Consider the following 144,179-nt stretch of genomic DNA (forward strand, 5'->3'; position numbering starts at 1 on the left):
TGCCAGGATTGAGTGGCGCGTGCACGGGATGATGTCATTTTGCAGCGCCAACATCACATTTCCGCAACAAATCCATCTTCGTGCATGCGTGAGAAAGCGTCATTGGGTATCTAGCCACCCCATCCCCCCACCACTTGGCTGGAGGAAGTGGCTGAATGGGAGATTTTGAAGCTGTCGCTCTCCCCCCTCGGCAACTCACTCCAGGCCTCGACGATTCCCCCCCCTCAGCCGCTCGCTCCAGACCTCGCTGCTCCCCCACCCCCCCACTCCCCTGGCCAGTTGTTCCTCGCTTCGCACCACCCCACTCTCTGGCCACTCGCTCCAGGCCGCGCCGCTTCCCTCCTCTCAGCCACTCACTCCTCCGTCACCCTGTCACCCCTTGCGGCCCTCCTGCTTCTACAGGTGGCGCCTGGTGAAGAAATGTGGGAGCGAGTGTCACGGCCAGAGCTAGCAGCTGTGGGCTGGGCTGGGACAGGGTGGGGGTGGGGGTGCGGAGAGCGAACAGCCAGAGTGCGGAATTTCACCAGTAGGGAGGAGGGGGAGAAAGCGAGTTGCAGAGGGGGGAGAGCGGTCAGTGAGGTGGGAGCTAGTAGCTGTGTTCGGGTGAAGTCAATCCTGGTCAGTTATATAAACAAATCACAATAACGAATTGGCAGCATATTTTATCCTCTGCCCGATTTTCCTTTCCATCGATCGGGGTGCTAATTCACTATCTTCCAATGGAAATTCAATCATAAAATTCCTTTTGTATTTAATAGGATTACTGAAATGTTAAATGGATCTGAGGATTACAGTTAGTATTAGCAAACGCACCCGAGTGAATTAGCACCCCAATCGATGGAAAGGAAAATCGGGGTAAGTATAAAATGTGCCGCCAATTTCGTTATTGAGATTCGTTGAGTAATTCGATTCTGCCCAACACTGAAATTGGCGGCTTTTTTGAATTCAACCTTTCTGCCAGGACGACAATTTAAGCCAATGATTTGCTGTATTTTCTAATTCGAGGCTCGGCAATTGGTTAAGACATGCGAATGGGAAGAGGGTGACCAATCAGAAGTGGGCTCTGGATAGCGCGGGCTCAAACTGCGGGAATTCCAGGTCCCTGAATGACTGAGCTGAAACTGATCAGTTTCACAAACCCTGTCAGTTTCAGTGCAGGAAACACCGTCTCGGGGGAAATAACATCACAAGTGGGTCTGGTTCCAGCGATGGCTGCTGCAAAACTCCCGGATTCCCTCATTGCAGCGAAATCATTTTGAAATTCTATGAAAACAATGAGTGATTCTGGAGGAGTGATGTGGCTTTTCACTGAGGGCATGTGTAGACTGGAGAAATAACTAATTGTAGAGCCTCAGGCGCTGTTTACACAGCCCGTTGAGAAAATCAAATCCACTGCACATCCTTGCTGCAAATGAAATGTCAAATTTGGGGATTCCAGTTTTGTATCTCGAACACAGCACAGATTTATTCCAGACATTTCTAAACAGCCTATCCCAGCTCCCGTTTCCAGGTCACTGCTCTCTCTGTGAGGCGGTGGGTGGCTCTTAGAAGAGCCTTTGTTGTGTTTGCTGGAAAGGGTCGAGTTGTTCAGCCGCTGAATTCGTAGAGAGTGCGGCCCTGCCGTTTCAGAGCGTACACCACATCCATGGCAGTGACCGTCTTGCACTTGGCGTGTTCAGTGTTGGTGACCGCATCCCTGATCACATTCTCCAGGAAAACCTTCAACACCCCGCGAGTCTCCTCATCGATCAAACCCGAGATCCGCTTGACCCCGCCACGGCGAGCCAGGCGGCGGATTGCTGGTTTGGTGATGCCCTGGATATTATCACGAAGCACTTTGCGGTGCCGCTTTGCTCCGCCTTTGCCCAGTCCTTTCCCTCCTTTACCTCTGCCAGACTTTCTTTTGTTAACTTCCAAAATATACTTTATTCATAAAAATCTGTAAAAAAAAATACATTACAAAACAGTTCCAAAAAGCACCAAGTCAAACAATACAGAGAGTGCAAAGGAGATCAGTTTCCTTCAATACAGGAGTGAGTTGCCTCACAACCCTTCCATTTCATTGTCATGCCATGTACATTTTACAGCAAACAAATATTTTCTGGCTACAGTTCGAGTGGTTTCCCATGGATCCAGCCCCTCAGTTCAGCTTGGTGAGGGGACCTTACACAGTGGTCTTTCCACATTGAGCCTTTGCTGCAGCTGCCCCAAGCTTTATTGCGTCCCTCAGCACGTAGTCCTGGACCTTGGAATGTGTCAGTCTGCAACATTCGGTCATGGACAACTCTTTGTGCTGGAAGACCAGCAAGTTTCGGGCAGACCAAAGAGCGTCTTTCAACGAATTGATAGTCCTCCAGCAACAGTTGATGTTTATCTCGGTGTGCGTCCCTGGGAACAGCCCATAGAGCACAGACTCCTGTGCTACAGAGCTGCTTGGGATGAACCTCGACAAAAACCACTGCATCTCTTCCACACCTGCTTTGCAAAGACACATTCCAGAAAGAGGTGGGCAACGTATCTTTTCCACCACAGCCACCTTGAGGGTCGCGTGTGGATGGGGTGAGACTTCGGGTGTGCAGGAAGGATCTGACGGGGAGGGCTCTTCTCACCATCAGCCAGGCTACATCTTGGTGCTTGTTTGAAAGTTCTGGTGATGAGGCATTCTGCCAAATGACTTTGGACTTCTGCTCAGGGGACCATCCGACAGGATCCACCATCTCCTTTTCCCGTAGGGCCTTGAGGATATTCCGTGCAGACCACTGCCTGATGGATTGGTGGTCAAAGGTGTTTTTCCACAGAAACTTTTCCATGAAGGATAGGCAGTACGGCACAGTCCAACTGGATGGAGCATTCCGTGGCAATATGACCAGGCCCATCCTTTGCAACACCGGGGACAGATAGAACCTCAGCACGTAGTGACACCTGAAGTTTGCAAACTGGGGATCTACACACAGCTTGATGCAGCCGCACACAAAGGTAGCCATAAGGATGAAGGCGACGTTGGGTTCATTTTTCCCGCCCTTATCCAGAGGTTTGAACATCATGTCCCTCCGGACTCGGATCATTTTGGATCCCCAGATGAAGCGGAAAATGGCTCAGGTGATCGCCACAGCGCAGGAATGCGGTATGGGCCACACCTGCACCACGTACAGCAATGTGAGCGCCTCGCACCTTATGACCAGGTTCTTACCCATAATGGAGAGAGATCGCTGCTCCCACATGCTCAGCTTATGTTGTACCCTGGCTACTCGCTGCTTCCAGGTTTTGGTGCACGTCTCAGCCCTTCCAAACCATATCCCCAGCACCTTCAGGTAATCTGACCTAACGGTGAAGGGGACAAAGGATCGGTCAGCCGAGTTCCCAAAGAACATGGCCTTGCTCTTGCCGTGTTTAACATTGGCTCCCAAGGCCAGTTCGAGCTGGTCGCAGATGCTCATCACTCTGCGCACAGACAGTGGATCCGAGCATAAAATGGCGACGTCATCCATGTCCAGGGAGGTTTTAACCTGAGTGCCTCCGCTGCCTGGGATTGTCACCCCTCTGATGCTCGCATTCTTCCTAATAGACTCAGCAAAGGGTTCAATACTGCAAACAAACAAGACAGGGAAGAGAGGACAGCCCTGTCTGACTCCAGATTGGATCGGGAAACTTTCTGATTCCCACCCATTGATTGAGACTGCACTACTGATGTTTGTGTAGAGTAGTTTGATCCAATTGCAGATTCCCTCCCCAAACCCCATTTTGGAATGCACATCCATCATGTAAGTGTGCGATATCCTGTCAAAAGCCTTCTCCTGGTCCAGGCTGATGAGGCAGGTGTCCACCCTCCTGTCCCGTACATAGGTGATCATATCCCTGAGTAGCGCAAAGCTATCAGAGATTGTCCTGCCTGGCATAGTATAGGTCTGATCAGGGTGAATCACCAACTCCAGAGCAGACTTGAATCGACTGGCTATGTCTTTGGACAGAATCTTGTAGTCAGCATTAAGCAGAAATTGGGCCACCAATTTCTGATTTCTGTCCTCTCCCCCTTCTGCTTGTCGATGAGGGTGATGATGCCTTTCCTCATGGATTCTAACATGCTGCCAGCCTGGGAGCATACTCTTGTTTCCTGGCAGACATGTTGATTCTTTCCTCAAATCAGTGCACAATAAAAGAGACTGATTCTGTCAGGCTCCTTTTTATGCAGGCCACCTGGACCTGGCTGAGAAAGGCAGAGTGAGAGCAGGGAGGGGAGGAGACAAGAGTGAAGATTAAACAGAGAGCTAGATGGAGGAGACACCCAGAGTGACAGACAGAGAGAGAACGGCCCCTCATCTTTCAGCTCCACCTCCAGTTTCCTCCGGGCTGCCAATTTCAAACCCTTTATTAACAGTAGAACCAAAACCCAGCTCTCCACACAAACCCTTCCAGACTCGGCCTTCATAGTCAAGGCTTTCCAGAAAGCCGGAGCTTTTAAATATGGTCCCGATGCAATGAACATTCAGTAATATTCCCACCTAAACACAGTCCATTCTATACTAAGAAACCTCCTCAGTAACATCACCATTTCCTCACACATCCGCTTCCTGCAGTTTACAAACACCTTACTGCAGCTGTTTGGGGAATCTCCTGTGTTAAGATTGGAGTTGGAAAGCGGCCTTTACCCGGCAGTGTTCTCGTCTCACACTGAATCTGCTAGACATCCTGTTCTCTTTATTGCGAGAGAGAAAGCACGGATTTAGGAAATGTTCATTTGAAATGATCTCTATTGAGAACAAGCCCGGCCGTGGGACAGGTATTCCAGTGCAAAGAGCTGTCCATGACCGAGTGTTGCAGACTGGCACATTGCAACGTCCAAGACTATGTGCTGTGGGACGGCATTAAAGCTTGGGGAAGCCACCATGGAGACTCAATGGGGAAAGGCTGCAGTCTGAGGCCCTAGTAGGCCATAGTACAGTGAGGGGCTGGAACCTGTGTAAAACCCCTCGGGCTGTTTGCACCAGAGAATGTTTGATGTGTAATGTAAATACTGTAAATATAACCTGTGCAGGCAGGGATTGTGAGATACATTATGTACATTATTGAAGGAAACTGATCTGTATTGTACCTTATGTAATATTAAATTTGAACTGCTTTGCAATGTAATTGCACAAATTATATGAATAAAATACATATTGTGCAAAAGAAAGCAGCTTTCCTGTCAACACACACCTTGTCTCAGGGCACAACTTTCCTGTGATCTTGTCATACCCAACTTCGCTCTATATCTTCTGACACACACACTTTACAGTCTGTCATTTCCAAAAACAAGCATTCTAAAATCAAAAGACCTTTTGTTTATTTCTCCTTTCTTTTCATTTCTCCTCTATTCTTCTCAATCACTCCCTTCAACAGTCCTATTCAGATCAAGGTGGAATGTGAATAGTGTCACAACTCACCTCTGACACTATTATTACCCTTCTTTTCTCTTGTCTCATTCAATAGGAAAGTTTTATTCACCAGTCTGTTGCTGTTTTACACTCTTGCCATACCATCTGGTATTGCATCCATCTGAATTCTGTGCTTTCATGGCCTTACATATCTTTTCCTCTTCTGGATGATTTGTTTGCTTCAGTTCCATTCAACCAGGCTGGACCAGAGGGAAGCTTAGAACCTTTGCCTTGGACGGGTCCACGTTGATCCATTACATTCAGAATCACCTCCTTGAAATAACTCCATAGTACAACTACAGTAACCACACAGAATCTGCTTCAAACACTCCTCCACATTTTATCTGTTCTGACCGTCAACACCTCCAGCTCTTTTGTTTAAGTGGAACCCATCAGGTTTGTATAGGCTCCTTCTATTCTGAAAGCTGTAGCACTGGTTCAGGGAATTCAGCCCTGTTTCTCTACTCGAAATGATCAGCCATGCTTGATCTGCCTCGTATTTTGCTTTTATTGCAACGTTACAAGACCTCCAATCCTCTGGCACCACACCTGTATCCAGTGAGGGATTGGAAAATGATGGTCAGACCTTCCACTATTTCTTCCCTGGCTTCATTCAACAGCCTGGGGTACATTTCATCTGGTCCTGGTGATTTATCCACATTCAAGGATGCTCATCCCATTAAGACTTCCTCTCTCCTTAAGTTATCACGTCCAATACTTCACACTCCTCCTCCTTAATAACAATATCTGCATCACCCTCTCATTCGGGAAAACAGTAAAGTATTCATTAAGGATATTGGAAACATCTTCCACATCGATACAAAGGTTACATTTTTGATCTTTTATGTGCCCTGCCGTTTGCTTAGTTGCCTCTAACTCTAATGTTTTGTTGCAACATCTTTGGGTCCATTGTTATTTTGTTCGTCCATGTTCTTTCCTGCTTTTTCTTTGCTTTTTCCCGCTGCTCCCAAACGCCTCCAGTTCAATCAAAACACAAAGTGTCAGAAGTGGGATTCGAACCCACGCCTCCAATGGGGACTGCGACCTGAACGCAGCGCCTTAGACCGCTCGGCCATCCTGACCACCTACAGGATACTATTAATGCGAAGGAAATTATTCATTCTTTGTGGAAAGTATTTGTGAGATTGTGGAAATGTCTGGAAGAGGAAAGACCAGCGGGAAAGCTCGGGCCAAGGCCAAGTCTCGCTCCTCCCGGGCTGGACTGCAGTTCCCGGTGGGCCGTGTTCACAGGCACCTGAGAAAGGGCAACTATGCTGAGCGTGTGGGTGCCGGAGCCCCGGTCTGTCTGGCTGCTGTGCTCGAGTATCTGACCGCTGAAGTCCTCGAGCTAGCCGGTAACGCGGCCCGGGACAACAAGAAGAGCCGCATCATCCCCAGACACCTGCAGCTGGCCGTCCGCAACAACGAGGAGCTCAACAAGTTGCTGGGAGGAGTGATCATCGCACAGGGCGGGGTGCTGCCTAATATCCAGGCCGTGCTGCTGCCCAAGAAAACCAGCGTTCAGAGCTCCCAGAAAAAGTAAAGCGGCCAAAATGTCATCTAATAACCCAAAGGCTCTTTTCAGAGCCACCCACAGTCTCTGTGAAAGGGCTGGTTACTGTCAGGAGGGAGTTAGAGATGGAGTTATTGGAACAGTGGATTGACCTGTTTCACATCTGTCCAGGTGTGTTTTCAGTGGGGAAGAGACGGCCGCCCACCTCCTCCTGGAATGTGCCTTTGCAAAGCAGGTGTGGAAAGAGATGCAGTGGGTTTTGTCAAGGTTCATCCCAAGCAGCTCTGTAACACAGGAGTCTGTGCTCTACGGGCTGTTCCCAGGGACGCACACCGAGACAAACATCAACTGCTGCTGGAGGACTATCAATTCGGTGAAAGACGCCCTTTGGTCTGCCCGAAACCTGCTGGTCTTCCAGCGCAAAGAGTTGTCCACCACCGAATGTTGCAGACTGGCACATTCCAAGGTCCAGGACTACGTGCTGAGGGACGCACTAAAGCTTGGGGCAGCCGCAGCAAAGGCTCAATGGGGAAAGACCACAGTGTAAGGTTCCCCCACCAAGCTGGACTGAGGGGCTGGATCCATGGGAAACCCCTCGAACTGTATCGTTAATATTCTCAATTGCTGTAAATGTAAAACTGTAATTGACATGACAATTGTGAAACGGAAGGGCTGGGAAGAAACTCATGACAGTATTGAAGGAAACTGATCTCCCTTGCAATGTTTGTATTTTTTGGTGCTGTTTGGAAACTGTTTGGCAATGTAATTTTTACAGATTTTTATGAATAAAGTATATTTTGGAAATAAAAAAAAAAGTTTTCAGTTCCCTCTCTGGATTTCCCTCTGTTTCTCTGCTCACACATCTCCCCCTCCAGTTAAGTGAAGAAGTGAACTACAGGGTGTCAGAATCAACAATTTAATAAATCCCGCTGCCTTCGATTTTATAAATCCCGAGATTATCCCGGTACATTAACGGGAACTGGTTCGGAGCTGATGAATTAATTTAATAATGGAAGTGTCCGGGTTAATTCTCTGTTTTTCATTTGGACAGTTTGAATTATGTTTTTTTTTCTCTCTGGTGATCTGAGCGCCGCTTCTCAATGAGAATCTGCTCCCGGAACAGAGTAAATGCAGGAAGGAAGAGGCCATTCTCGGGCTGTGTGTTTCTCTCCGAACCTGATCTGTTTAGACCGCACTGTTCCCAGAGAACGGAATCAGTGAGAGTTGTGCACACACAGGAGCTGAGTCCATTGCAGCGCTTTAATATGTGCCTTCCCCCCGGCCCTCCCTATTCTCCGGACACAGAGCTGTCTGTTTCCCCCGGCGGCGGGAGAGAGTCGGGGATTCTCTCCCCGCAGTGTCAGGGTCTGCAGCCCCGGGGAACTGGCGGTTTCAGTCAGAGTGACCGAGCTGCCTTACATATCCTGTGTACTGATCTCCAATGGATTCAAATATTAGTGAACTCATTGGGTAATGTTTGTAAATAACCCTCATGTGAACGGACCCGGCTCCATTAATGCCTTCCAAATAAAACTGGGATCCATTTCTTTTCCCCAAATGCCAGCTAACGGATCCCAGGAGCGGGGTTGAGATTGTGCTGAGCAGCAATGAGTCTCCGGTAATGCTGCTTTCTAAATTCCAGATCAGCTCTCAGTCTGACAGGCCTTTCGGGAAAGTGATGTGACAAAACAGAAACCATGTGACCGCCCCTCCAATCTAATGGGTTTGATGATGAACAGAGATGGCAGCTCTTTCCTTTGCTGATTTGGTGGCTCTGAAAAGAGCCCTTGTTACACTTGTTACTGAAGCTGGGTTTCAGGTGCGTTCCCCGCGGATGCGGCGGGCCAGCTGGATGTCTTTGGCCATGATGGACCGGGATCATTCTGGTGAATCTGCTCATTTTCCGACAGAAGCATCAGTCGCTGTTTGAACTGTTTAAAGTCAGGGGTGTATTAGCAGCCAGAAAGTGAAGGGCAGTTCATTGCTCCCTGCAGCATTATCCGCCTCTTTCAGGAGAAAAGATCAGAAACCGCTCGTTTCTGTCAGTCCCCGAGAAGCCTGTGAGAAGCGGTTAGTCGCTAATTTGTTCCTTTTACAGAGAGGAAGCTGATATTTGTCCCGTTTTAAATTGCTGAACCGGACCTTCCTCCCGCCGCTTACAGTTAACAGATTGACAAATGAAAACGATTCCTAAAATCGCGTCAGGATTTTGTGACGGTAAATACAGTAAAACAGAACATAAAATGAGAGGTTTTAAAATTGTTGCCTGTAAATTGAAATTTTCCATCACTTCAATTCCTTCCTGCTCTGGAATTGCCGTGCTTTTTCCAATTGGAAAATTTCAGCCAATGAGAACTTCTATTTAATTTATGTGACACTCCGATTGGTTAAGAATTGGATTGAGAAGCGGGTGACCAATCAGAGACAGAGTCAAACTTTGGAATTTCAGGCCCCCAGGAACTGAGCTGAAACTGTTCAGATTGACAAACCCTGGCAGTAGCTTCACACATTGGACACTTCACACTGAGTCATTCAAGGGCTGGTGTGAGAGAAGCTTCAGATCCTGTCATTACTCTCTGACTCATTATTCATCTCGAACCAAACAATTAGTAAATGTGAAGCAGTTAAGAGACTTTTCACTCTCACTGCAGAATGTGTCATCTGGGGAAATAAGGAACTATTATATTCGGAGATTCCAGGTACATTCCTCCCTGAACAAATCCATTCCTAACATTCCCGATCACAGCCTATCCCAGCTCCTGTTGTCACCCGACTCCAGCTGAATTGGAGAAACTCATGTGTTGGGGTTTGAGTTGTGAGGTGGGGTTTCTCCGCCAGTGTTACTGTCTTACAGACTCTCCCCCTGAATTTGTGAACTGAGACTGCACCGAACACATCCCCAGTTAGAGTGAGGGCCGGACATCCCTCTGTTTTATGACAGAGAGTGGGGAAAGGGCTGGGTGGAGGGGAGTCACCAGGGATCCTGGAGTTACTCCAAATCATTTCCATGTGGAATCTGCAGGCGGGGCCGGGACAAGGATCATTTGATCAGGGGATCAGCTCTTTCCTGAGAGATGTGGGTGGCTCTGAGAAGAGCCTTTGTGTTCAGATGTTTACAAGTTTCCCGCGCTTTCACTTCTTTCCAGACCCTGCTTTCTGAGACTTCGCTGCTTTCGGCTTGACCTTGCTCTTCCATGTCTGCACTTTCTTCAGCGCCTTTCCGCCCGCCGCACTCTTGCCTTTTTTGACCTTCTTCGCAGGAGACTTTTTCTGAAGCGCTGCTTTCTTCACCGCCTTATTTGGCGTTGCCGCCGCCTTGCTGCTCGTTTTCTTGGCTGTTACTTTCTTTGTTGTCACTTTCTTGTCTGCTGGTTTCTTCACTAAAGATTTCTTGTCTGCTGGTTTCTTCACTGAAGATTTCTTGTCTGCTGGTTTCTTCACTAAAGATTTCTTGGCTGCTGGTTTCTTCACCTTCTTTCCCACTTTTCCCTGGGTTTTCCTTCTTGCTGATTTTGAAGGAGCCGGAGGCGCCCTGTCCCTTGCTCTGCACCAGGGAGCCTTTGTTCACATTCCTCTTGATACTTTGCTTGATCTGGGTCTTGAGCTTCTCCTGAGCGGTGGCAGACCTGCAAGGAATCAACTACCAGCTAGCGTATAAAGCGAGACCAAGGCTCAGGGCCTTCAGTTACCTGGAGGGGAGTCGGAGAGGCAGCGGATCCTGTGAGGAACCACAATCCAGGAAGGATGAGAAGGTCATTGTCAGGGTACAGAGGAGATTAAGTTAAAGATTTACCAGTTTATAAGCAAGCGCAGAGCCAAGGAACGGTGCTGGGGCAGATCAAATAATAGGAAGCTGTGATCAGTTGGAAGGCAAGAGTGATTAAATGACAGAAGAGATGATGGTGCAAGGCAAAAGTCAGGGAAAGAATAAACAACATTTTGTAAGCACAGATACCAGGAGTGGGGTTTGAACCCACGCAGACACATGTCTATTGGATTTTAAGTCCAACGCCTTAACCACTCGGCCATCCTGGTACATTAACCCACCACTGAAAATGAAATTTAATGTGATCCGGGTGCCATCTGGCCTTTTCCAAGAGAAAGTTATGACTCCTCTCCCATGCGAAATTGGACCCTTCATTATTTATGAACCTCAATCGGATCACCCCTCAGTCTAGGTTTCTCTAAGGTGTCGGGTCCCAACTCTTTTAGTCTAACTTGATAACCAAGATGTCTTATACTGGGAATTCGTCGAATGTCTCTCCTCTGTACCCTTTCCAAAGCCTCAATATCACCCATCATGTGAGGAGACCAAGACTGGATACAATATTCCAAGTGAGTCCTGACCAAGGTTTCATAAAAGGACAAATTCGGGACATCTCAGATACTGAAGGAGTCCGTGTCCAGAAGCAGCAAGACCTGGACAACATTCAGACTTGGGCTGCTAAGTGGCAAGTAACATTCACACCACATAAGTACCAGGCAATGACCATCTCCAACAAGAGAGAATGTAACCATCTCCCTTTGACGATCAACAGCATTACCAACGCTGAATCCCCCCACCATCAACATCCTGGGGGTTACCATTGACAAAAGCTTAACTGGACCATTCATATACATACTCTGGCTACAAGAGTAAATCAGATAGTGGGAATTCTGTGATGAGTAACTCAGCTCAAGGCACGTGTGAAATGCTCATTAGGAGAGCTGGAGAAATGGACTGGTCAGGTGGGCAGAAAAGTGGCAAATGGAATTCAACTTGGAGAAGTGTGAGGTGATGCCTTTGGTGAGGTCAAACACAGCAAAGGAATACACAATTAATGGGTGAATGCTGAGAGGTGCAGAGGAAGTGAGGGACCTTGAAGTGAATGTCCACAAATCCCTGAAAGTCGCAGGACAGGTTGATAAGTTGGTTGAGAAGGCTTATGGAATCCTTTCCTTTATTAGCCGATGTATAGAATATCAGAGCAGGGAGGTTATGCTGGAACTGTATCAATCATTAGTTAGGCCACAACTTGAGTTCTGTGTGCAGTTCTGGTCACCTCATTCCAGAAAGGATGTAATTGCACTAGAGAGGTTACAGAGGAGATTTACGAGGATGTTGCCAGCTCTGGAAAAATGCAGCGATGAGGAAAGATTGGATCAGCTGGGGTTGAATAGAGGAGGCTGAGGGGAGATTTGATTGAAATGTACAAAATTGTGAGGGGTCTGGATAGAATGGATGGGAAGGGTCTATTTACCTTAGTAGGGAGGTCAGTGACTAGAGGGCATAGATTTAAAGTGATGTGTTGAACAATTAGAGGGGAGATGAGGAAAGGTTTTTTCACCCAGAGGGCTGTGGGAGTCTGGAACTCACTGCCTGTAAGGGGAGCTGAGGCAGAAACCCTCAACTCATTTAAAAGGTGTCTGGATGTGCACCTCAAGTACCTGAACCTGCAGGGCTACGGTCCAAATGCTGGGCAATGGGATTCAGCTGGGTGGCTCGTTTTTTGGCCTGCCTGTGCTGTAAACTTTCTATGTTCTATGATTCTTTGCAGACACAATGGGCCGAATGGCCTCCTTCTGCACTGCAATAATTTTGTGATTTTTGACTCTCCAAAACTTGTCAACCATCTACAAGGCACAAACCAGGATGAGTGCAGCACCAACAATACTCTAGAAACTCGACACTGTCCAGGACAAAGCAGCCGCCTTGATTGTCACCCCATTCACCACCTTAAACATTCACTCCCTTCACCACTGACGCACAGTGGCAGTAGTGTGTACCATCTACCAGATGCACTGCTGCAACTCACCAAGGCTCCGCAGACAGCACCTTCCAAACCGAGGACCTCCACCACCTTGAAGGACAAGGGCTGCAGATGCATGGAAACACCACCATGTGCAAGCTCCCCTCCAAATCACACACCATCTGATCTGCAAATATATCGCTGTTCATGCACTGATGCTGGGTCAAAATTCTGGATCTCCCTTCCTAACAGCACTGTGGGTGTACCTACACCACATGGAGTGCAGCAATTCAAGAAGGGAGCTCACCGCCACCTTGTCAAGGACAATTAGGGATGGGTAACAAATTCTGGCCTTGCCAGTGTCGCTCACATCCCATGAAAGAATATGCCTCATTTTATACTCAATTGTCCTCTGAATGCAGCCCAACCCTCTATTTGCTCCAACTATCACTTCACAGCATTGCTGCTGTACCTTTCGAGATCTGTGCACTAGAACATCCAGATCTCTGCTCAAAATTATTTTCTTTTTTCCACCTACTTTAATGTCTTTCCCTGAAGGGTGTATGAATGTTGAGCATTCGCCCTGTCCACATGAATAACACTGCACTTACCCAAATTAAACATCATTTACCAGTCATGAACCCAATCTCCCAACACATTAAGATCAGCCTGAAACAGTCGAGCATCGTCTACAGTCTGAACACTCGCACAGATCTTCAAATCATCTGTAAATTTACAGATGGTGCCCCCTACACCTACATCCAGATCATTAATAAAAATAATAAAGAGCAACAGACCCAACACCGATCCCTGTGGGACACCACTGGTAACTGGTCTCCAAACAGATCCAGATCCATCTGTAACTACTTTCTGCCAACGTCTGCCAGTCAGTTCCCAATCCAGATCAATATATTACCACTGATACCAGGGACTTTAATCTTCGAGAGAAGCCTCTTGTGTGGAACCTTATCAAAATCTTTTGGCTGAGATCTGCTAATTGAACACAGGCCGGGGATGAGGCCTAGGCCTGTCCTGCTCTGTGTATGGGTCTCAGGACCACACAAGGTGAGATCAGCTCACTGAGCACAGGCCCATCCTGCTCTATATGGTGCTCAGTACCTCACCAAATGAGAATAACTAACGCACCACAGGCCAGGGAGCCTCGGCCCATCCTTCCCTGATTGCGGTTCAGTGCCAACCAGGTCAGATCAGCTAATTCAGCACAGGCCGGAGATGGAAGCTGGATCTTTCCTGCTCTGGGGACTCCGTACCATACCAGGTGCGATGAAGTAAAATACCACAGGCCGGGGATGGAGCCTGAGATTTCCCTGTTCTGTGTGGGGCTCTGTACAACAACGTGTGAGAAGAACTATCATCCCTCAGGCTGAGGAAGGAGCCTGGGCCCATTCTGTTCTGTGTGGCTCCTACCACACTGAGTGGGATCAGTTAACACAACACAGGCCATGAATACAACCAGGCCCTTTCCTGCTCCGTGTGGCTCAGTATCACACCAGGTGGCATCAGCTAACACAGCACAGGCTGGGGCTGGGGCTGGAGCCTGGGCCCGCCCTGCTCTGTGGGCTCAGTAACAACTCGTAAGATGAACTTTTTTCAAAAGGCTTCAGTGTATTTATCTCTGTCCAACACTCTGAGGCAGCTTTCTGTGTTTATAAAGAGTGTAATTTATTGACTGGTCTCTTGGATCAAACAGGGTAACAGACAGAGGTCTGTGTGCAGAGGGTTTGGGGGTGAGCTCTGATTCCTAACCCTTTCTGGATTGTGAGGAATAAAGAATGAATGAGAGAGAGAGAATGTGGGAGAAGGGATGATGGAAGAATTTGTCCGTGAACCTGATTAAAAGTGGCTCAAACTCAAGATAATATTAAGATATCAAGAGCAGAACATTAACATAATCTGAGTTCCGCGATCTGGTCGGGTCCCATTCCCCTGAAGTGAGGAATGAACGGGTGGGGAAATTCCGCCTGGAGTTATATTTGTCTCCAATGAAGATGAGTTCACAGTGAGGATGGAATAGCTCAGTTGGGAGAACACTAGATTGAAGAACCAGGATACAATCCCTGGTTTCATCAGTTTTAATTTTGTGTCTCCTTCATTTTAAGTAGAGAGAATCAGAGGGGAGATTTTCCACTCTTGACCCCATGGGCTGAATTTTAAACTAACGGTGCGGCTCTCGGCAGAGGCACCGGAAGTGGGTGTCGTCACCACACGAGTGAAATGTGGCCGACCGACCCCGATCACGGAGCAGCCGACCAATTAATGAAGGGGAGGCGTGGGGCCCATGTAAACAAGGACCAGAGGTAGGGAACGAGGCACCGATGGCACCGACATCTGACACAACGGCAGGTGCTGGCACCATATTGAAAGGGCTGCCAGACCTGCATTCACTGCTGCCTGGTTTAAAGGAGTGTCTTCCTGAGAGCCCTCTGCTGCCCCAGGTCCCGTTCTGCTGCCTCTGCTGCCCCAGGACCCATTCTGCTGCCTCTGCTGTTCCAGAACCCGTTCTGCTGCCTCTGCTGTCCCAGAACCCGTTCTGCTGCCTCTGCTGCCCCAGGTCCCGTTCTGCTGTCCCAGGACCCGTTCTGCTGCCCCAAGACCCGTTCTGCTGCCTCTGATGCCCCAGGACCCGTTCTGCTGCCTCTGCTGCTCCAGGACCCGTTCTGCTGCATCTGCTGCCCCAGGATCCGTTCTGCTGCCCCAAGACCCGTTCTGCTGCCTCTGATGCCCCAGGACCCGTTCTGCTGCCCCAGGACCCGTTCTGCTGCCTCTGCTGCTCCAGGACCCGTTCTGCTGCCCCAGGACCCGTTCTGCTGCCTCTGATGCCCCAGGACCCGTTCTGCTGCCCCAGGACCCGTTCTGCTGCCTCTGCTGCTCCAGGACCCGTTCTGCTGCCCCAGGACCCGTTCTGCTGCCTCTGCTGCCCCAGGACCCGTTCTGCTGCCTCTGCTGCCCCAGGACCCGTTCTGCTGCCTCTGCTGCTCCAGGACCCGTTCTGCTGCATCTGCTGCCCCAGGACCTGTTCTGCTGCCTCCGCTGCCCCAGGACCAGTTCTGCTGCATCTGCTGCCCCAGAACCTGTTCTGCTGCCTCTGCTGCCCCAGGACCTGTTCTGCTGCCTCTGCTGCCCCAGGACCAGTTCTGCTGCATCTGCTGCCCCAGGACCTGTTCTGCTGCCTCCGCTGCCCCAGGACCTGTTCTGCTGCCTCTGCTGCCCCAGGACCAGTTCTGCTGCATCTGCTGCCCCAGGACCTGTTCTGCTGCATCTGCTGCCCCAGGACCTGTTCTGCTGCCTCTGCTGCCCCAGGACCTGTTCTGCTGCCTCTGCTGCCCCAGGACCTGTTCTGCTGCCTCCGCTGCCCCAGGACCTGTTCTGCTGCCTCCGCTGCCCCAGGACCTGTTCTGCTGCCTCTGCTGCCCCAGGACCTGTTCTGCTGCCTCTGCTGCCCCAGGACCTGTTCTGCTGCCTCTGCTGCCCCAGGACCTGTTCTGCTGCCTCCGCTGCCCCAGGACCTGTTCTGCTGCCTCTGCTGCCCCAGGACCTGTTCTGCTGCCTCCGCTGCCCCAGGACCTGTTCTGCTGCCTCTGCTGCCCCAGGACCTGTTCTGCTGCCTCTGCTGCCCCAGGACCAGTTCTGCTGCATCTGCTGCCCCAGGACCAGTTCTGCTGCATCTGCTGCCCCAGGACCTGTTCTGCTGCCTCCGCTGCCCCAGGACCCATTCTGCTGCCTCCGCTGCACCAGGACCTGTTCTGCTGCATCTGCTGCCCCAGGACCTGTTCTGCTGCCTCCGCTGCCCCAGGACCTGTTCTGCTGCCTCTGCTGTCCCAGGACCAGTTCTGCTGCATCTGCTGCCCCAGGACCTGTTCTGCTGCCTCTGCTGCCCAGGACCCGTTCTGCTGTCACTGATGCCCCAGGACCCGTTCTGCTGTCACTGATTCCCCAGGACCCGTTCTGCTGTCTCTGCTGCCTGATAGGTAAGGAGCTGAATGCGAGCCTGCAGTGACCATGGTCCAATGGTTTGGCGATGCCTTCCTGCAGGTTCGCCTCCAGGTGACAACAGATAGGTGGAAGATCCTCTTCCCCAGGGATGGGAGGTGGAGACCTGTCCACCTGACCAAGCAAAGCTGCTTTGAGATAGTAGGTGAAGTCATCAGCCGTGGGGTCACCCCCAAGACATGGATCCAGTGCACGAAGTGGGTCAATGACCGGATCCGGGCTGCTCAGGCGCAAACTCAAAACACTTTGGACCCTTTGGACATTGCGCATGGCAGAGTGAGAGGGAGTGTTTGGTGGAAAGGGAGTGACCACCCAGTCATGTGTATTGGGGAAGGGCAGCAGGACATGCTGCCTGAGGCTTGGCTGCATCTCGGTGGGAGGTGCACATCAGTCATTGTATAAACTCACACAGTCCCTCGAGAGGGGCCACATGCAGGAGGAATATGTGTGTCCCCATCATGGACTGCTGGACTATCACCATCAGAGATATTGGGCTTGTCCCCGCTGGGAGACTAACTTTGTTGATCATAGTGGCTGCAGGAGAAGACAGCCCACAATCGGAAAGAGCATGTCAAGACTGGCAGTGGATGCCTTATCTCCATGTCCTCATCCCGATGGAGGAGGAGGCCATGGAACAGGCAGGGCAGCAAAGCAGCTGCTCCATAGCTGATGGAGAGACAGGGACACCTACCTAAGAGAGTGAGTGAACATCTCCTGGGGCACAAGGGAGCATCCGCTGCAAAGGAGCCATACTGCTCATCTGTTCACCACTGCATCAATGGAGCTGCACAGTAGGGGTGGTTGGAATGTCACGATGGGCAGACCCTAACCCTTCAATGTCCCTGTTTGCACATGCAGGCTAGGATGAACGACAAGAGCGAAGAGCTGGAGAGACTGTGGGACAGCCAGACACCTCTGAGGAGGAGGAGGGAGCCTCAGATGGTGCACCATCACCTCATTCCCCTGCACCCTCCACCAGCACAGAAACCCTCACTCGGTGGGTATCCACTTGCTGTTAGATTTGGGCACACAAGCTGGTGAGCACGTCACAGACAGGCCCGGGCAGCTGACGGAGGCTGTGACAGCCGAGGCCACTGGCAGTTGGAAGTCTGTGGGAGGCCAGGCCCATGCTGAGTCCCAGGCTGATGACGTGCCTCTGGTGTCACCAGCAACACGGGAAATACTGCAGCTGCAGCAAGAGATCAGGCAACATCTGGCAGAGTTGCCAGAGGTTATGTGTACCCAAGTTCGGATGATGGAGGAGTCCATCCAGGCCTTGCATGCTGTACTGTCTCTGATGGGGGTGTGTCTGGCTTCCTTCCTTGAGAGATTGGTGACTCTGATGGAGAGCCAGATCCAGCCGACCAATCAGTGGCTGCCGGAGATGCGCGCAGACTTGCACTCCATCGCTTTGTCCATGAGATCCATCCAGCGGTGACAAGGTGAGAGGGGGGACGAGGCACCTGAACTCTTCACCAGGTCCACATCCCTCTCAGGTCAGCAGCTAGGTACAAGTGTGTCTTATAAGGGGGAGGAGCAGCTGGCTGCTACATCTGGGGTCTCCTCTCAGGATGTTCCTGGTGTGGACAGTAGCTCCAAAGCCCCTCTGCGAGTGACACAAGTGAAGCCAGTGCCTGCCTCCATCATCCTCGATGACAGAGGGGGGTCCCTGTACCTGTGCAGGAGGCCCTCAGTGTGCCGGGGCCCTCCAGGCCTCAGGCAGCAAGAGGACGGCCACCAATGTCATCCCAAGCCATGGGGCAGCAAGGTCAGCAGCCTGTCTCCATCTCAGCTGACAGAGCAGGGGGAGCACCACGTAGGAGCACCCGGAAAAGATTTAAGAAGAGCACCTAGATTCACTGAGGGGTTCATGGGTGAATGTACATTCCAGATGGATAGGGTTGTGTTTGGTGTCACACGGAATAAAGAAATGATGTTCTCTCACTACGTCTCCTTCTTATTGTTGATACCCTTTGGGACTTCATTTAAACCCTTCCTCCCAAGGGGCTGGAAGTGAGGGACCAAGCCCTGAGTTTACAAAGCTTCGGCCTTGTCACTGTGCGATGTGTACCTGGACGCTGCAGAACAGAAGGAAGGAGGTGACAACAGGGCTGCTTAAAGCTAAGACTTTATTGCTGTGGTTCCAGAAGGTGGTAAGGCTCAAAGGAAACTTGAATGTATAAGGGTGTCTCATGTCTCCCTTGTGTGTATCCCATGGCCCCTTTCCTGCTGTGCCTGAGGTTCTTCATCTGGCACTGCTTGGGCAGCATCCTCCTCCACATCCTCATCATCAGAGGAGACACCACACTCCACGATATCCTCACTAGTCAACACCTCACCCCTCTGTAATGCCAGATTGTGCTGTGCACAGCAAACCACCACGATATACGAGACCCTCGCCGGGACATACTGAAGGGCTCCACTGGATCGATCTAGGCACCTGAATCTCATCTTCAGGAGACCAATGGCCTCCTTGATGGTTGCTCGGGTTGACCCGCAGCAGGTGTTGTACCTCTCCTCTGCATCCGTGCATGGGTTCCTCACAGACGTCAGTAGTCATGTCCTCAGTGGGTAGCCCTTGTCTCCAAGGATCCATCTCTGAAAGCGGATGGGGCCGCGGAAAGGTTCTGGCACCTGGGAGTGCCTTGGTATGCAGGCATTGTGGCTGCTTCCCGGGATTTGTGCACACACCTATGGGATCCATTTGCAGTGGTCGCAGACCAATTGCACACTGAGCAAGTGGAAGCCCTTCCTGTTGAAGGCTGCTGGCTGGTCTGCAGGAGCCTTGATGGTCACATGGGTGCAGTCAATGACACCCTACACCTGGTGGAATCCAGCGACGGACCCGAATCCTATAGCTCTCTCAGCTTGACCGTTTGGATCAATGTGCACATAGTCACCGGCCCTCCTGAACAGGACATTGGTGACCTCCTTGATGCACTGATTCACTACAGACTGTGAGATTCCACACATATCTCCAGTGGATCCCCGCAATGATCTGGTGGTGAAGAAGTTCAGTGGCACGGTGACCTTCAGTGACACTGGCATCAGGTGCCCACCAAGTCGCATGGGGCACAGCTGCATCATGGCAGAGAGATCAGTGACCACCTCCGTGGAGAGGTGCAGTCTGCGGAGACACTGTCACTCGGACATCTGCAGGTAGTTGAACCTCGGCTGACGTGTTCCTCTGCCTCCTTCTCCAGCCTCATGTTCGAGGCTGGCCTTCCTGTGGGCCCCCAAGCTGCTGTGGTGCCCCTGCTGTTGCCTGCGCCTCCCTCCCTTCCTCTCTACTCCTCCTCCTCCTCCTCAATGGGAGCCTCGAATCCAATGAGAGCCTCGAATGAGGCCCATGACAGGTTGCCCCTCCCTGAGTGCAAGGCCTTCACAGTAAACAACACCCAGCCACATTTACCTCACTTGTCATCCTCAATGAGGTGGCACTGCCCCAATGACACCCTGGTGTGGCTCACCCTGCAGAGCTGGCACATTGGCCCCCACTCCTGACAGTGTTTCCCGATGCCCTTTCCCCCTCCACCCTTGCTGCCAAGTTTTGCTGCCTCACCCGATAGCTTCCCAGTGAAGACAACACTCAGCTCCCACCTCCCAGTCACCTCCTTTAACCAGGCGAGGCTCTGAAGCCCCGTGGTTCCCGTGTGCTATTAGTTCAATTGGATCCAGTGAATAAAATTGCTGACAATTGGCCTCATAAATACTTTAAATGCCTTCTTGCCATGTGGATGTGCGAAGTCTGCCCTCCATGTCAGCCGCCGACAGAAACATCCGGTCCAACGTCTTCCATCCCTATTTTATACACCCCCCCTCCCCCTCCCCGGCCTCCATTCCCGTCTCCAACGGTCCCTTAAAATTCTGGCCCATGTCTCTAAGACTAATGGCAGTGAAACCACATCTGCTCCTTAGACTGAACAGGGAGAGCTGCTCTCTCTGTGTTTAAAGTGAATGAATCTGCTCTTTACCTTGTCTTACTGGAACGTTCACTGTCTGGAGATGTCTGTTTGAAAATGTTTTCCTGTTATATTAATGGAACAGAGGAGCAGATGTGAGGTACTGTTGAACTGAGAGGTTTGGAAGTGGGTGAAGGGGTGGAGTGACGGTGTGAGTGAGAGGCGCAGTGAGTTGGCCATTCTCAATAGAGTGTCAGGAATGAAGGTCAGAGGAACAGACCAGGCTGGAAACACAGAAAGAGCGAGGAGAAGCTGGTGTGAAAAACAGAGATTAAACAACGGGCTTGTTCATTTGGTTTGGGTCTGGTGTTTAGAATACCCGGAATCTGGGTTCACTTCCCTTCCAACTCAGCGAATTGTATCAACATTATGTTCATAAAACCATAGAATGATACCCAAAGAAGGAGACCATTTGGTCCATTGTGTCAGTGCTGTCTCCTGTAATCTGTACATTTTTCCTTCCAGTATTTATCCCAATTGCTTTTCAAAGTTACGACTGAATCTGCTTTCAAGTCCTGATCAGACAGTGCATTCCAGATCACAACACATCACTGTATAAAAAATCATTCCTCATTTCACCTCTGGTTCTTTTCTCAATCACCTGATAAATACATCCTCTGGTTACTGACCCTTTTGCCACTGGAAACAATTTCTCCTTATTTAACTTATTGAAAACCTTCTTGATGATGTCACATACTAGACTGCCAGTAAAACTGAAGCCCATGGAATAAAACGGACAATGACAGCATGCATATGAAGTTTGCAGACTGATAGGAACATAGGAGTAGGAGTAGGCCATGCAACCCGTCGAGCCCACCCTGCCATTCAATATGATGATGACTGATCGTCCACTTCAATGCCTTTTTCCCACACTATCTCCATCTCCCCTATGTCATTTGTATTTAGAAATCTGTCAATCTCTGCTTTAAACATACTCAATGACTGAGCTTCCACAGCCCTCTGGGGTAGAGAATTCCAAAGATTCACAACCCACTGAGTAAAGAAATTTCTCCTCATCTCTGTCCTAAGTGGCTTTCCCCTTACGTTGAAATTGTGTCCCCTGGTTCTAGACTCCTCAACCGGGGGAAACATCTTAGCTTCATCTACCTGTCTATCCCTTTAAATATTTTGTAAGTTTCAATGAGATCACCTCTCATTCTTCAAAACTCTAGAGAATACAGGCCCAGTTTCCCCAATCTCTCTTCATTTGACAGTCCTGCCATCCCGGGAACAAGTCTGGTGAACCTTCGTTGCACTCCCTCTATGGCAATGATGTCCTTCCTAAGGTAAGGGGAACAAAACTTCACACAGTATTCCAAAGTGCAGTCCAACCAAGGTTATATACAAATGAAGCAAGACTTCACTACTCCTGTACTCAAATCCTCTTGCGATAGAGGCTAACATATCATTAGCCTTCCTAATTGCTTGCTGCACCTGCATGTTAGCTTTCAGTCACTTATTGACAAGGACACCCAGGCCCCTTTGTACATTCACACTCTTACCATTTAACAAATAATCTGCACATCTGTTTCTCCTACCAAAGTGGATAGCCTCACATTTTTACACATTATATTCCATGTGCCACTTTCTTGTCCACTCACTAAGTCTGTCCAAATTCCCTTGAAGCTGCTTTGCAACTTCCTCACAACACACATTCCCACCTAGTTTTGTGTCATCTGCAAACTTGGAAATACTACATTTGGTCCCCGCATCCAAATCATGTGAACAGCTGGGTCACAGTGTGGTGGTGAACAGTTGTATTTCTGTCTGGAGGAAGGTTTACAGTGGGTTCCCCATGGTTCCTCATAACTTCAGTTATGTGCAGACACTGGAAAAGCTGGGGTTGTTCTCCTTGGAGCAGAGCAAGTTCAGAACAACTTTGACAGAGTTAGAATCGAGGAATCAAATGGTTACAGTACAGAAGGAGACCATTCAGTCCATCATGTCCATGACAGCTCTTTGCAAGAGCAGATCAGCTAATTCCACTCCTCTGCCCTTTCATTGTAGCCCTGCAAATTTTCTCTATTCAGGTGTTTATCCAATTCCCTTTTGAAAGCCACGATTGAATCTGCCTCCAGCACACTCTCAGGCAGTGTATTCCAGATCCGAACCACTCACTCTGTCCCACACCCCTGGTACCATTGCAGAAAATCTTTTCTGTTCATTTCATCCCTCATAAATAATTGAAATGAAATGTTTATTAGGAAATGCACAACATAAAAAGGAGAGAGAAATAAATGCTGAGTAAAATAGAAGTCAATGTTTGGAAGGTAAAAAGAGCAAAAGATGTAACTTTTATTCTGGATGAGTGAGAGGAATATATCACACTTTGGGGCTTTTGTAAGAGGATTTACTGATAAACCTGGGATTTGAGAGGAAGCTGGTTCATGGTTTACAGAACAAATTCAGCCCCTGGGGTGGAGCCAACAGCTGCACCGTCCAATAACAGACAGGATGGGGACACTGTCTCAGGCCTGGTGAGCTCAGTCGATGAAAGCATGAAACTCTGAATCTCAAGTTTTTGAGTTTGAGCCCACGGTGGGTGTTTTCTATTTCCTTTTTAGGCTGATTTTACAGGCATTCTCCAGCTCTGAATTCCTCGGCAGAGAGTTCAAGGAGTGTTTGAAATGAGATTCAACAGCAGTATGAGAAAGTCTCTCCTTGATTCAGGACTCTTACCTCTCTGCAGCATCTCGCTGCTGAAGATTGAACTTTTTCTCATTTCATTCTCAGCTCAGGGTCAGTGTGGATCACTGGGACTTCTGGCTGTCTCCCACTTCACAATCCATCAGTGCTGAGAAATCAATGGGGAATATTACTCACATGTTGTAATGTTTTATAAATACTTGAATGTATTTCACACTGTGTCCAACAGTGTGAATCTCCCCTGGTATATCAGCTCACCAACACTTCAACAGAACATTCACATAATGTGAGCTCTGACATCTGTTCAGATCCCATTCCCAAGACCTGGAAAGTGGGATTGGGCTGGATCGCTCTTTTTCAGCTGGCACAGACACGATTGCTAAATGGTCTCATTCTGTGCCATAAATTTTCTCCATTTTCTATGTTCTATGAAGTGAGGTGTGATTGGGAGGGACAATTCCACCATGGTTATATTTTCTACCAAAACAATGACACAAGGGATACTTCACATTTTTATTCATTCATTCATGTGATGTGGGCATCGCTGGCTAGGCCAGCATTTATTGCCCATCCCTAATTGCCCATGAGAAGGTGGTGGTGAACTGCCTTCTTGAACCGCTGCAGTCCATGTGGGGTAGGTACACCCACAGTGCTGTGAGAAAGGGAGTTCCAGGATTTTGACCCAGCGACAGTGAAGGAACGGCGATATAGTTCCAAGTCAGGATGGTGTGTGGCTTGGAGGGGAACTTGCAGGTGGTGGTATCCCCTGCATTTGCTGCCCTTGCCCTTTTCGGTGGGAAAGGTCGCTGGGTTTGGAAGGTGCTGTCTAAGGAGTCTTGGTGCATTGCTGCAGTGCATCTTGTAGACGGTACACACTGCTGCCACTGTGTGCCGATGGTGGAGGGAGTGAATGTTTGTAGATGGGGTGCCAATCAAGTGGGCTGCTTTGTCCTGGACGGTGTTGAGATTCTTGAGTTGGAATTGCACCCATCCAGGCAAGTGGAGAGTATTCCATCACACTCTTGACTTGTGAATTGCAGATGGTGGACAGGCTTTGGGGAGTCAGGAGTCATGGATGAGTGAGAGGAATATATCACACTTTGGGGCTTTTGTAAGAGGATTTATTGATAAACCTGGGATTTGAGAGGAAGCTGCTTCATGGTTTACAGAACAAATTCAGCCCCTGGGGTGGAGCCAACAGCTGCACTGTAATTACTCACCTCAGGATTCCAAGCCTCTGACCTGCTCTTCTAGTCACGTTATTTGTATGGCTACCCATGGTAACCTCCATGATGTTGATGGTGGGGGATTCAGTGATTGTAATGCTATTGAATGTCAAGGGGAGATAGTTAGATTCTCTCTTGTTGGAGATGGTCATTGCCTGGCACTTGTGTGGTGCGAATGTTACTTGCCACTTATCATCCCAAGCCTGTGAGACTGAAATAGCTCAGTTGGGAGTGTGTTGGACTGAAGATCCCTGGTTCAATCTGGGGTTTTGGCAGTTCTCCTTTATTCTGCATCGCCCTTTGGTTTTGACTCTTGAGCTGCACAATTTACACTGAAATTATTTACCCAACTCTGAAGGTTGGATTGGAATAGAGAGATATCAAGGATGGGAAATATTTACATTGTTTGCTTTAGCTTATTCTCTATCTCCCTGTGTCCTTTTCCCCAGTTTTTGAATCTTTCGGGGCCGGGTGAACATTTGATTTGCTGCATATGTCCCAAACTGAAGCCTTTTCCACATCTCTGGGCGGTCAGACTCACTCTGTCTGTTTTTGCTGCTCGTGACCATTAACGAGAACAGGCCACGAGTTCAACGTTTATCAGCAAACGGAAGATAATTAGAAAGAATTCTGTGTTACTCCAGACCAGTGACAAAGATGCAATGGATGTTATTCAAAATAAATTCCCTTTGACATTTGATGTAAACTTGTTTGCATCTAAAAGTTGGATTTTAAGTGTTGCAAAAATGTGTCAAATTAATGACTGACCATGTGACAGTGCACATGGGGATCAAATCCACAGCCTTGTTGTTATCAACACTGCGTCCTAACCAACTGAACTAAGCGGCCGATAGACAGAGCCAGGTATGGGTTTGAGCCGCACGCTGTGCGGTTTGTGTTTTATTTCTCACACTGGGTGACAGAGCGATTGTACAAACAATGGACACATCACATCCCTGAAACATTGTTCTGATATAAAACAGTGTGAAATAAGAACTGAGCATGGAAATGGAACGGAACCAGAAATCAGGACTTTAATCTATTAAAGTTGATCTTGAAATTCTACCATGCACGAATATTCCAAGAGAACGAACTCTCTTCTGATATAAAATCCAGGAACTTGAGCTGCTGTAAAACATAACTGAGCCTGACGTGATTTAAACACGCAACCTTCTGATCTGGAGTCAGACACACTACCATTGCGCCACAAGCTCACAGATAAAGCAAAGTCTTCCATTGCTGGCAGACTTACTTCTTGTTTAGATTCAGTGATTGAAATTAATTCAATCCTCATCTGACCTCCGCTCTGTAAAGGCCTGCCACCCGACCTGAACCCGACGGGACCCGACGACCTGTGTCGGGTCCGGGTCGTGTTGGGTCGCTCTTCCGGGTCTGGCTTTCGGGCTCGGGTCAGGTCGGGCCAGGTTCGGGTTGGGCTGGGTCCAGGTCGGGCTGAGTCCGTGTCGGACACACACAGTAAGTATTACTTTTAACTCTGCTGGGAAGTTGAGTTTAATAAGTGTCAAAAGTTGAAAAGCCAACCTAAGCTGGGAGTCCGGGTCATCAAGTAGGGAAACTCTGAGTCTGCTCAGTGAGCAAGTGAGCATCTCTATGACGTCATTGCGCTCATGCTGCAGCTTCCTGTAGATTCGGAATCGGGAGGTAGATAAAGTGAACATTCCAGTGGTCGGGTAAGGCTCGGGTTAGTTTGGGCGTGGGAATAAATGGAGATACTCGGGCCGGGTCGGGCTCGGGTCCAATGTGGTTCTGTCAGGTTCGTGTCGGGTTTTTTTTCCTGACCTGAGCAGGCCTTTACCGCTCTGTCAGTTCAGTGCCTTATTTAAACTATTACTTGGAGTTCTGTTTTACAGGGTCTCGGCTGTTTAAGTGTTTCCCAGACCCACTACTCTGATTAATCAGACATTTTGCTGCTAACTGCTGCTGCTACAATTGAAATGTAAAAAAGAATTTCCAGTGACCTGCAACCAATGGACAAATACATTTCAGAAAGATAAAGCTCATTCAGATATCCACAAATGTGTTTTTCTGCTTATATTTATAAACAACTCCTTCTCTCCACTATGAGAACTATACAATCACTCCAGTTATTTGAAAGTTATTAAAAGATGTTCCAGTTCATCAATTTTAAAACTGCAGCAGGTATTTTCCAGAAAACTTCTCTGTTGGAACCTCAGTCCCATTTAGATTGAAAGTGGACAATTAATGTATTCACTTGTTCATTGTGGACAGGTGTCTGACTTGGAATAAATCTCATTAACTTTCAATGAGGTGGCAGTATTTCTGTGCTCCCATTTTACACAGTCTGTCCTGTTCATGCACCATGTTTTTATTCTCCTCTCCCATTCTCCACAGGATACAGATTACAAGCATCATCAATCTAGCTGTTGAAAAGCATTGGAAGAATCTGGTCACACAGGTATTGAAACATTCATTTTCTGCCATTTTCCAAGTTGGTTGCTTTAAACACAGTGCGATGTGTAATCATCTTGAAAAGAGATTCTCTTCAATATCCAATACAAACTGAATTACAAACCTGACAGACAAACACAGGAGAACAAGTGACTAGTGAACACAAACCTCATGGTGCTCATTTTCAGATTTATTGCAGTCATCCGACAAAACAAGTGAAAGAATATTCCAGTGAAATGATTTGGAAAGTAGGGGTGACTTTTGTTGGTGCCTTTCTTTGCTCTGTTGGTGAAACTTTCTTGCACCTGACTCCTGTTCATGTCTCTGTTTCCTCTATTGAATGAGGAAGGAGGTATTTGATCAGAAATCAACTGGATTGTGTACCTTTGAGAGGGGATTTCTGCACCGTCAGGGCTGGAAACAGGAGTGAGTGAAAGACAATGTGTGGAGTTTGATTTTGTACAGAGGGAGAGCAAATCTAACAGGGCTGTGAGATATAGGCCTGGATTTTACAGCCCCAATAGCGGTGAACTCTGAGACTTTCACTGCTATTGAGGGTCTGAACAGCACTGCAACTGCTGGTACATGCACACACTAACACCAGCATCTGGAAGTTGTGGTGGTGAGAAATGTGCTTAGAAGGAGCCTCTGATCATAATCGCACCAGCCCACTCTTTAAAGTGACAGGGACCTGTAGTTCAGCAATTTGGGCTCATTGCCCACAATGTACCCTGATTTTTACCTGGGTTGGATTAAAGCCGGTACCAACAGGCTCAGGGCTGCTCGGGAAGGACTTTTCTGTTGACACAACAGCTCCACTATTCCAGGAAGACACCGGCAGCAGCAGTTGTCAACTTTCAGAGGGAGTTCAGACATTTCAAATGTTGTATTTTATTTCTTAATTGTATGTAACTTTTTAGCATAGCCTGATCAGAGTTCTTAAATTTATATCTGACTTTTTATTAACAAGATTGAAGTGCTTTTAAAAGATCTCTAAATGTATATGACTTTTTATCAAGATTTACTTGGCTTCTTTGAAAAGACTCTTGAGCAAGATTGAAGTGACTTTTAAAAACTACATCTTATCCTTTAAAATCCTGCTTCCATGTCGCTGACATTGGAAGATGACTTCAGAATAGCTTAGACTATCTTTCTAACAGGTACTGCAACAGCTTAAGACCTACTTTTCTGCAAAAGCTGGTGAATTGCCTTCCGGGAGCGGAGAGGAGCGGAGCGGAGCAGACCTATATGGACCGATATGAGGAGAACGTTGAGAGCGGAGCCTATAAATCCAATCCGAGTATTGAGGCCCAGTCTCTTACCTTCCAGGAGTGGAGTGGAGCTCTTCCAGTGTGCTGGAGTTTTGAAAAAAAAGAAGCCAACTGTGATGTCAGAGGAGAGCTGCAAGGTGATTGGTTGGTGAGTCTTAAAGAAAAGGGCAAAGTTTTTTACTTGAAAAAAAAACCTCTGCTGATAAGATGAGTACTACTAAAGTGTTTTTTTTATTCAGTGTAGCTTATGAAGGACTTTAGATTGTAGTGGGTAGAACAAGGCCCCTAGTGTCATTAGTATTTTTTAATTAAGGGAGTAACTAATTAATCTAAGGGTAAGTCATGGCAGGAGAGCTCAGCCCCGTGATATGCTCCTCCTGCGCTATGTGGGGATTCAGGAACCCTCCCAGTCTCCATGACGACCATGTGTGCAGGAAGTGTATCCAGCTGCAGCTACTGGCTACTCGCATTATGGAGCTGGACCTGCGGGTGGTTTCACTGTGGAGCATCCACGAAGCTGAGGGCGTCATGGATAGCATGTTTAGTGAGGTGGTCGCACCGCAGGTAATGGATGCACAGGCAGAAAAGGGATGGGTGACCACCAGATGGAATAGTAGGAGCAGGCAGGTAGTGCAGGAGTCCCCTGTGGCCATCCCCCTCTCAAACAGATACACCGCTTTGGTTCCTGTTGGGGGGAAGACCTCCCAGGGGAAAAGAGCAACAGCGCGGTCCGTGGCACCACGGAGGGCTCTGCTGCACAGCAGGAGATGAAAAGGGGAGGAAGAGCTATTGTGATAGGGGATTCTATCATAAGGGGTGCAGATAGGCGTTTCTGTGGCCACAAACGAGACTCCAGGATGGTATGTTGCCTCCCTAATACTAGGGTCAAGGATGTTTCGGAGCAGCTGCCGGAAATTCTGAAAGGGGAGGGTGTGCAGCCAGAGATCATGGTCCATATTGGTACGAACGACATAGGCAGGAAGAGAGATGAGGTTCTGCAAAGTGAATATAGGGAGTTAGGCAGAAGGTTAAAGAGCAGGACCTCTAGGGTTGTAATCTCAGGATTACTCCCTGTGACACGTGCTAGTGCGGGTAGGAATAGGAGGATTAGGCAAATGAATGCGTTGCTGAAGACTGGAGAAGGCAGGAGGGCTTCAGGTACTTGGATCATTGGGATCTCTTCTGGTGCAGAGGTGACCTGTACAAGAGGGACGGGTTGCATCTGAACTGGAAGGGGACCAATATCCTTGTCGGGAGATTTTATAGTAATACACGGGGGGGTTTAAACTAGTCTTGCAGCGGGGGTGGGACCCAAAGTAGTAGTCTCTCCGATGAGATAGTTGAGGCAAATGGAGAGGTTAAAGCAAGCAAGTCCAGTAGGCAGGCCAGGCAGGGGCAGGACAGGGAGCGTGGAAGGTCTGGTGGGCTAAACTGCATTTACTTTAATGCAAGTATCCTTACAGGTAAGGCAGATGAACTCAGAGCATGGATCGGTACATGGGATTGTGATATTGTAGCTATTACGGAAATGTGGTTGAGGGATGGGCAGGACTGGCAGCTCAATGTTCCGCGGTACCGATCCTTCCGGCGTGACAGAGGTGGAGGTAAGAGAGGAGGGGGAGTTGCACTATTGATGAGGGAGGACATCACGGCAGTACTTAGAGAGGATATCCCGGGGTGAATGTCCAGTGAGGCCATACTGGTAGAACTTAGAAATAATAAAAGGGTGATCCCTTTGATGGGATTATACTATAGGCCCCCCAATAGTCAGAGGAAAGTGGAGGAGCATATATGTAGGGAAATCACAGATAGGTATAGGAATTGTAGGGTTGTAATAGTAGGTGATTTTAACTTCCCTAATATTGACTGGGACTGCCTTAGTGCTAAGGGATCAGATGGGGAATAATTTGTTAAGTGAATCCAGGATAGTTTTCTGAAGCAGTACGTGGATGGCCCGACTAGAGAAGGGGCTACACTCGATCTCCTCTTCGGAAATGAGGATGGGCAGGTGGTTGGTGTGTCAGTGGGGGAGCACTTTGGGACCAGTGACCATAACTCTATTAGCTTCAAGATAGTTATGAAAAAGAATAGGACTGGTCCTCAGGTTGAAGTCCTAAATTGGGGGAAGGCTAATTTCCATGGCATCAGACAGGAACTCTCAAAAGTTGAATGGGAGAGGCTGTTTACAGGTAAAGGGACGTCTGGCAAGTGGGAGGCTTTTAAAAGTGAGATAGGAAGAGTTCAGGGCCAGCATGTTCCTGTTAGATGGAAGGGCAAGGCTGGCAAGTTTAGGGAACCTTGGTTGACGAGGGATATTGAGTGTCTGGTCAGGACAAAGAAGGAGGCATACGTCAGGTATAGGCAGCTGGGATCGAGCGAGTCCCTCGAGAAGTATAGGGGATGTAGGAGTACACTTAAGAAGGAAATTAGGAGGGCGAAAAGGGGCCATGAGATTTCCCTGGCAGATAAGATAAAGGAGAATCCTAAAAGATTCTATAAGTATATTAAGAGTAAAAGGGTAGCTCGGGAGAGAGTAGGTCCCCTTAAGGATCAGTGTGGCAATCTATGTGTGAGGCCACGCGAAATGGGCGAGGTCTTAAATGAATATTTCTCGTCTGTATTTACCGTGGAGAAGGTCATGGAAGCTAATGAGTTCAAGGGAGGGAACAGCGATATCCTGCAGCATATCAACATTACAAAGGAGGAGGTGTTGGAGGTTTTGAAGCGCATTAAGGTGGATAAATCCCCAGGGCCTGATCAGATGTATCCTAGGATGCTATGGGAAGCAAGGGAGGAGATTGCTGGGGCGCTGGCAGAGATTTTTGTATCATCGTTAGCCACGGGTGAGGTACCGGAAGACTGGAGGATAGCTAATTTGTTAATTAATAAATTAAATAACAAATCATGTTGCCTCTTTCTCTTCTAAACTCTGGCGGAGACAAGCCTAGCTTGTCCAATCTTTCCTCGTAAGACAGCCCACCCATTCCATGTATTAGTCTCGTAAACTTTCTCTGTACTACCTCCAATGCATTTACATCCTTCCGCAAATAAGGAGACCAGTACTGTACTCAGTACTGCAGAAGAGGTCTCACCAATGTCCTGTATAGCTGAAGCATAACCTCCCTACTATTGTATTCAATTCCCATGGTGATAAATGATAACATTCGATTAGCTTTCCTAATTACGTGCTGGACCTGCATACTAACCTTTTGCAATTCATGCCCTCGGACACCCAGATCCCTCTGCATCTCAGAGCTCTGCAATCTCTCACCATTTAGATAATATGCTTTTTTATTCTTCCTGCCATAGTGGACAATTTCCGACTTTCCCACATTATACTCCATTTGACAGGTCTTTGCCCAATCACTTAACCTATCTATATCCCTTTGTAGCCCCCTTAAGTCCTCTTCACAACCTACTTTCCTACCTATCTTTGTGATCAGCAAATTTAGCAACAATACATTCGGTCCCTTCATCTAAGTCATTTATATAAATTGTAAAAAGTTGAGGCCCCAGCACAGATCCCTGTGGCACACCACTCGTTACTTCTTGCCAACCAGAAAATGACCCATTTATGCTGACTCTCTGTTTCCTGTCAGCTAGCCAATCTTCTATCCATGCCAATATGTTACCCCCGACACCATGAGCTTTTATTTTCTGCAATAACCTTTGATATGGCACCTTATCCTTCTGGAAATCGAAATACAATACATCCACTTGTTCCCCTTTATCCACAGCACATGTAACTCCCTCAAAGAACTCCAATAAATTGGTTAAACATGATTTCCCTTTCAAAAAACCATGTTGACTCTGCCTGATTACCTTAATTTTTTCTAAATGCCCTGCTATAACATCCTCTGTAATAGCTCCAAACACTTTCCCTAAGACAAATGTTAAGCTAACTGGCCTGTCGTTTCCTGCTTTCTGTCTCCCTCCCTTTTTGAATAAATGAGTTACATTCACTCTTTTCCAATCTAACGGAACCTTCCCGAATCTAGGGAATTTTGGAATATTAAAACCAGCGCATCAACTATCTCACTAGCCAATTCAGGACCTGGCGACTTGTCAACCCGCAGCTCCAACAATTTGTTTAGTACCACTTCCCCGGTGATTGTAATTTTCTTGAGTTCCTCCATCCCTTCAATTTCCTGATATACGGCTAATACTGGGATGTTATTTGTATACTCAATAGTGAAGACCGATGCAAAGTATCTGTTCAGTTCATCTGCCATCTCTTAATTATCCATTATTAATTCCCCAGACACACTTTCTATAGGACCAACAGTCGCTTTGTTAACTCTTTTCTTTTTAAAATATCTATCGAAACTCTTACTAGTTGTCTTGAAATTTCTTGCGAGCTTTCTCTCATACTCTAACTTTACCTTCCTTATCAATCTTTTAGTAATTCTTTGCTGTTTTTTTTATATTCTGTCCAATCTTCTGACCTGCCTCCCATCTTTGCACAATTATAGGCTTTTTCTTTAAGTTTGATAGTATCTTTAACTGTTTTCGTGAACCATGGATGGTGAGTCCCACCTTTGGAACTTTTCTTTCTCGTTGAAATGTATCTATTCTGTGTAGTCTGAAATATCCCCTTAAATGTCTGCCACTGCATCTCTATTGACTTATCCCTTAACCTAATTTGCCAGTTCACTTTAGCTAGCTCTGCTTTCATGACCTTATAATTGCCCTTATTTAAATTTAAAATACTAGTCTGGGACCCACTCTCCTCACCCTCAAACTAAATGTAAAATTCAATCATATTATAATCGCTACTACCTAGGGGCACCTTAACTATGAGGTCATTAATTAATCCTATCTCGTTGCACAATGCCAGGTCTAGTATAGCCTGCTCTCTGGTTGGCTCCAGAATGTATTGTTCCAAGAAATTATCCCCAAAACATTCTATGTACTCCTCATCTAGGCTACCTCTGCCCATCTGAATTTTCCAGTCTATATGTAGATTAAAATCCCCCATAATTATCACAGTACCTTTCTGACAAGCTGCCATTATTTCTTCCTTTATATCCCATCCGACAGTGTGGTTAATGTTAGGTGTCCTGTACACCACTCCCACAAGTGACTCCTTGCCTTCATGATTTCTCATTTGTACCCAAACTGCTTCTGCATCCTGATCTCCAGAACTCAGGTCATCCCTCTCTATTACGCTAATACCATCATTAATTAACAGAGCTACCCCGCCACCTTTTCCAAGCTTCCTGTCCTTCCAAAATGCCATGTCACCTCCAATATTCACATCCCAATCTATGTCGCCCTGCAGCCATGTCTCTGTAAAGACTATCAGATCGTACTTATTTATTCTATTTGTGCTCTCAGTTCATCTGTTTTGTTTTGAATGCATCATGCAGTCAGATACAGAGCATTTAGTTTTGTCCTTTTATTTATTTTTGTCACCTCTAGCCTTATCTGTCGATTTACTCTTAGATTTGTACATTCTGTCCCTTCCTGTCACAGTCTGTTTATCATTTCCCATATTTATACCTTTCTCTCTTGCCTTGTCTCTCCTCCTTGATTCACCATATCTTCCCAAATTTGATCCCTTGCCCCCACTATTCAGTTTAAAACCGTCTCTACTTCCCTCGTTATGTGGCTCGCTAGAACACCGGCACCAGCACGGTTCAGGTGTAGACCGTCCCAACGGTACAGCCACCTCTTTCCCCAGTACTGGTGCCAATGCCCCACGAACCAGAACCCACTACTACCACACCAGTCTTTCAGCCGCACATTACTTTCTCTAATCTTATTTGTCCTATGCCAATTTGCACATGGCTCAGGTAATAATCCAGAGATGATTAACTTTGAGGTTCTGCTTCTTAATTTGGTGCCTAGTTCCTCATACTGACTTTGCAGAACCTCTATCCTTGTCCTGCCTATGCCGTTGGTACCGACATGAACCACGCGACTGGATCCTCCCCCTCCCATTGTATGTTTCGCTCCAGCCCTGAGCAGACGTCCTGAATCCTGGCACCGGCAGGCAACACAGCCGTCTGGACTCTTGCTCTTTGCTGCAGAGAACAGAGTCAATCCACCTTCCTATACTGTCCCCTACTACCACTACATTCCTTTTTTCTCCCTCTTTGAGCCGCAAACACTTACTGCAGACGTGTTTGCCCTGGATCACACTGGCATCCAGGAGCTCCCACATGCTGCAGCTGTGACACATCACCTGTCCTGTCATCCTTAACGTGTTTCAATTAACTACTTAATTATTTTATTCAATTGTTTATTTTATTGTATATTTTATTAAGCTTACCACTAGTTTGTTTACTATTTTAAACGTTAGGACTAAAATGGACCTTAATCACTTACCAGATAGTCATCAAACATGCAGCTTCTTCCAAATCAATGAACTACCAGCTTGCCTGTGATGTCACAGCTTACCAGATCCTCACCAAACAGCTCCTTCCACTGCACCGAAGAAAGAACCAAATCCTGTGCGCTCACCCCAGCGGCTCTCTGTTTCCCTGCTCTCACTTCTCCATTGTGACGTCACTCCTCGATTTTATTCCCCTGCTCTGCTCCTCTCTCTCTCGCTCTGTCTCCGAGTCTGTGCTTTTGGCGCATTTCTTCATTTGTTGTTCCGTTGTGCTCCTCTGTTTCTGGTCCAAAATCTGACTCCGGTGGGACTTGAACCCACAACCTTTGAATAGCTTCTTAGTCATCATTTTGAAGCCCAACACGCTATCCATTGCGCCACAGAGCCTCACACAATTTTATCAACATCACTAAGGCCTTTGATCTTGTCAGCAGAGACGGCCTCTTCAAACTGCGATGGAACATAGGCTGCCCTCCTGACCTCTTGGGCATCATCTCTTCTTTCCACGAGAACATGCACAGTTCCATCAGTTACAATGGAGCAACATCAGACGCTTTCAAGATCAGCAGTGGGGTAAAGCAGGGCTGCACGCTGGCGCCATCTCTCTTAGGAACAGAGGAACATCGGAAGTAAGCCATTCAGCCCATCGAGCCTGCTCTGCCATTCAATTCGATCATGGCTGATCATCTACCTCAAAGCCCCTTTCCCATGCTATCCCCATATCCCTTGATGTCATGAGTATCAAGATTTCTATCAATTTCTGTCTTGAACATGCTCAATGATTGAGCTGCCACAGCCCTCTGGGGCACAGTATTCCAATGATTCACCACCGTCTGAGTGAAGAAATTCCACCCATCTCAGTTTTAAATGGCCTACTCCTTATTCTGAGACGATGTCCTTTGGTTTTAGACTCACCAACCAGGGCAAACATCCTGTCTACATCCACACTGTCACGCCCTGTAAGAATTTTGTCAGTTTCAATCAGATCACCTCTCATTCTTCGAAACTTTAAGGAATACAGGCCCAGTTTCCTCATAAGACAATCCCACCATCCTAGGGATTAGTCTGGTGACACAAAAACAAGAAATGCTGGAACCACTCAGCAGGTCTGGCAGCATCTGTGAAAAGAGAAGCAGAGTTAACGTTTCAGGTCAGTGACCCTTCTTCGGAACTGACATATATTAGAAAAGTCACAGGTTATAAGCAAGTGAGGTGGGGGTGGGGCAAGAGATAACAAAGGAGAAGGTGTAGATTGGACAAGGCCACATAGCTGACCAAAAGGTCATGCAGCAAAGGCAAACAATATGTTTATGGTGTGTTGAAAGACAAAGCATTAGTACAGATTAGGTAATAACGGACTGAATATTGAACAGCAGCAAGTACAAACCTGAAAAAAAACAGTAGGTAAGCAAACTGAACAAACTGAGATGAAATGAAATAAATGCAAAAAAAAGATTAGTCTGTTGACCCTCTGTTTCACCCCCTCTATGGCAAGTGTATCCTTCATAAGATGAGGAGACTAAACTGTACACAATACTCCAGTGCAGATTCACCAAGGCTCTATACAATTGCAGCAAGACATCTTTACTCCTGTACTCATGACCCCTCATGTGGGTACAACATACCATTTGCCTTCCTAATTGATTGCTGCACCTGCACAAGAGCTTTTAGTGTCTCAGGAACAAGGACACCCAGGTCCCTTTGGACATCGACACTTCCCAACCTCTCACCATTTAAGAAATACTCTGTCTTTCTGTTTATTCCACCAAAGTGAATAACTTCACACTTATTCACATTATATTCCATGTTCTTGCCCATTCACTGAGCCGCTCCAGGTCCCCTGGAAGCCTCTCTGCATCCTCCTCACAACTCACACTTCACCGAGCTTTGTGTCATCTGCAAACTTGGAAATATTACATTTAATCCCCACATCCAAATCATTTATATTGGTTGTTAACAGTTGTGGCTCCAACACTGATCCTTGCAGTACCCCAATAGTAACAGCCTGCCATCCTGAGAAGGACCCGTTATTCCTGCTCTCTGTTTTCGGTCTGTTAACCAATTCTCAATCCATATCAGTATATTATCCCCAAGCCTATGTGCTCTGATATTGTTTACTCACCTCCTGTGTGGGACCTTACCAAAGGAAAATACAAATACCACACATCCACTGGTTCTCCTTTATCTGTTCTATAGGTAACATCCTCAAAAAACTCAACAGGTTTTTCAAACCTGTTTTCCTTTTCATAAATCTATGTTGACTCTGCCCAATCATATCATTATTTTCTCACTGTCTAGTTATCACATCCTTTACAATTGGTGTATTCTTCTCCATGCTGCTATTGTACGCTTTCAGTGACTCAGATGGGGGTGTTCACCTGCACATCAGAGCTGACGATAAGCTGTTCAACTTGGCAAGACTGTGCGCCAAGACCAAAGTGGGGAAATTCCTAGTCTGTGAGTTGCTGTTTGCTGATGATGCTGTGCTGACATCCCATAATGAAGTTCACTGACAGCAGCTTGTAGATAGCTTCTCCCTGGCCTGCAAAGAGTTTGGACTGACGATCAGCATCAGGAAGATGAAAGTTACGGGCCAGGACGTAGAGACTCCACTTTCCATCAACATCGACAACCTCACTTTGGAGGTTGTCAACAGCTTCACTTACCTTCAATCAACAATCACCAGCAATCTGTCCCTTGATGCTGAAATCAGCACCAGGATTGCCAATGCTGCAGCTGTCATGTCAAAGTTGAGAAGACAAGTGTGAACCAACAGCACAGGGCGGCACAGTGGCGCAGTGGTTAGCACCGCAGCCTCACAGCTCCAGGGACCTGGGTTTGATTCTGGGTACTGCCTGTGTGGAGTTTGCAAGTTCTCCCTGTGTCTGCGTGGGTTTCCTCCCACAAGCCAAAAGACTTGCAGGTTGGTAGGTAAATTGGCCATTATAAATTGTCACTAGTATAGGTAAGTGGTAGGGAAATATAGGGACAGGTGGGGATGTTTGGTAGGAATATGGGATTAGTGTAGGATTAGTGTAAATGGGTGGTTGATGGTCAGCATAGACTCGGTGGGCTGAAGGGCCTGTTTCAGTGCTGTATCTCTAATCAAAGTGACCGAAAATACAAAGCTCCATGTGTACCAGGCTTGTGTTCTCAGCACCCTCCTTTAGAGTAGAGAAGCATCAACAACTTATACAAACCAAAAAAAGAAGCTGAACAGCTTCCACCTCCACTGCCTCAGATGGATACTGGGCATCTCCTGGCAGTACAGAGTGCCGAATGCGGAAGTACACCAGCGTGCAGGGATCCGCAGCATGTTTGCCCTCTTGAGTCAGCGGTGACTCTGTTGACTGGGCCAAATGGATGATGGTCACATTGCCAAATACATGCTCGATGGTGAGCTTGTAATCAGCACGAGATCAACAGGTCAGGGAAAAAAATCAAGTCCTTTGGAGAGGTTTGAGTTAATTCAGGAGAGTGGGCATGGATTTATAAATGGGAGTTCATGCTTGACGAATCTAACTGCATTTGTTGATAAACTATCTGAGAATGCTGATGAAGGGAATGCAGTGGATGTTGTTTATATGGATGTTACGAAAGCATTTTATAAAGTACCACATAAAAGGGTGGTTAACAAAATTGAGGTTCATGGATTAGGAGGGTCAGTGTCCATTTGGATAGTAAATTGTTTTAAAGACTGAAAACAGCGAGTCTTATGAAATGGTTCTCGGTCAGACTAGAGGATAGTCGATAGTGGTGTTCCCCAAGGGTCAGTGCGAGAACCACTGCTTTTTTTGCTGAAGGTAAGTGACTTGGATCTTGGAATACAGAGTAGAATCTCAAAATATGCCGATGACACCAAACTTGGAGGAGTGACAAACAGTGAGGATGATATGAACTGCCTGCAACAGGACAGTGATAGGCTAGCAGAACGGGCAGACAGGTGGCAGATGGAATTTAATAGTGACAAGTGTGAGGTGATGTAAAGGAATAGGGAATACCTCTCAGCAGCATCTCACTATGAAAGATTGAATTTGATCTCATTTCATTCTCAGCTCGGGGTCTGTGCGGCTCAGTGGCACTTCTGGCTGTCTCCCGCTTCACAATCCATCAGTACTGAGAAAGCAATGGGAAATATTACTCACATGTTGTGTTCTTTAATTTTTTGGAAAACTTGAATGTATGTATTTTCTTCCAAAACACGGACACCAAGACACTGTTAATGTAGGGCTGAAATAGCTCAGTCGGGAGAGCGTTAGACTGAAAATCTAAAGGTCCCTGGTTCAATCCCGGGTTTCAGCACTTCTGCTTCCTTATGTGTCCCTTGCCTTGGTTCTGATTTTCCAGTTGCACAATTTACTTTGAAATTATTTACCAAGCACCAGTGGATTGAATTTGAGAAACAACACAGAGTCATTTGCAGCACAGAAGGTGGTCGTTTGGCCTATCACGTCCATGCTGGCTCTCCCCGGAGCAATCTAGTCAGTTCCACTCACCAGCTCGATCCCTTTCCTCCTGCAATTTTCTTTCCTTCAAGTATCCATCCAATTTCCTTTTCAAATCATTGATTGTCTCTGCTTCCACCACACTCGTGGGCCAAGTCATTACCACCCACAACATAAAAAAGTTCCACCTCATCAAGGATGGGAAATACTTACATCTTCTATATTTGCTTATTCTCTATTTCTATGAGAATAGACTGGCAATCAACATGAAAGGAAACCCAAAAATCTTCGAGCAGCATGTAAATGATAAGTGGGTAGTAAGAAGTTGAGTCGGGCCTATTAGGGACAAAGAGGATAATATATGCTTCGAGGTGCAGGGCAATGTTAATCTGCTTAATGAGTACTTTGTATCAGTGATCACTCAGGAAGTGGAATTGGACAAAATATCAGTAGAAGTGAAGAGAGTAGAGGCAATGGAGAGAGTACAAATTGAGAGAGGGAGGTACTAAAAAGGCTGGCTGTGCTTAGGGAAGATAAATCACCTGGTCCGGATGGCTCACATCCCAGGTTGCGAAAGGAAATGCGGATGCAGATAATGGAAGAGTTGGCTATAATCTTCCAATCTTCCCTGGATACGGGGGAGGCGCCAGGAGTAAACAGTGGCAAATGCGATGCCCTTATTCAAGAAAGGGTGCAAGGACAGTCCGGCTAACTACAGGCCAGTTAGATTAACAGCAGTGGTGGGTAAGGTTTTAGAAAGAATAATCAGGGTAAAAAATCAACAGTCACTTGGAGAGGTTTGAGTTAATTAAGGAGAGTGAGCATGGATTTATAAATGGGAGTTCATGCTTGACTAATCTAACTGCATTTTTTGATGAACTAACAGAGCAGCTTGATGAAGCGAATGCAGTGGATGTTGTTTATATGGATTTTAAGGAAGCGTTTGACAAGGTACCACATAAAAGGGTGGTTTACAAAATTGAGGTTCGTGGTATAGGAGGGTCAGTGTCCAATTGGATAGAAAATTGGTTTAAGGACAGAAAACAGCGAGTCTTATGAAATGATTCTTTGTCAGACTGGAGGATAGTCGACAGTGGTGTTCCCCATGGGTCAGTGCTAGAACCACTGCTTTTTTTGCTAAAGATAAATGACTTGGATCTTGGAATATTGAGTAGAATCTCAAAATATCCCGATGACAACAAACTTGGAGGAGCGGCAAACAGTGAGGATGATATGAACTGCCTGCAACAGGACAATGATAGGCTAGCAGAATGGGCAGACAGGTGGCAGATGGAATTTAATAGTGACTAGTGTGAGGTGATGTATTTTGGCATAAGGAATAGGGAGAGGCAATATTTACTTAATGGCACAGTTCTAAAGAGTGTGTTGGAATAGAGGAACTTGGGGTTCATGTGCATCAATCTTTGAAGGTGGCAAGACATATTGCGAGAGTGGTTCGCAAAGCATATGGGATCTTGGGCTTTATAAATAGAGGCATTGAGTACAAAGCAGGGAAGTTATGCTGAACCATTATAAAGCTCTGGTTAGGCCCCAGTTGGAGTGTTGCTTCCAGTTTTGCTTACCACACTTAAGAAAGCATGTGAGGGTCCTTGAGAGGATGCAGAGGAAATTCACCAGAATGGATCCAGGGATGGAGGATTTTAGTCACAAGTGTAGGTTGGAAAAGCTAGGGCTGTTCTGCCTGTATCAAAGGAGAGTGAGGGGAGAATTGATGGATGTGTTTTAGGCTCTGACAGTTTTAAATAAGTTGGCAAGGAAACATTGTTCCCGTTAACTATTGGTACAAGGACTAGGGGACACAGATTGAAGGTTTAGGACTGGAGATACAGGGGGAATGTGCGCAATAACTTTCTTACACTGATTGGTGATGATCTGTAACTCGCTGCCCACGAGGGCGGTGGAAATGGAGACAATCGAGGATTACAAAAGGAATTTGAATGGGCACTTGAAGGAAATAATTTTACAGGGCAATGGGGATTGAGCAGACAAGTAATAACCCGTCTCCACTCCTAGTATTTCTAAATCCCACACATTCACTATAATGTGAACAATTATTTCCTGTTGTGTCTCTCTCAGATTTGTAAACTTCACTGTATTGGAGTGAAGTGACATCTACTGGCAAGAAACAAGAACTGCCGTGATGAGATCAGCCATGATTGTATTGAATGGCAGAGCAGGCTCGAGGGGCTGACTTGCCGACTCCGGCTCCTCGTTCTTATGTTCATAGAATCATACAGCACAGAAGAAGACCATTCGGCCCCATTGTGCCTCTGCTGACTCTCTGACAAAAAGATGCAATTAGTCCAACCCCCTGCCTATTTCCCCATAATCCTGGAGAATTTCACTTTGAAATATTTGTCCAATTCCTTTATGAAAGTTATAATTGAATCTGTTTCCACCACCCTGTCAGACAATTCATTCCAAATCCGAATCAGTTACTGGGTTAAAAGATCTCTCCTCACCTCCCCTTGACATTTTTGGCCAATTATTTTAAATCTGTGTCCTCTGGTTACTGACCCCCAGGACAGTGGAAACAGTTTCTCCCTCTCTACCCTATGAAAATCCTTCATGATTCTGAACACCTCTATTAAATCTTCCCTTAACCTTCTCTACTCTGAAGAGAACAATCCCAGCTTCACCAGCCTGTCCAGAGAACTAAAACCCCTCATCTCTGGTATCATTCTAGTAAATCTCCTCCGAACTGTCTCAGAAGCTTTGATGTCCTTTCTAAAGCCTGGTGCCCAGAACTGGACACATTACTCGAGCTGAGATCGAGCCAGCGACGCCCTCATCCCACAAACGAATAAAAAAACGCTCCCTAACCAGTCCCCAATTCTTATTCATTTAGAAACGCTCCCTGCCCAGTCCCCAATTCCTATTCATTTATAGACACTCCCTGCCCAGTCCCCAATTCTTATTCATTTAGAGAAGCTCCCTGACCAGTACCCAAATTTTATTCATTTAGAGACGCTCCCTGCCCAGTCCCCAATTCTTATCCACTTATAGACGCCGTTTCGGGAAGCCTCACCAGGAAAAGCTTCACCACCGCCATCCGCAGGGATACAGATGGGATTGTTCCATGTTATTGTGGCCCTGAGGCCCTGCTCCAGCTGTGTGAGCCCGCAAAGTCTTCTCGCACTTTGTGTATATCCCGCTCCAACTCCGAACCCGCAGCTCCAGCTGCTGACAGAGCTGTCTCTACTGCGCCTGCGCGCCCCATCCTGTCACAGAGAGGGCAGATTCTAGGCCGCTGAGCATTCTGGGTACCACACCTGTCATTCATGCTATTCTTTCAGCTGAAAGGTTTTATTACGTACATTTCATGACCTGGAATCGTCGTGAGTGTTTTCTTTTGCACCTGTCAATGCCTGGGAGGATAGAGTCAGCTTCACTTTGCAGCCATGAGTTTCTGGTGTGAGAAAGTGGTGTTTAACTCAGTATATTTCAGTTTTTGGTCTGTGACTGTGGGTATTATTCAGTACCTGTTTGTTTCTGCTATTGCTCTGTGAGTTTCACCACATATCTTTCAACAACTTGTATGTGAGCATCAGCTTTTGTCGAGATCTATCAGTTTCTGAGAAGTGAGAAAGGGTTTGATTCTATCCCTATCAGTTTCTGTTACATGCATGTGTCTTTAATCTGCACCTCCTCTGAGTGTGTCTTCTCTGTACTTGGAGGTGAATATGTGTTTTGCTTTGTATCTCTCAGTCTTTGAAGTGTGAGCCTGGGTTTGTACCTAATTTCCTTTGTACCTTGTAGTTGGGATATGAAAGAAAGATTTTTACACGTTACCTGCCAACTGCTGCTTAGTGACTGTGGGTTTCACACAGAATCTGTCAATTTCTTGTCTGGTAATGCGAAGTTTACAAAGTACCTGTCAGTTTCTAGTCTAGGACTGAGTTGGTTTTACTCTGTCCCTAGCATTCGCTGGTATGTTAGTGTGGGGTTTACATTGGACTTGTCAGTTTCTTGTATGTGAGTGTTGATTTCACTCTGAAAAGAATCATAGATCATAGAATAGTTACAGAACAAAAGGAAGCCATTCAGCTCATTGTGCTTGTGCTACTTCTCTGCACGAGCAACTCAGCTCATGCCACAGACTCATGTATTCCATGAAAACATGCAATTTTTTTCACTTCAGATAATTATCTTATACCATTTTGAAAGCCATGGTTGAATCAGCCTCCATCACACTCTCAAGCAGTGCATATCAGATCTTAACCACTCGCTGTGCAAAAGAAGTTTTTCCTCATGTTGCCTTTGGTTCTTTTGCCATTCACCTTAAATCGGTGTCCTCTGGTTACAGAGCCGTGAATAATATTCCCCATTGCTTTCTCAGCACTGATGGATTGTGAAGCAGGAGACAGCCAGAAGTCCCACTGAGCCGCACTGACCCCGAGCTGGGAATGAAATGAGATGAAGTTCAATCTTTCACAGCGAGATGCTGCAGAGAGATAAGAGTCCCGAATCAAAGTGAGACTTTCTCATACTTTTGCTGAATTTCATTTCAAACACTCCTTGTACTCTCTGCTAATGAAGCCTTAAAAAAGGGAAAAACAAAATGGCACTCAAACTCACCACCCTGAAATTAAAAGTTTAATGTTTGACCGACTGAACTGTCACTTCTACTCGGTCTCTTATTGGATGGATGCAACTGTATTCTTCAACGCAGGGGTGGCATTCAAATCCTCCCATGGGTCCACATGTCAGACTGAGTTCCATGTTGTAGACTCAAGCAAAGGAAATCTGCTCACTTCCAAAACTATCAGTGAGCTGAAGCTCATTACGATCATCATCATCAGAGGTCAGAACTACCTGGTGAAAGAAGACACTCTGAAGAAGGATCCACAATTATTCAAAGGCATCGACAAAGTGAAAAACAAGAAAATCGATGAGTCAATGCAAGCCAAACAACAGAAACACTGAAGAATTCCATTCCATTCCATTCCAGTCCAGAACCCAGTCCTGTTGTTTTTGGAGTCAGGTCACAATTACTGCAACAACTTTATATTCCCACTTGGCTATCTGTACATTTAGTTAATCAAGCTCTTTGAATCCAGCTCTCTGGTCCTCAAGCAGGCTCCATATGGAAATCAATTCCGCCTTCTGCAAGGCTGAAACCAATCAATGACCTTAAACTAAAAATACCAAAGAAGAAGGGCTTGTCCTGGATTTGAACCCAGGATCTCTCACACATTAATTAATCACTCACCCTAAGCAAGAATCATACCCCTAGATCAACATGCCACTGATATCAGAACTTCCTTTTAGCTCCTGTGGAATTTCACTGGCAGCCAAAGCCGATCATCCATTTTTTTTCAGAGCAAAGCAACATCCTGCAAATTCTGAAATAAAAACAGAAAGTGTTGGAAATGTTCAGAAACTCTGGCAGCATCTGTGGAGAGAGAAACAGAGTTAACCTTTCAGGGCGTTTACCTTTTGTTTGAGCCATCCTTTCACACTGCTTCTGTCCACCCAATCTCACTTTCTATTCTATCCAGATTCCACCCACTCACTACCTAAATACATTTATCATGAATTCCTTATATCTTTTAATAATGACAATTTTATATTTCTGGCCTTTGCTTTGGACTCCACCACAAGTGGAATCATGTCTCTATCAACCCAATCAAACCCATTCACTATTTCCTCACATTGCAATGTTTCTTTCACCCTGACAGACTATGGAGTTTCTGCTGCTTGATTGCAGTTCTTGCTTCCTGCCAGTAGATCTCACCTCACTCCAGTACAGTGAAGGTTACAAATCTGAGAGCACACAACAAGAAGTAATTGTTCACGTGACAGTGAACAGGTCCCTCTATTCCTGCACACTCTTTAGAACTGTGCCATTAAGTATATATTGCCTCTCCCTATTCCTTCTGCTAAAATGCATCACCTCACACTCGTCACTATTAAAATCCATCTGCACCTGTCTGCCCATTCTGCTAGCCTATCACTGTCTTGTTGCAGGTGGTTCATTTCATCCTCACTGTTTGCCACTTCTCCAAGTTTGGTGTTATCGGCATATTTTGAGATTCTACTCTATATTCCAAGATCCAAGTCATTTATCTGTAGCAAATAAAAAGCAGTGGTTCCAGCAGTGACCCTTGGGGAACAGCACTGTCGACAACCTTCCAGTCTGAGAATGAACCATTTATTACGACTTGCTGTTTTCTGTCCTTAAGCCAATTTTCTATCCAATTGGACACTGACCCTCCTATTCCATGAACCTCAATCACCCTTTTATGTGTCGTTTCTTAAAATCCACATAAACAACATCCACTGCATTCCCTTCATAAACCTTCTCTGTTAGTTCATCAAAACATGCAGTTAGATTAGTCAAGCATGAACTCCCATGTATAAATCCATGCTCACTCTCCTCAATTAACTCAAACCTCTCCAAGTGACTGTTCATTTTTTCCCTGATTGTTCTTTCTAAAACCTTAGCCACCACTGCTGTTAATCTAACTGGCCTGTAGTTAGCCGGACTGTCCTTACACCCTTTCTTGAATAAGGGTGTCACATTTGCCACTGTTTAATCCTCTGACACCTCCCCCATATCCAGGGAAGATTGGAAGATTATAGCAAGCCTTTCTGTTCTCTGCATCCACATTTCCTTTCGCAATCTGGGATGAAAGCCATCCGGACCAGGTAATTTATCTTCCTGAAGCATAACCAGCCTTTTCAGTACCTCCCTCTCTCAATTTGTACCCTCTCCATTGCCTCTACACTCTCCACTTCTACTGATATTTTGTCAAATTCCACTTCCTTAGTGATCATTGATACAAGGTACTCATTGACTAGATTAACATTGCCCTGCAGTTCTAAGTATATATTACCCTCTTTGTCCCTAATGGGGCCCACTTCACCGCTTACTACCTGCTTATTATTTATATACTGCTCGAAGATTTTTGGGTTCCCTTTCATGTTGACTGCCATTCTATTCTCGTAGAGATAGAGAATAAGCTAAATAGAGAAGATATAAATATTTCCCATCCTTGGGTGTGGTGGAATATTTTTATGCCGTGAGTGGTAATGACCTGACCCACGAGTGTGGTGGAAGTAGAGACAATCAATGATTTGAAAAGGAAATTGGATGGATACCTGAAGCAAAGGAACTTGCAGGAGGAAAGGGATCGAGCAGGTGAGTGGAACTGAGTAGCTGGCTCCGATAATTGCTGCAGTAACTGCGATCCCCCTTAATTTTGTACAAGGTGACAATGTTTGCTTCACGCATGTTTTGAGCCCTTGTTGAGCTGGACTATGGAGGGCTCACTGTCCAGTTCCTCCATGACAGGGAAGTCTTGAATGGCACTGAGAGCTACTTCAGTGACAATGTTCTCCGTTATGTAGAGTTCAAGGTAATGCTCCACTCACCTTTCCATCTGCTTGTTCGGTTCAGTGATGATCACCCATGTCTTTGTCTTCAAAAGGTGCTGATTTAGTTACTACTGGGTCCATTGCTTTCTTAATTCCTTCATACATCCCTCTAGCAAACCCGGATTCAGCAGCAGAGTTTTAACCAGTATTGATTGGTGCAGTGCTGAGCAGTCTGCAGAGACTTGTTTCTGGCTGCTCTGAGAGCATCTAGATGTTGTTTGCTGGGGACTTGTTTGTAGTTCATGAGAGCGCTCCTCTTAGTTGCAGTAACTGACTCCATTTCAGTCCAATAAGCCTCAAACCAGTCAGCATTCCTCCCATCTCTTTTCCCATACACAGTGAGTGCAGAGTTATAGATGGTGGTGTGCAGATGATTCCACTTTGACACCGCACTGAGACCTTGAGCATTGTTGTCTGAAAGAGCCTGATCGAGGATGTTGATGAACTCCTGGGTCCTTTCTGGATCAGTGGTTCGGCAAGTGTTGATCAGAAGACGACCTTTCTTCATGGATGGATGAAGCTTCCTTGTCTGAAGCTTAACCTTGTTACACACCGGGGAGTGATCAGTGTCACAGTCAGCACTGTGATAGCTGCGAGTGATGAGGACACTGCTGAGGGTGGTATGTCTGGTGATGATAAGGTCTAGCTGGTGCCAATGGCATGATCTCGGATGTCTCCAGGACACCTTCTAGCACAGCTTGACCTGGAAGTAGCTGTTCATCACACAGAATCCATGGTGACAGCATAGCTCCTGCAACCTCTGTCCATTTTCGTTCATCTTGCCAATCCCCTGGTGCTCTATGCACATTGGCAAAGCTGTGTAGTCAGTATCCAAGCTTGTGTTGAAGTCTCCTAGAAGGTACAGTCCCTCAGTGCTGGGAATTCTTCTGATGGCAGTGTCAAGTGTCACATAGAATTGATCCTTGACATCTGGGGTGGAGGTGAGTGTCGGGACATAGATGCACATGAGATTAACTGGGCCCACGCTTATTGACAAGTGAAGAGTAAGAAGTCTCTCTGAGCCTACTGTGGGTGGTTCACTCATCTCAAGTGGCGTGTATTTTACTGTGAAACCCACTCCATGCTCACGAGTTGCCTCTTGGGCTTTCCCCTGCCAGAAGAAGGTGTAGTGTTTCTCTTTGAGGGATCCACTTTGAACGAGTCTAGTTTCTTGCAGCACAGCAATGTCCACATTGAGCCTTGTGAGTTCCTTGTCGATCACAGCTGTCTTGTGTGTGTCATCAACCTGCAGAAGGTTGTGGGTAAGGCCAGGACACATGGTCCTTACATTCCAGCTTGTGATGCGAAGGACTGGTGTCTTCTTTGTTGAGTTTGTTTTTCTTGGTGCATATATTATCAATGCGCCTGTTGAGAGATGACTCTCTAAGCTCCAAGCACCCATTGAAGCAAGCAGGTCGTGGCTTCACAGCACCTAACTGACTGGGGGCTGCCCAGCTTGGAGTGAATGGTAGCTATCCAATGAGACACTAAGAGCTCTCCCACTGTCCGAAGTAACCCCTGGCGCTCATACTCTACACCAATTGAATGAGAGCTTATAATCAGTAACTGTTTATTCCCGGGTTGTGCCAATGTTTAACCACGAAGCTGGAGTGTCCTCTCTAGGGCACAGGCCTGGGCAAATAGTATGGAGACCCTGAGCATCAGGACCCCCTCTCAGCATTGCTCGTATTGTCCAAAGGAAAGGAAAAACCAGTACTGTTTGGTACCAGCTCTGCTGTAGGAGTCGCTGGAAAACTGCCTGAAAAGTAACAGGTAACCGCCTCCAGGACTCCACTCCGGATTTACTGTCCAGGTTTACTGCCTCAGCCTTCTTATTTATTTATTTAGAGATATAGTACTGAAACAGGTCCTTCCAGCCCACCGAGTCTGTACCGACCATCAACCACCCATTTATACTAATCCTACATTAATCCCATATTCCTACCACATCCCCTCAATTCCCCTACCACTTCCCTGCTTTTGTACTCAATGCCTCTATTTATAAAGCCCAAGATCCCATTTGCTTTGCGAACCACTCTCGCAATATGTCTTGCCACCTTCAAAGATTGATGCACATGAACCCCAAGTTCCTCTATTCCAACACACTCTTTAGAACTGTGCCATTAAGTAAATATTGCCTCTCCCTATTCCTTATGCCAAAATACATCACCTCACACTTGTCACTATTAAATTCCATCTGCCACCTGTCTGCCCATTCTGCTAGCCAATCACTGTCCTGTTGCAGGCAGTTCACATCATCTTCACTGTTTGCCGCTCCTCCAGGTTTGGTGTCATCGGCATATTTTGAGATTCTACTCTGTATTCCAAGATCCAAGTCACTTACCTCGAGCAAAAAAAGCAGTGGTTCTAGCACTGACCCTTGGGGAACACCACTGTCGACTATCCTCCAGTCTGACAAAGAACCATTTAATAAGACTCGCTGTTTTCTGTCCTTAAACAAATTTTCTATCCAATTGGACACTGACCCTCCTATACCACGAACCTCAATTTTGTTAACCGCCCTTTTATGTGGTACCTTGTCAAACGCTTCCTTAAAATCCATATAAACAACATCCACTGCATTCCCTTCATCAAGATGCTCTGTTAGTTCATCAAAAAATGCAGTTAGATTAGTCAAGCATGAACTCCCATTTATAAATCCATGCTCACTCTCCTTAATTAACTCGAACCTCTCCAAGTGACTGTTGATTTTTTACCCTGATTATTCTTTCTAAAACCTTACCCACCGCTGCTGTTAATCTAACTAGCCTGTAGTTACCCGGACTGTCCTTACACCCTTTCTTGAATAAGGGTGTCGCATTTGCCACTGTTTAATCCTCTGGCACCTCCCCCGTATCCAGGGAAGATTGGAAGATTATAGCAAGCCCTTCTGTTATCTGCATCCGCATTTCCTTTCGCAACCTGGGATGTGAGCCATCCGGACCAGGTGATTTATCTTCCCTAAGCACAGCCAGCCTTTTTAGTACCTCCCTCTCCTAATTTGTACTCTCTCCATTGCCTCTACTTTCTTCACTTCATGTGATATTTTGTCAAATTCCACTTCCTCAGTGATCACTGATGCAAAGTACTCATTAAGTAGATTAACATTGCCCTGCACCTCTAAGCTTATATTATCCTTTTTGTCCCTAATAGGCCCGACTCAACCTCTTACTACCCACTTATCATTTTCATGCTGCTCGAAGATTTTTGGGTTTCCTTTCATGTTGACTGCCAGTCTATTCTCATAGAAATAGAGAATAAGCAAATATAGAAGATGTAAGTATTTCCCATCCTTGATGAGGTGGAATTTTTTATGTTGTGGGTGGTAATGTCTTGGCCCACGAGTGTGGTGGAAGCAGAGACAATCAATGATTTGAAAAGGAAATTGGATGGATACTTGAAGGAAAGAAACTTGCAGGAGGAAAGGGATCGAGCTGGTGAGTGGAACTGACTAGATTGCTCCGGGGAGAGCCAGCATGGACGTGATAGGCCAAATGACCACCTTCTATATTGGAAATGACTCTGTGTTGTTTCTCAAATTCAATCCACTGGTGCTTGGTAAATAATTTCAAAGTAAATTGTGCAACTGGAAAATCAGAACCAAGGCAAGGGACGCATAAGGAAGCGAAATTGCTGAAACCTGGAATTGAACCAGGGACCTTTAGATCTTCAGTCTAACGCTCTCCCAACTGAGCTATTTCAGCCCTACATTAACAGTGGCTTGGTGTCCTTGTTTTGGAAGAAAATACATACATTCAAGTTTTCCAAAAAATTAAAGAACACAACATGTGAGTAATATTCCCCATTGCTTTCTCAGTACTGATGGATTGTGAAGCGGGAGACAGCCAGAAGTGCCACTGAGCCGCACAGACCCCGAGCTGAGAATGAAATGAGATCAAATTCAATCTTTCATAGTGAGATGCTGCTGAGAGGTAAGAGTCCTGAATCAAAGCGAGACTTGCTCATTTCAAACACTCCCTGTACTCTCTGCTCATGAAGCCTTAAAAAAGGGAAAAACAGAATGGCACTCAAACTCACAACCCTGCCATTAAAAGTCTCATATTCGACTGACAGAACTATCACTTCTACTCGGTCTCTTATTGGATGGATGCAACTCCAACGCAGGGATGGCATTCAAATCCTCCCATGGGTCCACATGTCAGACTGAGTTCCATGTTGTAGACTCAAGCAAAGGAAATCTGCTCAGTTCCAGAACTATCAGCGAATTGAAGCTGATTACGATCAACATCATCAGAGGTCAGAACTACCTGGTGAAAGAAGACACACTGAAGAAGGATCCACAATTATTCAAAGACATCGACAAAGTGAAAAACAAGAAAATCGATGAGTCAATGCAAGCCAAACAACAGAAACACTGAAGAATTCCATTCCATTCCAGAACCCAGTCCTGTTGTTTTTGGAGTCAGGTCTCAATTACTGCAACAACTTTATATTCCCACTTGGCTATCTGTACATTTAGTTAATTACAATTTTGTCGACAAGCTCTTTGAATCCAGTTGTCTGGTCCTCAAGCCAGCTCCGTATGTAAGTCAATTCCACCTTCTGCAAGGCTGAAACCAATAGATAACCTTAATCTACAAATGCCAGCAGGCCAGGGCTCATCTGGGATTAGAAACTTGGATTTCTTACATGTTAATCAACCACATTCCCTAAGCGAGAATCATACCCCTAGACCAACGAGCCACTGACAGGTCAGGTTTCTTTCGCTGCTGTGGAATTTCACTGGAACCCCCCAGCCAATCATCCATTTTTTTTTCAGATCAAAGCAACATCCTGCAAATGCTGAAATAAAAACAGAAAGTGCTGGAAATGTTCAGCAGCTCTGGCAGCATCTGTGCTGAGAGAAACACAGTTAACGTTTCAGGGCACTCACCTTTTGTTTCAGCCATCCTTTCAGACTGCTTCTGTCCATCCAATCTCACTTTCTATTCTATTCACATTCTAACCATTCACTACGTTACTACATTTTTCATGAATTCCTCATTTCTTTTATTAATGACAATTTTGTATTTCTGGCCTTTGCTTCAGACACCACCACAAGTGGAATCATGTCTCCATCTACCCAATCAAACCACTTCGCTGTATCCTCACATTGCAATGTTTCTTTAACCCTGACAGACTGTGGAGTTTCTGCTGCTTGATTGCAGTTCTTGCTTCCCGCCAGTAGATGTCACCTCACTCCAATACAGTGAAGTTTACAAATCTGAGAGAGACACAACAGGAAATAATTGTTCACATTATAGTGAATGTGTGGGATTTAGAAATACTCGGAGTGGAGACGAGTTATTATTGCACTCTGCTATTACATCTTTTATAATGGACTCCAGCATTTTCCCCACGACTGATGTCAGGCTAACCGGTATATAATTCGCTGTTTTCCTTCTGCCTCTTTTTTTAAATAGTGGAGTTACATTAACTACCGTCCAATCCATTGGAACTGTTCCAGAGTCTACAGAATTTTGAAAAAAGACCAGAAATGCATCTGCTATTTCAAGGGCCACCTCCTTAAGTACTCTGGGATGTAGATTATCAGTCCTTGGGGATTTATCGGCCTTCAATCCCATCAATTTCCCAAACATTCCCTACTAATACAGATTTCATACACTTCCTCCTTCTCATTAGACCCTATGTTCCCCAACATTTCTGGGAGGTAATTTGTATCGTCCTTTGTGAAGACAGAACCAAAGTATGTATTTAATTGGTCTGCCATTTCTTTGTTCCCCATTATAAATTCCCCCTTTTCTGACTGTAAGGGACCCACATTTGTCTTCACTAATCTTTTTCTCTACACATATCTATAGAAGCTTTTACAGTCAGTTTTTATGTTCTCTGCTAGCTTACTCTCATACTCTATTTCCCCCTTCTTAATCAATCCTTTTGTCCTCCTCTGCTAAATTCCAAACTGCTCACAATCTTCAGGTTTGCTGCTTGTTCTGACCATTTTATATTTCTCCTCCTTGGATCTAATACTTTCCTTAATTTCTTTTGTAAGCCACAGTTGAGCCACCCTTCCTGTTTTACTTTTGCACAGACAGGAATGAACAGTTGTTGTAATTCATCCATGAGCTCTTTAAATGCTAGCCATTGCCTATCCACTGTCAACCCTTTAAGTAACGTTCCCCAATCTATCATCGCCAACTCCCGCCTCATACCTTCATAGTTTCCTTTGTTTAGATTCAGGACCCGAGTCTCGGAATCAACTCTCTCACTCTCCATCTTAATGAAGAATTTTATCATATTATGGGCGCACTTCCCCAAGGGACCCCACACAACAAGATTGTTAACTAATCCTTTCTCATTACACAATACCCAGTCTCGGATGGCCTGTTCTCTAGAGGTGTTATACACCTCTATCAATTCTCCACTCAATCTCCTTTGATATAGGCAGAATAATCCTAGCTTTTCCAACCTAACCTTGTAGCTAAAATCTCCCATCCCTGGATCCATTCTGGTAAATCGCCTCTGCATCCTCTCAAGGACCCTCACATTCTTTCTAAAGTCTGCTGAGCAGAACTGGAAGCAACACTCCAATTGGGGCCTAACCAGAGTTTTATAATGGTTCAGCATAACTTCCCTGCTTTTGTACTCAATGCCTCTATTTATAAAGCCCAAGATCCCATATGCTTTGCGAACCACTCTCGCAATATGTCTTGCCACCTTCAAAGATCGATGCACATGAACCCCAAGTCCCTCTATTCCAGCGCACTCTTTAGAACTGTGCCATTAAGTATATATTGCCTCTCCCTATTCCTTATGCCAAAATACATCACCTCACACTTGTCACTATTAAATTCCATCTGCCACCTGTCTGCCCATTCTGCTAGCCTATCACTGTCCTGTTGCAGGCAGTTCATATCATCCTCACTGTTTGCCACTCCTCCAAGTTTGGTGTCATCGGCATATTTTGAGATTCTACTATGTATTCCAAGATCCAAGTCACTTACCTTGAGCAAAAAAAGCAGTGGTTCTGGCACTGACCCTTGGGGAACACCACTGTCGACTATCCTCCGGTCTGACCAAGAACCATTTAATATGACTCGCTGTTTTCAGTCTTTAAAACAATTTACTATCCAAATGGACACTGACCCTCCTAATCCATGAACCCCAATTTTGTTAACCACCCTTTTATGTGGTACTTTATAAAATGCTTTCGTAACATCCATATAAACAACATCCACTGCATTCCCTTCATCAGCATTCTCAGATAGTTTATCAACAAATGCAGTTAGATTCGTCAAGCATGAACTCCCATTGATAAATCCATGCCCACTCTCCTGAATTAACTCAAACCTCTCCAAAGGACTTGATTTTTTCCCTGACCTGTTGGTCTTGTGCTTATAGCAAGCTCACCATAGAGCATGTATTTGGCAATGTGACCGTCATCCATTTGGCCCAGTCAACAGAGTCACCGCTGACTCAAGAGGGCAAACATGCTGCGGATCCCTGCACGCTGGTGTACTTCCGCATTCGGCACTCTGTCCTGCCAGGAGATGCCCAGTATCCATCTGAGGCAGTGGAGGTGGAAGCTGTTCAGCCGCTTTTTTTGGCTTGTATAAGTTGTTGATGCTTCTCTACTATAAAGGAGGGTGCTGAGAACACAAGCCTGGTACACGTGGAGCTTTGTATTTTCGGTCAGTTTGCTGTCGGTTCACACTTGTCTTCTCAACTTTGACATGACAGCTGCAGCATTGGCAATCCTGGTGCTGATTTCAGTATCAAGGGACAGATTGCTGGTGATTGTTGATTGAAGGTATGTGAAGCTGTTGACAACCTCCAAAGTGAGGTTGTCGTTGTTGATGGAAAGTTGTGTCTCTACGTCCTGGCCCATAACTTTCATCTTCCTGATGCTGATCGTCAGTCCAAACTCTTTGCAGGCCAGGGAGAACCGATCTACAAGCTGCTGTGACTGAACTTCATTATGGGATGTCAGCACAGCATCATCAGCAAACAGCAACTCACAGACTAGGAATTTCCCCACTTTGGTCTTGGCGCACAGTCTTGCCAAGTTGAACAGCTTGTCGTCAGCTCTGATGTGCAGGTGAACACCCCCATCTGAGTCATTGAAAGTGTACAATAGCAGCATGGAGAAGAATATGCCAATTATAAAGGATGTGATAACTAGACAGTGAGAAAATAATGATATGATTGGGCAGAGTCAACATAGATTTATGAAAAGGAAAACAGGTTTGAAAAACCTCTTGAGTTTTTGAGGATGTTACCTATAGAACAGATAAAGGAGAACCAGTGGATGTGTGGTATTTTCATTTTCCTTTGGTAAGGTCCCACACAGGAGGTGAGTAAACAAAATTAGAGCACATAGGCTTGGGGATAATATACTGATATGGATTGAGAATTGGTTAACAGACCGAAAACAGAGAGCAGGAATAACGGGTCCTCCTCAGGATGGCAGGCTGTTACTATTGGGGTACTGCAAGGATCAGTGTTGGAGCCACAGCTGTTAACAACCTATATAAATGATTTGGATGTGGGGATTAAATGTAATATTTCCAAGTTTGCAGATGACACAAAGCTCGGTGAAGTGTGAGTTGTGAGGAGGATGCAGAGAGGCTTCCAGGGGACCTGGAGCGGCTCAGTGAATGGGCAAGAACATGGAATATAATGTGAATAAGTGTGAAGTTATCCACTTTGGTGGAATAAACAGAAAGACAGAGTATTTCTTAAATGGTGAGAGGTTGGGAAGTGTCGATGTCCAAAGGGACCTGGGTGTCCTTGTTCCTGAGACACTAAAAGCTCTTGTGCAGGTGCAGCAATCAATTAGGAAGGCAAATGGTATGTTGTACCCACACGAGGGGTCATGAGTACAGGAGTAAAGATGTCTTGTTGCAATTGTATAGAGCCTTGGTGAATCCGCACTGGAGTATTGTGTACAGTTTAGTCTCCTCATCTTATGAAGGAAATACTTGCCAAAGAGGGAGTGAAACAGAGGGTCAACAGACTAATTTTTTTTGCATTTATTTCATTTCATCTCAGTTTGTTCAGTTTGCTTACCTACTGTTTTTTTTCAGGTTTGTACTTGCTGCTGTTCAATATTCAGTCCGTTAACACCTAATCTGTACTAATGCTTTGTCTTTCAACACACCATTAACATATTGTTTGCCTTTGCTGCATGACCTTTTGGTCAGCTATGTGGCCTGGTCCAATCTACTCCTTCCCCTTTGTTATCTCTTGCCCCACCCCCACCTCACTTGCTTATAACCTGTGACTTTTCTAATATATGTCAGTTCCGAAGAAGGGTCACTGACCTGAAACGTTAACTCTGCTTCTCTATTCACAGATGCTGCCAGACCTGCTGAGTGGTTCCAGCATTTCTTGTTTTTATGTCACCAGACTAATCCCTGGGATGGTGGGATTGTCTTATGAGGAAACTGGGCCTGTATTCCTTAAAGTTTCGAAGAATGAGAGGTGATCTGATTGAAACTGACAAAATTCTTACAGGGCGTGACAGTGTGGATGTAGACAGGATGTTTGCCCTGGTTGGTGAGTCTAAAACCAAAGGACATCGTCTCAGAATAAGGAGTAGGCCATTTAAAACTGAGATGGGTGGAATTTCTTCACTCAGACGGTGGTGAATCATTGGAATACTGTGCCCCAGAGGGCTGTGGCAGCTCAATCATTGAGCATGTTCAAGACAGAAATTGATAGAAATCTTGATACTCATGACATCAAGGGATATGGGGATAGCATGGGAAAGGGGCTTTGAGGTAGGTGATCAGCGATGATCGAACTGAATGGCAGAGCAGGCTCGATGGGCTGAATGGCCTACTCCTATGTTCCTCTGTTCCTAAGAGAGCTGGCGCCAGCGTGCAGCCCTGCTTTACCCCACTGCTGATCTTGAAAGCGTCTGATGTTGCTCCATTGTAACTGATGGAACTGTGCATGTTCTCGTGGAAAGAAGAGATGATGCCCAAGAGGTCAGGAGGGCAGCCTATGTTCCATCGCAGTTTGAAGAGGCCGTCTCTGCTGACAAGATCAAAGGCCTTAGTGATGTTAATAAAAATGTGTGAGGCTCTGTGGCGCAATGGATAGCGTGTTGGACTTCTAAATGATGACTAAGAAGATGTTCAAAAGTTGTGGGTTCAAGTCCCACCAGAGTCAGATTTTGGACCAGAAACAGAGGAGCACAACGGAACAACAAATGAAGAAATGCGCCAAAAGCACAGACTCGGAGACAGAGCGAGAGAGAGAAGAGCAGAGCAGGGGAAAAAAAATCGAGGAGTGACGTCACTATGGAGAGTGAGAGCAGGGAAACAGAGAGCCGCTGGGGTGAGTTTACAGGATTTGGTTCTTTCTTCGGTGCAGTGGAAGGAGCTGTTTGGTGAGGATCTGGTAAGCTGTGACATCACAGGCAAGCAGGTAGTTGATTGGTTTGGAAGAACCGACCTGCTTGATGCGCATCTGGTAAGTGATTAAGGTCCATTTTAGTCCTCACGTTTAAAATAGTAAACAAACTAGTGGTAAGTTTAATAAAATATGCAATAAAATGAATAATTGAATAAAATATTTAAGTAGTTAATTGAAACACGTTAAGGATGACCGGACAGGTGATGTGTCACAGCTGCAGCATGTGGGAGCTCCTGGATGCCAGTGTGATCCAGGGCAAACACGTCTGCAGTAAGTGTTTGCGGCTCAAAGAGGGAGAAAAAAGGAATGTAGTGGTAGTAGGAGACAGTATAGTAAGGTGGATTGACTCTGTTCTCTGCAGCAAAGAGCAAGAGTCCAGACGGCTGTGTTGCCTGCCGGTGCCAGGATTCAGGACATCTGCTCAGGGCTGGAGCGAAACATACAATGGGAGGGGGAGGATCCAGTCGTCATGGTCCATGTCGGTACCAACGACATAGGCAGGACAAGGATAGAGGTTCTGCATCGTCAGTATGAGGAACTCGGCACCAAATTAAGAAGCAGAACCTCAAAGTTAATCATCTCTGGATTATTATCTGAGCCACGTGCAAATTGGCATAGGACAAATAAGATTAGAGAAAGTAATGTTCGGCTGAAAGACTGGTGTGGTAGTAGTGGGTTCTGGTTCGTGGGATATTGGCACCAGTACTGGGGAAAGAGGTGGCTGTACCGTTGGGACGGTCTACACCTGAACCGTGCCGGTGCCGGTGTTCTAGCGAGCCACATAACGAGGGAAGTAGAGACGGTTTTAAACTGAATAGTGGGGGCAAGGGATCAAATTTGGGAAGATATGGTGAATCAAGGAGGAGAGACAAGGCAAGAGAGAAAGGTATAAATATGGGAAATGATAAACAGACTGTGACAGGAAGGGACAGAATGTACAAATCTAAGAGTAAATCGACAGATAAGGCTAGAGGTGACAAAAATAATAAAAGGACAAAACTAAATGCTCTGTATCTGAATGCATGGAGCTTTCGAAACAAAACAGATGAACTGAGAGCACAAATAGAATAAATAAGTACGATCTGATAGTCATTACAGAGACATGGCTGCAGGGCGACATAGATTGGGATGTGAATATTGGAGGTGACATGGCATTTTGGAAGGACAGGAAGCTAGGAAAAGGTGGCGGGGTAGCTCTGTTAATTAATGATGGTATTAGCGTAATAGAGAGGGATGACCTGAGTTCTGGAGATCAGGATGCAGAAGCAGTTTGGGTACAAATGAGAAATCATAAAGGCAAGAAGTCACTTGTGGGAGTGGTGTACAGGCCACCTAACATTAACCACACTGTCGGATGGGATATAAAGGAAGAAATAATGGCAGCTTGTCAGAAAGGTACTGTGATAATTATGGGGGATTTTAATCTACAGATAGACTGGAAAATTCAGATGGGCAGAGGTAGCCTAGATGAGGAGTACATAGAATGTTTTGGGGATAATTTCTTGGAACAATACGTTCTGGAGCCAACCAGAGAGCAGGCTATACTAGACCTGGCATTGTGCAACGAGATAGGATTAATTAATGACCTCATAGTTAAGGTGCCCCTAGGTAGTAGCGATTATAATATGATTGAATTTTACATTCAGTTTGAGGGAGAGGAGAGTGGGTCCCAGACTAGTATTTTAAATTTAAATAAGGGCAATTATAAGGTCATGAAAGCAGAGCTAGCTAAAGTGAACTGGCAAATTAGGTTAAGGGATAAGTCAATAGAGATGCAGTGGCAGACATTTAAGGGGATATTTCAGAATACACAGAATAGTTACATTTCAACGAGAAAGAAAAGTTCCAAAGGTGGGACTCACCATCCATGGTTCACGAAAACAGTTAAAGATACTATCAAACTTAAAGAAAAAGCCTATAATTGTGCAAAGGTGGGAGGCAGGTCAGAAGATTGGACAGAATATAAAAAAAACAGCAAAGAAAGACTAATAGATTGATAAGGAAGGTAAAATTAGAGTATGAGAGAAAGCTCGCAAGGAATTTCAAGACAACTAGTAAGAGTTTCGATAGATATTTTAAAAAGAAAAGAGTTAACAAAGCGACTGTTGGTCCAATAGAAAGTGTGTCTGGGGAATTAATAATGGATAATTAAGAGATGGCAGATGAATTGAACAGATACTTTGCATCGGTCTTCACTATTGAGTATACAAATAACATCCCAGTATCAGCCGTATATCAGGAAATTGAAGGGATGGAGGAACTCAAGAAAATTACAATCACCAGGGAAGTGGTACTAAACAAATTGTTGGAGCAGCGGGTTGTCAAGTCGCCAGGTCCTGAATTGGCTAGTGAGATAGTTGATGCGCTGGTTTTAATATTCCAAAATTCCCTAGATTCGGGAAGGTTCCGTTAGATTGGAAAAGAGTGAATGTAACTCATTTATTCAAAAAGGGAGGGAGACAGAAAGCAGGAAACGACAGGCCAGTTAACTTAACATTTGTCTTAGGGAAAATGTTTGGAGCTATTACAGAGGATGTTATAGCAGGGCATTTAGAAAAAATTAAGGTAATCAGGCAGAGTCAACATGGTTTTTTGAAAGGGAAATCATGTTTAACCAATTTATTGGAGTTCTTTGAGGGAGTTACATGTGCTGTGGATAAAGGGGAACCAGTGGATGTATTGTATTTCGATTTCCAGAAGGATAAGGTGCCATATCAAAGGTTATTGCAGAAAATAAAAGCTCATGGTGTCGGGGGTAACATCTTGGCATGGATCGAAGATTGGCTAGCTGACAGGAAACAGAGAGTCAGCATAAATGGGTCATTTTCTGGTTGGCAAGAAGTAACGAGTGGTGTGCCACAGGGATCTGTGCTGGGGCCTCAACTTTTTACAATTTATATAAATGACTTAGATGAAGGGACTGAAGGTATTGTTGCTAAATTTGCTGATCACAATGATAGGTAGGAAAGTAGGTTGTGAAGAGGACATAAAGGGGCTACAAAGGGATATAGATAGGTTAAGTGATTGGGCAAAGACCTCGCAAATGGAGTATAATGTGGGAAAGTCGGAAATTGTCCACTATGGCAGGAAGAATAAAAAAGCACATTATCTAAATGGTGAGAGATTGCAGAGCTCTGAGATGCAGAGGGATCTGGGTGTCCGAGGGCATGAATTGCAAAAGGTTAGTATGCAGGTCCAGCACGTAATTAGGAAAGCTAATAGAATGTTATCATTTATCACCATGGGAATTGAATACAATCGTAGGGAGGTTATGCTTCAGCTATACAGGACATTGGTGAGACCTCTTCTGCAGTACTGAGTACAGTACTGGTCTCCTTATTTGCGGAAGGATGTAAATACATTGGAGGTAGTACAGAGAAAGTTTACGAGACTAATACATGGAATGGCTGGGCTGTCTTACGAGGAAAGATTGGACAAGCTAGGCTTGTCTCCGCCAGAGTTTAGAAGAGAAAGAGGCGACATGATTTGTTATTTAATTTATTAATTGACAAATTAGCTATCCTCCAGTCTTCCGGTACCTCACCCGTGGCTAACGATGATACAAAAATCTCTGCCAGCGCCCCAGAAATCTCCTCCCTTGCTTCCCATAGCATCCTAGGATACATCTGATCAGGCGCTGGGGATTTATCCACCTTAATGCGCTTCAAAACCTCCAACACCTCCTCCTTTGTAATGTTGATATGCTGCAGGATATCGCTGTTCCCTCCCTTGAACTCACTAGCTTCCATGACCTTCTCCACGGTAAATACAGACGAGAAATATTCATTTAAGACCTCGCCCATTTCGCGTGGCTTCACACATAGATTGCCACACTGATCCTTAAGGGGACCTACTCTCTCCCTAGCTACCCTTTTACTCTTAATATACTTATAGAATCTTTTAGGATTCTCCTTTATCTTATCTGCCAGGGAAATCTCATGGCCCCTTTTCGCCCTCCTAATTTCCTTCTTAAGTATACTCCTACATCCCCTATACTTCTCGAGGGACTCGCTCGATCCCAGCTGCCTATACCTGACGTATGCCTCCTTCTTTGTCCTGACCAGACCCTCAATATCCCTCGTCAACCGAGGTTCCCTAAACTTGCCAGCCTTGCCCTTCCATCTAACAGGAACATGCTGGCCCTGAACTCTTCCTATCTCACTTTTAAAAGCCTCCCACTTGCCAGACGTCCCTTTACCTGTAAACAGCCTGTCCCATTTCAACTTTTGAGAGTTCCTGTCTGATGCCATGGAAATTAGCCTTCCCCCAATTTAGGACTTCAACCTGAGGACCAGTCCTATTCTTTTTCATAACTATCTTGAAGCTAATGGAGCTATGGTCACTGGTCCCAAAGTGCTCCCCCACTGACACATCAACCACCTGCCCATCCTCATTTCCTCAGAGGAGGTCGAGTGTAGCCCCTTCTCTAGTCGGGCCATCCACGTACTGCTTCAGAAAACTATCCTGGATTCACTTAACAAATTCTTCCTCATCTGATCCCTTAGCACTAAGGCAGTCCCAGTCAATATTAGGGAAGTTAAAATCACCTACGATTACAACCCGATAATTCCTATACTTATATGTGATTTCCCTACATATATGCCCCTCCACTTCCCTCTGACTATTGGGGGGCCTATAGTATAATCCCATCAAAGGGATCACCCTTTTATTATTTCTAAGTTCTACCAGTATGGCCTCACTGGACATTCACCCCGGGATATCCTCTCTAAGTACTGCCGTGATGTCCTCCCTAATCAATAGTGCAACTCCCCCTCCTCTCTTACCTCCACCTCTGTCACGCCGGAAGGATCGGTACCGCGGAACATTGAGCTGCCAGTCCTGCCCATCCCTCAACCACGTTTCCGTAATAGCTACAATATCACAATCCCATGTACCGATCCATGCTCTGAGTTCATCTGCCTTACCTGTAAGGATACTTGCATTAAAGTAAATGCAGTTTAGCCTACCAGACCTTCCACGCTCCCTGTCCTGCCCCTGCCTGGCCTGCCTACTGGACTTGCTTGCTTTAACCTCTCCATTTGCCTCAACTATCTCATTGGAGAGACTACTACTTTGGGTCCCACCCCCGCTGCAAGACTAGTTTAAACCCTCCCGTGTATTACTATAAAATCTCCCTTCAAGGATATTGGTCCCCTTCCAGTTCAGATGCAACCCGTCCCTCTTGTACAGGTCACCTCTGCACCAGAAGAGATCCCAATGATCCAAGTACCTGAAGCCCTCCCGCCTTCGCCAGTCTTCAGCAACGCATTCATTTGCCTAATCCTCCTATTCCTACCCGCACTAGCACGTGTCACAGGGAGTAATCCTGAGATTACAACCCTAGAGGTCCTGCTCTTTAACCTTCTGCCTAACTCCTTATATTCACTTTGCAGAACCTCATCTCTCTTCCTGCCTATGTCGTTCGTACCAATATGGACCACGATCTCTGGCTGCACACCCTCCCCTTTCAGAATTTCCTGCAGCTGCTCCGAAACATCCTTGACCCTAGTATTAGGGAGGCAACATACCATCCTGGAGTCTTGTTTGCGGCCACAGAAACGCCTATCTGCACCCCTTCTGATAGAATCCCCTATCACAATAGCTCTTCCACCCCTTTTCCTCCCCTGCGGTGCAGCAGAGCCCTCCGTGGTGCCACGGACCGCGCTGTTGCTCTTTTCCCCTGGGAGGTCTTCCCCCCAACAGTAACCAAAGCGGTGTATCTGTTTGAGAGGGGGATGGCCACAGGGGACTCCTGCACTACCTGCCTGCTCCTACTATTCCATCTGGTGGTCACCCATCCCTTTTCTGCCTGTGCATCCATTACCTGCGGTGCGACCACCTCACTAAACATGCTATCCATGACGTCCTCAGCTTCGTGGACGCTCCACAGTGAAACCACCCGCAGGTCCAGCTCCATAATGCGAGTAGCCAGTAGCTGCAGCTGGATACACTTCCTGCACACATGGTCGTCATGGAGACTGGGAGGGTTCCTGAATCCCCACATAGCGCAGGAGGAGCATATCACGGGGCTGAGCTCTCCTGCCATGACTTACCCTTAGATTAATTAGTTACTCCCTTAATTAAAAAATACTAATGACACTAGGGGCCTTGTTCTACCCACTACAATCTAAAGTCCTTCATAAGCTACACTGAATTAAAAAAACACTTTCGTAGTACTCAACTTATCAGCAGAGGTTTTTTTTTCAACTAAAAAACTTTGCCCTTTTCTTTATGATATTTAAATACACTAACAGCAGTGACTCACCAACCAATCACCTTGCAGCTCTCCTCTGACATCACAGTTGGCTTCTTTTTTTTCAAAACTCCAGCACACTGGAAGATCTCCACTCCACTCCCGGAAGGTAAGAGACTGGGCCTCGATCCTCGGATTGGATTTATAGGCTCCGCTCTCGGCGTTCTCCTCATATCGGTCCATATAGGTCTGCTCCGCTCCGCTCCTCTCCGCTCCCGGAAGGTAATTCACCAGCTTTTGCAGAAAAGTAGGTCTTAAGCTGTTGCAGTACCTGTTAGAAAGATAGTCTAAGCTATTCTGAAGCCATCTTCCAATGTCATCTACATGGAAGCAGGATTTTAAAGGATAAGATGTAGTTTTTAAAAGTCACTTCAATCTTGCTCGAGTCTTTACAAAGAAGCCAAGTAAATCTTGATAAAAAGTCATATACATTTAGAGATCTTTTAAAAGCACTTCAATCTTGTTAATAAAAAGTCAGATGTAAATTTAAGAACTCTGATAAGGCCATGCTAAAAACTTACATACAATTAAGAAATAAAATACAACATTTAAAATGTCTGAACTCCCTCTGAAAGTTGACCCCTGCTGCTGCCGGTGTCTTCCTGGAATAGTGGAGCTGTTGTGTCAACAGAAAAGTCCTTCCCGAGCAGGCCCTGAGCCTGTTGGTACCGGCTTTAATCCAACCCAGGTAAAAATCAGGGTACATTGTGGGCAATGAGCCCAAATTGCTGAACTACAGGTCCCTGTCACTTTAAAGAGTGGGCTGGTGCGATTATGATCAGAGGCTCCTTCTGAGCACATTTCTCACCACCACAACTTCCAGATGCTGGTGTTAGTGTGTGCATGTACTGGCAGTTGCAGTGCTGTTCAGACCCTCAATAGCAGTGAAAGTCTCAGAGTTCACCGCTATTGGGGCTGTAAAATCCAGGCCAATATCTCACAGTCCTGTTAGATTTGCTCTCCCTCTGTACAAAATCAAACTCCACACATTGTCTTTCACTCACTCCTGTTTCCAGCCCTGATGGTGCAGAAATCCCCTCTCAAAGGTACACAATCCAGTTGATTTCTGATCAAATACCTCCTTCCTCATTCAATAGAGGAAACAGAGACATGAACAGGAGTCAGGTGCAAGAAAGTTTCATCAACAGAGCAAAGAAAGGCACCAACAAAAGTCACACCTACTTTCCAAATCATTTCACTGGAATATTCTTTCACTTCTTTTGTAAGATGACTGCAATAAATCTGAAAATGAGCACCACGAGGTTTGTGTTCACTAGTCACTTGTTCTCCTGTGTTTGTCTGTCAGGTTTGTAATTCAGTTTGTATTGGATATTGAAGAGAATCTCTTTTCAAGATGATTGCACATTGTACTGTGTTTAAAGCAACCAACTTGTAAAATGGCAGAAAATGAATGTTTCAATACCTGTGTGACCAGATTCTTCCAATGCTTTTCAACAGCTAGATTGATGATGCTTGTAATCTGTATCCTGTGGAGAATGGGAGAGGAGAATAAAAACATGGTGCATGAACAGGACAGACTGTGTAAAATGGGAGCACAGAAATACTGCCACCTCATTGAAAGTTAATGAGATTTATTCGAAGTCAGACACCTGTCCACAATGAACAAGTGAATACATTAATTGTCCACTTTCAATCTAAATGGGACTGAGGTTCCAACAGAGAAGTTTTCTGGAAAATACCTGCTGCAGTTTTAAAATTGATGAACTGGAACATCTTATACTAACTTTCAAATAACTGGAGTGATTGTATAGTTCTCATAGTGGAGAGAAGGAGTTGTTTATAAATATAAGCAGAAAAACACATTTGTGGATTGGTGAATGAGCTTTAACTTTCTGAAATGTATTTGTCCATTGGTTGCAGGTCACTGGAAATTCTTTTTTACATTTCAATTGTAGCAGCAGCAGTTAACAGCAAAATGTCTGATTAATCAGAGTAGTGGGTCTGAGAAACACTTAAACAGCCGAGACCCTGTAAAACAGAACTCCAAGTAATATTTTAAATAAGGCACTGAACTGACAGAGCAGTAAAGGCCTGCTCAGGTCAGGAAAAAATACCCAACCCGAACCCGACAGAACCACATTGGACCCGAGCCCGACCCGGCCCGAGTATCTCCATTTATTCCCACGCCCAAACTAACCCGAACCTTACCCGACCACCGAAATGTTCACTTTATCTACCTCCCGATTCCGAATCTACAGGAAGCTGCAGCATGAGCGCAATGACGTCATAGAGATGCTCACTTGCTCACTGAGCAGACTCAGAGTTTCCCTCCTTGATGACCCGGACTCCCAGCTTAGGTTGGCTTTTCAACTTTTGACACTTATTAAACTCAACTTCCCAGCAGAGTTAAATGTAATACTTACTGTGTGTGTCCGACACGGACTCAGCCCGACCTGGACCCAGCCCGTCCCGAACCTGGCCCGCCCTGACCCGAGCCCGAAAGCCAGACCCGGAAGAGCGACCCGACACGACCTGAACCCGACACGGGTCCCGTCGGGTTCAGGTCGGGTGGCAGGCCTTTACAGAGCGGAGGTCAGATGAGGATTGAATTAATTTCAATCACTGAATCTGAACAAGAAGTAAATCTGCCAGGAATGGAAGCTTTTGCTTTATCTGTGAGCTTGTGGCGCAACTGTAGCGCGTCTGACTCCAGATCAGAAGGTTGTATGTTCAAATCACGTCAGGCTCAGTTATGTTTTGCAGCAGCTCAAGTTCCTGGATTTTATATCAGAAGAGAGCTCGACCTATTGGAATGTTCAGTGAATGGTTGAATTTCAAGATCAACTTCAATAGATTAAAGTCCTGATTTCTGGTTCCGTTCCATTTCCATGCTCAGTTCTTATTTCACACTGTTTTATATCAGAACAATGTTTCAGGGATGTGATGTGTCCATTGTTTGTACAATCGCTCTGTCACCCAGTGTGAGAAATAAAACACAAACCGCCCAGCGTGCGGCTCAAACCCATACCTGGCTCTGTCTATAGGCCGCTTAGTTCAGTTGGTTAGGACGCAGTGTTGATAACAACAAGGCTGTGGATTTGATCCCCATGTGCGCTGTCACATGGTCAGTCATTAATTTGACACATTTTTGTAACACTTAAAATCCAACTTTTAGATGCAAACAAGTTTACATAAAATGTCAAAGGGAATTTATTTTGAATAACATCCATTGCATCTTTGTCACTGGTCTGGAGTAACACAGAATTCTTTCCAATTATCTTCCGTTTGCTGATAAACATTGAACTCGTGGCCTGTTCTCGTTAATAGTCACGAGCAGCAAAAACAGACAGAGCAAGTCTGACCGCCCAGAGATGTGGAAAAGGCTTCAGTTTGGGACATATGCAGCAAATCAAATGTTCTCCCGGCCCCGAAAGATTCAAAAACTGGGGAAAAGGACACAAGGAGATAGAGAATAAGCTAAAGCTGACAATGTAAATATTTCCCATCCTTGATATCTCTCTATTCCAATCCAACCTTCAGAGTTGGGTAAATAATTTCAGTGTAAATTGTGCAGCTCAAGAGTCAAAACCAAAGGGCGATGCAGAATAAAGGAAAACTGCCAAAACCCCAGATTGAACCAGGGATCTTCAGTCTAACACACTCCCAACTGAGCTATTTCAGTCTCACAGGCTTGGGATGATAAGTGGCAAGTAACATTCGCACCACACAAGTGCCAGGCAATGACCATCTCCAACAAGAGAGAATCTAACCATCTCCCCTTGACATTCAATAGCATTACAATCACTGAATCCCCCACCATCAACATCATGGAGGTTACCATGGGTAGCCATACAAATAACGTGACTACAAGAGCAGGTCAGAGGCTTGGAATCCTGAGGCGAGTAATTACAGTGCAGCTGTTGGCTCCACCCCAGGGGTTGAATTTGTTCTGTAAACCATGAAGCAGCTTCCTCTCAAATCCCAGGTTTATCAATAAATCCTCTTACAAAAGCCCCAAAGTGTGATATATTCCTCTCACTCATCCATGACTCCTGACTCCCCAAAGCCTGTCCACCATCTGCAATTCACAAGTCAAGAGTGTGAAGGAATACTCTCCACTTGCCTGGATGGGTGCAATTCCAACTCAAGAATCTCAACACCGTCCAGGACAAAGCAGCCCACATGATTGGCACCCCATCTACAAACATTCACTCCCTCCACCATCGGCACACAGTGGCAGCAGTGTGTACCGTCTACAAGATGCACTGCAGCAATGCACCAAGACTCCTTAGACAGCACCTTCCAAACCCAGCGACCTTTACCACCGAGAAGGGCAAGGGCAGCAAATGCAGGGGATACCACCACCTGCAAGTTCCCCTCCAAGCCACACACCATCCTGACTTGGAACTATATCGCCGTTCCTTCACTGTCGCTGGGTCAAAATCCTGGAACTCCCTTCCTCACAGCACTGTGGGTGTACCTACCCCACATGGACTGCAGCGGTTCAAGAAGGCAGTTCACCACCACCTTCTCATGGGCAACTAGGGATGGGCAATAAATGCTGGCCTAGCCAGCGATGCCCACATCGCATGAATGAATGAATAAAAAAGTGAAGTATCCCTCGTGTCATTGTTTTGGTAGAAAATATAACCCTGGTGGAATTGCCCCTCCCAATCACACCTCACTTCATAGAACATAGAAAATGGAGAAAATTTATGGCACAGAATGAGACCATTTAGCAATCGTGTCTGTGCCAGCTGAAAAAGAGCGATCCAGCCCAATCCCACTTTCCAGGTCTTGGGAATGGGATCTGAACAGATGTCAGAGCTCACATTATGTGAATGTTCTGTTGAAGTGTTGGTGAGCTGATATACCAGGGGAGATTCACACTGTTGGACACAGTGTGAAATACATTCAAGTATTTATAAAACATTACAACATGTGAGTAATATTCCCCATTGATTTCTCAGCACTGATGAATTGTGAAGTGGGAGACAGCCAGAAGTCCCAGTGATCCACACTGACCCTGAGCTGAGAATGAAATGAGAAAAAGTTCAATCTTCAGCAGCGAGATGCTGCAGAGAGGTAAGAGTCCTGAATCAAGGAGAGACTTTCTCATCCTGCTGTTGAATCTCATTTCAAACACTCCTTGAACTCTCTGCCGAGGAATTCAGAGCTGGATAACGCCTGTAAAATCAGCCTAAAAAGGAAATAGAAAACACCCACCGTGGGCTCAAACTCAAAAACTTGAGATTCAGAGTTTCATGCTTTCATCGACTGAGCTCACCAGGCCTGAGACAGTGTCCCCGTCCTGTCTGTTATTGGACGGTGCAGCTGTTGGCTCCACCCCAGGGGCTGAATTTGTTCTGTAAACCATGAACCAGCTTCCTCTCAAATCCCAGGTTTATCAGTAAATCCTCTTACAAAAGCCCCAAAGTGTGATATATTCCTCTCACTCATCCAGAATAAAAGTTACATCTTTTGCTCTTTCTACCTTCCAAACATTGACTTCTATTTTACTCAGCATTTATTTCTCTCTCCTTTTTATGTTGTGCATTTCCTAATAAACATTTCATTTCAATTATTTATGAGGGATGAAATGAACAGAAAAGATTTTCTGCAATGGTCCCAGGGATGTGGGACAGAGTGAGTGGTTCGGATCTGGAATACACTGCCTGAGAGTGTGCTGGAGGCAGATTCAATCGTGGCTTTCAAAAGGGAATTGGATAAACACCTGAATAGAGAAAATTTGCAGGGCGACAATGAAAGGGCAGAGGAGTGGAATTAGCTGATCTGCTCTTGCAAAGAGCTGTCAAGGACATGATGGACTGAATGGTCTCCTTCTGTACTGTAACCATTTGATTCCTTGATTCTAACTCTGTCAAAGTTGTTCTGAACTTGCTCTGCTCCAAGGAGAACAACCCCAGCTTTTCCAGTGTCTGCACATAACTGAAGTTATGAGGAACCATGGGGAACCCACTGTAAACCTTCCTCCAGACAGAAATACAACTGTTCACCACCACACTGTGACCCAGCTGTTCACATGATTTGGATGCGGGGACCAAATGTAGTATTTCCAAGTTTGCAGATGACACAAAACTAGGTGGGAATGTGTGTTGTGAGGAAGTTGCAAAGCGGCTTCAAGGGAATTTGGACAGACTTAGTGAGTGGACAAGAAAGTGGCACATGAAATATAATGTGTAAAAATGTGAGGTTATCCACTTTGGTAGGAGAAACAGATGTGCAGATTATTTGTTAAATGGTAAGAGTGTGAATGTACAAAGGGGCCTGGGTGTCCTTGTCAATAAGTGACTGAAAGCTAACATGCAGGTGCAGCAAGCAATTAGGAAGGCTAATGATATGTTAGCCTCTATCGCAAGAGGATTTGAGTACAGGAGTAGTGAAGCCTTGCTTCAATTGTATATAACCTTGGTTGGTCTGCACTTTGGAATACTGTGTGAAGTTTTGTTCCCCTTACCTTAGGAAGGATATCATTGCCATAGAGGGAGTGCAACGAAGGTTCACCAGACTTGTTCCCGGGATGGCGGGACTGTCAAATGAAGAGAGATTGGGGAAACTGGGCCTGTATTCTCTAGAGTTTTGAAGAATGAGAGGTGATCTCATTGAAACTTACAAAATATTTAAAGGGATAGACAGGTAGATGAAGCTAAGATGTTTCCCCTGGTTGAGGAGTCTAGAACCAGGGGACACAATTTCAACGTAAGGGGAAAGCCACTTAGGACAGAGATGAGGAGAAATTTCTTTACTCAGTGGGTTGTGAATCTTTGGAATTCTCTACCTCAGAGGGCTGTGGAAGTTCAGTCATTGAGTATGTTTAAAGCAGAGATTGACAGATTTCTAAATGCAAATGACATAGGGGATATGGAGATAGTGTGGGAAAAAGGCATTGAAGTGGACGATCAGTCATCATCATATTGAATGGCAGGGTGGGCTCGATGGGCTGAATGGCCGACTCCGGCTCCTATGTTCCTATCAGTCTGCAAACTTCATATGCATGCTGTCATTGTCCGTTTTATTCCATGGGCTTCAGTTTTACTGGCAGTCTAGTATGTGACATCATCAAGAAGGTTTTTAATAAGTTAAATAAGGAGAAATTGTTTCCAGTGGCAAAAAGGTCAGTAACCAGAGGATGTATTTATCAGGTGATTGAGAAAAGAACCAGAGGCGAAATGAGGTATGATTTTTTATACAGTGATGTGTTGTGATCTGGAATGCACTGTCTGATCGGGACTTGAAAGCAGATTCAGTAGTAACTTTGAAAAGCAATTGGGATAAATACTGGAAGGAAAAATGTACAGATTACAGGAGACAGCACTGACACAATGGACCAAATGGTCTCCTTCTTTGGGTATCATTCTATGGTTTTATGAACATAATGTTGATACAATTCGCTGAGTTGGAAGGGAAGTGAACCCAGATTCCGGGTATTCTAAACACCAGACCCAAACCAAATGAACAAGCCCGTTGTTTAATCTCTGTTTTTCACACCAGCTTCTCCTCGCTCTTTCTGTGTTTCCTGCCTGGTCTGTTCCTCTAACCTTCATTCCTGACACTCTATTGAGAATGGCCAACTCACTGCACCTCTCACTCACACCGTCACTCCACCCCTTCACCCACTTCCAAACCTCTCTGTTCAACAGTACCTCAGATCTGCTCCTCTGCTCCATTAATATAACAGGAAAACATTTTCAAACAGACATTTCCAGACAGTGAACGTTCCAGTAAGACAAGGTAAAGATCAGATTCATTCACTTTAAACACAGAGAGAGCAGCTCTCCCTGTTCAGTCTAAGGAGCAGATCTGGTTTCACTCCCATTAGTCTTAGAGACATGCACCAGAATTTTAAGGGACCGTTGGAGACGGGAATGGAGGCCGGGGAGGAGGAGCGGGGGGGTGTATAAAATAGGGATGGAAGACGTTGGACCGGATTTTTCTGTCGGCGGCTGACATGGAGGGCAGACTTCGCACATCCACACGGCAAGAAGGCATTTAAAGTATTTATGAATCCAATTGTCAGCAATTTTATTCACTGGATCCAATTGAACTAATAGAACACGGGAACCACGGGGCTTCAGAGCCTCGCCTGGTTAAAGGAGATGACTGGGAGGTGGGAGCTGAGTGTTGTCTTCACTGGGAAGCTATCGGGTGAGGCAGCGTCACTTGGCAGCAAGGGTGGAGGGGGAAAGGGCATCGGGAAACACTGTCAGGAGTGGGGGCCAATGTGCCAGCTCTGCAGAGGGAACAACACCAGGGTGCCATTGGGGCAGTGCCACTTCATTGAGGATGACAAATGAGGTAAATGTGGCTGGGTGTTGTTTACTGTGAAGGCCTTGCACTCAGGGAGGGGCAACCTGTCATGGGCCTCATTCGAGGCTCCCATTGAGGAGGAGGAGGAGGAGTAGAGAGGAAGGGAGGGAGGCGCAGGCACCAGCAGGGGCACCACAGCAGCTTGGGGGCCCACAGGAAGGCCAGCCTCGAACAGGAGGCTGGAGAAGGAGGCATAGGAACACGTCAGCCGAGGTTCAACTACCTGCAGATGTCCGAGTGACAGTGTCTCCGCAGACTGCACCTCTCCACGGAGGTCGTCACTGATCTCTCTGCCATGATGCAGCTGTGCCCCATGTGACTTGGTGGGCACCTGATGCCAGTGTCACTGAAGGTCACCGTGCCACTGAACTTCTGCACCACCAGATCATTGTGGGGATCCACTGGAGATATGTGTGGAATCTCACAGTCTGTGGTGAATCAGTGCATCAAGGAGGTCAGCAATGTCCTGTTCAGGAGGGCCGGTGACTATGTGCTCATCGATCCAAACAGTCAGGCTGAGAGGGCTATAGGATTCAGGGCCATCGCTGGATTCCCCCAGGTGTAGGGTGTCATCGAATGCACCCCTGTGACCATCATGGCTCCTGCAGACCAGCCAGCAGCCTTCAACAGGAAGGGCTTCCATTTGCTCAGTGTGTAACTGGTCTGTGACCATCACAAATGGATCCTACAGGTGTGTGCACAAATCTCGGGAAGCAGCCACAACGCCTTCATACCAAGGCAGTCGCAGGTGCCAGAACTTTTCCGTGGCCCCATGCGCTTTCTGAGATGGATCCTTGGAGACAAGGGCAACCCAGTGAGGACATGACTACTGACGCCTGTGAGGAATCCACACAAGGATGCAGAGGAGAGGTACAACACCTGCTGCGGGTCAACCCGAGTGACCATCAAGGAGGCCATTGGTCTCCTGAAGATGAGATTGAAGAGCCTGGATTGTTCCAGTGGAGCCCTTCAGTATGTCCCGGCGAGGGTCTCGCATATCGCGGTGGTTTGCTGTGCACAGCACAATCTGGCATTACAGAGGGGTGAGGTGTTGACAAGTGAGGATATCATGGAGTGTGATGTCTCCTCTGATGATGAGGATGTGGAGGAGGACGCTGCTCAGGTAGTGCCAGATGAAGGACCTCAGGCACAGCAGGAAAGCCACCATGAGATACACACAAGGGAGACATGAGACACCCTTATACATTCACGTTTCCTTTGAGCCTTACCACCTTCTGGAACCAAGGCAATAAAGCCTGCGCTTTAAGCAGCCCTGTTGTCACCTCTTTCCTTCTACACTACAGCGCCCAGGTACACATCGCACAGTGGCAAGGCCAAAGCTTTGTGAACTCAGGGCTTGGTCCCTCACTTCCAGCCCCTTGGGAGGAAGGGTTGAAATGAAGTCCCAAAGGGCATCAACAATTGGAAGGAGACATAGTGAGAGAACATCATTTCTTTATTCTGTGTGACACCAAACACAACCCTATCCATCTGGAATGTACATTCACCCGTGAACCCCTCAGTGAATCTAGGTGCTCTTCTTAAATCTTTTCCGGGTGCTCCTTCATGGTGCTCCCCCTGCTCTGGCAGCTGAGGTGGAGACAGGCTGCTGACCTTGCTGCCCCATGGCTTGGGATGACATTGGTGGCCGTCCTCTGGCTGCCTGAGGCCTGGAGGGCCCCGGCACACTGAGGGCCTCCTGCACAGGTACAGGGACCCCCCTCTGTCATCGAGGATGATGGAGGCACTGGCATCACTGGTGTCACTGGCAGAGGGACTTTCGAGCTACTGTCCACACCAGGAGCACCCTGAGAGGAGACCCCAGATGTAGCAGCCAGCTGCTCCTCCCCCTTATAAGACACACTTGTACCTCCCTGCTGACCTGAGAGGGACGTGGACCTGGTGGAGAATTCAGGTGCCTCGTCCCCCCTCTCACCTTGTCACCACTGGATGGAGCTCATGGACAAAGTGATGGAGTGCAGGTCTGCGAACATCTCTGGCAGCCACTGATTGATCGGCTGGATCTGGCTCTCCATGAGAGTCACCAATCTCTCAAAGGAGGAAGCCAGACACACCCCCATCAGAGACAGTGCAGCACCCAAGGCCTGGATGGACTCCTCCACCATCCTTGTTTGGGTACACATAGCCTCTGGCAACTCTGCCAGATGTTACCTGACCTCTCGCTGCAGCTGCGGTATTTCCCGTGTTGCTGGTGACACCAGAGGCATGTCATCAGCCTGAGGCTCAGTGTGGGCCTGGCCTCCCACAGACCACCAACTGTCAGTGGCCTCGGCTGTCACAGCCTCCGTCAGCTGCCCGGGCCTGTCTGTGATGTGCTCATCAGTTTGCGTGAGCGTTTCTGTTCTGGTGGAGGGTGCAGGGGAATGATGTGATGGTGCACCATCTGAGGCTCCCTCCTCCTCCTCAGACGTGTCCGGCTGTCTCCCAGTCTCTCCAGCGCTTTGCTTTTGTCGTTCATCCGGGCCTTCATGAGAAAACAGGGACATTGAAGGGTTACGGTCTGCCCATCGTGACATTCCAACCACCCCTACTGTGCAGCTCCATTGATGCAGTGGTGAACAGATGAGCAGTGTGGCTCCTTTGTAGCGGATGCTCCCTTGTGCCCCAGGAGATGTTCACTCACTCTCTTGGGTAGATGCCCCTGTCTCTCCATCAGCTATGGAGCAGCTGCTTTGCTGCCCTGCCTGTTCCATGGCCTCCTCCTCCATCGGGATGAGGACATGGAGATAAGGCACTCCACCGCCAGTCTTGACACGCTCTTTCCAATTGTGGGATGTCTTCTCCTGCAGACACAATGATGAACAAAGTTAGTCTCCCAGCGGGGACAAGCCCAACATCTCTGATGGTGATAGTCCAGCAGTCCATGATGTGGACACACATATGCCTCCTGCATGCGGCCCCTCTCGAGGGACTGTGTGAGGTTATATAATGACTGACGTGTGCCTCTCCTGCTGCCCTTCCCCAATACACATGACTGGGTGGTCACTCCCTTTGCACTAAACATTCCCTCTCACTCTGCCACATGCAATGTCCAAAGGGTCCAAAGTGTTTTGAGTTGTCGCCTGAGCAACCTGGATCAGGTCATTGACCCACTTCCTGCACTGGATCCATGTCCTGGGGGTGAACCCATGGCTGCTGACCTCACCTACTATCTCCAGCCAGCTTTGCTTGGACAGGTGGACAGGTCTCCACCTCCCATCCCTGGGGAAGAGGATCTTGCACCTTTCTCTTGCCACCTGGAGGAGAACCTGCAGGGAGGCATCGCTAAACCGTGGCACCATGGTCACTGCAGGCTCGCATTCAGCTCCTTACCCATCAGGCAACAGAGGCAGCAGAACGGGTCCTGGGACAGCAGAGGGCTCTCAGGAAGACACTCCTTTAAACCAGGCAGCAGTGAATGCAGGGCTGGCAGCCCTTTAAATATGGTGCCAGCACCTGCCGTTGTGTCAGATGTCAGTGCCATCGGCACCTCGTTCCCTGCCTCTGGTCCTTGCTTACATGGGCCCCACGCCTCCCCTTCATTAATTTGTCGGCTGCTCCGTGATCGGAGTCGGTCGGCCACATTTCACTCGTGTGGTGACGACACCCGCTTCCGGTGCCTCTGCCGAGAGCCGCACCGTTAGTTTAAAATTCAGCCCATGGGGTCAAGAGTGGAAAATCTCCCCTCTGATTCTCTCTACTTAAAATGAAGGAGACACCAAATTAAAACTGATGAAACCAGGGATTGTATCCTGGTTCTTCAATCTAGTGTTCTCCCAACTGAGCTATTCCATCCTCACTGTGAACTCATCTTCATTGGAGACAAATATAACTCCAGGTGGAATTTCCCCACCCGTTCATTCCTCACTTCAGGGGAATGGGACCCGACCAGATCGCGGAACTCAGATTATGTTAATGTTCTGCTCTTGATATCTTCATATTATTTTGCGTTTGAGCCACTTTTAATCAGGTTCACGGACAAATTCTTCGATCATCCCTTCTCCCACATTCTCTCTCTCTCATTCATTCTTTATTCCTCACAATCCAGAAAGGGTTAGGAATCGGAGCTCACCCCCAAACCCTCTGCACACAGACCTCTGTCTGTCACCCTGTTTGCTCCAAGATCCAAGAGACCAGTCAATAAATTACACTCTTTATAAACACAGTGTTGGACACAGAGTGAAACACACTGAAGTATTTTGAAAAAAGTTCATCTTACGGGCTGTGTTACTGAGCCCACAGAGCAGGACAGGCCCAGGCTCCAGCCCTAGCCCCACCTGGGCTGTGTTAGCTGATGTCACCTGGTGTGATACTGAGCCACATGGAGCAGGAAAGGGCCTGGTTGTATTCATGGCCTGTGTTGAGTTAACTGAACGCACCCAATGTTGTAGGAGCCACACAGAACAGAATGGGCCCAGGCTCCTTCCTCAGCCTGAGGGATGATAGTTCATCTCACACGGTGTTGTACAGAGCCCCACACAGAACAGGAAAATCCCAGGCTCCATCCCCGGCCTGTGGTATTTTACTTCATCACACCTGGTATGGTACGGAGCCCCCAGAGCAGGAAAGATCCAGCTTCCATCTCCAGCCTGTGCTGAATTAGCTGATCTGACCTGGTTGGCACTGAACCACAATCAGGGGAGGATGGGCCGAGGCTGCCTGGCCTGTGGTGTGTTAGTTATTCTCATTTGGTGAGGTACTGAGCACTATATAGAGCAGGAAGGGCCTGTGCTCAGTGAGCTGATCTCACCTTGTGCCTTCCTGAGACCCACACACAGAGCAGGACAGGCCTAGGCCTCATCCTCGGCCTGTGCTCAATTAGCGGATCTCAGCCAAAAGATTTTGATAAGGTTCCACACAAGAGCCTTCTCTATAAGATTAAAGTCCCTGGTATCAGTGGTAATATATTGATCTGGATTGGGAACTGACTGGCACGACGTAGGCAGAAAGTAGTTACAGATGGATCTGGATCTGTTTGGAGACCAGTTACCAGTGGTGTCCCACAGGGATCGGTGTTGGGACTGTTGCTCTTTATTATTTTTATTAATGATCTGGATGTAGGTGGAGGGGGCACCATCTGTAAATTTACAGATGATTTGAAGATCTGTGCGAGTGTTCAGACTGTAGACGATGCTCGACTGTTTCAGGCTGATCTTAATGTGTTGGGAGATTGGGTTCATGACAGGTAAATGATGTTTAATTTGGGTAAGTGCAGTGTTATTCATGTGGACAGGGCGAATGCTCAACATTCATACACCCTTCAGGGAAAAACATTAAAGCAGGTGGAGAAAGAAAATAATTTTGAGCAGAGATCTGGATGTTCTAGTGCACAGATCTCGAAAGGTACAGCAGCCATGCTGTGAAGTGATAGCTGGAGCAAATAAGGGGTTGGGCTGCATTCAGAGGATAATTGCATATAAGATGGGGCATATTCTTTCATGGGATGTGAGCGACACTGGCAAGGCCAGAATTTGTTACCCATCCCGAATTGTCCTTGACAAGATGGCGGTGAGCTGCCTTCTTGAATTGCTGCACTCCATGTGGTGTAGGTATACCCACAGTGCTGTTAGGAAGGGAGATCCAGGATTTTGACCCAACATCAGTGAATGAACAGCGATATTGTTGCAGATCAGATGGTGTGTGACTTGAAGGGGAACTTGCAGATGGTGGTGTTTCCATGCATCTGCAGCCCTTGTCCTTCAAGGTGGTGGAGGTCTTCGGTTTGGAAGGTGTTTTTGAAGGAGCCTTGGTGAGTTGCAGCAGTGCATCTGGTAGATGGTACACACTACTGCCACTGTGCGTCAGTGGTGAAGGGAGTGAATGTTTAAGGTGGTGAATGGGGTGACAATCAAGGCAGCTGCTTTGTCCTGAACAGTGTCGAGTTTCTAGAGTATTGTTGGAGCTGCACTCATCCTGGCTTGTGCCTTGTAGATGGTGGACAAGTTTTGGAGAGTCAAAAATCACAAAATTATTACAGTGCAGAAGGAGGCTATTCGGCCCATTGTCTCTGCATAGAATCATTGAACATAGAAAGTTTACAGCACAGGAAGGCCAAAAATCGGGCAACCCAGCGGAATCCCATTGTCCAGCATTTGGACCGTAGCCCTGCAGGTTCAGGTACTTGCTGTGCACATCCAGACTCCTCTTAAATGAGTTGAGGGTTTCTGCCTCAACTATCCTTATAGGCAGTGAGTTTCAGACCCCTCGCACCCTCTGGGTGAAAAAAGTTTCCTCATCTCCCCTCTAATCGTTCAACGAATCACTTTAAATCTATGCCCCTTAGTCATTGACCTCCCTGCTAAGGTAAATAGACCCTTCCCATCCACTCTATCCAGACCCCTCACAATTTTATACATTTCAATCAAATCTCCCCTCAGCCTCCTCTATTCAACCCCAGCCGATCCAATCTTTCCTCATCGTTGCATTTTTCCAGAGCTGGCAACATCCTCGTAAATCTCCTTTGTAACCTCTCGAGTGCAATTACATCCTTTCTGTAATGAGGTGACCAGAACTGCACACAGAACTGAAGTTGTGGCCTAACTAATGATTGATACAGTTCCAGCATAACCTCCCTGCTCTGATATTCGATACCTCGGCGAATAAAGGAAAGGATTCCATAAGCCTTCTGAACCAACTTATCAACCTGTCCTGCTACTTTCAGGGATCTGTGGACATTCACTTCAAGGTCCCTCACTTCCTCTACACCTCTCAGTATTCACCCATTAATTGTGTATTCCTTTGCCGTGTTTGACCTCACCAAAGGCATCACCTCACACTTCTCCAAGTTGAATTCCATTTGCCACTTTTCTGCACACCTGACCAGTCCATTTTTCCAGCTCTCCTAATGAGCATTTCACCTCGTGCCGAGAGCTGAATTATTCATTGCAGAATTCTCACTGTCTGTTTTACCTTTGGTGCCACAGTATTTATATGAATGGTCCAGTTAAGCTTTTGTCAATGGTAACCCCCAGGATGTTGATGGTGGGGGGGATTCAGCGATGGTAATGCTGTTGAACGTCAAAGGGAGATGGTTACATTCTCTCTTGTTGGAGATGGTCATTGCCTGGTACTTATGTGGTGTGAATGTTACTTGCCACTTAGCAGGCCAAGCCTGAATGTTGTCCAGGTCTTGCTGCTTCTGGACACGGACTCCTTCAGTATCTGAGATGTCCCGAATTTGTCCTTTTATGAAACCTTGCTCAGGCCTCACTTGGAATATTGTATCCAGTCTTGGTCTCCTCACATGATGGGTGCTATTGAGGCTTTTGACAGGGTACAGAGGAGAGACATTAAACTAATTCCCAGTGTAAGACATCTTCGTTATCAAGTTAGACTAAAAGAGTTGGGACCCTACACCTTAGAGAAACCTAGACTGAGGGGTGATCCAATTGAGGTTCATAAGTAATGAAGGGTCCAATTTAGCATGGGAGAGGAGTCATAATTGTATATTGTAAAAGGCCAGATGTCACCCGGATCACATTAAATTTCATTTTCAGCAACGGGTTAATGAACCAGGAGGGCTGAGTGGTTAAGGTGTTGGACTTAAAATCCAATGAATATATGTCTGTGTGTGTTCAAACCCCACTCCTGGTATCTGTGCCGGCCAAAGGTTACTTGTTGTTTCCCTGACTTTTGCCTTGCACCATCATCTCTTCTGTCATTTAATCACTCCTGCCTTCCAACCGATCACAGCTTCCTATAATTTGCCCCAGCACCGTTCCTTGTCTCTGCACTTGCTTATAAGCTGGGAAACCTTGAACTTAATCTCCTCTGTCCCCTCACAATGACCTTCTCATCTTTCCTGAACTGTGGTTCCTCACAGGATCCGCTGCCTCTCCGACTCCCCTCCAGGGGTAACTGAAGGCCCTGAGCCTGGGTCTTGCTTTATACGCTTGCTGGTAGTTGAGTCCTTGCATGTCCAGACTCCTCCAGGAAGGGCTTGCCATAATCTTCCAATCTTCCCTGGATAAGGGGATTGGAGAGTGGCAAATGACACCCTTATTCAAGAAAGGGTGTAAGGACAGTCCAAGCAACTCCATGCCAGTTAATTTAAGATCAATGCTGGGTAAGGTTTCAGAAATGATAATCAGGGAAAATATCAATGGACATTTAGAGAGGTTTGAGTTAATTAAGGATATCCAGCATGGATTTGTAAAAGGCAGATCATGCTTCACTAATCTAATTGAATTTTTTGATGAAGGAGCAGAGAAGTTTGATGAAGGAAATGCAGTGGATGTTGTTTCTATGGATTTTACGAAAGCATTTGATAAGGTATCACATAAAAGGCTGGTTAACAAAATTGAGGCTCATGGAATAGGAGGGTCAGTGTCCAATTGGTTAAAAAATTGGATTAAGGGCAGAAACAAGCAAGTTGTAGTAAATGGTTTCTTTTCAGACTAGGGGATGTTCGACAGTGGTGTTCCCCGAGGGTCAGTGCTGGGATCACTGCTTTTCTTGCTATGTATAAAATATGTGGATCTTGGAATACGGAACAGAATCTCAAAATTTGCTGACAATACCAAACTTGGAGGTGAGGCAAACAGTGAGGATGATATGAACCGCCTGCAATAGGACATAGATAGGCTAGCAGAATGAGCAGAGAGGTGACGGATGGAATTTAATACTGTTAAGTGTGAGGTGATGCATTTTGACAGAAGGAATAGGGAGAGGCAATGTATCCTTAATGGTACAGTTCTAAAGAGTGTTCAGGGACAGAGGGACCTGGGGATGCATGTGCATCGATCTTTGCAGGTAGCAGGGCATATTGAGAGAGTAGTAGTAAAATATATGGCATCTTGGGCTTTATACAAACATACAAGCATACGAACATATGAATTAGGAGCAGGAGTAGGCCACTCGGCCCTTCCAGCCTGCTCCGCCATTCAATAATTTCATTGCTGAACTGATGACCCACATTTCCAGCTACCCCTGACCACCCCCTTGCTTATCAAGAATCTATCTACATCTGCCTTAAAAATATTCAAAGACTCTGCTTCCACTGCGTTTTGAGGACGAGAACTGCAAAGACTCACAACCCTCTAAGAGAAAAAAATTCTCCTCATCTCTGTCTTAAATGGGCGACCCCATATTTTTAAACAGTGACCCCTAATTTTAGATTCTCCCACAAGAGGAAACATCCTTTGTACATCCACCCTGTCAAGACCCTCAGGATCTTATGTGTTTCAATCAAGTTGCCTCTTACTCTTCTAAAATCTGGTGGATACAAGCCAAGCCTGTCCAATTTTTCCTTGTAAGACAGCCCACCATTCCAGGTATTTGTCCAGTAAACCTTCTCTGAACTGCCTCCAATGCATTCACATCCTTCCTTAAATAAGGAGACCAGTTCTGCAGACAGTACTCCAGATGTGGTCTTACCAATGCCCTGTATAGCTGAAGCATAACCTCCCTACTTTTGTATTCAATTCCCCTCGCGATAAACACGAGCATTCTATTAGCTTTCCTAATTACGTGCTGTACCTGCATACTAACCTTGTGCGATTCATACACGATGACACCCAGATCCCTCTGCATCTCAGGGCTCTGCAATCTCTCACCATTTAGATAATATGCTTCTTTTTTATTCTTCCCGCCAAAGTGGACAATTTCACACTTTCCCACATTTTACTCCATTTGCCAGGTTGTTGCCCACTCACTTAACCGATCTACATCTCTTTGTAGCCCCCTTATAAGAACATAAGAAATAGGAGCAGGAGTAGGCCATTCAGTCCCCAAAGCCTGCCCCACCATTTAATAAGATCAGGGATGATTTGCCCCAGACCTCAACTCCTCTTTCGTGCCAGCTCCTCATAGCCCTCAACTCCCCAATATTTCAAAAATCTATCTCCCTCCTCTTTAAATGCTTTCAGTGATCTAGCCTCCACAACTCTCTGGGTAGAGAATTCCAGACATTCACTACCCTCTGAGAGAAGAAATTCCTTTGCATCTCAGTTTTAAATGACTGTCCCCTTATTCTGTAACTATGTCACCTAGTTTGAGATTCCCCCACTAGTGGAAACATCTACCCTGTCAAGCCCCCTCAGAATCTTATACATTTCAATAAGATCACCCTTATTCTTCTAAACTTTAATGTATAAAGGCCTAACTTGTTAGCCATTCTTGATAAGTCAACCCCTTTCTCCCAGGAATCAGCCGAGTGAATCTCTTTTGACTGTATCCAATGCCAATATATCCTTTCTTAAATACGGGGACCAAAACTGTACACAGCACTCCAGGTGTGGCCTCACCAACACCCTGTACAGCTTTAACAAGACTTCCCTATTTTTAAACTCCAGCCCCCTAGCAATAAAGGCCAAAATTCCATTTGCCCTCTTAATTACTTGCTGCACCTGCATGCTAACTTTTTGTGTTTCAATCACAAGAACACCCAGATCCCTCTTTTTTGGAGTCTCTGTCTATCTATATAATAGTCTGCATTTTGATTCTTCCTACCAAAGTGTATGACCTCACACTTTCCTACATTAAACTCCATCTGCCAAGTTTTTGCCCACTCACTCAACCTATCTATATCCCCTTGGAGATTCCTTATGTCTTCATGACAACATGCCCTACCTATTTTTGTATCATCAGCAAATTTGGATATATTACACTCTGCCCCCTCCTCCATGTCATTAATATAGATAGTAAATAATTGAACCCCAAGCACTGATCCTTGTGGCACTCCACCAGTCACATCCTGCCAATGAGAAAATGGCCCATTTATGCCTACTCTTTGTTTCAAGGAATTGGTAACTCGTGTGTGCATCATCACTTCAGGAAGTGATGTCATACAGTATGTGACAGAGTAGGAGATGGGATGATCCCCGGTAAGATGTGCCTGTAATACTCTCCTGTAAATTGTATATAGTATTGTCAGTCTTCAATAAAAAAGTCATATTATTTGTTGGCGTTGATCAGTGTGTGATTGGTAAGTCTGTGTGAAGAACAGGGGTTGGCAACATGTCTGTACATGGACACCAGTGTCCACGTTAAAACAGTTCGGTCCGTGACTGATAATTTCAGGGATGAGAAATTTCCCATTGGCTTCTTCTTCCAGACCAGTCTGACTTTCAATCAAATCGCAGCCGTCAGTTTCACAGCTGACAGGTCCTGAGAGCAGAGACAACGTTTCAGAACCTCGGACAAGTTCGGAGCTTTCCGGCAGTTCTGATTTCATTTAAAAGCCCTCCAGAAAAACCCGAGCTTGTCCGAGTTTCGGAAGTGCTGTCTCTGCTCAAAGCACCTGTCAGCTGTGAAACTGACGGCTGCGATTTTAAAAAAAAGACTAACCATAAAGCTGAGAGTTCTCGCTCTCTGCAACTGTCAGAGAGAGGGAGAGAGAGAGAGAGGAGAGTAAGAGGGAGAGAGGAGACCGGGGGTGGGTGTCGGCAGAGAGAGAGGGGCAGAGAGAGAAAGGACAACCTGAAAGGTTTACCCCGTATCCTTAGATTATGACCCCTGGTTCTGGACTCACACCCAAATCCCATGAACGAATAAAAAAAGTCACAACTGTGATTGGCTCTTGTAGCGGACTCTGGTTAACAGACAATATTCGGAGCGCCGGCCCCAGACTGTTTAACACTGACTGAGCTGAGAAAATACAACTCACCCCCGAGAATCCGCAGCACAGACTGAGCGGAGGGGAAAACCTGTCCTGGGAACTCTACATTCAGGGAACAGTTTGTCCTGTGAATATGCAGATGTGAATATTGTGGAAGAGAGATTGTATTAAAGGGGAGGGCGGGTTAGTCTGAAGCCACTGTGTTTGTGGGTCCGCTCTCATCGCCGGATTTCAGAGTCATTCTTGTGTAAAATCAAATGATTTTCCAGTCAAAGAACCGCCCTGCTCCCTGCTCAGCCCCAAAGTGGGAATTCGGGATCATTTTTTTTTAATTTCAAGATTTCAGTTGAAAAGTAGAGAACATGTCAGCGAGGGGTGAGAGAGGGCGGTCAGTGCAGCAATAAAACCAGGTTAAATGGAAAATGGAGTCCTCAATCCGAGTGAAAGCTTTTCAACAGCAAACATACTGGAGTGAGAGACAGGAAGGATCTAGTCTGGAAGTCTGGAGTCTCTGAATTTCAATGGAATTGGAGAGTTTGTGAGGAGAGAGAAACACAGAGAGACAGCAGGAGCCGGGAGCTGACAGCAGCTTGTCTCCGCCCCGTCCTCTCTCTGCCTTGAAGTTGCTCTGTGCCACCATCACCGGCTTCATTTCTGACCCAGTTCACATTGACTGAGAGAATTTGTGCAGAGTCCCGGACATGACCGATAGTGCAGCCGCCCAAACGGCTCCTCCAGCCGCCGCCGCCGCCCAAGTCAAGACCCCCAAGAAGAAGAAGGCGGCTCCCCGGAACAAGCCAGCCGGTCTCCCGTTGGGCGAACAGATCCTCAAGATTGTGCCGGCTTTCAGCGATCGCAAGGGGATGTCCCTGGCCGCCATAAAGAAGGCTCTGGGTAGCAGCGGTGTCGATGTGGAGAAGCTCAGGACCCAGATCAAGCAAAGTATCAAGAGGAATGTGAACAAAGGCTCCCTGGTGCAGAGCAAGGGACAGGGAGCCTCCGGCTCCTTCAAAATCAGCAAGAAGGAAAACCCAGGGAAAAGTGGGAAAGAAGGTGAAGAAACTAGCAGACAAGAAATCTTTAGTGAAGAAACCAGCAGCTAAGAAATCTTTAGTGAAGAAACCAGCAACCAAGAAATCTTTAGCGAAGACACCAGCAGATAAGAAATCTTTAGTGAAGAAACCAGCAGACAAGAAATCTTTAGTGAAGAAACCAGCAGCTAAGATATCTTTAGTGAAGAAACCAGCAGACAAGAAATCTTTAGTGAAGAAACCAGCAACCAAGAAATCTTTAGCGAAGACACCAGCAGATAAGAAATCTTTAGTGAAGAAACCAGCAGATAAGAAATCTTTAGTGACGAAACCAGCAGACAAGATGTCTTTAGTGAAGAAACCAGCAGCTAAGAAATCTTTAGTGAAGAAACCAGCAGACAAGATATCTTTAGTGAAGAAACCAGCAGACAAGAAATCTTTAGTGAAGAAACCAGCAACCAAGAAATCTTTAGCGAAGACACCAGCAGATAAGAAATCTTTAGTGAAGAAACCAGCAGATAAGAAATCTTTAGTGAAGAAACCAGCAGACAAGAAATCATTCATGAAGAAACTAGCAGACAAGAAATCTTTCATGAAGAAACCAGCAGACAAGAAATCTTTAGTGAAGAAACCAGCAGCCAAGAAATCTTTAGTGAAGACACCAGTAGACAAGAAATCTTTAGTGAAGAAATCAGCAGCCAAGACATCTTTAGTGAAGACACCAGTAGACAAGAAATCTTTCATGAAGAAACCAGCAGACAAGAAATCTTTCATGAAGAAACCAGTAGACAAGAAATCTTTCATGAAGAAACCAGCAGACAAGAAATCTTTAGTGAAGAAATCAGCAGAGAAGAAATCTTTAGTGAAGAAATCAGCAGACAAGAAATCTTTCATGAAGAAACTAGCAGACAAGAAATCTTTCATGAAGAAACCAGCAGACAAGAAATCTTTAGTGAAGAAATCAGCAGCCAAGAAATCTTTAGTGAAGACACCAGTAGACAAGAAATCTTTCATGAAGAAACCAGCAGACAAGAAATCTTTCATGAAGAAACCAGTAGACAAGAAATCTTTCATGAAGAAACCAGCAGACAAGAAATCTTTAGTGAAGAAATCAGCAGACAAGAAATCTTTAGTGAAGAAATCAGCAGACAAGAAATCTTTCATGAAGAAACTAGCAGACAAGAAATCTTACATGAAGAAACCAGCAGACAAGAAATCTTTAGTGAAGAAACCAGCAGCTAAGAAATCTTTAGTGAAGAAATCAGCAGACAAGAAATCTTTCATGAAGAAACTAGCAGACAAGAAATCTTTCATGAAGAAACTAGCAGACAAGAAATCTTTCATGAAGAAACCAGCAGACAAGAAATCTTTAGTGAAGAAACTCGCAGACAAGAAATCTTTCATGAAGAAACCAGCAGCCAAGAAATCTTTAGTGAAGACACCAGTAGACAAGAAATCTTTCATGAAGAAACCAGCAGACAAGAAATCTTTAGTGAAGAAACCAGCAGACAAGAAATCTTTCATGAAGAACCTGCAGACAAGAAATCTTTCATGAAGAAACTAGCAGACAAGAAATCTTTAGTGAAGAAACCAGCAGACAAGAAATCTTTAGTGAAGAAATCAGCAGACAAGAAATCTTTCATGAAGAAACTAGCAGACAAGAAATCTTTCATGAAGAAACCAGCAGACAAGAAATCTTTCATGAAGAAACGAGCAGACAAGAAATCTTTCATGAAGAAACCAGCAGACAAGAAATCTTTAGTGAAGAAATCAGCAGACAAGAAATCTTTCATGAAGAAACTAGCAGACAAGAAATCTTTCATGAAGAAACCAGCAGACAAGAAATCTTTCATGAAGAAACCAGCAGACAAGAAATCTTTAGTGAAGAAATCAGCAGCCAAGAAATCTTTAGTGAAGAAACCAGCAGACAAGAAATCTTTAGTGAAGAAACCAGCAGACAAGAAATCCTTCGTTAGAAACCAGCAGCCAAGAAAGTGACAACAAAGAAAGTAACAGCCAAGAAAATGAAGAGCAAGGCGGCGGCAACGCCAAATAAGGCGGTGAAGAAAGCAGCGCTTCAGAAAAAGTCTGCTGCGAAGAAGGTCAAAAAAGGCAAGAGTGCGGCGGGCGGAAAGGCGCTGAAGAAACTGCAGACATGGAAGAGCAAGGTCAAGCCGAAAGCAGCGAAGGCTCAGAAAGCAGGGTCTGGAAAGAAGTGAAAGAGCGCGGGAAACTTGTAAACATCTGAACACAAAGGCTCTTCTCAGAGCCACCCACATCTCTCAGGAAAGAGCTGATCCCCTGATCAAATGATCCCTGTCCCGGCCCCGCCTGCAGATTCCACATGGAAATGATTTGGAGTAAATCCAGGATCCCTGGTGACTCGCTGACATCCCCTCCACCCAGCCCTTTCCCCACTCTCTGTAATAAAACAGAAGGATGTCCGGCCCTCACTCTAACTGGAGATGTGTTCGGTGTAGTCTCAGTTCACAAATTCAGGGGGAGAGTCCTGTCAGGTAGCTCGGTCACTCTGACAGAAACCGCCAGTTCCCCGGGGCTGCAGACACTGACACTGCGGGGAGAGAATCACCGACTCTACCCCGCCGCCGGGGGAACAAACAACTTTGTGTCCGGAGAAGAGGGAGGGCCGGGGAGAAGGTACATATTAAAGCGCTGCAGTGGACTCAGCTCCTGTGTGTGCACAACTCTCACTGATTCCGTCCTCTGGGAACAGTGCGGTCGAAACAGATCAGGTTCGGAGAGAAACACACAGCCCGAGAATGGCTTCTTTCTTCCTGCATTTACTCTGTTCTGGGAGCAGATTCTCATTGAGAAGCGGCGCTCAGATCACCGGAGAAAAAAAAAACACAATTCAAACTGTCTAAATAAAAAACAGAGAATTAACCCGGACACTTCCATTATTAAATTAATTCATCAGCTCCGAACCAGTTCCCGTTAATGTACCGGGATAATCTCGGGATTTATCAAATCGAATGCAGCGGGATTTATTAAATTGTTGATTCTACACCCTGTAGTTCAGTTCTTCACTTAACTGGAGGGGGAGATGTGTGAGCAGAGAAACAGAGCGAAATCCAGAGAGGGAACTGAAAACACACCTGGACAGATGTGAAACAGGTCAATCCACTGTGACAATAACTCCATCACTGACTCCCTCCTGACAGTAACCAGTCCTTTCACAGAGACTGTGGGTGGCTCTGAAAAGAGCCTTTGGTTTATTAGATGACATTTTGGCCGCTTTACTTTTTCTGGGAGCTCTGAGTGCTGGTTTTCTTGGGCAGCAGCAAGGCCTGGATATTCGGCAGCACCCCGCCCTGAGCGATGGTCACCCCTCCCAGCAGCTTGTTGAGCTCCTCGTCGTTGCGGACGGGCAGTTGCAGGTGTCTGGGGATGATGTGGGTCTTCTTGTTGTCCCGGGCCGCGTTGCCGGCCAGCTCGAGGATTTCAGCGGTCAGATACTCGAGCACAGCAGCCAGATAGACCGGGGCTCCGGCACCCACACGCTCAGCATAGTTGCCCTTTCTCAGGAGCCTATGAACACGGCCCACCGGGAACTGCAGTCCAGCCCGGGAGGAGTGAGACTTGGCCTTGGCCCGAGCTTTCCCGCTGGTCTTTCCTCTTCCAGACATTTCCACAATCTCACAAATACTTTCACAAAGAATGAATAATTTCCTTAGCATTGATAGTATATCGCCGGCAGTCAGGATGGCCGAGCGGTCTAAGGCGCTGCGTTTAGGTCGCAGTCTCCATTGGAGGCGTGGGTTCAAATCCCACTTCTGACACGTTGCGTTTTGACTGCACTGGAGGCGTTTGGGAGCAGCGGTGAAGAGCAAAGAGAGAACAGGAAAGAACGCAGACAAACAAAATAACAATGGACCCAAAGATGTTGCATCAAAACATTAGAGTAAGAGGCAACGAAGCAAACAGCAGGGCACAGAAAAGATCAAAAATGTAACCTTTGTATCGGGGTGGAATATGTTGCCAATATCCTTAATGAATAGTTTACTGTCTTCTCAAATGAGGGGGTGATGCAGATATTGTTATGAAGGAGGAGGAGTGTGAAGTATTGGACGTGATAACTTAAGGAGAGAGGAAGTCTTAATGGGATGAGCATCCTTGAATGTGGATAAATCACCAGGACCAGATGAAATGTACCCCAGGCTGTTGAATGAAGCCAGGGAAGAAATAGTGGAAGGTCTGACCATCGTTTTCCAGAGGATTGGAGGTCTTGTAACGTTGCAATAAAAGCAAAATACCACGCAGATCAAGCATGGCTGAGCCTTTAGAGTAGAGAAACAGGGCTGAATTCCCTGAACCAGTGCTACAGCTTTCAGAATAGAAGGAGCCTATACAAACCTGATGGGTTCCACTTAAACAAAAGAGCTGGAGGTGTTGACAGTCAGAACAGATAAAATGTGCAGGAGTGTTTGAAGCAGATTCTGTGTGGTTACTGTCGTTGTACTATGGAGTTATTTCAAGGAGGTGATTCTGAATGTAATGGATCAACGTGGACCCATCCAAGGCAAAGGTCACTGAAAGTGGCAACGCAGGTGGATAAGGTAGTCAAGAAGGCTTACGGCATGCTTGCCTTCATCGGTCGGGGCATAGAGTATAAAAATTGGCAAGTCATGTTGCAGCTGTACAGAACCTTAGTTAGGCCACACTTAGAATATTGCGTGCAACTCTGGGCGCCACACTGCCAGAAGGACATGGAGGCTTTGGAGAGGGTACAGAGGAGGTTTACCAGGATGTTGCCTGGTCTGGAGGGCATTAGCTATGAGGAGAGGCTTGAAAAACTCGGATTGCTTTCACTGGAACGACGGAGGTGAAGGGGCGACATGATAGAGGTTTACAAAGTTATGAGCGGCATGGACAGAGGGGACATAGGTTTAAGGTGCGAGGGGCAAAGTTCAGAGGGGATGTGCGAGGCAAGTTTTTTACACAGAGGGTGGTGAGTGCCTGGAACTTGCTGCCAGGGGAGGTGGTGGAAGCAGATACGATAGCGACGTTTAAGAGACATCTTGACAAATACATGAATAGGAAGGGAATAGAGGGATATGGGCCCCGGAAGTGCAGAAGGTGTTAGTTTAGGCAGGCATCAAGATCGGCGCAGGCTTGGAGGGCCAAATGGCCTGTTCCTGTGCTGTACTGTTCTTTGTTCTTCGTTCTAAGCTTCCCTGTGGTCCAGCCTGGTTGAATGGAACTGAAGCAAACAAATCATTCGGAAGAGGAAAAGATATGTAAGGCCATGAAAGCACAGAATTCAGATGGATGCAATACCAGATGGTATGGCAAGAGTGTAAAACAGCAACAGACTGGTGAATAAAACATTCACATTGAATAAGACAAGAGAAGAGAAGGGTAATAATAGTGTCAGAGGTGAGTTGTGACACTATTCACATTCCACCTTGATCTGAATAGGACTGTTGAAGGGAGTGATTGAGAAGAATAGAGGAGAAATGAAAAGAAAGGAGAAATAAACAAAAGGTCTTTTGATTTTAGAATGCTTGTTTTTGGAAATGACAGACTGCAAAGTGTGTGTGTCAGAAGATATAGAGCGAAGTTGGGTGTGACAAGATCACAGGAAAGTTGTGCCCTGAGACAAGGTGTGTGTTGACAGGAAAGCTGCTTTCTTTTGCACAATATGTAATTTATTCATAAAATTTGTGCAATTACATTGCAAAGCAGTTCAAATTTAATATTACATAAGGTACAATACAGATCAGTTTCTTTCAATAAAGTACATGATGTATCTCACTATCCCTGCCTGCACAGGTTATATTTACAGTATTTACATTACACATCAAACATTCTCTGGTGCAAACAGCCCGAGGGGTTTTACACAGGTTCCAGCCTCTCGCTGCACTAGGGCCTTAGACTGTCCCTTTTCTATTGAGACTCCATGGTGGCTTCCCCAAGCTTTAATGCCGTCCCACAGCACATAGTCTTGGATGTTGCAATGTGCCAGTCTGCAACACTCGGTCATGGACAGCTCTTTGCACTGGAATACCTGTCCCACGGCCGGGCTCGTTCTCAACAGAGATCATTTCAAATGAACATTTCCTAAATATGTGCTTTCTCTCTCGCAATAAGAGAACAGGATGTCTAGCAGATTCAGTGTGAGACAATAACACTGCCGGGTAAAGGCCGCTTTTCAACTCCAATCTTAACACAGGAGATTCCCCAAACAGCTGCAGTAAGGTGCTGTAAACTGCAGGAAGCGGATGTGTGTGGAAATGGTGATGTTACTGAGGAGGTTTCTCAGTATAGAATGGACTATGTTTAGGTGGGAATATTACTGAGTGTTAATTGTAGCGGGACCATATTTAAAAACTCTGGCTTTCTGGAAAGCCTTGACTTTGAAGGTCGAGTCTGGAAGGGTTTGCGTGGAGAGCTGGGTTTCGGTTCTACTGTTAATAAAGGGTTTGAAATTGGCAACCCGGAGGAAACTGGAAGTGGAGCTGAAAGATGAGGGGCCGTTCTCTCTCTGTCTGTCACTCTGGGTGTCTCCTTCATTCTCGCTCTCTGTTTAATCTTCACTCTTGTCTCCTCCCCTCCCTGCTCTCACTCTGCCTTTCTCAGCCAGGTCCGGGCGGCCTGGAAAAAAAAGGAAGCTGACGGAATCAGTCTCTTTTATTGTGCACTGATTTGAGGCAAGAATTATCATGGTGGCTGTGGTGGGGAAGAGACGGTCGCCCACCTCCTCCTGGAATGTGTCTTTGCAAAGCAGGTGTGGAAAGAGATGCAGTGGTTTTTGTCGAGGTTCATCCCAAGCAGCTCGATAACACAGGAGTCTGTGCTCCACGGGCTGTTCCCTGGGACGCACACCGAGATAAACATCAACTGTTCTATGTTCTATAACTTTAGGGACTTTCAAAAGGCTTTTGGATAGGTATATGGATAAAGGAGAATGATGGGGTATAGATTAAATTGTCCTTGACAGAGGACAAAGGATCGGCACAACATTGTGGGCCGAAGGGCCTGTTCTGTGCTGTATGTTCTATGTTCTATAACTATGTTCTAACTGCTGCTGGAGGACTATCAAATCGGTGAAAGACGCCCTTTAGTCTGCCCGAAACTTGCTGGTCTTCCAGCGCAAAGAGTTGTCCACCACCGAATGTCGCAGACTGGCACATTCCAAGGTCCAGGACAACGTGGTCAGGGACGCACTTAAGCTTGGGGCAGCCGCAGCAAAGGCTCAATGGGGAAAGACCACTGTGTAAGGTCCCCCCACCAAGCTGAGCAGAGGGGCTGGATCCATGGGAAACCCCTCGAACCGTCTCGGGAAAATTTTGTGTGCTGTAAATGTAGAAATGTATATGGCATGACAATGAAATGGAAGAGTTGTGAGGCAACTCGTGATTAAATGGAAGGAAACTGATCACCTTTGCACTGTTTGTATTTTTTGACTTGATGCTGTTTTAAACTGTTTGGGAATGTAATTTCTACAGTTTTTTATGAATAAAGTAAATTTTGGAAATTTAAAAAAAAAGTCTGGCAGTATACCAGAGTATGGTCCATGAGGAAAGGCATCATCACCCTCATGTGCAAGCGGAAGGGGGAGGGGGCAGAAATCAGAAATTGGCGGCTCATCTCACTGCTTCACATCGACTACAAGATTCTGTCAAAAGTCATTGCCAGTCGAGTCAAATCTGCTCTGGAGTTGGTGATTGACCCTGATCAGACCTGTACTATACCAGGCAGGAAGATCTCTGATAGTCTTGCGCTACTCAGGGATACGATCACCTATGTATGGGACAGGAGGGTGGACACCTGCCTCATCAGCCTGGACCAGGAGAAGGCTTTTGACAGGATATCGCACACCTACATGATGGACGTACTTTCCAAAATGGGGTTTGGGGAGGGAATCTGCAATTGGATCAAACTGGTCTCCACAAATATCAGGAGCGCAGTCTCAATCAATGGGTGGGAATCAGAAAGTTTCTCAATCCAATCTGGAGTCAGGCAGGGCTGTCCTCTCTCCCCTGTCTTCTTTGTTTGCTGTATTGAACCCTTTTCTGAGTCTATTAGGAAGAATGCGAGTATCAGAAGGGTAACAATCCCAGGCAGTGGAGGCACTCAGGTTAAAACCTCCCTGTACATGAATGACGTCGCCGCTTTCTGCTTGAACCCACTGCCTGTGCGCAGACTGATGAGCATCAGTGACCAGCTCGAACTGGCCTCGGGAGCCAATGTTAAACACAGCAAGAGCGAGGCCATGTTCTGTGGGAACTCAGCTGACCGATCCTTTGTCCCCTTCACCATTAGGTCAGACAACCTGAAGGTGCTGGGGTGTGATTTGGAAGGGCCGGGGCGTGCACCAAAGCCTGGGAGGAATGAGTAGCCAGGGTACAACATAAGCTGAACATGTGGGAGCAGCGATCTCTCTCCATTGTGTCAGGTTACTGTACGTGGTGCAGGTCTGGCCCATACTGCACTCCTGCACTGTGGTGATCACCTGAGCCATTTTCCGCTTCATCTGGGGATCCAAAATGGACCAGGTCCCGAGGGACACGATGTTCAAACCTCTGGAGAAAGGCGGGAAAAATGTACCCAACATCGCCCTCATCCTGATGGCTACCTTTGTGTGTGGCTGTATCAAGCTGTGTGTAGACCTCCAGTACGCAAACTCCAAGTGTCACTCCATGCTGAGGTTCTATCTGTCCCCAGTGTTGCGAAGGATGGGCCTGGTCATATGGCCGTGGAACGCTCCATCCAGTTGGACTGTGCTGTAACACCTATCCTTCATGGAAAAGTTTCTGTGGAAAAACACCTTTGACCACCAATCCATCAGGCACTGGTCTGCACGGAATGTTCTCAAGGCCCTACGGGAAAAGAAGATGGTGGATCCTGTCGGATGGTTCCCCGAGCAGACTTCCAAAGTCATTTGGCGGAATGCCCCATCACCAGAACTTTCAAACAAGCACCAAGATGTAGCTTGGCTGATGGTGAGAAGAGTCCTCCTCGTCAGATCCTTCCTGCACGCCCGAAGTCTCACCCCCTCTGCACAATGCCCTCGAGGTGGCTGTGATGGGGAAGAGACGGTTGCCCACCTCTTTCTGGAATGTGTCTTTGCAAAGCAGGTGTGGAAAGAGATGCAATGGTTTTTGTCGAGGTTCATCCCAAGCAGCTCTGTAGCACAGGGGTCTGTGCTCTACGGGCTGTTCCCAGGGACGCACACCGAGATAAACATCAACTGCTGCTGGAAGACTATCAATTCGTTGAAAGATGCTCTTTGCTCTGCCTGAAACTTGCTGGTCTTCCAGCGCAAAGAGTTGTCCACCACCGAATGTTGCAGACTGGCACATTCCAAGGTCCAGGACTACGTGCTGAGGGACGCACTAAAGCTTGGGGCAGCTGCAGCAAAGGCTCAATGGGGAAAGACCACTGTGTAAGGTCCCCCCACCATAGTGAACTGAGGGGCTGGATCCATGGGAAACCCCTCGAACTGTAGCCAGAAATTTTTGGTTGCTGTAAAATGTACATGGCATGAGAAATGAAATGGAAGGGTTGTGAGGCAACTCACTCCTGTATTGAAGGAAACTGATCTCCTTTCCACTCTTTGTATTGTTTGACTTGGTGCTTTTTGGAACTGTTTTGTAATGTATTTTTTTTTACAGATTTTTATGAATAAAGTATATTTTGGAAGTTAATAAAAGAAAGTCTGGCAGAGGTAAAGGAGGGAAAGGACTGGGCAAAGGCGGAGCAAAGCGGCACCGCAAAGTGCTTCCTGATAATATCCAGGTCATCACCAAACCAGCAATCCGCCGCCTGGCTCGCCGTGGCGGGGTCAAGCGGATCTCGGGTTTGATCTGTGAGGAGACTCGCGGGGTGTTGAAGGTTTTCCTGGAGAATGTGATCAGGGATGCGGTCACCGACACTGAGCACGCCAAGCGCAAGACGGTCACTGCCATGGATGTGGTGTTCGCTCTGAAACGGCAGGGCCGCACAACTCGACCCTTTCCAGCAAACACACAACAAAGGCTCTTCGAAGAGCCACCCACCGTCTCACAGAGAGAGCAGTGACCTCGAAACGGGAGATGGGATAGGCTGTTCAGAACTGACTGGAATAAATCTGTGCTATGTTCGGGTATAAAACTGGAATCCCCGAAATTGACATTTCAGTTGCAGCAAGGATGTGCAGTGGATTTGATTTTCTAAACGGGCTGTGTAAACAGTGCCCGAGACTCTACAGTTAGTTATTTCCCCAGTCGACACATGCCCTCAGTGAAAAGCCACATCACTCCTCCAGAATCACTCATTGTTTTCATAGAATTTCAAAATGATTTCGCTGCAATGAGAGAATCCGGGAGTTTTGCAGCAGCCGTTGAATCGGTCACTGGAAGCAGACCCACTTGTGATGTTATTTCCTCCGAGACGGTGTTTCCTGCAGTGAAACTGACAGGGTTTGTGAAACTGATCAGTTTCAGCTCAATCATTCAGGGACCTGGAATTCCCGCAGTTTGAGCCCGCGCTCACTTCTGATTGGTCACCCTCTTCCCATTCGCATTTCTTAACCAATCGCAGAGCCTCGAATTGGGGAAAATGCAGCAAATCATTGGCTTAAATTGTCGAAATTGGCAGAACGTTTGAATTCGAAAAAGGCGCCAATTTCAGTGTCGGCAAAAAGCGAATTACTGGAAAATCTATTTAAAGTTGTTCGTAAAATATTTTCCACCAACCTTTAAAAACCTTTCTTTATTCCGCTATTATCGCCACAAATTCCTGGCGCTATTTTACGCACTGTTTTAACCTGTCATTTTTCCCCCACTTCTTATCTGCAACCGGCGGTAAAAGACTCCATTCAGCAATCCTTAAGGGACCAATAACTCAAACTCGGTGTGGAAAGGAATAAATTAGACTCTTGGTAATTCCCCTTCACACAGGGATCAGGGGGACAGTGAGAAGCCACTGAAATAGTTGCTCATAAACATTTTAAATAGTTCCTATTCTGTTCTGTTACTGACATGCTGGAATCAGACAGTAATCAGCCCTTTCACAGAGACTGTGGGTGGCTCTGAAAAGAGTCTTTGGTTTATTAGATGACATTTTGTCTGCTTTACTTTTTCTGGGAGCTCTGAGCGCTGGTTTTCTTGGGTAGCACCCCGCCCTGAGCGATGGTCACCCCTTCCAGCAGCTTGTTGAGCTCCTCCTCGTTGCGGACAACCAGCTGCAGGTGTCTGGGGATGATGCGGGTCTTCTTGTTGTCCCGGCCGCGTTACCGGCCAGCTCGAGGATTTCAGCGGTCAGATACTCGAGCACAGCAGCCAGATCGACCGGGGCTCCAGCACCCACATGCTCAGCATAGTTGCCCTTTCTCAGGAGCCTGTGAACACGGCCCACCGGGAACTGCAGTCCAGCCCGGGAGGAGCGAGACTTGGCCTTGGCCCAAGCCTCCCGCCGGTCTTTCCTCCAGACATTTCCACAATCTCACAAATACTTTCACAAATGGATAATTTCCGCAGCATTTACTTTACTTAAAGACTGAGAACTCTCCTCAATGGTCGGTACTTAATTCCATTTGCCTATATTCTTCACCAGTCAGGTCACTGACCAACAGAAGAGGGCGGAATTTACCCGCCACGACATCAGAAGCAGAGAATTTGTCAATTTCAAAAAGCCCGCCAATTTCATTGCCGGAAAGGAGCGGATTAAAATAAATGTCATCCTTAGTCAAAGATTTAAAGTCCCATCTCTTGATTTTGTTTTATTCAACTTGTAAAATGTTATTTAAACTGTGACTCATTCTACAATCGCTTTCAAACTGTCCCGGGTGGGGACTGCATTGGCCTGAAGTGAAATACTCAGTTTAGTTTTCAATCAGAGCCCAGTGTCCTTCTCTGAAAAGAGGAAGCCGGATCAAGTCCTCAAACGGCCCTTAACTTGCTCTGTAATAATCCCATCCCAGGCTGTTACACTGCGGAGAGTTGCTGTTAATAAAATGATTAATCAGTGAAGGGATGAAGGTCGAATCCTTACCGCTGAAATCAGCTGTTAATGCGGTCATTCAGGGGCTGTGAAAAACCAGAATAAGAGCAGCTTTAAGCAAAAAAAGTGAAGGCGGGTGATCAGATTATGGGTTCGTGTTCGGTTAATAACGGGAGATACAAACACAGCAGTGGGATCGTTATTATATTATACATTGTCTTAAAGTGATTTCATAGAGATGTCGGATGCAGCTTTTTCAGAGAGATTGTGGGTGGCTCTTAAAAGAGCCATTGTGTTTGGGATGTTATTCAGTCCATTGTGCAGTTTTACTTGGAGCTGGTGTACTTGGTCACCGCCTTTGTCCCTTCCGACACGGCGTGCTTGGCCAGCTCCCCGGGCAGCAGCAGGCGCACGGCGGTCTGGATCTCCCGGGAGCTGATGGTGCTGCGCTTGGTGTAATGGGCCAGGCGTGAAGCCTCACCCGCGATGCGCCCGAAAATATCGTTCACAAACGAGTTCATGATGCTCATGGCCTTGGAGGAGATGCCGGTGTCGGGATGAACCTGCTTCATCACTTTGTAGATGTAGATGGAGTAACTCTCCTTCCTCCGCTTCTTGCCGCCCTTTGTTGACGGTTTATTTAAGGTTTTCTTGGCGCCTTTCTTAGGAGCTGCTTTCTTCTCTTTTTTTTATTTCCAAAATATACTTTATTCATAAAAATCTGTTAAAAATACATTGCCAAACAGTTTCAAACAGCACCAAAAAATACAAACATTGCAAGGGAGATCAGTTTCCTTCAGCACAATCATGAGTTGCTTCATGACCCTTCCATTTCACATTTGTCATGCCAATTACATTTTTACATTTACAGCAAATGAAAATTTTCCCGATACAGTTCGAGGGGTTTCCCAGGGGTCCAGCCCCTCAGTGCAGCTTGGTGGGGGGAGCTTACCATTTTCAGTTTCGATTTCAGACACAGAAATAAACCAAACCCCTTCCGAGTGCGGATTAAATAGACAATCCCACAGCTCTATGCTAATGAGGGATGGGAGAAAGTAAAGATTGTGATTTGGTGATTGGCAGTGATGTCAGAATAGTTTTATATCTGCAACCAATCACAAACTCCCTCACTGTATTCAGGAATGACATTTCCCAAAGACTCTCTCCAGCCCCAGTTTCCACTGAAAAATCCACCGGGAAATGACGCCTGGCTGCGAGGGTCTCTTATTCTCAGCAGCTTCTCACATTCCGGCCTCTAAGTTGAGCGCTTTGTTGGGCGGAAATATTTGTTCAGGCAGTTTCAACAGCTCAGAGCCGACACTGGGTCAGAAACCAGAAATGGCAATACGGGTCACAAACAAGGAGTTTATGCTGAACCTTGATAAATCTCACTGGTTATCGGCCTCAGCTGGAGCATTGTGTCTAATTCTAGGTTCCACATTTTTGCAGGGATATCAAGGCCTGAGAGAGAGTGCAGAGGAGATTGACCAGAATGGTTCAAGAGATGCGTGAAAGGATAGCAAAGCTAGGGTCGTTCTTCTTGGTGCAGAGATGTTAATGTAATATTTAATAGTTGTGTTCTACATTCTAATGGGTTGAAGAGGAACTGTTCCCACTGGCAGAAGGGTCTGTAACCAATGGACACAGAATTGTTAAAAGAATCAGGGGAAGATCAGGTGATATTTTAACACGCGTTCTGATGATCAGAAATGTACTGCTTGAAAAGGGAGGTGAAAACAGATTCAATAATAACTTTCCTGAGGGAATTGGATCATTACTTGATGGGGAAATTACAGGGCAATGTGAAAATGACAGGGAGGTGGGACTGATTGGATAGATCTTTCAAAGAGCAGCACAATTGTTCAAATGATCTCTTTCTGTGTTGCAAAAATTGTGATTATTGCTGTTCAGAAACATCCTGACACATCCTGAAACATCATGTCGCCTTTCAGTTCACCAGTTTTAAACACCTGGAACTGAGCTGAGTATTTTATTGGCTGTGATTATAGCATCAGAGACCAAAAGACAGCGGCCCAGTCCCAAAGTCCACAGAAAGACTCAATGTATTGCTCCATGTGAGCGATGCTGTTAGAGCAATGAGCATAGCTGCCTTCCAAACAGCTGGAATAAAAACAGAAAATGCTGGAAATACTCAGCAGGTCAGGCAGCATCTGTGGAGAGAGAACAGAGTTAATGTTTCAGGTCAATGACCTTCCAAGCAGCTGTGCCCGGGTTTGATTCCCAGCCATTACAGTTTGGCGTTCCTTAAATTCCTCAGATGAGAAACTGAAAGACAGGAACTGAGTTGGGTGCTGTCTCAAAGGAATTTTGTTTCCCAAAGCAAGAAGTGTATAATTTGAATAAACATATTTCCAACGCTGATTTCCTTCAAATGAAAGTTCAATTGAACTCTGATTTTACTCCTTTTTATTGATAATTATTATTTGACCTGAATCATACAGTGGACTCAGAATAGAATTACTCAGATTCATTTTCCCACAGCTATTCCCGTTCCTTAGAAGAAACAATTCCTGGATTCTGGAAGCTGTGGATTAGAGGGTAACAAACATATCCACACTATTCAAGAAAGGAAGGAGAGAGAAAGCAAGGAACTAGAGGCCAGTTTGCCTGACATCAGCAATGGGGAATATGCTATAATCTATTATTACAGACATGGTAAAGGGTGATGTGGAATATCAGAATATGGTTGGGCAGAGTCAACATGGATTTATTAAAAGGAAATTGTCAATGACAAACTTATTAAAATTTGTTGATGTTGTAACTGCCAGGGCAGATAAGGGGAACCAGTGGATGTAGTCTGTTTGGATTTTCAAAAAGCATTCAATAAGTTATCAAACAAGAGGTTATTACACCAATGTAGGTCCCATGCAATTTGGGGATAATATATCAGTATAGATTGAGTAGTAGTTAACAGACAAAAAACAGAGAGTAGGAATAACCGAGTCATTTTCGGCAGGAAAGCTGTAAGTAATTGGATACTGCAAGGATTGGTGCTCGGGACTCAGTTATTTCCATTCTGTATCAATGACTTAGATGAGGTGACCGAATGTAATGTTATCCATGTTTGCCGATGATATAAAGTGAGGTGGCAAAGTAAACTGTGAGGAGGATGCAAAGGGGGAGAAAAGGGATTTAGACAGACTAAGTATGTGGGCAAGAATGTGAGAGATGGAATATAATGGGGAGAAGTGTAAAGTTACACACTTTGGCAGGAAAACAGCAATACAGAACATTTTTGAAATTAGTGAGAGACTGGGAAATGTTTACATTCAGAGGGACCCGAGTGTCCTTGTCCAGGAATCACAGAAAGTTAACGTGCAGGTACTCAACCAATTAGGAAAGCAAATGATATGTTTGTCTTTATTGCAAAGAGATTAGAGTATGAGTATTTATTTCAATTATACAGCGTGAGATCACCCTTGGAGTGCTGTGCAGTTTTGGTCCCCTTATCTAAGGAAGGATATACTTTCCTTAGAGGGAGTACAGAGACGTGCCACTAGGCTGCTTCCGAGGATGAGGGGATTGTCCTATGAGAAGAGATTGAATAGACTAGGCCTCTATTCCCCAGAATTCAGAAGAGTGAGAGGTAATCTCACTGGCAGATAAAATGCTCAGTGGCTTGACATGGTAAATGCTGGGAGGATGTTTCCTCTAGCTGGGCAATCTAGAATGAAGGGTTACAGTCTCAGTCTAAAGGGCTTGGTCATATTTGACAGAGAAGAGGAGATTTTTTTTTCAGTCAAAGGGTTAAGAATCTTTGGAATTCTCTATCCCAGAGAGCTCTGGATCCTCAATCATTGTGTATATTCAAGAGAGATCGATAGGTTTTTGGATACTAAGGGAATCAAGGGGGCTGTGCCAGTGTGGTAAAATGGAGTTGAGGTAGGAGATCAGCTGTTATCTTATTGAATGGTGGAACTATTTCGATGGGCAGAGTGGCCACTCCTGCTCTTATTTCTTATGTAAACTTTCATTCCCTCCCAGGGATTGTTTTATTCTTCAAAAAGAGAAATAGTGCAGCCGCTAGAAATCTGAATAACAGAAGATTCTGGAAACACTCAGCAGTTCCAGCAGTATCTGTGGAGAGAGGAAGGGAGGAGCAATGTTTCAGGTCTATAGAAGGGTCACAGAACTGGACCATTAACCCGAGCTTCTCTTCTCCACAGTTGTTTCCGGACTGGCTGAGTGTTTTCAGTATTTTAGCTTTTTTTCTTTCTATATGTTATCTCTTTCCCTTTTGACTGTTTGCTGTGAAACTTTCAGCATTGTGCTCAGTTCTTTGTGTCGTTATGTTTTCTTTATTTGAAGTAATGCAAATAGTATCCTGAAAAATCAGACAGAAATACTGCTCAATGTAGTGTAATATATAACAGGGCACATTTACAAATATCAGATCAATGTAGTAAACATTTTTATTAAGAATTGATTACTTTTATTTTCAGTATAAAAATGTGAAGCAATATGAGTTTATTACAAAGTTTATTACCTCACATTACCTGTTTATTAACCCTGACAGACTGTGCCAATTTCTGCTTCTATGTTGCAGTTCTCACTTTCAGCTAGCAAATGTCAGCAATCTGTGATCCAGTGCAGTTTACAGATCAGACAGTCAACACGACATGCAATAATTGTTCAGATTATGGAGGACAGGTGGGATTTAGAAATACTGGGAATGGAGACAAGTTGTTATTACACTGAGTTTGCCCAAAGATTAGAGACACCATTGTGGCAAATCAGTCTGTTGTCCTGCACATGAGAATGAGAATCATTCTGTATTTGTGGCTGTCAGTCTCTATTACTGAGTGGGAGTGTGGGATTCATGCTGCATTGGTCAGTCTCTGGTACAAAGTGTGATATTCACTCTGAATGTATAAGGCTCTGGAACTGTTTGTGTGTGTGGAATTCATTCTGTATCTGTCAATCTCTGGTACTAAATATGAATGTGGCATATATGTTATAGCTCTCAGTGTCACTGTATGTGTGTGTGGGTTTCATTTGATATCTGTCAGCCTCTGTTTCTGTACACGACTGTCAGATTCATACTGTGCCAAAATGTCCCTGTTGCTGTATGTGACTGTGTGATTCATTCTGTATCTGCCATTCCCTGGTACTATGTGTCAGTATAGACTCATTCTGTATCCCAGTCACATGCACTATATTTGAGAGTGCGATTAATTCTGTACCTTTAAGTCACTGATATTATATGTAAGTGTTGGATTTCTGTTGGATCTCTCAGTTATTGTTTCTGTTGTGAATTTGGGATGAACATAACATCTGTCAGTCTCTGGTACTGCCTGTGAGTGTGTGTTTTGTTCAATATCTGTCAGTCTCAGGTACTGTCCGCGTGTGTACTTTTTGTTCAATATTTTCAGTTTCTGGTACTGCCTGTGAGTGTGGGTTATGTTCAATGTCTGTCAGTCTCTGGCACTGCCTGTGAGTGTAGGTTATGTTCAGTATCTGTCAGTCTCTGGTACTGCCTGTGAGTGTGGGTTTTGTTCAGTATCTGTCAGTCTCTGGTACTTCCTGTGAGTGTGGGTTTTGTTCAGTATCTGTCAGTCTCTGGTACTGCCTGTGAGTGTGGGTTTTGTTCAGTATCTGTCAGTCTCTGGTACTGCCTGTGAGTGTGGGTTATGTTCAGTATCTGTCAGTCTCTGGTACTGCCTGTGAATGTGGGTTTTGTTCAGTATCTGTCAGTCTCTGGTACTTCCTGTGAGTGTGAGTTTTGTTTAGCATCTGTCAGTCTCTGGTACTGCCTGTGAGTGTGGGTTTTGTTCAGTATCTGTCAGTCTCTGGTACTGCCTGTGAGTGTGGGTTTTGTTCAGTATCTGTCAGTCTCTGGTACTGCCTGTGAGTGTGGGTTTTGTTCAGTATCTGTCAGTCTCTGGTACTGCCTGTGAGTGTAGGTTATGTTCAGTATCTGTCAGTCTCTGGTACTGCCTGTGAGTGTGGGTTTTGTTCAGTATCTGTCAGTCTCTGGTACTGCCTGTGAGTGTGGGTTTTGTTCAGTATCTGTCAGTCTCTGGTACTGCCTGTGTGTGGGATGCATTCAGTAGCCATTAATCTCTGGGTTAGTTTGTCATTCTGGATTCACTCTACACAGAATTACATAGTATTTACAGCACAGTGACAGGCTTTTCTGCCCAAGTGCTGGTAGTTCCAATGAGGTTACTCCAACCCTACTTCATCTAATCCTATCAGCAAATCTCTCAAATTGTTTCTGCCTCATTTAATCATTTAGCTTGACGTTAAATGTAACAATGTTCAGCAGCTCAAGTGCTGTCAAAGCAGGGTAAAGAAGTTTCCCGAGTTATTTATTTAATTTATTATTTCATATCGACAGCTTCGGACTCCACCACAAGTGGGAAACATCTCTACCTCTACCCGAACAAAACCCTTCATATTATTCAATGCTTCTATTAGGTGACCACTCAGAGAAAAGAGCCCAGGCTTGTTCAATAGTATGAACTCCTGTGGAACATATAGTTCGGTTTGCATTTATGGAATAAATACTGTATCTCAGTCTGAAACTGTATGTGATTTTAGATTGGCATATAATGTGTAGCTCAGGCTGCAATAAATAACTGAGACAATATCTGTCACTCTAACACTATAGTTTTGTGGAGTGCAATGTTATCTGTCATTCAGTCTGTTCTGATAGAATATATAATGTTACCTTTAAGTCTGAGGCAATGGGGGGGGTCAGGTACAGGGTCCGGAGGTGCCCAATCGGGGTGGTTGGAGCTTTGAGGGTGGCTCTCCATGGGGAACAGGGTGCCTAATCAGGAGAACCCCCCCCCCGCAGCCCGCAAGAAAGACGCCTGGTTTTATCAGGCAGGGTTCTTGGTGCCTTTGCCACACTGCCTCCCCGCCCCCAACCCAACCGAGGATAAAATACCTGCAGCAGAGAGAGGAGGCCCATAAGTGGCTGTTAATTGGCCAATTAAGGGCCTTGTTTGGCCTGGGGCAGACAGGCTGTTTCTCCCCACCGCCATTCCGTGTAATATTGCAGTGGGTGTGGGAGGGGGTCAGAAAATTTCCATCAGATTGGAAGTTGGCAAATGTTACACTGCTTTTCAGGAAAGGAGGGAGAGAGAAAACTGTGAACTACAGGTCAGTTAGCCTAATATCAGTCCTTGGGAAAATGCAGGAAGTCTGAACAATGCACTGAGAAAAGCATTCAAACAAGTCAACATGATTTTCCTGGAGGGAAATCTTGTTTGACAAATTTATGAGAGTTTTTTGAGGATGTAACTAGCAGGGTAAAGGGAAACTAATCGTATTCCTGGATTTCCAAAAGGCATTCAATAAGGTGCTACATAAAAGGTTAATAGAGAAGATAAGGGACTCATGGAATTGTGGGTAATATATTAGCATGGATAGAGGATTGGTTAATGGACAGGAAGCAAAGAGTGGGTATAAACAGATTGGCAGGCAGTGAATAATGGAGTGTCGCAAGGATAAGTGCTGGGGTCTCAGCTATTTACAATCTAAATTAATGACTTAGATGAAGAGACAGAGAGTAATGTATCTAAGTTTGCTGATGTTACAAAGGTAGGTGGAAAGGGAAGCTGTGGGAGGACATAGAGAGGCTGCAAAGAGATATAGACAAGTTCAGTGAGTGGGCAAGAAGATGGTAGATGGAGTATAATGTAGGGAAGTGTGAAGTTCTTCACTTTGGTCATAAGAATAGAAAAGTAGAATATTTGATAAAAGGTGTGAAACTTGTAACTGTTGGTGTTCAAAGAGACTTGGGTGTTCTTGTACAAGGAATACAGAAAGTTAGCATGCAGGTACAACAAGCAATTAGGAAGGCAAATGGCATGTTGGCCTTTATTGCGAGGGGATTAGAATACAGGAATAAAGAAGTTTGCTACAATTGTACAGGATTTCGGTGAGACCACATCTGGAATACAGTGTGAAGTTTTGGTCTGCACACTTAAGAAAGGATATATGTGCATTGGAGGCGGTGCAGCAAATGTTCACTAAATTAGTCCCTGGGATGAGGGGATTGTCCTATGATGAGAGGCTGAGTAAATTGGGCCTATACTCTGGAGTTTAGAAGAATGAGAGGTGATCTCATTGAAACATACAAAATTCCGAAGGGGCTGGATAGGGGAGACACTGAGAGATTGTTTCTGCTGGTCAGAGAATCTAAAACATGGGGACACATTCTCACGATAAGGGGCTGATCATTTAGGACTGAGATGAGGAGCAATTACTTCACTCAAAGTGTTGTGAATCTTTGGAATTTTCTACTCCAGAGGATTGTGCATGCTCCATCATTGAATACATGTAAAGCTGCGATAGACAGATTTTTGATCTCTCAGAGAATCAGGGGATAAGGCGAGCAGGCGGGAAAGTGGAATTGAAGCCTAAGATCATCCATGATGGTACCGAATGGCGGAGCAGGCTCCACGGGCCACATGATCTACTCCTGCTCCTATTTTGTGTGTTTTTATGTTCCGACTACTTCTGCTGTCGGTGATTGTGGAATTGATGTCTCTGCTCTCTGTGAGTGATACTGCACTTACTGTGTGTGAGGAGCTGGCTGCACTTCCCCTTGTGTCGAGGAATCACGACATTTATTCAGCTTCCTCAAGTATTGCCTGTAGAAAGAAAAAGTATTTATTATAATTCAGAAAGAGATGTGGTGGAAGTTACAAGAGAGACCAAAACAAATTTTCAATGAATAATCATTGTGAACAATCACAAAGGAAACCCAGCAATACAAACAGAGTCAGTGTCTGATTCCACTGCAGTCCTGCAGCCCCCAGCTACTGCATACCAGGGGCTTTGGCCATTTTACAACAATTTAATGACATCCAGAAACAATCCACTGGGCCATGAATGGGACTGACCGACGGAACAGGGACTTTTACACAGGTCAGATTTCCAGTTCCCGCTCCCATGGTCGAACCGTTCAAATGAAACCAAACAGCCGCTGTTTAAAATGTGTCCTTCACACTTCTCACCTAGTGCCTATAATAGATTCTCTTTGTGTAACTCCCCACATCCTGACTGTCCGCCTCTGTTTCCACACTTCACTGTCCAAGAACAACAAACTGTGGGAACAGGCTATACCCCTCTCATTCCGCTGGCGCGGACATGATGGGCCGAATGGACTCATTCTGTGCCGGAAGTTTTCCACGTTTCTGGCTGAAGTGCTGCAGAAATCTGGGCCTGCGCTCCCCTCCCCCAGCAGTGCCTGTGAGCGGAAGAAGATGGTTTAAAACAGCCGCGAATGGAGAGATCCCGGTCCCGGTGGAAGGGAGCAAACAGCAGCCTCCTTCCAGCAACACATCGCTTTGGGAGCATGTCCGCAGAAAGACTCAGAGATCAGCATCGAGTCCGGGGCAAGTTCAGGGGCAGGCGGGGGCTGTTTGTAAGAGGCGGAGTGGATCTGGAACTGGTCTCGGAACATCGAGTGAGTGGAGAGGCCATTCTCCGGTTGTGTGTGGACAAGGGGATGGAGACAGAATGGGAAGAAACTTATTGTAGTGGAGTGAAACAGTGACAATATTTGTGTTGCGGTGGTTCTTTTGCGGGTATCCATAATGATTATTATTTGAGAGATTAAATTCATTAAAACTCTATATCTTTGATCTCACCTGTATTTTAGTTACAAACATACTTTTGTTCAAACAGGCAAATGATTGAATGAACCAGAATAAATGGGCTATTTCCTCCACCCAAGTTACAAGGAAGAGTGCCACCAGCTCCTTCTCACACACAATACGTACATTATCACTCACAGAGCGCAGAGACACAGACAGGTCATCAGTTCCACAGTCTCAGATGGCAGAAATAGTTCCAGAGACACACTTTCAATCCATCAATCAAATAGAGCAGGAAAGACAGACGTTGTTTCCATGTCACCCCAACTCATTACCACTGACAGGTAGATACATAAATCCCAGTCCAACTTCTCACCCACTATCAAATTATCAGTGTGTCAATCCCACAATAGTGCAACCTCAGCTACAAAGTAAATACACAGAGAACTGACACGTGGTTCCTGTTTCAAAGTTACAGAATTAACCTCAATAATGTACTCTGAGATTCAAGTTAAATACCAGCCCAATATTTACACAGGTTATGAGTTTATTATCAGTATTAATTCCCATCATGTTTCCAGACATATACATTAGACTCAAGTCCATAATCAGATTGAGAGATTCTGAAATATCGTATAACCTGAGATCCAAACTCAGATTCCAGTTTAAAACTCATCCGGATTGTGAAACTAAAAGATACATTATAAATTTGATCAGTATAGTCTGAGCTATAAATTACATACCAGTCCTGAAACCTCGTACAGTGGCAGATGGAAGATACTGTACAATTCCAGACTGAGCTCATTTTACATGCAAATCCAAGATACTCACTCAGACTGAATGGCACTGATCAAATTGATTAGTACAGCCTGAATTACACTTGCACACCAATCCTGTATCAGATTGTAGGATACATTATCTTTCACTATTGTGTTCACAGTGACAGATATTTAATACTAAGCAAAACCTCAAATATATTGTCTGCTTAAAACCTACCACATCAATGGCCTGTTGCTGTGCTGACATTTTATGGAGAATAAATCCAGACTTGCCATCAGTCCCAGGGACGGAAGATTATATAATGAATCCCACACTCACACAGAGTACCAGATACTGCCAGATAGAGAGTGATGCTGAAACACATGCTCAGTGCCAGATGCTGAAAGATATAGGTTGATTACTGCACTCACTCACAGTACTTCAGCCTGAGTCATCTAAAGCAACCTAACACACAAAAAATAGCAGTGAGAGAGTAAGAAAGAGTCCAAAACTCACATAGAGTACCAGACACTGATAGATACAAACTGAAAACTACACACACATGGATATAGGATTGGCTAACTCACAGGAAACAGAGAGTGGGGACAAATGGGGCATTTTCAGATTGGCAAACTGTAACTAATGGAATGTCACAGGGATCAGTGCTGGTGCCTCAACTATTTATGGTCTATATTAATAATTGCATGAAGGCACTGAGTGTACTGTTGCCAAATTTATGGGTGGTACAAAGATAGGTAGGAAAGAAAGTTGTGAGGAGGACATAAAGTGTCTGCAAAGAGATATAGATAGGTTAAGTCAGTGGGCAAAAGTTTGGCAGATGGAGTATAATATAGGAAAATGTGAGATTGTCTACTTTGGCAGGAAGAATAGAAAAACAGAATATTATTTACACAGAGAGAGACTGCAGAATGCTGCTGTACCGAGGGATCTGGGTGCCAGGTACATGAATTACAGAAAAGTTAGCATGAAGGTATAGCAAGTAATTAGGAATGCAAATGGAATGTTGGAATTTTTAGCAAGGGGAATGGGGTATAAAAGTAGGGAAGTTTTGCTGTAACTGTACAGGGCATTAGTGGCATCCCAACTAAAGTACTCCATACAGTTTTGGTCTCCTTACTTAAGGAGGGATATACTTGTATTGGAATCAGTTCAAAGAATGTTCACTAGGCTGATTCCTGGGATGAAGGGTTGACTTGTGAGAAAAAGTTGAGCAGATTGGGCCTCTACTCACTGGAGTTTAGAAGATTGAGAGGTGATCTTATTGAAACCTATAAGATTCTCAGTGGGCTGGACAGGTAGATGCTGGGAAGATGTTTCTCCTTGTGGGGGAATGTAGAATTATGGGGCACAGTTTCAAGATAAGTGGTCTCCCATTCAAGAAAGAGATGAGGAGGAATTTCTTCGGTCAGAGGGTTGCTCATCTTTGGAATTCTGTTCTCCAGAGGACTGTGGAGGCTGGGTCATTGAATATATTCAAGGCTGTGACAGACAGATTTTTTGATGTACAAGGGAGTCATTGGTCAATGGGCACAGGCAGGAAAGTGGAATTAAGGCCTCAATCAGAACAGGCATGATCTTATTGAATGGCAGAGCAGGATTTATGGGCCACATGGCCTTCTGGAAGCGATCCTGAGTGTCATTGTCGATATCTGCCCTTGGTGACAGGAGGTTCCCAAAGTATGAGCAGTGATCCACATTGTCCAGTGATTCGCCGTGGATCTTAATAGTCGGGGGCAGTGTCGGGGAGCAGGCTGGCAGAGGACCTTAGCTTTCCGGATGTTTTGCTTCAAGCCAATTCTTTCATACGCCTCCATGAATGCATCGATGAGGGTTTGAAGCTTGGCCTCTGAGTGTGCGCATATGCAAGCATTGTCAGCACACTGCAGCCCGATGACAGATGTTGGAGTGGCCTTGCTTCAGGACTGCAGGCAATGTAGTTTCAATAGTTTCCCACTCGTCCTGTAGAGTAGATCTGCTTACACGAACTAAAGAACAGCTGATGGGCTGAAAGAGTGCAGGAAATACAGCAACTTGCTGACAGCCACGACATGTGTGGATTCTTCAGCACCATCAAGACCATTTATGGCCCAAATTACCAAGGACCTACCCTACTGAGAGTAAAGAATGGAGTGACACTGATCAAGGTCAGAGAGGCAGTCAGCACTCGTTGGAAGTAGCACTTTGAAGATCTCCTCAATCGCAACTCAGTCCTTGATGCAAGTGCCACATTCCACAGCTTGTTACCCACCATGACGTCAGCACAATCCCAGCCCAACAGAAATTGAAAAGGCAATCTAACAGGTAAAAAAAAATGAAGGCCACCGGCATCGATGGAATTCCCTCTGAAAATCTAAAATACGACAGAGAAGAACACTTAACACAAATACATGGTCTCATTTCCTTCAGCTGGAAGGACGAGAGCACGCCAGGGATCTCTGAGATGCTGTCATTGTGATCATCACCAAAAATGGTGACAAGACCGACTGTGGTAATGACAGAGGGGTATCCCAGCTGTTCACTACAGGGAAGGTCATCACAAGAGTCCTTCTCAACTGTCTCTTCCCCGTGGCTGAAGATCTCCTACTGGAATCACAATGTGGATTCTGTCCATCAAGAGACACAGTGGACATGATCTTCACAGCAAGACAACTCCAAGAAAATGTAGGGAGCAGCAGCAACCTTTCTACCTGGTCTTCTCTGACCTGACAAAGGCCTTCGACTCTCCCAACCAGGAGGGATTATGGAACGTCTTCCTCAAATTTGGCTGCTGGAAAAATTCGTCACCAACCTCCAACGACTGCATGATGACATGCAAGCTGAAATCCTTCCCAACGGACCTACCACTGACCCAATCCCAATGCAAACTGGGGTCAACTAAGTCTGTGTCATCGCACCAACGCTCTTTTCCATCTTCCTCGCCGCAACACTCCACCTCAACTCCTCACACTCAAACACAGCAACAGAGACTGACAGATACAGAATGGATGTCATACTCAAACCCAGTACCAGAGTCTAACAGATACAGTGGTGCAGTGGTTAGCACTGCAGCCTCACAGCTCCAGGAACCCGGGTTCGATTCTGGGTACTGCCTGTGCGGAGTTTGCAAGTTCTCCCTGTGACCGCGTGGGTTTTCGCCGGGTGCTCCGGTTTCCTCCCACCGCCAAAGACTTGCAGGTTGATAAGTAAATTGGTCATTGTAAATTGCCCCTAGTGTAGATTGGGATTACTGCAGGGCTAGTATAAATGGGTGATTGTTGGTCGGCACAGACTCGGTGGCCCGAAGGGCCTGTTTCAGTGCTATATTCTCGAAATAAATAAATACGGAATAAATCCATACAGCACCAGAGACTGAGAACTGCTGAATGACAGAACACTCTCAAACACAGGAGCAGAGAATAAAAGAAATGGAATTAATTGCACACTCACATGCAATAGCAACGACACAATCATCAAAAAGCGTCCTTTCAACAACATGCAGAACATTTCGAGAGAGCTTGACACAGCGAGCGGCTCTTTCAATGTAAACTGCAGCTGGAGAGAGTCTTTGTGAAACATACTTCCTGATTGCAGTACGAATGTTTGTGATTGGCTGCAAAGTTTGAATGTGATTGGATGGTGAAGGACACCAATTATAGTATTACAATATAAACCCATTGTGACATCACTCCCAATCACAATCTTTACTTTCCCCCATCCCTCATTAGCATAGAGCTGTGGGATTGTCTATTTAATCCGCACTCGGAAGGGTTTGGTTTATTTCTGAGTCCGAAATTGAAACTGAAGATGGTTGAGGAGAAGAAGAAAGCAGCTGCTAAGAAGGGCGCCAAGAAAACTGTGAGTAAACCATCAGCAAAGGGCGGTAAGAGGCGGAGAAAGTCGAGGAAGGAGAGTTACTCCATCTACATCTACAAAGTGATGAAGCAGGTTCACCCCGACACCGGCATCTCCTCCAAGGCCATGAGCATCATGAATTCGTTTGTGAACGATATTTTCGGGCGCATCGCGGGTGAGGCTTCCCGCCTGGCCCATTACAACAAGCGCAGAACCATCAGCTCCCGGGAGATCCAGACCGCCGTGCGCCTGCTGCTGCCCGGGGAGCTGGCCAAGCACGCCGTGTCGGAAGGGACAAAGGCGGTGACCAAGTACACCAGCTCCAAGTAAAACTACACAATGGACTGAAAAACATCCCAAACACAACGGCTCTTTTAAGAGCCACCCACAATCTCTCTGAAAAAGCTACATCATCATCTCTCTGGTTTTAATTTGTTTTGTTTTTTTATACGGAGAGTCTGGAACTTTCTAATTGCCTTTCTGATCTCTTTTAGCCCCATGGATTCTGGGTGATTCAGTTTCACTGTCTGAGATCTTTGTGTCTCTACTTAATAATGCCGCGTAAATTAATTACTGATCACTGAGCCCATGTGCGCTTTGATCTCGGACTATTCTCCGTCCTTTTTGAAACAGTCTATAAGCGGCGGCAGAAAGTCTCTCACAGCATTCTGGAAGCGGACACATTTCAGGTCAATCTTTGTCAAGATACCGCATCACTGATTCTAGATTGAACCTATTTGTGGGAGACAAAAGTGGAGAGAAGATTTTTACTGTCAGGAGTTGAAATGAGAGACTGAGGTTTCCTACAACAGCGGGGTTTCCAGTAAATGTACTTATTATTGAGGCCGAGCTTGAACAAGGGAAACAAGTGACTGAGAACTGATCTGTCAGCTTATTGACGAAATAGTACAATAGCGAAAATGGACGCGCACATGGGGTCAGTGATCAGTAATTAATTTACACGGCATTATTAAGTAGACACAAAGATCTCAACAGTGAACCTGAATCACCCAGAATCCATGGGGTTAAAACAGATATCACAAAGGCAATTAGAAAGTTCCAGACCCTTTATATAAAAAAAAACAAATTGATACTATCGGGATGATGGTGTTGCTTTTTCAGAGAGATTGTGGGTGGCTCTTAAAAGAGCCGTTGTGTTTGGGATGTTTTTCAGTCCATTGTGCAGTTTTACTTGGAGCTGGTGTACTTGGTCACCGCCTTTGTCCCTTCCGACACGGCGTGCTTGGCCAGCTCCCCGGGCAGCAGCAGGCGCACGGCGGTCTGGATCTCCCGGGAGCTGATGGTGCTGCGCTTGTTGTAATGGGCCAGGCGGGAAGCCTCACCCGCAATGCGCTCGAAAATATCGTTCACAAACGAGTTCATGATGCTCATGGCCTTGGAGGAGATGCCGGTGTCGGGGTGAACCTGCTTCATCACTTTGTAGATGTAGATGGAGTAACTCTCCTTCCTCGACTTTCTCCGCCTCTTACCGCCCTTTGCTGACGGTTTACTCACAGTTTTCTTGGCGTCCTTCTTAGCAGCTGCTTTCTTCTTCTCCTCAACCATCTTCAGTTTCAAATTCAAACACAGAAATAAACCAAACCCCTTCCGAGTGCGGATTAAATAGACAATCCCACAGCTCTATGCTAATGAGGGATGGGGGAAAGTAAAGATTGTGATTGGGTGATTGGGAGTGATGTCCAAACGATTTTATATTGTAATTCTCTAATTGGTGTCTTCCGCCATCCAATCAGAATAAATATTTGCAACCAATCACAAACACCCTTACCGCAATCTGTAAGTATATTTCACAAAGACTCTCTCCAGTCCCAGTTTATAGTAAAACAGTCGCTCCCTGTGTAAAGCTCCCTGGAAATGTCCTGGCTGTTGTTGGGAGGACACTTTTTGACTGATTCTGTGTCGTTGTGTCTCTGCTATTGCATGTGAGTGTGCAATTAATTCCGTTTATTTTACTCTCTGCTACTGTGTTTGAGTGTTTTATGTAATTTGGTCGCTCTCAGTCTCTGGTTCCGTGTCAGTGCGCCATTTTCCCACACTCTCTTGGCCAGTCTGGACATAGCAGTGGAAGCCTTTCCCATGCACTTGTTGACTTCTGCATCGGGAGACAGGTTACTGGTGATAGTTGAGCCTGGATAGGTAAACTCTTGAACCACTTCCAGAGCGTGTTCGCCCATATTGATGGATGGAGTATTTATAATGACCTGTCCCATGATGTTCGTTTTCATGAGGCTGATGGTTAGGCCAAATTCGTTGCAGGCAGCCGCAATGCTGTCAATGAGTCTCTGCAGACACTCTTCAGTGTGGGATGTTAATGCAGCATCGTCAGCAAAGAGGAGTTCCCTGATGCGAACTTTCTGTACTTTGCTCTTCGCTCTTAGACGGGCAAGGTTGAACAAACTGCCATCTGATCTTGTGTGGAGGAAAATTCCTTCTTCTGAAGACTTGAACGCATGTGAGAGCAGCAGGGAGAAGAAGATCCCAAACAGTGTAGGTGCGAGAACACTGCTATGTCCAGACTGGCCAAGTAAGTGTGGGGAAATGGCACACTGACACGGAACACAAAAGTCCAAGTATATCAAGCCTGTGTCCTCAGTACTTTGCTCTATGGCAGCGAGGCATGGACAACGTATGTCAGCCAAGAGTGACGTCTCAATACATTCCATCTTTGCTGCCTCTGGAGAATCCTTGGCATCAGGTGGCAGGACCGTATCTCCAACACAGAAGTCCTTGAGGCGGTCAACATCCCCAGCACATACAGATGTTTAGATGTTTCAGAAAGAACAGAGAAGAGGGTAAAAGAGGGGGGGGTGTGGCATTGTTAATCAAGGAAAGTATTACAGCGGCAGAAAGGACGTTTGAGGACTCGTCTACTGAGGTAGTATGGGCCGAGGTTAGAAACAGGAGAGGAGAGGTCACCCTGTTGGGAGTTTTCTATAGACCTCCGAATAGTTCCAGAGATGTAGAGGAAAGGATAGCGAAGATGATTCTCGACAGGAGCGAGAGTAACAGGGTAGTGGTTATGGGGGACTTTAACTTTCCAAATATTGACTGGAAATACTATAGTTCGAGTACTTTAGATGGGTCTGTTTTTGTTCAGTGTGTGCAGGAGGGTTTTCTGACACAGTATGTGGACAGGCCAACCAGGGGCGATGCCACATTGGATTTGGTACTGGGTAATGAACCCGGCCAGGTGTTCGATTTAGATGTAGGTGAGCACTTTGGCGATAGTGATCACAATTCGGTTAGGTTTACCTTAGCGATGGGCAGGGACAGGTATATACCGCAGGGCAAGAATTATAGCTGGGGGAAAGGAAATTATGACGCGATTAGGCAAGATTTAGGATGTGTAGGATGGGGAAGGAAACTGCAGGGGATGGGCACAAACGAAATGTGGAGCTTATTCAAGGAGCAGCTAATGCGTGTCCTTGATAAGTATGTACCTGTCAGGCAGGGAGGAAGTTGTCGAGCGAGGGAGCCGTGGTTTACTCAAGAAGTTGAAGCGCTTGTCAAGAGGAAGAGGGCGGCTTATGTTAGGATGAGACGTGAAGGCTCAGTTAGGGCGCTTGAGAGTTACAAGCTAGCCAGGAAGGATCTAAAGGGAGGGCTAAGAAGAGCAAGGAGAGGACACGAGAAGTCATTGGCGGATAGGATCAAAGAAAACCCTAAGGCTTTCTATAGGTATATCAGGAATAAACGAATGATAAGAGTTAGAACAGGGCCAATCAAGGATAGTAGTGGGAAGTTGTGTGCGGAATCAGAGGAGATAGGGGAAGCGTTAAATGAATATTTTTCGTCAGTATTTACAGTAGAAAAAGAAAATGTTGCCGAGGAAATTACTGAGATACAGCCTACTAGGCTAGATGGGATTGAGATTCACAAGGAGGAGGTGTTAGCAATTTTGGAAAGAGTGAAAATAGATAAGTCCCCTGGGCCAGATGGGATTTATCCTAGGATTCTCTGGGAAGCCAGGGAGGAGATTGCAGAGCCGTTGTTGTTGATCTTTAAGTCGTCATTGTCGACAGGAGTAGTGCCGGAGGACTGGAGGATAGCAAATGTTGTCCCCTTGTTCAAGAAGGGGAGTAGAGACAGCCCTGGTAATTATAGACCTGTGAGCCTTACTTCGGTTGTGGGTAAAATGTTGGAAAAGGTTATAAGAGACAGGATTTATAATCATCTTGAAAAGAATAAGTTCATTTGCGATAGTCAGCACGGTTTTGTGAATGGTAGGTCGTGCCTCACAAACCTTATTGAGTTTTTCGAGAAGGTGACCAAACAGGTGGATGAGGGTAAAGCCGTGGATGTGGTGTATATGGATTTCAGTAAGGCGTTTGATAAGGTTCCCCACGGTAGGCTATTGCAGAAAATACGGAATTATGGGGTTGAAGGTGATTTAGAGCTTTGGATCAGAAATTGGCTAGCTGAAAGAAGACAGAGGGTGGTGGTTGATGGCAAATGTTCATCCTGGAGTTTAGTTACTAGTGGTGTACCGCAAGGTTCTGTTTTGGGGCCACTGCTGTTTGTCATTTTTATAAACGACCTGGATGAGGGTGTAGAAGGGTGGGTTAGTAAATTTGCGGATGACACGAAGGTCGGTGGAGTTGTGGATAGTGTCGAAGGGTGTTGTAGGGTACAGAGGGACATAGATAGGCTGCAGAGCTGGGCTGAGAGATGGCAAATGGAGTTTAATGCGGAGAAGTGTGAGGTGATTCACTTTGGAAGGAGTAACAGCAATGCAGAGTACTGGGCTAATGGGAAGATTCTTGGTAGTGTAGATGAGCAGAGAGATCTTGGTATCCAGGTACATAAATCCCTGAAAGTTGCTACCCAGGTTAATAGGGCTGTTAAGAAGGCATATGGTGTGTTAGCCTTTATTAGTAGGGGGATCGAGTTTCGGAGCCACGGGGTCATGATGCAGCTGTACAAAACTCTGGTGAGGCCGCACCTGGAGTATTGCGTGCAGTTCTGGTCACCGCATTATAGGAAGGATGTCGAAGCTTTGGAAAGGGTGCAGAGGAGATTTACTAGGATGTTGCCTGGTATGGAAGGAAGGTCTTACGAGGAAAGGCTGAGGGACTTGGGGTTGTTTTCGTTAGAGAGAAGGAGGAGGAGAGGTGACTTAATAGAGACATACAAGATAATCAGAGGGTTAGATAGGGTGGATAGTGAGAGTCTTTTTCCTCGGATGAGGATGGCAAACACGAGGGGACATAGCTTTAAGTTGAGGGGTGAAAGATATAGGACAGATGTCAGAGGTAGTTTCTTTACGCAGAGAGTAGTAGGGGCGTGGAACGCCCTGCCTGCAACAGTAGTAGACTCGCCAACTTTAAGGGCATTTAAGTGGTCATTGGATAGACATATGGATGTAAATGGAATAGTGTAGGTCAGATGATCGGCGCAACATCGAGGGCCGAAGGGCCTGTACTGCGCTGTAATATTCTAATTCTAATTCTAATTCTAATACACCCTACGGAGCCAGCGGCGCTTGAGATGGATTGGCCATGTGAGCCGCATGGAAGATGGCAGGATCCCCAAGGACACATTGTACAGCAACCTTGTCACTGGTATCAGAACCACCGACCATCCATGTCTCTGCTTTAAAGTCGTTTGCAAACACGACATGAAGTCCTGTGAGATTGATCACAGGTCGTGGGAGTCAGTTGCCAGTGATCGCCAGAGACGGCGGACAGCCATGAATGCGGAGCTAAAGTACGGTGAGTCGAAGAAACATAGCAGTTGGCAGGAAAAAAGACAGAAGCTCAAGGGGAGAGACAACTGTGTAACAGCCCCGACAACCAATTTTATCTGCAGCACCTGTGGAAGAGTCTGTCACTCTAGAATTTGCCTTTATAGCCATTCCAGACACTGCTTCACAAACCACTGACAAGCTCCAGGCGCTTACCCATTGTCTCTCGAGACAAGGAGGCCAAAGAAGAAGAAGAAGAAAAGAAGTCTCCGGTGCTGTGTGGATTCTTTCTGTATCTATCAGACTCTAGGACTGTGAGTGTGATATCCATTCTGTATCTGTCAGTCTCTGGTACTGTGAGTGTGACATCCATTCTGTATCTATCAGACTCTAGGACTGTGAGTGTGAGGAGATGAGGTGGAGTGTTGCGGCAAGGATGATGGGAAAGAGCATTGGTGCGATGACACAGCTTTGCTCGACCCCAGTTTGCATTGGGATTGGGTCAATGGTAGGTCCGTTGGGAAGGATTACAGCTTGCATGTCATCATGCAGTCGTCAGAGGATGATGATGAATTTCTCTGGGCAGCCAAATTTGAGGACGTTCCATAATCCCTCCTGGTTGGGAGAGTCGAAGGCCTTTGTCAGGTCAGAGAAGACCAGGTAGAAAGGTTGTTGCTGCTCCCTACATTTTCTTGGAGTTGTCTTGCTGTGAAGATCATGTCCATTGTGCTTCTTGATGGACAGAATCCACATTGTGATTCCAGGAGGAGCTCTTCAGCCACGGGGAGGAGGCAGTTGAGAAGGACTCTTGTGATGGCCTTCCCTGTGGCGGACAGCAGGGATACCCCTCTGTAGTTACCACAGTCAGTCTTGTCACCTTCTTGAAAGATGATCACTATTACAGTGTCTCGGAGATCCCCTGTCATGCTCTCCTCCTTCCAAATGAGGGAAATGAGACCATGTATTTGTGTCAAGAGTGCTTCTCTGCCAGATTTTAGAATTTTGATGGGAATTCCATCTATGCCAGCGGCCTTATTGTTTTTTAGCTGTCAGATGGCCTTTTCAATCTCTGTCAGCCTGGGATTGTGCTGACAGCACGGTGGGTAGCATGCTGTGGAATGCGGTCAAGGGCACTCGCATCAAGGACTGAGTCACGATTGAGGAGATCTTCAAAGTGCTCCTTGCAACGAGTGCAGACTGCCTATCTGTCCTTGATCAGTGTCACTCCATTCTTTTGCTCTCAGTAGGGTAGGTCCTTGGGTACGTGGGCCGTGAATGGTCTTGACTGTGCTGAAGAATCCACACATGTCGTGGCTGTCAGCAAGTTTTTGTTGTTCCAGTGTTCTTTCAGCCCATCAGCTGTTCTTTAGGTTGCATGTGTAGATCTACTCTACAGGACGAGTGGGAAACTATTTAACCTATGTTGCCTCCAGTCCAGATGTAAGGCCACTCCAACCTCTGTCATCAAGCTGCAGTATGCTGACGACGCCTGCGTATGCGCACACTCAGAGGCCAAGCGTCAAACCCTGATCAATGCATTCACGGAGGTGTATGAAATAATTGGCCTTAAGCAAAACATCCAGAAGACAAAGGTCCTCTACCAGCCTGCTCCCCGACACTGCCCCTCGACTATCAAGATCCACAGCGAACCACTGGGCAATGTGGATCACTGCTCATACCTTGGGAACCTCCTGTCACCAAGGGCAGATATCGACAATGACACTCAGCATCACGTCTAGTGTGTCAGCGTAGCCTTCAGTCCTCTGAGGAAAAGAATGTTTGATGACAAAGAACTCAAATCAGACACCAAGCTCATGGTTGACATGGCTGCAGTGTTACCTGCCCTCCTGTATGTGTCAGAAACATGGATATTGTACAGCAGACATCTCAAAGCCCTGGAGAGATATCACCGGTGGTGATTCCGCAAGATGCTGCAAATTCAGTTGCAGGACAGGCGCTGCAATATCAGTGTCCTCTCTCAGGCCAACATCCCCAGTATCCAGACACTGGTCATGGCTAGTCAGTTATGTTGGATGGGCCACATCATCCCCAAGCCTGACGCCAGAGTCCCAAAACAAGCTTTCTACTCTGAACTCCATCAGGGCAAGAAGCTACCAGGAGGGCAGAGGAAACATTACAAGAATTTCCTTCAAGACATCCTGAAAAAACGTGACATCTGCACTGATTCATGGGCATCTCTTGCCTGAGACCACCCAAAATGGAGAAGAAGCATCCGCGAAGGTGCCAGCCAGTTTGAAATTCGTCGACATGCCCAGGAAGCAACGAAATGCAAACAGTGGAAGGAGTATTTGGAAATTGGAGAATCCCATTCACCCACTTCACCAAGCACCATCTGCCCCACCTGTGGCCGAGTGTGTGGATCAAGAATTGGACTATTCAGTTACCTAAGGACCCACAACCCTGGAGTGGAAGAAAGTCATCCTCATTCCCAAGGGAGTTCCGAAGAAGAAGTTTAGTGTGACATCCATTCTGCATCTGTCAGTCTCTGGTATTGAATATGAGTGTGGGATTCATTCAGTATCTGTCGGTCCCTTGTACTGTGTTTGAGTGCAGTTTTCAGGCTGTATCTATTAGTATCTTGTGTGTGAGTTTTGTATTCATCTGCATCTTTCAACCTTGAACACATTATTTGAGTTTTGTAGTCATTCTGAACTGACCCTTGGTAATGTATGTGTGTTTGAGGGTAATTGTTTACCTGTTAATCTGTTGTCCTGTACATGAGCGTGAGATTCATTCTGTATAACTCTATCTCTGTTCTTGTTGTGTGTGTGTGATTCATTCTATATGCTCCATCTCTGGTATCACATATATGTGTGGTATCAATTCCATTTCTGTCATTTCTGGTACTGTATGTGAGTGTTTACTTCATTCTGTAACTGTCAGTCTCTGGCACTGTCTGCATGTTCTGGATCCATTTTGTAACTATCAGTCTCTCGCGCAGTGTGAATGTGGAATTAATTTTGTATCTCTCCATCTCTAGTGTCATGTGTAAATTTGGAGTTCATTCTGAATTGGTCATTGGTACTGGATCTGCCATTCTCTAGTACAGTTTGTGAATGTGGGATTCATTCTGTACCTGTCACTCACTGATACTTTGTGAAAGTTTGCAATACATTCTGTATCTGTCGGCCTCTGGTAGTGTGTGTGATTGTGGGATGAATTAATTAGCAGTCAGTGGTGCTCGATGTGAATGTGGAAATCATTCTGTAACTCAGTCTGATATTGTTCTGTGAGGGTGGGAATCACATGTATCTTTCAATCCCTGGTGCTGTGTGTGAGCATGGGTTTCATTCTGTACCTGTCAGTCATACTGTACGTATCTGTGGGATTTATTCTGTACCTTTCAGTCTCTGGTATTTTGTACGAAAGTGGGATTAATTCTAGATCCACTGCCACACACTGGTTGAGTGTGTGTGTGTGTGTGTGTGTGTGTGTGTGTGTAAGAAGATAAAAAGATACAAAATAGGAGCAGGAGATGGCCATTTGGTTCATCGAGCCTGCTCTGCCATTCAATAAGATCGAGGTTGTTCTGATTGTGGCCTTAACTCCACTTTCTTGCCTGCGCCCATGACCATTGACTGCCTTTTAGATCAAAAATCTGTCTATCACAGCCTTGAATATATTCAATGACCCAGCCCCCACAGTCCTCTGGAGAACAGAATTCCAAAGATGAACAACCCTCTGAGCGAAGAAATTCCTCCTCATCTCCTTCTTGAATGGGAGGCCACTTATCTTGAAACTGTGGCCCCTAATTCTACATTCCCCCACAAGGAGAAACATCCTCTCAGCATCTACCTGTCCAGCCCACTGAGAATCTTATAGGTTTCAATAAGATCACCTCTCAATCTTCTAAACTCCAGTGAGTATAGGCCCAACCTGCTCAACTTTTTCTCATAAGACAATCCAACTTCCCAAGTATCAGCCGAGTGAACCTTCTCTGAACTGATTCCAATGCAAGTATAGCCCTCCTTAAGTAAGGAGACCACAACTGTGTGGAGTACTTTAGTTGGGATGTCACTAATGCCCTGTACAGTTACAGCAAATCTTCCCTACTTTTAAACTCCATTCCCCTCTCTAAAAATGCCAACATTCCAGTTGCCTTCCTAATTACTTGCTATAGCTGCATGCTAACTTTTTTGTAATTCATGTACCTGGACACACAGATTCCTTGGTACAGCAGCATTCTGCAGTCTCTCTCTATGTAAGTAATATTCTGTTTTTCTATTCTTCCTGCCAAAGTAGACAATCTTACATTTTCCCATATTATACTCCATCTGCCAAACTTTTTCCCACTGATTTAACCTAGCTATATCTCTTTGCAGACACTTTGTGTCCTTCTCACAACTTGCTTTCCTCCCTATCGTTGTACCATCCATAAATTTGGATTTACACTCGGTCCCTTCATGCAAGTTATTAATAAAGACCATAAAGATTGAGGCACCAGCACTGATCTCTGTGGCACTCCATTAGTTACAGTTTGCCAATCTGAAAATTCCCCAATTATCCCCACTCTGTTTCTTGTGAGTTAGCCAATACTGTATCCATGTGCGTGCAGTTTTCAGATTGTGTCTATCAGTGTCTGTTACTCTGAGTTTTAGACTCTTTCTCAATCTCTCAGTGCTACTATTTGTGTGTTAGGTTGCTTTAGATGACTCAGGCTGAGGTACTGTCAGTGAGTGCAGTAATCAACCTATACCTTTCAGCATCTGGCACCTAGCATGGGTTTCAAAATCACTCTCTAACTGTCAGTGTCTGGTACTCTGTGAGAGTGTGAGATTCATTATATAACCTTCCGTCACTGGGACTGGTGCAAGTCTGGATTTATTCTACATAAAAATTCAGCACAGCAACAGGCCACTGATGTGGTAGGTTTTAAGCAGATAGGTAGATACATAAATCCTGTTTGAGGTTTTGCCCAGTATTAAATAGTATCTGTCACTGTGAACACAATAGTGAAATATAATGTATCCTACAATCTGATACAGGATTGATGTGCAAGTGTAACTCAGGCTGTACTCATCAATTTGATCAGTGCCATTCAGTCTAACTCTGAGTGAGAATCTTGGACTTGCATGTAAAATGAGCTCAGTCTGGAATTGTACAGTATCTTCCATCTGACACTATATGAGGTTTGAGGACTGGTACGTAATTTATAGCTCAAACTATACGAATCAAATTTATATTGTATCTTTTAGTTTCACAATCCGGATGAGTTTTAAAGTGGAATCTGAGTTTGTACCTCTGCAATCTGATTATGCACTTGAGATTTGTATCTAATGTATATGTCTGGACACATTATGGGAATTAATACTGATAATAAAGTCAAAACCCGTGTAAATATTAGGCTGGTATTTAACTTGAATCTCGGAGCACTTCATTGAGATTATTTCTGTAACTTTGAAACAGCAACCATGTGTCAGTTCTATGTGTATTTAATTTGGAGCTGAGGTTGCTCTATTGTGAGATTGACACACTGATAATTTGATAGTGGGTGAGAATTTGGACTGGGATTTGTGTATCTACCTGTCAGTGGTACTGAGTTGGGGTGACATGAAAACAACGTGCGTCTCTCCTGCTCCATTTGATTGATGGATTGAAAATGTGTCTCTGGATCTGTTTTTGCTGTCTGAGACTGTGGAACTGATGACCTGTCTGTGTCTCTGCGCTCTGTGAGTGATAACGTACGGACTGTGTGTGAGAAGGAGCTGGTGACACTCTTCCTTGTAACTTGGTGGAGGAAACCACATTTTTTTTTGGTTCATTCAATTATTTGCCTGTTTGAACAAAAGAATGTTTATAATTCAAATACTGGTGAGGTAGAAGATACAGGATTTTAATGAGTTTAATCTCTCATAATAATTATAAACGCCCACAAAGGAAGCCCAGCCATACAAATATTATCATTGTTTGACTGCACTGCAGTAACAGGTTCTTCCCATTCTGTCTCCATCCCCTTGTCCACACACAACCCGAGAATGGCCTCTCCCTTCCCCCACTCACTCCATGTTCCGGGACCAGTTCCCGCTCCACTCCGCCTCTTACAAACAGCCCCCGCCTGCCCCTGAACTTGCCCCGGACTCGATGCTGATCTCTGAGTCCATCTGCGGACACGCTCCCAAAGCGATGTGCTGCTGGAAGGAGGCTGCTGTTTGCTCCCTTCCACCGGGACTGGGATCTCTCCATTCGCGGCTGTTTTAAACCATCTCCTTCCGCTCACAGGCAGTGCTGGGGGAGGGGAGCGCAGGCGCAGATTTCTGCAACAATTCCGCAAACAGAAACATGGAAAATTTCCGACACCGAATGAGGCCATTCGGCCCATCATGTCCGTGCCAGCGCAAAGAGAGCGATTCAGCCTCATCCCACAGTTTCTTGTTATTGGACAGTGAAGTGTGGAAACAGAAGCGGACAGTCAGGATGTGGGGATTTACACAAAGAGAATCTATTATAGGCACCAGGTAAGAAGTGTGAAGGACACATTTTAAACAGTGGCTGTTTGGTTTCGCTTGAACGGTTAGACCATGGGAGCGGGAACTGGAAATCTGACCTGTGTAAAAGTCCCTGTTCCGTCGGTCAGTCCCATTCATGGCCCAGTGGATTGTTTCTGGATGTCATTTAATTGTTGTAAAATGGCCAAAGCACCTGGTATGCAGTAGCTGGGGGCTGCAGGACTGCAGTGGAATCAGACACTGACTCTGTTTGTATTGCTGGGTTTCCTTTGTGATTGTTCATAATGATTATTAATTGAAAAATTGTTTTGGTCACTTTTGTATCTTCTACCACATCTCTTCCTGAATTATAATAAATACATTTCCTTTCTACAGGCAAATACTTGATGGAAGCAGAATAAATGTCGTGATTCCTCGACACAAGAGGAAGTGCAGCCAGCTCCTCACACACAGTAAGTACAGTATCACTCACAGAGAGCAGAGACATCAGTTCCACAATCACCGCCAGCAGAAGTAGTCAGACCGGCACTGATCCCAAGTTCCAGAGACCAACAGTCAATCCAACAGTCACACAGAGCAGGAAAGATTGAACTTGTTTCCATTTCACCACAACTCAGTCCCACTGACAGGTAGATACATCAATCCCAGTCCAAAATCACACCCACTATCAGATTGCAAGGCACTGTGTCACTGTCACAAGAGAGCAGCCTGAACTACAAATTCAATGTCAGATAGAACAGACAAACAGTACCTGATTGTAAAGTACAGAATTAATCTCAATAATGTACCCAGACTGCAGACTGAGCTCCATGTTACACACCACTCCACAAATCTCACAAATAGTCAGAGTGGAAGACACAGTATTAATTCCATTTCTGCAAACTGAATGAACCTGACCATTACATACCAGGACATAAAACATATTGTAAGATGAAAGGACACAGACCTGAAATGTTAATACTGTTTCTCTCTCCACATACGCTGCCTGAACTGTTGAGTATTTTGAGCATTTTTGTTTTTTTAAATTTCATATTTCCAGAATCTGCAGAATTTTGCTTTTATTTTAGAGTTAAAGAAACATTGCATTGTGAGGTGAGAGTGACTGCCCTTGACATCAAGGCAACCTTTGACCATTAATGGCACCAAGGAGCCCGAGCAAAACTAGTGTAAATGGGAATCATGGCAAAACTCTCTGCTGGTTGGAGTCATACCTAGCACTAAGGAAGATGGCTGTGGTTGTTCAGGTCAATCATCTCAGTCTCAGAACATTACAGCTGGAATTCCTTAGGCTCGTGTTCTAGGCCCAACCATCTTCAGCTGCTTCATCAATGACCTTCCCTCCATCACAAGGCCGAAAGTCGGAATGTTCACTGATGATTGCGCAATGTTCAGCACCATTCATGACTCCTCAGCTACTGAAGCAGCCCGTGCCCAGATGCAGCAAGACCTGGACAACATCCAGGCTTGGGCTGATAAGTGGCAAGTAACATTCGCGTCAGATAAGTGCCAGGCAATGACCATCGCAAACAAGAGAGAATCTAATCATCTCCTCTTGATGTTCAGTGGCATTACCATAACTGAATCCCCCACCATCAACATTTGGGGGCGGGGGGAGGGGGTTACCATTGACCATGAACTGAACTGGACCAGCCACATAAATGCCGTGGTGACAAGAGCAGGTCACAAGCTAGGAACTCTGTGGTGAGTAAGTTACCTCCTGTCTCCCCAAACCTATCCACCATTCACAAGACACAAGTCAGGAGTATGATGGAAAACTCCCAACTTGCCTGGATGAGTGCAGCTCCAACAACACTCAAGTGGCCTGCTTGATTGCTCCCAAGCACCACCTTCAACAATCACCCCATTCACCACTGATGCACAGTGGCAGCAGTGCGTACCATCTACAAGGTGCACTGCAGCAACACACGAAAGCTCCTTTGACAGTACCTTCCAAACCTGGAACTTCTACTACTGAGGAGGACAAGGGCAGCAGTTGCAAGGGAACACTACCACTTGCAAATTCCCCTCCAATTCACAGATCATCCTGACTTGGAACTATATCGCCATTCCTTCATTGTCGCTGGGTAAAAATCCTGGAACTCCCTTCCAAACAGCACTGTTGGTGTTCCTACATCTCAAGAACTGCAGTGGCTCAAGAAGGCAGCTCACCACCACTTTGTCAAGGGCAATTTGGATTGGGCAATAAATGCTAGCATAGCCAGTGATGCCTACATTCCACAAACAAATGAAAAAAGTGAGGAAATAGTGAAGGGCTTTTTTAGAATACATGGAGACATGCTTCCACTTGTGGTGGCGTCTGAAACAAGAGCCAAAATATAAAATCGTCATTCATAAAACCAATGAGGAATTCATGAAAAATGTATTTACGCAGTGAATGGTTCGAATCTGGAATTTGTTATCACAGGGAGAGGTTGGGGTGAATAGTATCAATGCACTGAAGGGGAGGTGGAACAAATGAACAATTGTATGTGGAGAAAGGAATCGAGGGATATACATATCGAGCTTCATTTAAAAAAATTTTTTGCATGTGAAGCAGGATGGCTGGAAATATATGTCGAGCAGAGAGCAGTTGGGACGATCCCAGTGCAGTGTTTTGTCTGGATGGATCTGCCCAGAACACTTGCGATGCAGGAGCTGGGAGCTTCAGTACTTCAGTGGAGGCAGATAATGACACCGGTTTTCATTTGTGGATGTTCTTAATGATTATTGATTGAGAAATTAAATTGACCTCTTTGATATTATGCACCGCATCTGTTCTTGAGTTATCAGATATTTTTTTTTCTTCATGCAGGCAAATACTTGAAGATATTGTGATGAATGTGATGGTTGCTGCACTCGAGGCACAAGGAACAGTGCAGCCAGCTCCTCTCACACACAGTAGGTACATTATCACTCAGAGTACAGATAGTTCATCAGTTCCCTGGTCTCAGACTGCAGAAGTAGTCAGGCTCACATTGATCCCAAGTTCCAGAGACACATTTTCAATCCAACAACCAAACAAAGCAGGAGAGAAAGAAGTTTTTTCCATTTCACCCCGATTGAGTCCCACTGACAGTCAGATACTTCAATCCCACGTCAAAATCACACCCACTAGCAGATTGAAATGCAATGTGTCAATCTAACAAAGAACAAAGAACAGTACAGCACAGGAACAGGCCATTCGGCCCTCCAAGCCTGCGCCGATCTTGATGCCTGCCTAAACTAAAACCTTCTGCACTTCCGGGGTCCGTATCCCTCTATTCCCTTCCTATTCATGTATTTGTCAAGATGCCTCTTAAACGTCGCTATCGTACCTGCTTCCACCACTTCCCCCGGCTGCAAGTTCCAGGCACTCACCACCCTCTGTGTAAAGAACTTGCCTCGCACATCCCTCTAAACTTTGCCCCTCGCACTTTAAACCTATGTCCCCTAGTAACTGACTCTTCCACCCAGGGAGAAAGATTCTGACTATCCACTCTGTCCATGCCGCTCATAACTTTGTCAACCTCTATCATGTCGGCCCTCCACCTCCGTCGTTCCAGTGAAAACAATCCGAGTTTATCCAACCTCTCCTCATAGCTAATGCCCTCCAGACCAGGCAACATCCTGGTAAACCTCTTCTGTACCCTCTCCAAAGCCTCCACGTCCTTCTGGTTGTGTCGCGACCAGAATTGCATGCAATATTCTAAGTGTGGCCGAACTAAAATTCTGTACAGCTGCAGCATGACTTGCCTATTTTTATACTCTATGCCCCGACCGATGAAGGAAAGCATGCCATATGCGTTCTTGACTACCTTATCCACCTGCGTTGCCACTTTCAGTGACCTGTGGACCTGTACGCCCAGATCTCTCTGCCTGTCAAATATAATGCAGACTGAGCTAGCAATTAAATATCAGATAGAATTGGCACACGCTACTGATTGAATGGCACAGAATCTAACCTAGTGATGTACCCTGAGATTTAAATTAAATATCATACCCAAAGCTCACACCCATTCATTCTAAAGGATGTTTAAACATCCCCATAGTGTACCCTGAGGTACAAGTTACATACAAGTCCAACATTCATTGCAGTGAATGTTTCAAAGGTGCTGAAAGATATTGTAAGCTGAGACACAAATTAAATACCAGTTCAGACCTCGCCCACACTGTGAAATTGAAAGAGACAGAATCAATTCCATCAGTGTAGATTGATATAAACATTACATAGCATTCTAAAAAGTGATGCAATATCAAACTAAAATACAGTATCAATTCCACCAGACCCCCACCACCCTCTGGCTAAAAAGTATTTTCCTCATCTCCCCTGTGATCTTTCTGCCAATCACTTTGAATCTATTCCCCTAGTCTCTGATCTCTTTGCTAAGGTAAACAGGCCCTTCACTTCAATTCTATCCAGACTCCACAAATTTTGTACATGCCAGTCAGATCTCCCCTCAGCCTTCTCTGTGCCAAGGAGAATAGCCCCAGCCTATCCAATCTTTCCTCAAAGCTGCATTTTTCCAGTCCCGGCAACATCCTCGTAAATCTCCTCTGTACCCTCTCTAGTGCAATTACATCCTTTCTGTAATGAGGTGATCAGAACTGCACACAGTACTCAAGTTGTGGCCTGACTAATGATTTATACAGTTCCAGCATAACCTCCCTGCTCTTATATTCTATACCTCAGCTAATAAAGGAATGGATTCCATATTGTCTTCTTACCACCTTATCGACCTGTCCTGCTACCTTCAGGGATCTGTGGACATTTACTCCAAGGTACCTCACTTTCTCTACACCTCTCAACATTTTCCTCTTAATCGTGTATTCCTTTGCCTTGTTTGACCTCCCCAAATGCATCACCTCACACTTCTCTGGATTGAATTCCATTTGTCATTTTTCTGTGCATCTGACCAGACCATGAAGATCTTCCTGCAGCCAACAGCTATCCTCCTTGCTATTTACCACACAGCCAATCAAAATTTCAATCAAGTTGGTCAGACAAGATCTTCCCTTAACAAATCCATGCTGACTATCCTTGATTAATCTGTGCATTTCTAAGTGACATTTTATCCTGTTACTCAGAATAGATTCCAATAATTTGCCCACTACTGAGGTTAGACTGACTGTCCTGTAATTATTCGGTCTATCCCTCACTCCTTTTTTAAACAGAGGTACAATGTTTGCAGTCTTCCAATCCTCCAGCATCACACCTGTATCCAGTGAGGTCTGGAAAACGATGGTCAAACCTTCCGCTGTTTCCTCTCTTGCTTCTTTTATCAGCGTGGGGTACATTTCATCCATCCCTAGTGATTTATCACCTTACGAATATGCTATTTGTATGTCCTGTCACTAATATGTCCTCTCTCCCTCTATTGATCACATCCAATACTTCATACCCTTCTTCCTTAACTCCAATATCTGCATCATCACCCTCTTTTGTGAAGACAGATGCAAAGTATTTATTAAGAACAGTGCCAACATCTTCTGCCCCTACACATAGGTTACCTTCATGATCTTTTATGGGCCCTACTCTTTCCATAGTTATCCTTTTTCTGTTAATATATTGATAAAACATCTTTGTGCGAACCTTGATTTTGATTGCCAATATTCTTTCATGCCCTCTCTTAGCTTTCCTAATTTCAATGTTGATATCCCCCCTCCACATTCTATACACCTCTCGGCTTTCAGCAGTATTGAGTTCTCTGAGTCGGGCATAAGCTTTCCGTTACTGCCTTATAATACTACCTTATAAAATCCATGGGGCTCTAGATTTGGCCTTCCCACCCTTTTTCTTTGTGGGAACATATTGACTCTGAACCCCTGGAATCTCCCCTTTGAGTGCTTCCCACTGCTCTGACATTGATTTACCTTCAAGTAGTTGTTTCCAGTCCACTTTTGCTAATTCACTCCTCAGCTTAGTAAAGTTGTCCTTGCCCCAACTGAGAACTTTAACTCCTGTTCTATCCTTGTCCTTTACATAATTATGTTAAAACTGACTGAATTATGATCACTACCACCAAAATGCTCTCCCACTGCCACTCCTTCCACCTGCCTATCTTCATTTCCTAAAACTACATCTAAAACTGCACCCTCTCTTGTTGGACTTGCTACATATTGGCTAAATAAGTTCTCCTGAATGCACCTCAAGACTTCTGCTCCCTCAATTTCTTTCACACTAAAAGTATCCCAGTTCATGTTGGGGTGGTTAAAATCCCCTACTATTACTGCCCTATTGTTCTTGCACTTCTCAGAGATTTGCCTACATATCTGCTCTTCTATCTCCTGTTTGGGGGTCTAAAGCACACTCTCAGCAGTGTGATTGCCCCTTTTTTGTTCCTCAGCTCAATCTATACGGCCTCATTTGATAAACCTTCCAACATATCATCCGTCTTCACAGCTGTAATAGTTACTTTGAGCAAAACTGCCACCCCCCCTCCTTTCTTATCCCCCTCCCTATCACATCTGAAAACCCTTTAACCAGGAATGTTGAGCTGCTATTCCTGTCCCTCCTTAAGCCATGTTTCTGTAATAGCTGTGATATCATACTGCCACATGTCTATTTGTGCCCTCAGCTCATCTGCTTTATTTTCTATACTCCTTGCATTGAAATAGATATGCTTGAGCACTGCCAAACTCTTTTTAAATTTTCTAACCTTTGTTTCCTCTTTCTTCCAGACTCATCCATTAATTTTGTGACTTCCATTTTCATTTCTGATTTTGTCCCATCTGACTCTACCTTCCGGTTCCCATCCCCCTGCTAAATGAGTTTAAACCCTCGCCAACAGCACTAGCAAAATGTCCCGCAAGGAACTCTGTCCAGGCTCTGTTCAACTGCAATCCGTGGGACCTGTCCCAAGAATCTAAAGCCCTCCCTCCTGCACCATCTTTCCAGACACACGTTCATCTGTCTTATCCTTTTATTCCTGTACTCACTTGCGCATGGCACTGGGAATAATCCGGAGATTACTACTTTTGATGCCCTGCTTGCTAATTTCTTACCTAGCTTCATAAATTCTGACTGCAGGACAACATCCTTATTTCTACCTATGTTGTTGGTTCCGATGTGGACCACAAATGCTGGCTGTTCACCCTCACCCTTCAGGATGCTCTGTAACTGCTCAATGACATCCTTGACCCTGGCACCAGGGAGGCAACACACCATTCCTGGATTCACGTCTGTGGCCACAGAAACAGCTGATTGTTCCCTTCACTATTGAATCATCTATCACTATGGCTTTTCCAATCTTCCCTGTATCCACCTTTGCAGCTGAGTCACCCATGGTGCCATGGACTTGGATCTGGCTGCACTCCCCTGGTGAAGCATCACTGTCCTCCGTATTCAGAAGTGAATACCTGTTGGAGAGTGAGATGCACTCAGGATGTCCTGCACTTCCTGCCTGATTCTTTTTGACTGCCTTGTGGTCACCCATTCCCTCTCTCCCTGCGTACTCTTAAGCTGTGGGGTGACCATATCTAAGAACATGCTTTCCATGTAACTCTCCTCATGAATGCACAGCAGTGTCTCCAGCTGCTGCTCAAGTTCCAAACCCAGAGCTCAAGCAGCCGCAATTGACAACACTTACTTGCACAAATGTTTTTTTTATTTCCAAAATATACTTTATTCATAAAGATCTGTAAAAAATACATTACAAAACAGTTCCAAACAGCACCAAGTCAAAAAATACAAACAGTGCAAAGGAGGTCAGTTTCCTTCAATACAGGAGTGAGTTGCCTCACAACCCTTCCATTTCATTTTTCATGCCATATACATTTTATGGCAAACGAAAATTTTCCCGCTGCAGTTTGAGGGGTTTTCCATGGATCCAGCCCCTCAGTTCAGCTTGGTGGGGGGAGCTTACATGGTGGTCTTTCCCCATTGAGCCTTTGCTGTGGCTACCCCAAGCTTTAGTGCGTCGCTCAACACGTAGTCCTGGACCTTGGAGTGTGCCAGTCTGCAACATTGGACAACTCTTTGCGCTGGAAGACCAGCAAGTTTTGGGCAGACCAAAGAGTGTCTTTCACCGAATTGATAGTCCTCCAGCAGCAGTTGTGGTTATCTCGGTGTGTGTCCCTGGGAACAGCCCACAGAGCACAGACTCCTGTGTTACAGAGCTGCTTGGGATGAACCTCGACAAAAACCAATGCATCTCTTTCCACACCTGCTTTGCAAAGACACATTCCAGAAGAAGCTGGGCAACCATGTCATCCCCACCACAGCCACTTCGAGGGCATTGTGCGGAGGGGGTGAGACTTCGGGCGTGCAGGAAGGATCTGACGGGGAGGGCTCTTCTCACCACCAGCCAAGCTACACCTTGGTGCTTGTTTGAAAGTTCTGGTGATGAGGCATTCCGCCAAATGATTTGGCGGTCTGCTCTGGTAACCATCCGACAGGATCCACCATCTCCTTTTCCCGTAGGGCCTTGAGGACATTCCGTGCAGACCACTGCCTGATGGATTGGTGGTCAAAGGTGTTTTCCACAGAAACTGTTCCACGAAGGATTGGTGGTACGGCACAGTCCAACTAGATGGAGCGTTCCACGGCAATGCGACCAGGCCCTTCCTTCACAACACTGGGGACAGAGAGAATCTCAGCACGTAGTGACACTTGGTGTTGGCGTATTGGGGATCTGCACACCGCTTGATGCAGCCGCACACGAAGGTAGTCATCAGGATGAGGGTGATATTGGGTACATTATGCCCACCCTTATCCAGAGGTTTGAACATCGTGTCCCTTTGGACCCGCTCCATTTTGGATCCAGAGATGCAGCTGAAAATGACTCGGGTGATCGCCACAGCGCAGGAATGGGGTATGGGCCAGACCTGTGCCACTTACAGCAACAACGTGAGCGCCTCGCACCTGATGACCAGGTTCTTACCCATAATGGAGAGAGTTGCTGCTCCCACATGCTCAGCTTGTGTTGTACCCTGGCTACTCGCTCCTTCCAGGTTTTGGTGCATGCCACGGCCCTTCAGAACCATATCCCCAGCACCTTCAGGTAGTCTGACCTGACGGTGAAGGGGACAAAGGATCGGTCAGCCCAGTTCCCAAAGAACATGGCCTCTCTCTTGCCGTGGTTAACGTTGGCTCCCAAGGCCAGTGCGAACTGGTCGCAGATGCTCATCTCTGCGCACAGACAGCGGGTTCGAGCAGAAGGCCGCGACGTCATCCATGTCCAGGGAGGTTTTAACCTGAGTGCCTCCACTGTCTGGGATTGTCACCCCTCTTATGCTCGCATCCTTCCTGATAGACTCAGCAAAGGGTTCAATACAGCAAATAAACAAGACAGGGGAGAGAGGACGACCCTGTCTGACTCCAGATTGGATCGGGAAACTTTCCGATTCCCACCCATTGATTGAGACTGTGCTACTGATGCTTGTGTAGAGCAGTTTGATCCAATTGCAGATTCCCTCCCCAAACCCCATTTTGGAAAGTACGTCCATCATGCAGGTGTGCGATATCCTGTCAAAAGCCTTCTCCTGGTCCAGGCTGATGAGGCAGGTGTCCACCCTCCTGTCCCGTATGTGGGTGATCGTGTCCCTGAGTGGGTAAAGTACAGGTCTGATCAGGGTGGATCACCAACTCCAGAGCAGACTTGACTCGACTGGCTATGACTTTTGACAGTATCTTGTAGTCTACATTAAGCAGTGAGATGGGCCGCCAATTTCTGATTTCTGCCCTCTCCCCCTTCCCCTTGTTGATGAGGGTGATGATGCCTTTCCTCATGGATTCTGACATGCTGCCGGCTAGGAGCATACTGTCGTATACTTCCAGCAGGTCCGGGCCGACCCAGTCCCACAGGACCAAATACAACTCAACCGGTAAGCCGTCGCTTCCAGGAGTTTTATTTATCTCGAAGGATTTGACGGCCTTAGTCAGCTCATCCAGAATTAGCGGTTTGTCCAGTCTCTCCCTCCTGCTGTCATCTAAGACCTCTGTGATAGATGACAGGAAGGACTGGGAGGCTCTGCTGTCTGTGGGCTTCGCGTCATACAGCCCAACATAAAAGGATTTGCTGGTCCTTAGTATGTCGGACTGCAAAGACGTTACCGAGCCATCCTCTTCCTTCAGGCTGCTGATAACAGAGCTCTCTGTGTGTACCTTTTAGAAGAAGTAACACGAGCACATCTCATCCTGCTCAATGGAGCGGACTCTGGACTGGAAGATGATCTTGTAGGCCTCCGTGGCAAAGAGCGAGGCCTGCTGGCTCTTCACCTCATGAAGGTCCTCCTTGACCTTGACCCCCATCGACTGAAGCCAGAGCAGATTTTGCATACTTTTCTGGAGTCGTGACATTTCCATCTGTCTCTCTCTCTCACCCTCTGAACCCCTTTGAAGATAAAGAACCTCTTGATGTTCTCCTTGATCGCTTCCCACCAGTGAACTGGAGACTCAAAGGTGGGGTTTCACGGTCCTCCAACCTTTGTAATCTCTTTTGAGTTCCTCAACATTCTCTGGGGTTAGCAGTGTAGCATTGAGCTTCCATGTCCCCCTGCCAACCCGCTGGTCATCCTGTAAGTGAAAGTCAGCCAGTAAAAGGCAATGCTTGGAGAAGAACACCGGCTTGACGTCGGTGAATCTGACCGTGAAAACACGGGACACAAATAGGAAGTCAATCCTGGAATGGGCAGACCCGTCCGTTCTTGACCATGTGTATCTATGCTGCGCTCTGTCTGCAGGTTTGCTGAAGACGTCGTGCAGTTTGGCATCTTTTACTGTTTCTATTAAGAATCTGGACATAGCATCCAGTTTGCTGTCGTCTCTGCCGGATCATCCAGGTGCATCGATGATGCCGTTGAAGTCACTGCCTAGGATGACCGGCCTGGACGTCGCCAGCAGCAGTGGGAGATGCTGGAAGACGGTCAGCCGCTCGCTGCATTGAACCGGGGCGTAGACGTCAATCAACGAGAGCGGAGTATTGTTGTACATTACATCTGCTACGAGGTGATGACCGCCAAATGGTTCTCCAGGACACGGGAAGCATCCAGGAGCTCCCACATAGCACAGGAGGTGCACTCTCGAGGTTGAAGCCCCCCTGCCATTCCTTTACGTTCACTGTTTTTCGGCTGCCGCATACGATGATGGGCCAAGTGGTCTCTTTCTCTGCCTTAAACCTTCTATGATTCTATGATTCTATCATGCTCACTAACATTATCCCCTTTTCATATACAGCACCACAGAGAGAGAGAGAATCAGTCCGACCATTCGTAACAGTGTGTCCATATCACACTGTATTACACATTCTCATGTATCATCAGAGACAGTATTAGTAACACAATAAAGTGCATACATATCATCCTAAATAATGGTATCCCAAACATATGTACAGCATTAGAGAGGGAGTGTCAATAGTGCATTTTCTATTAGTGTGTCCATATCACACCCAATAACTGGGTCCCACGTTTTTATGGAGCACTAGAGACAGAGCTGAAAGTGAATAAGTGAGAGAGAGAGAGAGATCCCCATCAGCAGTTACAGGCTGACCTGGAAGCCTCATTTTATCTTGAAAGATCCGTGGGAGACAGACGGTGCAGTCTCATCTCTAACTGATATTGTATCAGAAACAGACACATTATTATTCCTAGACTCTGGGTAACAGTTAGAGAGTGAGGTGAACAATGTTCCAAATTTAACGCTCTTGGCCCTGTTGATCTCTGTAATCTCTCAGCTCACACCGTTCGATATGACTGTCAGTGAGGGACAGTTTCAATGTGATGACATTAATCTGGGACTGTTGCTGTCAGATATTAACTCCTGCGCGATCGCAGCAAACACAGCGACTCCCTCGGAGGATTGCTTTGAGAAGACGGGTGAATGAAGAGCAAACACACTGCAGGGAATGATCTCAAACTGAGCTTCAGAATCCCCCAGCTTGAAACGTTCTCTGACCTTTCCCCACAGCCCCATTTCCTTTGCTCAAACTCGGAGAAAACTGAACTGGGGAAAGTTCCAGTTTATTTTTGTCAGTTCCGATGAAGGGTCACTGACCCGAAACGTTAACTCTGCTTCACTTTTCACAGATACTGCCAGACCTGCTGAGTGGTTCCAGCATTTCTTGTTTTTATTTCAGATTTCCAGCATCCGCAGTATTTTGCTTTTATTCCAATTTATTTTTTTTGTAAATGAGTGGGGAAAGAAGCGCATGCGCGATGCGCCTCCTCCAGCCGTGTCCTTCTGCGTCATTTAATTAGTGAGCGGAAGAAGTTTGTTTGAAACAGACGGGAATGGAGACTTAGAGCCCCGGGGTAAGTGAGTAAACAGCAGTCTCCTTCCAGCAGCACATTGCTTTGAGAGCCTGTCCGCAGAGGGGCTCAGAGATCAGCATTGACTGCGGAGCAAGTTCAGGGGGAGTTGGGGGCTGTTTGTAAGAGGCGGAGTGGAGCAGGAACATGGAGTGAGCGCGGAAGGAGAAGCCTTTCTCAGGCTGTTTGTGGACAAGGTAACGGAGACAGAGCAGGAAGAAGCTGCTGTTGAAAATCATTGTTGTTTTCTCTCCTCAAACCTGTAATGCATGTTCATGGTTTAGCTCCAGTTTCACACTGTGTTGTTATTGAGCAGTGAATAGAGGGAACAGAGCCAGACAGTAGGGATGGGGATAGTTATGCAAACAACACCTATTGCTGGCGCCAGGTGAGTAGTGTCAAGGAAACATTTTAAACAGCAGCTGTCGGTTTCCGTTGAACGATTGATCCAAGAGAAACAAGGAAATGGCAGATACTCTGAACAAGAATTTTTCATCTGTCTTCACAGAAGTAGACACAAAAAACATCCCAAGAATAGTAGAAAATCAAGGGGAGTAAGGAGGGGGGAACTTAAAACATCACCATCGCGAGAAAAACATGTTTTTGGAAAACTAATGGGACTAAAGGTTGACAAGTCCCCTGGATCTGATGGCCTACATTCTAAGGTTTAAAAGAAGTGTCTGCATAGATAGTGGATGCATTGGTTGTAATCTTCTTAAATTCCCTAGATCCTGCAACAGTTCCAGTGGATATTAAACTGCAAATGTAATGTCCCTGTTCAAGAAAGCAGTAAAGAGAAAGCAGGCAACGATAGGCCTGTTAGCCTAATGTCTGCCATTGAGAAAATGCTGGAACCAATGATTAAGTCAGTCATCGCAGAAAACATAGAAAAATTGGAGCAGGAGTAGGCCATTCGGCCCTGCTCTGCCATTCAAAAATGATCAAGTCTGATCGTATAATTCAGTACCCTCTTCCCGCTTTCTCCCCATATCCCTTGATCCCTTTTGTATTAAGAAATATATCTATCTCCTTCTTGAATATATTTAATGACTTGGCCTCCACTGCCTTCTGCAGTACAAAATCATGAGAGGTATAGACAGGGTGGATAGCAAGAAGCTTTTTCCCAGAGTGGGGGATTCAATTATTAGGGGTCATGAGTTCAAAGTGAGAGGGGAAAAGTTTAGGGGGATATGCGTGGAAAGTTCTTTACGCAGAGGGTGGTGGGTGCCTGGAACGCGTTTCCAGCGGAGGTGGTAGACGCGGGCATGATAGCGTCTTTTAAGATGTATCTGGACAGATACATGAATGGACAGGAAGCAAAGAGATACAGACCCTTCGAAAATAGGCGATATGTTTAGATAGAGGATCTGGATCGGCGCAGGCTTGGAGGGCCGAAGGGCCTGTTCCTGTTCTGTAATTTTCTTTGTAGAGAATTCCACAGGTTCATCACCCTCTGAGTGAAGAAATTTCTCCTCATCTCGGTTCTAAATGGCAAACCCGTATCCTGAGACCATGACCCCTGATTCTGGACTCCCCAGCCATCAGGAACATCCTCCCTGCATCTAGCCTGCCTAGTCCTGTTAGAATTTTATAGGTTTCTATGAGATTCCCTCTCATTGTTCTAAACTCTAGTGAATATAGGCCTAGTCAACCCAATCTCTCCTCATACGTCAATCCTGTCATCCCAGGAATCAGCCTGGTAAATCTTCTTTGCACTCCCTCCATGGCAAGAACATCCTTACTCAGATAAGGAGACCAAAAATGCACACAATACTCCAGATGTGCTCTCACCAAAGCCCTGTATAACTGTAGTAAGACTTCCTTGCTCCTGTACTCAAATCCGCTTGCAATGAAGGCCAACATACCATTTGCCTTCCTAACTGCTTGCTGCACCTGAATATTTGCTTTCAGCGACTGGTGTACAAGGACACCCAGGTCTCTTTGCACCTCCCCCTTTCCCAATCTGTCACCATTCAGATAATAATCTGCCTTTCTGTTTTTACAACTGAAGTGAATAACCTCACATTAATCCAAGTTATACTGCATCTGCCATGCTTTTGCCCACTCACCCAACTTGTCCAAATCACATTGGAGCCTCTTTGCATACTCCTCACAACTCAGTTTCCTCCCCAGCTTTGTGTCGTCTGCAAACCTGGAAATGTTCCCTCACCCAAGTCATTAATATATATTGTGAATAGCTGGGGCCCAGGCACTGATCCCTGTAGTACGCCACTCGTCACTGCCTGCCACCTGGCAAAAGGCCCGTTTATTCCTACTCTCTGTTTCCTGTTTGTCAACCAATTCTCAATCAATGCCAGTATATTACCCCCAATCCCATCTGCTTTAATTTTGCACACGAACCTCTTATGTGGTTATCAAAAGCCTTCTTAAAATCCAGATACAACACATCCACTGGTTCTCCCTTATCTATTCTACTAGTTCCATCCTCAAAAAGCTCCAGTAGATTTGTTAAGCAAGATTTCCCTTTCGTTAACCCATGCTGTCTTTGTCCAAACCCGTTTATGCTTTCCAGGTGTTCTGCTACCACATCCTTTATAATAGACTCTCGCACTTTCCCCACTACCGATGTAAGGCTAACTGGTCCGTAATTCCCTGTTTTTTCTCTCTCTCCTTTTTTAAATAGTGAGGTTACATTTGCCACCCTCCAATCTGTAGAACATTTAGAAAATTATAATACAATCATGCAGAGTCAACATGGATTTATGAAAAGGAAATCAAGTTTGCCAACATTATTAGCGTTCTTTGAGGGTGTAAGAAGCAGGGTAACTGAAGGGGAACCAGTAGATGTAGTGTAGTTGTATTTTGAAAAGGCATTCGCTAAAGTGCCATGCAAAATGTTACTACACAAGGTAAGAGCTCGTGGTGTTAACGGGTAATATATTATTTATTTTATTTATTTAGAGATACAGTACTGAAACAGGCCCTTCAGCCACCGAGTCTGTGCTGACCATCAACCACCCATTTATACTAATCCTACATTAATCCCATTACCCTCTCACATCCCCAACTTCCCTCAATTCCCCTACCACCTACCTATACTAGGGGCAATTTATAATGGCCAATTTACCGATCAACCTGCAAGTCTTTGGCTGTGGGAGGAAACCGGAGCACCCGGTGAAAACCCACGCAGATAAAGGGAGAACTTGCAAACTCTGCACAGGTAGTACCCAGAATCGAACCCAGGTCGCTGGTACATGCTTACTAACAAGAAACAGAGAATTAGGATAAAGGTGTCACTTTCAGGTTTGCAAACTGGAACTCGTGGAGTGCCACAGGGATCAGTGCTGGGGTCTCAACTACTTACAGCCTATATTAATGATTTGGATGAAGGGATCGAGTGTATTGTAACTAAATTTGCTGTTGATACAAAGAAAGGTGTGAAAGCAAGTTGTGCGGAGGACACAATGAGTCTGCAAAGAGATAAAGACAAGTTAAGTGTGTGGGAAAAATTTGGCATATTAAGTATAATGTGGGAAAATGTGAGGTTATCCACTTTGGTATGATGTAGAGAAAAGAAGAATATTATTTAAATAAGGAGAGACTGCAGAATGCTGTGGTATAGAGGGATCTGAGTGTCCTCTTATATGAATCACAAAAAGTTAGCATGGAAGTACAGCAAGTAATTAGGAAGGCTATTGGAATTTTGGCCTTTATTGCAATGGGGTTGGAGTAGAAAAGTAGGGAAGTCTTGCTACCACTGTACAGCGTGTTGGTGAGACCACACCTTGAGTGTGTATACAGTTTTGGTCTCCTTATTTCAGTAGGAAAATACTTGCATTGGAGGTAGTTCAGGCAAACATCACTGGCTTGATCCCAGGGATGAAGATGTTGTCTTATGAGGAACGTTTGACCTGGTTGTGCTACACTCATTGGAGTTTAGAAGAATGAGAGGTGATCTTATGAAACATATAAGATACTGAAGGGGCTTGACAGGGTATTTACTGAGATGATGTTTCCCCTCATGAGGGAATCAAGAACTAGGGGGAACAGTTTCAACATAAGGGGCTCCCATTTTCGATGGAATTGAAGAGTAATTTCTTCTCTCAAAGGGTTGTTGTTCTTTGGAATTCTCTACCCAAGAGGATGGTGGAAACTGGTCATTGAATATATTCAAGGCTGAGTTAGACTGACTTTTGATTTACAAGGGAGTGAAGTGTTATTGGGACACACAGGACAGTGGAGTTGAGACTATGATCAGATCTGCCATGATCTTATTGAATGGTGGAACAGACTTGAGTGGCGGAATGGCCTAATCCTGCTCCTAGTTATTATGTTCTTGCATTATAATGCCAGGTGGAATTAAAAACTTGACTTGTGCAAAAATCCCTGCTCCAGCAGGTATTCCCATTCATGGAGCAGTGCAGATGTTGGGTTGTTCCTGGATGTCACTAAATTGTTATAAAACTACCAAAGAAAACCTGATCAGCAGAAGCTGAGTGCTGCAGTGGAATCAGACACTGACACTCTTTGTATTACTGATCATCCTGTGTGGTTGGTCATAATGATTATTAATTGAAATATTACATTCATGTCTTTTCTAGTTTCTACCTCAATTGATCTTGAGTTACAAGAGATATTTTTCTTTCCTTCTGTCAGCAAATACTGAAAGGAATCAGAAGGATTGTGATGATTCCCCGGCACAAGGATATGTACAGTCCACTCCTTCTAACACAGAGTAGGTACATTATCACTCCCAGAGCTCAGAGACACAGACAGGCCATGAGTTCCACAGTCACAGAGAGCAGAAGCAGTCAGACTCACACTGATCCCAAGTTCCAGAGACACATTTTCAATCCAGCAGACAATCAAACAAAGCAGGAGAGGCAGAAGTTGTTTCCAATTCACCCCAACTCCGTACTGCTGAAAGGTAGATCCATCAATTAGTTCAAAATCACACCCACTATCAGATTGAAAGGCACCGGATCAATCCCACAAGAGTGCACCCTAAGCTACAAATTAAATATGAGGTAGAGCAGCTGATGGAAATGTACAGAATGAATCCTAATAATGTAGCCCAGACTGCAGACTGAGTGACAGATTACAATGTAGTACAAACATCTGATACAGTATCAAAAGGAAAGTTACAGTATTATGTCAATTAGTGCACACTGCACTACACATTACATACCAATCCAATAATCTCTGCAAGAGCTGTACTGAATGATATCGTATCAATTGAATGATTCTGATTATACTGAGCATGCCATGTGTGAGTTTGAAATATATGTTGTCATTCACAAATGTGTTCATACAGTTACAGACTAAATACTAGTCCAAAAAGCTCAGACCACAACTGAGTAAAACACACAGTTAAAATGTGCAGTGGTTTATATTTTAAAATACCAGTGAGACAAGAAAATAGTGATACATTATGGTGTCCAACAAATAGTTCTCAATAGCATCCCATAGATACATATTAAGTACAGGTACAGAAGGATTCCACACTCATACAGCACCAGCGTCACATAGATACAGAATGTATCACGTTTGCAGACAATACCAGTAGCTGGGAGATACAAAATTAATCCCACTGTAATGGACTGTCCTAGAGACAGACACATAAAAAATAAATTGTGACACACATTCAGTACCAGAGACTGCCAAGTGCAAAATGAGCCCTGGATATGCACACGCAGACTGTACCAGAAACTGACTGACACAGAATGAGACCCACACTCATACATAGTACCAGAGGCTAACAGGTAAAGAATAAATACAATATTCACTTCCAGTACCAGAAAATAATATATGCATAACAGATATCACTCATCTACATTAGCAGAGATTGACAGACAACAGAATGAATCCCACAATCTCATTCAGTACCAGATACTGACAGGTACAGAATGAATCCCATACACACTTTTCTGGGCACTGAAAGATATAGGAAGAATTGCACAGTCACATACAATAGAAAACACTGACAGATACTATAGGAGTCACATGCTCACAATCAGTACCAGATACTGTTGAAAAGAGAGTTAATCCCACACTTGCATTCATTGCGAGAGACTGACAGATACATAAAAGATATCCACACTCACATAGAGTAACAGAGACTGACATGCAGAACTTGAAACACACATATGCATTGTTGCAAAGTCTGAAAGGTATTGAGTCAATCCCATAATCAGATACAGTGTCAAAGACTGATAGGCATATTTGAGTTCACTTCCATAGAATAACAGAGATTTTCACGTACAGAATGAACCTTATTTCACATTCAGTCTGAATACTGACAGATACACAATGAATCCTACAATCATGTTCAATACCAAGTTCAGACAGACACCATATATACCCCCCACTTATTCACAGTATCATAGACTGACAGACACAGAGTGAATCACAAAATCAATTAATTTCAGAGACCAGCAGATAGAGAGTTAATCTCACTCTCACAGAAAGAACCAGAGATTGACATATATACATTGATACCCAAGCTCACATAAAATGACAGACACATAATTAAAACCATGGCATATATAGTACTTGAGACTGACACATAGAGAATGAATCACACAGTCACATTTAGTTCCAGACACTGACAGATACAGAATGATATCCACATTCAACCACAGTAGCAGATAGATACAGAAGCTGCCACGCATACAATACTCATGATTGACATACAGAATGAATCACGCAATCACATTTAGTTTCATAGACTGATACTCAAATAATCTCACACTCAGACACAGTACCACAGACAGATAGATGTAGAATTAAACTCGCTGTCACAGAATGTACCAGAAAGTGTCAAAATTAATCTCATACAGTACAAAAGATGGATGGAATTTGTCACACTCAATGTAATCACCTGCACTGAGCACGCCAAGCGCAAGACGGTCACTGCCATGGATGTGGTGTACGCTCTGAAACGGCACGGCCGCACTCTCTACGGATTCGGCGGCTGAACAATTCCACCCTTTTCAGCAAACACACAACAAAGGCTCTTCTAAGAGCCACCCACCGCCTCACAGAGCAAGCAGTGACCTAGAAACGGGAGCTGGGAGAGGCTGTTTAGAACAGTTCAATCAATCTGAAATATTTCAGATTTCCAGCATTCGCAGTATTTTGCTTTTAATTCTTTGTTCAATCAATCTGCTGTGTTCGGGATGAAAAAAAATGGAATCCCCGAATTTGACATTTCAGTTGCAGCAAGGATGTGCAGTGGATTTGATTTTCTAAACGGGCTGTGTAAACAGTGCCCGATGCTCCACAGTTAGTTATTTCCCCAGTCGACACATGCCCTCAGTGAAAAGCCACATCACTCCTCCAGAATCACTCATTGTTTTCATAGAATTTCAAAATGATTTCGCTGCAATGAGGGAATCCGAGAGTTTTGCAGCAGCCGTCACTGGAACCAGACCCACTTGTGATGTTATTTCCCCCGAGACGGTGTTTCCTGCACTGAAACTGACAGGGTTTGTGAAACTGATCAGTTTCAGCTCAATCATTCAGGGACCTGGAATTCCCGCAGTTTGAGCCCGCGCCATCCCGAGCTCACTTCTGATTGGTCACCCTCTTCCCATTCACATGTCTTAACCAATCGCAGAGCTTCGAATTAGAAAATACAACAAATCACTGGCTTAAATTGGCAGACAGTTTGAATTCGAAAAATCCACCAATTTCAGTGTCGGAAAGAAGCGAATTGATGGAAAATCTGGCGTAAGTTTAAAGCTGTTCGTAAAATCGCGCCAGGACTTTGTGCTGATAAAAGCGGAATTAAAAGTTTTTGATGGGTTATATATATTACGTAGTTCTAATCTAATTTTTTGTCTACTTATCTGTATCTGGCGGGAAAAGACTCTATTCAGCAATCTGTAACGGGACAAAGAACTCAAACTTGGTGTTAAAGTAATAAATTAGACAGGCTTTGAGGGGAGTGAGAAATCACCGAAACAGATGCTTAAACATTTGAAATAGTTCTCATTCGGTCCTGTTACTGACATTTTGGAATCAGACAGGAACCAGCCCTTTCACAGAGACTGTGGGTGGCTCTGAAAAGAGCCTTTGGTTTATAAGATGACATTTTGGCCGCTTTACTTTTTCTGGGAGCTCTGAGCGCTGGTTTTCTTGGGCAGCAGCACGGCCTGGATATTAGGCAGCACCCCACCCTGAGCGATAGTCACCCCTCCCAGCAGCTTGTTGAGCTCCTCGTCGTTGCGCACGGCCAGCTGCAGGTGTCTGGGAATGATGCGGGTCTTCTTGTTGTCCCGGGCCGCGTTGCCAGCCAGCTCGAGGATTTCAGCGGTCAGATACTCGAGCACAGCAGCCAGATAGACCGGGGCTCCGGCACCCACACGCTCAGCATAGTTACCCTTTCTTAGGTGCCTGTGAACACGACCCACCGGGAACTGCAGTCCAGCCCGGGAGGAGCGAGACTTGGCCTTGGCCCGAGCTTTGCCGCTGGTCTTTCCTCTTCCAGACATTTCCACAATCTCACAAAGACTTTCACAAAGAATGGATATTTTCCGCAGCATTTACTTTACTTATAGACTGAAAACTCTCCCCATTGGTCGCTACAAAATTCACCTCATTTGCCTATATTCTTCACCAATCAAGTCACTGACAAACACAGTGGGCGGGATTTTCCCGCCACAACATCAGAAGCAGAAAATGTGTCAATTTCAAAAAGCCCGCCAATTTCATTGTCAGAAAGGAGCGGATCAAAATAAATGTCATCCTCAGTCAAATATTTAAAATCCCTTCTCTTTATTTTGTTCTATTCAACTCTTTCCGTCACCAATTACAGACGCGGGTTTAAAATGTTGTTTAAATTGTGGATCTTTCTCCAATCGCTTTCAAACTGTCCCGGGCGGTACTAAATCCCTGTTCACAGCATTTCCCTGAAGCGAAACGTTCAGTTTATCTTCAATCAGAGCCCAGTGTCCTTCTCTGAAAAGAGGGAGCCGGATCGAGTCCTCAAACTGCCCTTAGTCTGCTGTGTAATAATCCCATTCCGGGCTGTTACAGTGTGGAGAGTTGCTGTTAATAAAATGATGAATTAGTTCACATTTCAGGAATAGAGTGAAGGGACTGAGGTCTGACCCTTACCGCTGAAAGCAGCTGTTAATGCGGTCATTCAGGGGCTGTGCAAAACCACAATAACAGCTTTATGCAAAAAAGGAAAGGCGGATGAGCGGATTATGGGTTTGAGTTCGGTTTATGGGACAGCAGGCAAAAACACAAGAGTGGGACATTTATTATGTTACACATTGTCTTAAAATGATTTCATAGAGATGTTCGGATGCAGCTTTTTCAGAGAGATTGTGGGTGGCTCTTAAAAGAGCCGTTGTGTTTGATCTGTTTTTCAGTTCATTGTGCAGTTTTACTTGGAGCTGGTGTACTTGGTCACCGCCTTTGTCCCTTCCGACACGGCGTGCTTGGCCAGCTCCCCGGGCAGCAGCAGGCGCACGGCGGTCTGGATCTCCCGGGAGCTGATGGTGCTGCGCTTGTTGTAATGGGCCAGACGGGAAGCCTCACCCGCGATGCGCTCGAAAATATCGTTCACAAACGAGTTCATGATGCTCATGGCCTTGGAGGAGATGCCGGTGTCGGGGTGAACCTGCTTCATCACTTTGTAGATGTAGATGGAGTAACTCTCCTTCCTCGACTTTCTGCGCCTTTTGCCGCCCTTTGCTGATGGTTTACTCACAGTTTTCTTGGCGCCCTTCTTAGCAGCTGCTTTCTTCTTCTCCTCAACCATCTTCAGATTCAATTTCAGACACAGAA

The 144,179-nt window shown here is 45.7% G+C and overlaps 2 protein-coding genes and 7 non-coding genes across 9 annotated transcripts in view; 4 read left to right on the forward strand and 5 right to left on the reverse strand.

Moving 5' to 3' along the window:
- Positions 1-6,410: 6,410 nt before the first annotated feature.
- On the reverse strand, positions 6,411-6,493 carry trnal-cag (transfer RNA leucine (anticodon CAG)). The gene has a single exon. It is a non-coding gene; the product is annotated as a tRNA-Leu (tRNA).
- Positions 6,494-6,564: 71 nt separating this feature from the next.
- On the forward strand, positions 6,565-92,257 carry LOC137350402 (histone H2A-like). Its single transcript, XM_068015064.1, has 3 exons — positions 6,565-6,930; positions 91,008-91,132; positions 92,182-92,257. Exons 1-3 carry the CDS (start codon positions 6,565-6,567, stop codon positions 92,255-92,257), a joined length of 567 nt encoding a protein of 188 aa, XP_067871165.1.
- trnal-uaa (transfer RNA leucine (anticodon UAA)) lies at positions 10,877-10,959 on the reverse strand. Its single transcript has one exon. It is a non-coding gene; the product is annotated as a tRNA-Leu (tRNA).
- Positions 25,641-25,712, reverse strand: trnaw-cca (transfer RNA tryptophan (anticodon CCA)). Its single transcript has one exon. It is a non-coding gene; the product is annotated as a tRNA-Trp (tRNA).
- trnaf-gaa (transfer RNA phenylalanine (anticodon GAA)) lies at positions 38,766-38,838 on the forward strand. The gene has a single exon. It is a non-coding gene; the product is annotated as a tRNA-Phe (tRNA).
- trnaf-gaa (transfer RNA phenylalanine (anticodon GAA)) lies at positions 50,014-50,086 on the reverse strand. Its single transcript has one exon. It is a non-coding gene; the product is annotated as a tRNA-Phe (tRNA).
- Positions 56,429-56,519, forward strand: trnar-ucu (transfer RNA arginine (anticodon UCU)). Its single transcript is given in 2 exon segments — positions 56,429-56,465; positions 56,485-56,519. It is a non-coding gene; the product is annotated as a tRNA-Arg (tRNA).
- Positions 87,613-87,695, forward strand: trnal-uag (transfer RNA leucine (anticodon UAG)). The gene has a single exon. It is a non-coding gene; the product is annotated as a tRNA-Leu (tRNA).
- Positions 92,258-143,582: 51,325 nt separating the features above from the next.
- Positions 143,583-144,179, reverse strand: part of LOC137350403 (histone H2B 1/2-like) — a 751-nt gene continuing 154 nt past the window's right edge. The window contains exon 2 of the mRNA XM_068015066.1: positions 143,583-144,144. Within this exon, the coding sequence (XP_067871167.1) occupies positions 143,776-144,144 (369 nt within the window). The 3' untranslated portion in view covers positions 143,583-143,775. The remainder of the gene's footprint in view (positions 144,145-144,179) is intronic.

This window comes from Heterodontus francisci, chromosome 35, assembly GCF_036365525.1.
Source record: "Heterodontus francisci isolate sHetFra1 chromosome 35, sHetFra1.hap1, whole genome shotgun sequence".
NCBI classification, from domain to species: Eukaryota; Metazoa; Chordata; class Chondrichthyes; order Heterodontiformes; family Heterodontidae; genus Heterodontus; species Heterodontus francisci.

Excerpts from the sequence above, each read along its gene's own strand:
- LOC137350402 (XM_068015064.1), top strand. The coding sequence starts at position 6,565 with ATGTCTGGAAGAGGAAAGACCAGCGGGAAAGCTCGGGCCAAGGCCAAG. Across the intron at positions 6,931-91,007 it reads TGCTGCCCAAGAAAACCAGC|CGCAAAGAGTTGTCCACCAC; the intron begins GTTCAGAGCTCC and ends CTGGTCTTCCAG. Across the intron at positions 91,133-92,181 it reads CAATGGGGAAAGACCACTGT|GTCAGACAACCTGAAGGTGC; the intron begins GTAAGGTCCCCC and ends CTTCACCATTAG.